The 103,107-nt window shown below is 46.3% G+C and overlaps 1 protein-coding gene across 2 annotated transcripts; it reads right to left on the bottom strand.

The window, feature by feature from the left end:
• Positions 1-3,082: 3,082 nt before the first annotated feature.
• LOC149452237 (uncharacterized) lies at positions 3,083-84,640 on the bottom strand. Of its 2 annotated transcripts, XM_089689615.1 has the most exons (19): positions 84,514-84,640; positions 77,810-78,640; positions 75,926-76,039; positions 71,208-71,267; positions 70,011-70,152; positions 65,375-65,443; positions 61,873-61,947; positions 60,450-60,527; positions 54,897-54,950; positions 47,199-47,273; positions 45,213-45,270; positions 40,209-40,228; positions 37,926-37,944; positions 34,171-34,262; positions 32,526-32,690; positions 28,988-29,104; positions 21,297-21,335; positions 12,111-12,173; positions 3,083-11,143 (listed from the first exon to the last, which is right to left on the bottom strand). In XM_089689615.1, the coding sequence occupies exons 2-19, from the start codon at positions 78,629-78,631 to the stop codon at positions 10,410-10,412; spliced, it is 2,796 nt and encodes a 931-aa protein (XP_089545741.1). In that variant the 5' UTR covers positions 78,632-78,640; positions 84,514-84,640; the 3' UTR covers positions 3,083-10,409. The 2 variants fall into 2 exon arrangements, with proteins under 2 accessions (XP_089545741.1, XP_089545740.1); XM_089689614.1 differs by lacking the exons at positions 3,083-11,143; positions 12,111-12,173; positions 21,297-21,335; ... (4 more) ...; positions 40,209-40,228; positions 54,897-54,950 and having other exon boundaries at positions 42,055-45,270.
• Between the last annotated feature and the right edge of the window lie 18,467 nt (positions 84,641-103,107).

The following is a 103,107-nucleotide window of genomic DNA, read 5'->3' as shown; positions in this document are numbered from 1 at the left end:
GAAGAAGAAGAAGAAGAAGAAGTAGGATGAAAATAAGATTAATTCCAAACAGGCAAAAAGTGTATGTGCAGAGCTCCTCTAAGTGTATCTGCAGAATAGAGGAACTCTGCACATACACTTTTTGCCGGCTTGGAATTATTCTTATTTTCATCCTACTGCTTCTTCTTCTTCTTCATCCTCATCCTCAGAAGAAGAGGATGAGGATGAAGAAGAAGAAGAAGAAGAAGAAGTAGGATGAAAAGAAGAATAATTCCAAGCCGGCAAAAAGTGTATGTGCAGAGTTCCTCTATTTCTGACAGTTCTCTCACAGCTTCTTCACATGTACAGCGGTTGAAACATCTGTATCCTAAATGTAAACTAATAGATACAATGTTTCAACCGCTAAACATGTGTTCCTTCTGTCAGAGAACTGTCAGAAATAGCGGAGCTCACTGCAGGGACACTTTTGCCGGCTGATCGGGAAATGTTCGATTCGCGCACCCGAAGTAGGCAAAATTTCGGTTTCGCCGCAAATCGAATATTTCCTGAAATTCGACTCGAATTCCGGTTCGCCTGGTTCGATTCGCTCATCTCTAATTGTGAGCCATGGTCACCGGTTGTGGTGTGACTGCCCCTGTGTTTAGATGCAGACGTGCTGTGCTTGTAGCAGTTAGGAGTCAGATGGTCAAAGGTGACCAAAGTCACTGTAGGCGGGCAGTTGGAATGGAACAAAGGTCTGAATTCCATGTGGTTCTTGACAATGCAGCAGTGGGGAGATGCTCAACACTGAATGACAGATGACATCAGCACTCAGTTTCAAAACCCAATTCCAGAAATAGACAAAGAACAACCCTTGCAGTGCAGTTCTAGGAGGAGCTGAAGAGACTGCTTTGCTTGCCCTACAAAACCAACAGAAAGTGGGAATTTTAGTTGTGCCCAAGGATCCGAAACAAATGAGGTAGTTTCTGGTGCTCAGCCTGATTGGCCTACTCATAGAGTAATTAATCAGGCACAAGGCAAGTGCTAAGGCAATGCAAGTGACTTTGGACCTGAAATACGTTCCACGGCTTACTTGTTACAAGAAAGTAGTCTAGAAAGTGCCTTAGGCAAAACCCAATTCCCAAAGGTCCCTTCCAGGCTAGTCCAGCAGAGTTGGACACAAAACTCCACAAAGAGGTTGAGAAAAGGCTGCGCTGGATAGCGGCAAACATAGAGATCATAGAGAGCTTTAGAAGCGATGTAGAGAAGTCTTGATAGAGTTAAAAATGCTAACAAGAAAAAAGGGGTTGGTCTTTTAACAGCAGAGCTGAAAAAGGAGTCCATCCATTGTTGGTCTAGTTTTTAGTCAGTATCCAATCCTTCTGTAGGTGGCAGTATAACTCAAAGGTGAAAGATTTTGTGTCCCTCACTGGACTAGAAAGAAAAGTTACAACAGGGTTCAATCCAGTGGCGGAACTACCAGGGTCACATAGGTTGCACTTGCAACCAGGCCTTGGCGTTTTGCCACCATGGGGGGGCCCAAGATGGCCGCGTGTCTAGGGCAGTGTTAGCAAGCACTTTTCTCCTATCTGTAAAGAGGGGAAAAGTGTCTGTAAAAAATGTCCTCGTCATCTGCTTTGAACTGGGCATGCCGGGCTCGGCCTCGGATCGGGCAGAGAGGTGTGGCTTATATTCACATGCCCCGCCACACAAGTAGAGACCGATCTCGGCAGTACACTAATTGTCTGAATTAGGAACTGCACATGCACAGTTCCGAGCCGCCAGCAAGGACATTTTAAAGTGTTTTACCGCTAACCTGACCTGCTTGCGAGTTGTGGGCAGCCAGCCATACAGTTTCTGCACTGTCTGAAAGCAAAAGCCCACAATGAAAAATGAGGTGACTAGTGAGTTCCCAAACTTTTGGCTAGATTACCTATACCGACAGTACAAATTCTTAAGAGTACCCCCTTACATCCTCCAGGGCACCCCCTTACATTGTACTCCATAGCACCCCCCTACATCCTTCTCCAGAGTGCTCTACTGCCCCCTTGAGGCCTCCATAGCACCCCCTTACATCCTCCTCTAGAGTGCCCCCTTAGTACTACTACTGGGCACTCTGGAGGCAATAAGGGGGCACTCTGGAGACACTAAGGGGGTACTCTAGAGGAAGATGTAAGTGGGCACTCTGGAGGTACTATTTTAGTACCTCCAGCATGCCACCTTATATCCTCCCAAGTGCCCCCCTAGTAATAGTAAGGTGTAAGTGGCGGAGCTACCGGGGTTGCAAGTGTGACCGGCCCTGGTGTTCTGCCACCATGGGGGGGGGTCAAGATGGCAGGTAGGGTCCCGCTGTGGGACCATAATGAAGGGCCACACATTGGGAGTAAAATGCTCCAGGACCAATGGAGAGAGTCCCAGGTAGAGTGGGAAGGGACCTGGGACCAGTGGCAAGGGCCCCAGGACCGGTGGAAAGGGCCCCAGGTACAGTGGGAAGGGAGCAATAGAAAGGGCCACTGGATGGAGTCAAGGGGGCCCTTAATGGTTTCTTGCACCGGGGCTTTGAAGGTTCTAGTTACGCCTCTAGTTCAATCCTAGACTAGTGGTTAGCCAAAGGAGGGGTCAACAGAGAGAAGCAAAGCTGGAGGATCCAGAAGATAGATGAGTTGGTGACAGATTTAAAGAGGAGGCTTTATTAGGTGACAGCACATACCCATGGCATCCTGTAGTCCTCCCCACTAAGGTCACATGCACAAAGCTTTGGCACTGTGGAAGATTGTCCAATTGTGGTGGTAATCTGGGAACAATTAATTCTGCATTTTAGTGCACAGGTCAGCCAGCCCTGGACCAAGGGGTAGACAGAAGATACAGAGCTACCTTTGAATCTTTAGGTGGGGGAACAAAAAAGGGAGGGACCTGCAACCTATGCTGCAGTGATTCACAGCTCATGGGAGGATCCACTTTGGCCTTTTTCACCTTTGGTATTAAAGGATCTTCTTGGGGTACTGACAGCTGTTACTAGCTCCAGAGGCTGCAATGGGCTGATAACTAAGTGAAATATCTCAGACACCATTCATTTGTCATGGCTGCTCTTCCCAAAACCTGAAGACACACAGATGGCCCAAGATGTAGAAAAACATTTTATTTTCATACAAAAACGTACAAGTCTTCATAAAGAACCAAGTTAGAAAAATACAAGTAGAAAATAGATTAACGTATTTGCTACCAATGAGCCGTCTACCGTACATAAAGATGAAATTCCAGAACTGGGGCTGAAATCTACAACAGACATGGCAGAACAAGGAAACGTTTTATGTCAAGGGAACATTCCACCGAAAAGTGACATCTGTTATTGGTGGAGTTTGGTGGGCCTCCAGTGAGATTGAGACCTCCATGCTACATTTCCAGGCTCCACGCAATACTGAAATTTATCAGTCGACAGTTATCAGTAGTGGAGGTTCCCCCTTTTCAACACTGAACAAAAAAAATATTTCTAAATTCCAAACTTTAGAGGGTAACTCCAGTCTGGTCTCCCAGATCCAGCCTGCCTTTAGCCATTTTTTCCTAAAAAGGCCCCCTCTAAAACTTTCGAAATACTTTGTAAATAGGATTCTGCTTCCCCCTGCTCCTGTAAATGGTTCACCCAACTGTGCCTGAGGTGTGATACTGGCACAGGGTGCTGCATGTCTATGGGGGTGCAATGTGATCTAATACAACACCGAGACTGATCATGTGACTTCAGTAAGAGCAGCCACTTCTAGTGATATAAGTGCAGCCACTTGGCCTGTCTCAGTGTTTACTGGACACATCTGTAATAAAGGCTGCTCTGGTGTTTGAACCGTAATTCTTTTTCCTGGAACTCCTCATGTCAGCCCACTTACCGGTCAGATCTGCATCCTGATCCCTACAAGACAACTCCTTAATAATAAATAAAATGAAGGTCAATCCCCACCCATACATTCGTATCTTCATCCTCGCTACGAGACACTCTTTTTACAGCTTTCCCTATTTGCCTGCCAGATTCAGCCTCTCCTAGTGGAAGGCCTCCTCTTAAATGGTGGGTGGGAATGTGTTTGTATACCTGGCATATATTGCTGGCTAGTACAATGGGTTCATGGGTATTTGATCTATGTTCTCCCTTATACTTTTGATGTTGTTTTTGAGTTTTCGTTGCCTTTTATTTTCTTTTTGTTTGGCCAGAGGTGTGGGGCTCCCTGTGCGGCTGTTTCTAGGCAGCAGGCGTGGAAACAGTACAATCTCTTTAGTATATGACATGTTTCTGGCTCCAACCGAAGTGATGTTGGGCCCATTACTAAACAGTGGGCAGGAAGCTCAGAAAGCTGGTGCCTCCAAGGGTCACAACTAGGGTCAAATTCTGGTGTGACAGGAAGTGACATATTTGTGTCATCAATCCCATGATTTTCCAGCTGGTGGGCCTTTTGATTGGTGGATCCCTATTTAACCAATCCCCTTTGAGAGCTTATTTTTCAGACAATTTAAAATCTGCATTTTTGTCTATAAAAGGTACTTTAAATCCCCCAAAATGATATATTTTCTCAAAGCAGAGGCCTTGCACAATAAAAGATGGTAGTTGCAATTTTTTATGTTTGACGTTATTTGTTCAACTGTTTATCGAATCTATATTTTCAGGAAAACAACATTTTAGTACAAACACAATTTTTAAGCCCAATTTTTCTCAAAACTGTGTGTAAATGGACAAAAAAGTAATGGGACCTAAAATTATTAATAGGTGATGATTTAAACTGCCTAGAGGTAAAGTGATATTAAAGGCAATTAAATAAAAAACAAACATATAATTACCTTCTCTGTGCAGTTTTTTTGCAGAAAGCAGCCCCGATCATCCTCAGGTCCCCCACCGGCGCTCCTGGCACCTCCCTCCTGCCCCCAGAGCAAGCAGCTTGCTATGGGGCACCCAAGCAGGCTCGTTCCTGAGCTGATGCTCTGTATGTCTATTCACACAGAGAGCCTCGGCTTGGCCCTGCCCCATATCTCTCCCCATTGGTTCACTGGCTGTGAATGACATCAGTGGGAGCCAACGAGTAGGGAGACTGCCTGGAGAACAGAGACTCTTGCGCATATCGCTGAATCGTGATGGGGCTCAGGTAAGTATTAGGGGGGCTGGGGGGAGCTTCATCCAGAAGGTTTTTTATCTTCATGCACAGAACGCATGAGGGTAAAATACCTGGAGCCTTTCCAACCACTTTAACTGTAAATTAGGGATGTGGATTTTTTTCTCTCGCTCTGGCGTGTGTGATGATACCAAATATGTGTTGTGCAATTGTTGTTTCCATAATACACATATGCTTGTATTCGACTGTGTGCGTGTGGGGCAACAAGGTGCTTTAAAAGTTTCCTTTTTTTTTAAATTTTTATTTATTTTACATTTTCAACAGGACTGTGTTCCATCAAATGTTCAGCCAAAATCCCACTTAAAAAGTTGGTAAACCAACTTTCAGCTGGGATTCCGGCAGCTCTGAACCCAAAAATGCTCAGAGGCGAGCCTTTCCAGGTTCACAGACAGCAGAGGAGATTGGGGAACCACCAAAGGGGAGACAGCAGCACCCTGTGAGTTAAGTAAAAAGAGTGATTGCCCAGATTGCTTTTACATAAAAGTTAGGAATCGGATGGTAACAACTGAAACAAGCTCAAGGCTTCTGTGATATAGTTTAACCTTTTCAGACTCTGAACATATCAAACACATCCAAAAAGTTGAAGAGCTTAAAAGGTTCACACGAGAGGCCTTCCCTCCCAGCTCTTTCTTCCACATGTCGCATCTGCCAGCCTCTATACTTGTATTCAGCTCATTTTAGGAGCTTGTTGCTTACTTTATTGGGTTTCTTCTTTTATCAGCCTTTCTTAGGTTGTTGGTTATCTGGCTTCCTCTCATCGTTTCAGCAGCAGGAGCCTTCCAGTAGAAGAAGGAGAAACGCCAAAGAAATCACAGTCTAGGTAGGGAGTCTTCAGTATTCACTTCATCAAGAAACCAATGTGTATCTTATTGCCAGAGGAAACAAAAACAATCCTAGACGAAAAGCCGTAAAGCCATCATCAGATGAATTGTCAGCAAGTATTACTCTGGTGCAACAGAAGAAATTTCCAGAGCAGTTTACTGGCTGTCATACTAGACATTTAAGTTCTTCTAGTAGAGGCCCTTCTCTCAAGCGTACTATTTCCAAACTTTGTTTGATTTGTGGGGCTTCAGCCTTACCAGGGAAACTGATCTGCAGGTCCTTCAATAATGAAGCATTACAAAATAAAGAGGCTGATACCTAAGGAATGATATCATATATCAAAGAAGCAAAAACAGTATGTAGCATTATGTTAAGAAAGCAGACGAGAATGCAACAATCAAGGTCCTCAGACTTGATTCCTCAACAATGTCTGGGCCATCCAGGGGTTCATCACAAGATTAAGCTTAGAGGAAGATTTCTCACTCCTTTGACTTTGCCTTAGTGAGTCCATTTGTAACCAGAGTTAAAGAAACTATTGATTGGAAGGAGGAGGGTTTGCTCCCCAAGAAGCCCTCAAAAGAACTTCCCAATTTTACATTAATGTATGAAATCAGTGAAATTTTGAGGAGGAATGGCCAAAACCAGACAAACGACAGTTTACAGAATAGAATATCAAAGTTGTATCTGACGTATATCAAAAAAAGGCACAGATTTGTGGGATTTTTGTCCAAAAGTGGATGTGTCTCGCCACAATATGGCCCGTGCTGTATTTCCATTGACTCCAACACTGAAGCACAAGGTAGGCCGATGATGGCTGGCTTCTGTGGCAAAAGGCGTTAAAGGTGTGAAAGAGCAAAATAGATTTGGACCTGCAAAGAGTGGTGAAAAGAGAGGCCATCCTCTCTTCCTTGGAATATTTAAAACTATTTTCAAACTTTATAGTAGAAGCAGCATTGGATCAAGACTGTTTGTTACAAAAACCATGGTGCATTTAGTAACAGCAAAAAAGACTGTATGGTTAAAACAATGGGCAGCCAATGCACCTTCCAAATATGTCTTAATGTCAATTGCTTTTTGGGAAGACCATAGATACTGCAATTCATTGTGTATCGGAATCTCAGGCCCAATCCCATGGTAAAAAAAGCATCAACAGCAGTCCTTTTGCTCAAACAGAAGACCAAAAGGCCAATATATAGAGTCCAAGTCTTATACGCCTGGCTGTAAGTACTAAAGATTCTTGTTAAGATCAACCCAAAGTGGCAGAACCGAGAAGGCCAAGAGCACACAGATTGCAAAGTGCTCAGAGAAAAATTTCTGATGGTGTGCCTGCCTCACTTCGGTAGGTGGAAGGTTGTCTCAACTTGGGGTTTTCAAACACCCAAAATAAACCCCATCATATAAAGACAGGTTCCACTGAATCCAGAGAGATTTTCTTAGCTGCAGTTATACAGTATGTAGAAAAGCTGTTGTGATCCAAGGCAATAGTAACAGTACATTACTGGGAAAGGAAAGCTGGAGTCTACTCCCCAACATTTCTTGTAAGAAACATTAGAGAAGTTTTAACCAGTACCAAATTTGAAATTGCTGAACACCTTCATCAAGGTTCCTCCATTCCGAATGGAGTCTATAACACAATGGTGAAGCCAGGAGATTGGATGGCGACCCAAGACCTCACAGATGCCAACCTCCATTTTCCTATTGCCACGTGCCTGTAGAAATTTCTAAGATTCAAATTCAAATGGCAAACACTAAGAATTTACCGCCCTATCCTTTGATCTAAACACAGCTCCACGAACTTTCAAATGTTCTTTCTGTCAATCATATTTCTATATAATTCTGTACAAGGCATTTAATTTTTTCATTACCTGAATATAATAATTTTGCCTAACTCTCCTCTAGTCCTGCAAACTCACGAGAAGATAGTTCTGTGGACTCCTTCCTGGTTCAGAATGCTGGTGAATACACAAAAGAACCAACTATGCTTATCCCAGTCCTTCGTTTACCTGGTGGATCTATACAAGACAATGCATGGGAAGGTTTATCTACCAAAGGAGGATTCATGTTCGGGCAAGGGTGGCACTGGTCAGAAAAAGCCACAGATATCAGACAAAGACTGCATGACATTTCCAAGCCTATTGAGTTCAACTATCACAGTTGTTTAGCGGGCCAGTTACCATTGTCATATTTCTCAATTCAATTTTCTGCAGCCACAACTTGAACCAGAAGGTTCTTCCACCACAGGTGACCAGATGATCATTGGCCTTGTGAACAAAGGAAACAAATCTGTTGCTAAGCAAACCCTAGAACCCTGGTACTGTTCTCAGTCTTACCACAGACACCAGTTTTGGGAGTTGGGGAGGCATTCAAGTAACATCTTCTGGGGTGTTGTGTGACAGTTTTGTCAGACAGCTGGATTACAGTGGCATATCTAATCAAACAAGGGGGCACCAGAAAAATTCCTCCAATTAGCATTTTCTTGGAAATCTTGGTGTCAAACTCCATCACCAGAGTTTCCTGGCAAGACAATATGACTGCAAATTCCTTGAGTCAAAGGGTTTACAATTGGATTTAAATGGTCTTTGAAATGGCCTTATCTGTATGAGCTATTCTGGGTCTAGGGGACACTGCAGGTGGATCTGACAGCAACTGCAAAATACACTTGTCTGCCTCTATGTATTTCTCATTTGGGCAAATCTCAAGCCCTCGTACAGGATGCTCTGTTGCATTTTTGGACTTTGAAGTTAGCATCTTTCCCCGGTAGTATTCATTCCTCAGGCGTTACTAAAGATCTGACAAGCAGAGGTGCTGGCTTTTGCCATTCTTCCATGCTGGCCCAGGATGCCTTAGTTCCCTTTTCTTTGCAGTTTAATGATTGCAGATCCTACAGAAGGATCTTTCGCAGGGCAGGCTATTCTATTCAAACTTTGGTCGGCTGAACCTTATGGCCTGGAATTTGAGAGGCACTACTTGTGCCAACTAGCTATCATGGAACCAGTTAATAACGTGCTGTTAAAGGCTAGGAAACCATCAATGAAAAGCTCCTGTGTGTGGAAAGGTTTCAGAGAGTTGATAAAAGCCCAAGGGACAGACACCCTCTCTTGGGATGTGAATCTCATACTGATTTTTCTACATAGTGGTCTGGAGAAGGGACAGAGTTATAATTCACTGAGGGCTGATGTCGGCTCTTTTGGCCTACACAGGAACTGTGGCAGTCATCATCTGTTGAAATAATTTGTCAAACCAGTGTTGAATTTGAGACCATCTTTGAAGATACCCTTTCCCAAACGGGATCTTCCACTTATCCCATGGGCACTGATGGCTTCCCCTTTTTTTCCTACAGAAATGTGTCTTCTGTTGTATCTGGCTCTGAGAACAATGTGGTTCTTCAGCCTGTACAATCTTTCTTTCCAAAGATGTCTACATCATTTCATCTGAACTGGGAGTAAGTCCTGCCATTTTTCCAAAACAGAATTGACTGACTCAAGTCAGGACTGGAGATCATTTGATTTAAGACAGTGCTCTCCAAACTGCAGGTCTGGGGCCAGATGTGTTCCTTTGCTTGCCTTCATCCGGCCCTTCAGGCATTATTCCTGCCAGTGACAGCAACAATGGGGTATAATTCCTGACACCCACCAATGGGGCATAATTCCTTCCACTGACAACAGAAATGTGGCACTATTCCTCCCACCAACACCAGCAATTTCATCCCCTAATAGCAAAGATTGGGCAATGTTTACTCCCACTGGGCACAGTCTGGCCCCCCCTAAAGTCTGAAGGACAGTAAACTGGCTCTTTCTTTAGAAAGACTGGAGACCCCTGAACTAAGAGAAGCCCCACTAATTTACTTGCATAGAACAGAGCAGTTTAAGGGAGATGACAATTTTCTCATTTTCTGTCTGGGTCCTCTGTTTTGTCTATGGTTTGGTAAAGCCATTCAACACGATGTTCACTCTTTGAGTTTGACTCTTACCATTGGAAATCCGGGCACATGCAAGAAAGGCCATAGCAGCTTCCTGGGCATCCTCGGCAAAGGTGTCAGCAGAGACAGTATGCAGAGCTATAAGCTCTGTTCTGTCTAAAGCATCAGAATCCTTTGCCTCCTCAGTTTTACCTTGGCTTTGGCACATTAAATAACCTTTTGCAGCATTACTCATTGTTTTCTCTTGCCCCTTTCATGTTGCTAGTTATGCCTTTAGGTGAGCTGACATGAGGAAAGCCAAGAATCTGGAAGATTTTCATACTTACCGTGATTGCCTTTTCCTGGCAGATCCTCAGGTCAGCTCTGATCCATAAGTGGGCTGACATGAGAACCTGACATGAAAGAAAAATTTTGGTAAGTAAGAAAACAATTTTCCAGAATTTCAAAAAAACTGGAGTTGCACTTTAAAGCTGTAAGTGCCCAGCTGTCCTGCACTGTAGAGGATCTGACATTCCTGCGCAGTCGGTCCCACGTGTTCACCGCCAACAAAATAAAATAAACTTCTATGGTTTGATGCAATTCTTGATGAGGTGTTTGTTGAAGCTGCGGTGGGTGTAGCACTTGTTGCAGTCTGGGCAATAGCGCATTTTCTCATGCTTCGCCAGTGCGGATCGCGTATCGAGCATTTTGCTGCACCTCTGGCACTGATGCGGTGTTACTCCAACATGCCTCCGCTGGTGAATGACCAGGCTGCACCTATGCTTGAACTCCTTGCCGCACTCTTCACAGGTGAAAAGCCTTTCACCGGAATGAGCGCGCATGTGGATGCGGAACTGCGACTGGTAGTTGTACTGAATTCCGCAAATGTCGCAGCAATAGCGCAGTTTGCCGTGCCTCTTCGATTGGTGCTCCTGGAGCTCAGTGACAGAGTCAAAGACTCTCCCACACTCTTCGCAGTCGAAGTCTTCCTCGGGTTCACCCTCAATGTGCGTCGTCTGGTGCATCTCCAGGTCGCCCAGGCTGGGGAAGCAGTCGTCGCAGATTTCACACCAGTGCGTTTCCTGCAATTCCGCCTCATTCTGTTGCTTCCTCCTCTTCTTTACGTTCTCTATAGACTCCATCTCTTCGCTTGGGACGACAAACATGAGGCTAGGCATGTCTCCGGTTTTCCATGAAAGATATGGCTTTTGGAAGTTTTGCACTGGCTTTTTCTTGCGTGCTCTCCTGGGCTTTGAGGATACACTGCTGTCATTTGGTGTCATACCAGAGTTCTGCGATTTGTCTGCTGCATCCACATCTAAAGGGAGGAAACAAGCATCAGAAAACATTTGATACAGCACAAAATATAAAGGAGATCAAACATTGAAAGGCACAGATTTAGGAAGTAGACATGATCACAAACATGTGAGAAGCTCTGTAAAATCTGCTAACTTGGATTTCAGGTAAACCACTTGAGTGCCGGAGCTTTTTTTTTTTGCTTCGGCAAGATCTTGGTTCCACATATTATAAGTACAGTAGGTTTTGCAGCCTATTCTAACAAATTATACATCATTTTTTTTCAGGCTTTAGTTTGGTAGCAAATTTGGATAGATACATTTTACTTTCTTGATTTTTACTGTAAATAGTAAAAAAAAAATTAAAAACGCATTTTCTTGTAATTTTTTGCAATGCAACATTCACGTAAATTGTGCACCTTCATATATTTACCTGAATGTCTAATCAACAAAGTCGCCTGATTAAAATTAAATCATATTAGTGCAACTTTTATGTAGTGAAACAGTAAAGCTCATAGTAAACATTCTGCATTTTGCTTTATTCTCCTTTGAGGGCCAGTTCACAATAGAACGCCAATCAAAATTTGCCTAGGCCCTGCCAAACCAGCTGAATTTTGGTCGGTGAATGGCCAGCTTTAGATAGATGGTATTTTCTGCAGCAGTTTTGGCTGCTCACCATCAAAAGTGGTAGAAAAGAAACTTGGCTGCTGATGCGATCACTACTTTGCTCAGCATGGAAGCATCAAATAGCCAATACACAAGTCATTTCTATTCCAGTAAAAATTAGAGTGGGAATTTTTTCTTTTGTTGCTTTAGTCCATTCTCACCATAAGCTGAATGGTTATACCGTCCCAGGATTTTAGGAAAATTTTTAATAAATTACAGAATTTAAATTGATATTACGTGCAGAAAAGAGACACACAGCCTAAATCCGCCAAAAGAAACAAAATAGAATCTCATCAGCTCTGATATTAGCTGCTTTCAGGATACCTGTGTAAGGGGTCATCTCCGGCTCTGCAGGGAAGAGTAGATCCTCATTATCCTCCTTCAGATCTAAATGGAAAAAAAAGAAACTATTATCCCTGAAAAGCCACATGTTCCAGAAGGAATACTTGAGCCGGCCAAAGGTATATGCTGAAATCACTGAAACCTCTCACTGTACTGGCAGGACCTGCCACCAAAGGTTTATTCTCCGCCATTTAGCAAATGTTGAACATGATCCCCATAGATCAAACCACACTTGTATGGGAACAAACTCTGGGGCTAGAACAAGTATATTAGCATGAAAACAGTTTGGCTTATTGCTAACAAATCTTCTATTTGCACCTTATTTACAAAGAAAATAAATATAAAATATGATATCACTGGTCCAACACTCCAGGTACTAGATCAATCCTAAGCGTTACCACATATATTTTAGACCTGTTCTGAAATAAAACCTTTCTAGCATGTAATTCATGACATACTTAAAGCTGAATTCCAGAAAAAAAATGATTTTTATACGCAAGATTGGACCAGTGTGGTTACTTCTAATGATTGTTTAAAGCATCTGACCAGACCATATACAGTCTGAGCCATAATCTTCTGAGCAGTGCCGCCGCGGCTTCCCGTCTCCTACAGTGAGTATAGAGGGATGCTCATTTAACACCTCCTCTATTAAATAAAACAGGGCATTCTGTGATTGGACGAGGTGGAAAGGAGAAGCGGATGAATGTCACACTCTCCTCTTGTCCAATCACAGAACATCTTCAAATGATTACAAGATGTTTTAAGTATGGAGGAGGTGCCCAGCAAGGGATGAACATGGGCAGCACAGTGCCTAAATGGTTAGCACTTCCGCCTGGCAGTACTAGGGTCGTTGGTTCTAATCCCAACCACAGCACCACCTGCCTGGAGTTTGCATGTTCTCCCTGTGCCTGCGTGGATTTCCTCCAGGTACACTGGTTTCCTCCCACAATCCAAAGACATGCTGATAGGTTAATTGGCTCCTGTCTAAATTGGCCCTAGTATGTGTATGTATGAATGTGAGTTAGGGACCTTAGATTGTACGCCCCTTGAGGGTTAGGGACCTTAGATTGTACGCCCCTTGAGGGTTAGGGACCTTAGATTGTACACTCCTTGAGGGTTAGGGACTGTATGTTATGTACAATATATAAATTAAAGCGCTGCATAAATTGACGGCTCTATATAAGTACCTATAATAAATAAAATAAATAATAATTCAAGTTTAATGATGCCGAATGGACAACCTGATTTACTCACTGTAACAGACATAAATTTGCTGCAGCACCATCCAGATGTTCACACCCAAACTGTATGTGACAAGGACTACCATTGACAATTTGATAATCCCCATCAGCCCTCCAGATGTTACAGTGAAGGAAATAAGTATTTGCTCCCCGGCTGATTTTGAATGTTCGCCCCTCACAAAGAAATGATCAGTCTAAAAATCGAATGGTAGGTGTATTGTAACACTGAGAGACAGAAAAGCAACAAAAAATACAACAGAAATGTGAATTAATGACGCGGATGTGTGGGCCTTTCAACGGCTCCCCCAGCCCCGCTTTTAACACTTACCTGAGCCTGATCTCAATCCAGCACTGTGTTCATCTGCAAGAGCTCTTCTCTCTCTCCTCTTTCAGAGCAGACTCGGCATTGGCTCCTGCTGCTGTCAATCAAATCATGTGAGGAGGAAGCGGGACCAAGCCACGCTCTGTGTGTCAATGGAGGCACACAGCCTGGTTCAGTAGCGAGCCCACATATTTGCCCCCATAACAAGAGGGGGCACATGCAGAAAAGGAGGAGCCTACAGCTCTGGTGGTGGACCCCCAGAAGAGGAGGTTCAGTGCATGCTTTGTGCAAAACCAAGGCATACAGCAGGTAAGTATAACATGTTTTTTTTTATTTTAGGGAGAAAAAAAAACTTTACGACCACTTTAAACTAACTCTGCAAACATGCCTTCTGGATCTGCATGTATTCCTCAGTCAGCTAACTATCGAAGTAAATTAGTTACCCATATCTCAATAACATCCTGATGTTTCATTGTCTTCAATTGGAAACATGTCTTTCCAAACTACATGTCTACAAATGAAACCGCCATACACATATGTAGGATATCCAGGATATGGAATCTCTTCCATCCCAATTGAACAAATCTACTAAAGCTTTCAGGAAAACATGGGAATCGTGGGATAGTCTAGAGAAATCATATTACGCAAAATTAACTTAAACCATGGGCCACGTCTGGTCATAGAAGAAGAAATGATAATTAGCGCAAATACTGGCACCGAGTCCGGAACAGTCTGGTGGTGGGTAAAGATGGTTAGGGTGACTTTAATTGGGGGGTCCGTATGGCACTAAGGGCAAGCTCCAAACAGTACTGTAGTAGAATCTACGATAATGAGAGAAGGAGAAGAAGCGCCTCTAAGTGCAGCATAACACTATTGTAGTTTAAAAGAAGGAACATTCACATTTAGGTGGTTAAATACAGGCATGTAATAGTAGTATTGTGGTGTAACATCGGATAGGAACGGCTGTCATCGGTTCCACTGAGTCCGCGTCCCGCTGGAGCAGCGTGGTGGCTGGAGGGAGACAGCTATGGAGCCGGCCGGCGTGCATGTACTCCTCAATGCTGGATGGAACGCACACTCCATCCAGTACTGGCGTGGGCGTGATGACGTTAGTGGACCAAGATGCAATGAGACGTGTTTCGGAGCATGCGCTGGCCTCAAGTGGCGGAAGCGCGCTCCTTTGTCAACCAGCCACCATCCTGTTCCAGCGGGACGCGGACGCGGACAGCCGTTCCTATCCGATGTTACACCACAAGGTGCTTCTTCTCCTTCTCTCACGTCTGGTCATAGACTGAGGACCTCTTGGATGAGAGAGTCCAGGACATATTCTCCTTTCCCTATTTCTATCCTCCTCCCTCTCTAATTCCTTTTTGTTATCTTGCTTCAAATGTTTCGTTTTCTCTCATTCAGTGAACACATTATTATTATTATTATTATACAGTATTTATAAAGCGCCAATAGTTCGCTCAGCGCTGTACATTACAAAGGGGGACAGAACATGTGACAGAACAATACCAATACAATGCAAAACATGAGGGGATCGAGGGCCCTGCTCTTTCGAGCTTACAGTCTAGGAACATAACTTCTTCCATTCACAAGGACACTACATTGAGTTTTGAATACATAATGACTAAGTCTCAGCATTCACCCTCATTATGTAACGTAGATATAATGACCTAGTTATCGGAGGTGGTGCTGTGAGGGACCGCCGAGCGGCACCACTAGCACTCCACTGGTCAGGCGTGCCCAGAGCGCGGAGTCTAAGCCCCAGGGTACTTGTTCACCAGGGCCCCTGATGGTGGGGATGGACTTGTAGTACCCCGAGACCAGGTCGCCTCTGCTGAGCACACCTGTCAGTGGTAGTGGTGTTCGCCAGGGGCTCCAACCAGGGAGAGCCAGATGTGAGGAGGTCGGGTGACCCCGATGGGATGGATGGATGGATGGCTGAGCAAGTGCGTAGTCAGACAGGCCGAGTCGGTATTGTAGAGGACGGTAAGGTACAAGGGAGCAGGCAGAGAATCGTCGGGTCACACGCCAGGTCAGCAGCAGGAGGTCAGATCTAATAAGGGGCATCCAGGGAGAGAGGTCAGGCAAGCAAGGGTCTGGGCAGGAGAAATCAGCAAGGTCAAAGGCAATCCGGGTCAATAACTTACTAGGCACAGGTACAGGAACACAGGAAGCAGGTAAGACCAGAAGGCAACGAAATGACAGCTCAGGGACCTTTAAATATCCCGCCCTGCGCTGCCATTGGTGCCCAGCGGGCGGCCGCGGCTTCTACTGCGCATGCGCGAGCTCGAACGCCGCGGCCGGCCCGGACCTAGTGCCCGTGTACTAGGTGGAGCAGTGCGCCTGCGCCGGGACCATCGCGGCAGGGATCGAGGAGATCCCTGACATTGCCCCCCCCCTACGGGCAACCTCCGGATGCCCATCCGATCTCTCCACCACGGGTGATCACAAAGAAACCTCCGGACAAGCCTAGGTGCATGGACATTATGGGCTGGCTCCCACGAATTGTCCTCAGGGCCGTAGCCCTTCCACTTGATGAGAAATTGGGTCTGGCCCCCCCTTCGTCGGCACTTCAAGATTGCCTCCACCTCGAATTCTTCTTCCTCTTCAACTGTTACGGCCTCCGGGGGCCTGGATTCTCGTTCCGGGAAGGCATCAGGGACTACTGGTTTCAACAGGGACACGTGGAAGACAGGGTGGATCTTGAGTGTCTCGGGGAGAACAAGTTCATAGGCCACCTCATTGACCATCCGTTTGATGCAGAAAGGGCCTATAAATTTAGGTCCCAACTTTTTTGACGGGCAGAGCATCCTCAAGTTAGACGTAGCCAGCCAAACCTTCTCTCCGGGCTGCAAAACCAGATCCCCTCTTCGCTTCCTATTAAAAGCCCTCCTGTAGTCCTCTTGGGCTTGACGGATGGCTTCCTGTAGTTTCCTATTGTTGGAGGTGAAAAAGGTCAGTGCATCCTGTGTCGCTGGAATCGGGCATTCCGGGACCAAGTCCGGGAGGAAGACAGGATGAAACCCATAGTTGGCGAAGAACGGGGACTGCCCAGTTGCTGAATGGCAAGCGTTGTTGTACGCGAATTCTGCCAAAGGGAGGAGTGGCACCCAGTCGTCCTGAGAGAATGATGTGTAGCATCGAAGGTATTGCTCCAGGGTCTGATTGGTCCTCTCGGTCTGGCCATTGGTCTGAGGGTGAAATGCCGAGGAAAGGGACAGCTTGATATCCAGGGCTTTGCACAATGCCCTCCAAAACCGCGAGGTAAACTGCACCCCACGGTCCGAGACGATGTCTTCGGGAACCCCATGCAGTCTAACGATCTCTCGAATGAAGACTTGCGCCGTCTCGGCTGCTGATGGGGTTTTCCGTAAAGGGATGAAATGGGCCATCTTGGACAAGCGGTCCACGACCACGAGAATTGCCGTGTGGTTCAGTGAAGGTGGAAGCTCGACTATGAAGTCCATGGAGATTTTCTGCCAGGGTCGTTCAGGGATGGGCAATGGACGTAGCAGGCCCCACGCCTTATTCCTTGAAGGCTTGTTCCGCTGGCAGATGGCACAGGAGCCCACGTAGTTCTTACAATCCTTGGCCATGTCCGGCCACCAGAAGGAACGTCGGAGAAGTTCCAGGGTCTTGACCGGCCCAAAATGTCCTGCCAGTGGATGGTCATGACAATGTCCCAAGACTAAGGTTCGGGCATCCTCCGGCACCACAATCCGGTCCTCCCTCCATAGGAGTCCCTCCTTGTTCTGGAGGGGAGCCCCATCGGAGGTGGACATTGCTGTGGACGCTCTCAGGATCTCGGAGTGAAGGTTTGTCTGAAGGGCCAAGAAATTTCCTGCAGGAAGAATAGTGTCGGGCACTGGCATCTCCTTGGTGTCCTCGTACATGCGTGACAACGCGTCAGGCTTTGTGTTTTTCGAGCCGGGCCTGTATGTGATGTGGAACTGGAACCTCGAGAAAAACAATGCCCATCTTGCTTGTCGTGGGCGTAGGCCGTCCTCAGATATTCCAGGTTCTTGTGGTCCGTGAATATCAGGATGGGGTGGGAGGCACCTTCCAGCAGGTACCTCCATTCTTCTAAAGCGGTTTTGATAGCCAGTAGCTCGCGATCCCCAATGTTGTAGTTCCTCTCCGCAGGGGTAAGTTTCCGTGAAAAGAATGCTACTGGGTGAAGTAATTCCTTGGCGCCCTTCCGCTGGGAAAGGATGGAGCCAACCGCGTTTTCAGATGCATCTACTTCTAAGATGTAGGGCAGGGAGGCGTCGGGATGACCCAGAATGGGTGCCGAGGTAAATAACCTTTTTAGTGCTTCAAAAGCTTCCTGTGCCTCGGGCGTCCATCTGAATCGCGTCCCAAGCTTGGTTAACTGAGTGATGGGGGAGACCAGACCCGAGAAGTTCTTGATGAACTTCCGGTAAAAATTTGCGAACCCAATAAAACGTTGGACACTCTTCCTGTCCGTGGGTTCAGGCCAATCTAGGATCGCTGAGACCTTCTGAGGGTCCATTGCGACCCCCGTGGTGGAGATGATCAGACCCAGAAATGTAACACTAGCCTGTTCAAAGCAGCATTTCTCTGCTTTAGCGTACAACCCGTGCTGCCGCAACCGCCCCAACACCTTTGATACATGTACCCTGTGCTCCCCCAGGGAGGATGAAAAAATCAAAATGTCGTCTAAGTAGACGATGACAAAGATGTCCAGGAAGTCCCTAAAGATGTCGTTCACAAAGTGTTGGAAGGTGGCTGGCGCATTGCACAACCCGAAAGGCATGACCAGGTACTCAAAATGGCCGAAACGGGTGCGGAAGGCCGTCTTCCACTCATCCCCCTCCCTTATGCGAACCAAATTGTAGGCTCCCCTTAAGTCCAACTTGGTAAACACTACTGCAGCTTTTAGGCTCTGGAATAGTTCAGGTACCAGTGGTAATGGGTAACGATTTTTAATGGTGACCCTATTCAGCTCCCGATAGTCAATGCATGGCCTCAAAGTCTTGTCCTTCTTTTCTACAAAGAAGATCCCTGCACCTGCTGGGGAAGTGGAGGGACGGATGAATCCCTTTCGGAGGCTATCCTCAATATAGTCCTTCAGGGCCCCTAATTCTAGCTCAGAAAGGGGAAAAATTCGCCCGAACGGAATTTCCGAACCGGGCAACAGATCAATAGGACAGTCATATGGGCGGTGGGGGGGTAGAGCATCTGCTCCCCGTTCACTGAACACATCAAGAAACTCATGGTAGGCTGCAGGAATCACTTGTTTTAGGCTGTCATCCCCTTCAGAGCACAGGAGGACCCGGGGGACCTCCGGGCCCGAAGTTCGACACAGTTCCCGACAATATGGGGAAGGGAACGAGACAACCCCAGTCTCCCAGTCAATTTGGGGGTTATGGGCCCGCAACCAAGGGAGCCCCAGAATGACTGGGAAAAGGGGTGATGCAACAGCATCCAGGCGGAGGAGTTCCCGGTGCTGACCGGCAATGGAAGTCACAATGGAAGGGGTCTCCTGGTTAACCACCCCTGACTTTATCCGGGAACCATCAGCCAAAAAGATGTGAAACCCCTTCTCCTTTGGGCGGAGGGGAATACCCTGCTGGTGAGCAAAATTGATATCCACAAAACAGCTGCATGCCCCCGAATCAACTATGGCCGTCACCTCCACGGTCCTTTCTGAAAGCTGAAAGGAGAGGGGAACAACTAAGTACTGGGACGGGTTCATATTGCCAACAGATAAAGAAGATGAGGTGAACTTACTCAGTTTCTGCGGGCAGGAACGCACCATGTGACCAGCTTCGCCGCAGTACAGACACAGATTCTGGGAGCGTCTGCGCTGGCGTTCCTCAGGCGATAGTTTAGGCCGAGCCAGGCCTAGCTGCATGGGTTCGGGAGCATCTTCAAACGGCAGGTTCTGGGTGCTTGGCCTAGTATGTTGACTGGATCCCTGAAATGACCCCCAGGGATTTCCGCGACCCTGACCAGACCTCTCCAATCTGCGCTCCCGTAGTCTACGGTCAATTTTGATGGTGAGTGCAATTAGGTCCTCTAATGTCTCGGGCACCTCCACCCGGGCGAGCTCGTCTTTCAGAGCCTCTGATAGGCCCATACGAAACTGGTGCAAAAGTGCGAACTCGTTCCAACGAGTGTCACCCATCCAGCGCCTAAAGTCAGAGGCGTATTCCTCGGCCGCCCGCCGACCTTGTCGGAGTGCGTATAATGTGGCCTCGGCCGAGGCTGCCCGTTGTGGGTCATCATATAAGATGGCCATAGCGTTAAAGAAGCTGTCGACCGTAACCAGGTGAGGGTCATTGTTTCCCCTTAGTCGGTGGGCCCAGTCTTGGGGTTCACCCTGCAACAGTGAGACAACAAACCCCACTTTCACTGATTCCGTCAAAAAGGTCCGTGGCTGCAGTTCAAAATAGAGCAGACAGGAGTCACGGAATGACCGAAAGCGTGTGCGATCCCCATGGAAGCGCTCGGGTAAGGGTACTCGGGGTTCTGCCATAGGGAGTGATGTGGGAGGCCCAGGAGCCGGCTCATGGACTGCTGCGACCGGTGGTGCAGGGGCCGGGGCCTGTGAGACAGGAACAGATATGGTGCAGGCCTGAAACCAATTCTCGATCTGCAGACATCTGTCCTGTAATGTGTTTACGGCTTGCGTCAGGGTAGCCAGGTGCCTGCAAACCTCGTCCAACGGGGAGAGTCCTCCTCGAGGCTCAGTCATGGCCTTCTGGTACTGTGAGGGACCGCCGAGCGGCACCACTAGCACTCCACTGGTCAGGCGTGCCCAGAGCGCGGAGTCTAAGCCCCAGGGTACTTGTTCACCAGGGCCCCTGATGGTGGGGATGGACTTGTAGTACCCCGAGACCAGGTCGCCTCTGCTGAGCACACCTGTCAGTGGTAGTGGTGTTCGCCAGGGGCTCCAACCAGGGAGAGCCAGATGTGAGGAGGTCGGGTGACCCCGATGGGATGGATGGATGGCTGAGCAAGTGCGTAGTCAGACAGGCCGAGTCGGTATTGTAGAGGACGGTAAGGTACAAGGGAGCAGGCAGAGAATCGTCGGGTCACACGCCAGGTCAGCAGCAGGAGGTCAGATCTAATAAGGGGCATCCAGGGAGAGAGGTCAGGCAAGCAAGGGTCTGGGCAGGAGAAATCAGCAAGGTCAAAGGCAATCCGGGTCAATAACTTACTAGGCACAGGTACAGGAACACAGGAAGCAGGTAAGACCAGAAGGCAACGAAATGACAGCTCAGGGACCTTTAAATATCCCGCCCTGCGCTGCCATTGGTGCCCAGCGGGCGGCCGCGGCTTCTACTGCGCATGCGCGAGCTCGAACGCCGCGGCCGGCCCGGACCTAGTGCCCGTGTACTAGGTGGAGCAGTGCGCCTGCGCCGGGACCATCGCGGCAGGGATCGAGGAGATCCCTGACAGGTGCATTCCACTCTCCCATGATCTTGTGTTTCATTCCACCCCATGAAAACTGATACACTGTGATCTGTGTAGCAGTGTGTAGGTTGTGTTCTGTAACTCCTACTTAATTTACATAAATAAATAGATTTTTAAGATTTTAATTGGTGTTTATAAGGTTTATACGTTACTTACCATCTAAAGGAGATTCGCCATCTTCCTCCTCTGGAACAACTGAAAAAAAAGTAGAAACTGAATATTTCACTCCAACACCACAAAATCACTTAGAGGTTATATGGGCACTGTAGAGACAAATCCCCCCCACAGTTACTTATACCTCTTTCTGGACACTCTGATATTTCCTGCAGTAGTTTGTGTCTCTGCCCCTCCTACAATGGGGAGATTTCCTGCAGTAGTTTGTGTCTCTGCCCCTCCCACAATGGGGAGATTTCCTGCAGTAGTTTGTGTCTCTGCCCCTCCCACAATGGGGAGATTTCCTGCAGTAGTTTGTGTCTCTGCCCCTCCCACAATGGTAGGATATCCCAGCAGTAGTTTGTGTCTCTTCCCCTCCCACAATGGGGAGATTTCCCTGCAGTAGTTTGTGTCTGTTAGGAATGGACTGGCCAGCAATGGTGGGACTCACCTGCCTTTTGATCTGCAGTACCAGGGCTGGCCAGCGGGTGCTCCCAGCAATCAGAGACTCAACCTTTCAGCCAGCTAACACCTGGAACTGATGATGCTGGGGTATTTAAGGGATGGCCAGACCCACAGACTCTGCCTTGGTGTTGTGTTTGTCCTGGGCCCTGTATCTGTCCTGCATCCTGTTTCTGACCCTCTGTACTACGCTGCTTGTTACCTGTTTTGATCTCTGGCTTGTGACCCTGACCATCCCTCTGCCTGACCCTCTGTACTACGCTGCTTGCTACCTGCTGAACCTGGCCTGTGACCCCGACCATTCTCTGCTTGCTCCCCCTGTACCTACCTGCCCAATTGATATTGACCCGGCCTGCCTGACGACGCTTGCTTGTATGTACTGTTATCTGTGGGTGGTTTGGTTTGGTTTGTTTGCACTGTATTATGTTTAGTATTGCACTGCGTTTATGTTTGTATTGTTAGTGTTAATAAATTGTATTGTTTATCACATATCTGAAGTCTGCGTTTCCCTGCATCAGTCACACACCTCTGGTCATACCTGGGAGCCCTGACATTACACCAAAGCCAATCCTGACCAGAAGTGGCTGCACAGGGAAGCCATCTTGGCTTGTTGATGGGAAGGATGGATCTGGATGAGGTTGCGTATTTATATCTGCTAGTGTTTGATGACAGAGAGTATGCTTATCAGACTCTGAAGGAGTATCCCCGGGATGAACTGCTAGAATGTATACGGCTCGCTCATGTTCTAGTAGATCAGGGCACAGAGTTCTCTGAGGTGCAGCCTTTGATTGAGGTTTGTGCTGAGTTGGTTTCATCTGGTTCCCCCGAATGCAGGGATGAATTTTTGCCACCATTTAGTGCAGACCAGGTAGAGTCCCTGGTGTGGTTATTAGAGGATGATGTGGGTTACTTTCTGGAGCGTTATTCCACATGTTCACCACAGACACTAAGAGATTGTATAAACGCAGTACAGTCATTGACCAGACAGGCTTTGTGTAAGCTCAGCTTTGTTCAACCCATACTGCAGACATGGACAGACTTGTTGCACCCAGCCTCAGTCAGCTTACAAAGACCCAGTCCTGCTTCTAATCTATTTCCTCAAAACTCTATTCCTGCATTCCCAACAGCTCCTCCTGCCCTGCTATCTACCGCATGTCAGTACCCTGTTCCCACTCGCTGCACCTATCCTGCCTTTAACCCTGTAAAAGAGCCCTCTGTAGCAACTGCTCCCTCTCCTGTTCCATCCTCCAGTTCTTCTCTGTCTCCAGCTGCTCCATTCGTTTGCAGACCTGCGTTTACTTGCAGTGCTCCAGTAGTTAAAACCAGAAAAAAGCGAAAATTCTTTCCAACCAATATCTGCCAGTATCCAAACCGGTGAGCCTGCCTTCCGTGGTTCAGCCTGAAGCCTCTACTCGGCCTGATGCCTCTACTCGGCCTGAAGCCTCTACTCGGCCTGATGCCTCTACTCGGCCTGAAGCCTCTACTCGGCCTGAAGCCTCTACTCGGCCTGAAGCCTCTACTCGGCCTGAAGCCTCTACTCGGCCTGATGCCTCTACTCGGCCTGAAGCCTCTACTCGGCCTGATGCCTCTACTCGGCCTGATGCCTCTACTCGGCCTGATGCCTCTACTCGGCCTGAAGCCTCTACTCGGCCTGATGCCTCTACTCGGCCTGAAGCCTCTACTCGGCCTGATGCCTCTACTCGGCCTGAAGCCTCTACTCGGCCTGAAGCCTCTACTCGGCCTGATGCCTCTACTCAGCCTGATGCCTCTCTTCAGCCTGATGCCGGTACGCAGCCTGATGCCTCTCTTCAGCCTGATGCCTGTATGCAGCCTGATGCCTCTCTTCAGCCTGATGCCTCTACTCGGCCTGATGCCTCTACTCGGCCTGATGCCTCTACTCGGCCTGAAGCCTCTACTCGGCCTGAAGCCTCTACTCGGCCTGAAGCCTCTACTCGGCCTGAAGCCTCTACTCGGCCTGGTGCGTCTACTCGGCCTGAAGCCTCTACTCGGCCTGAAGCCTCTACTCGGCCTGAAGCCTCTACTCGGCCTGAAGCCTCTACTCGGCCTGAAGCCTCTACTCAGCCGGACGCCGGCATTCAGCCTGATGCCTCTACCCAGCATGATGAACTGATCCAGCCTGACGATCCTATTAGGCCAGTTGACTCGATGCCCGCTGTCATACCTGGTGACCCGATGCCCGCTGTCGAGCCAGACAATCCGGTACCTGATGACCCGGTGCTCACTGTCGTGCCTGTTGACTCGGAGCCCACTGCCTTGCCAGATGACGCGGTGCCCGCTGTCGAGCCAAATGACCTGATGCCTGGTGACCCAGTGCCCGCTATCCAGCCAGACGATCCAATGTCTGACCCAGTGCCCGCGGTCATACCAGTTGACTCGGAGCCCACTGCCTTGCCAGATGACGCGGTGCCCGCTGTCGAGCCAAATGACCTGATGCCTGGTGACCCGATGCCCGCTGTCCAGCCAGACGATCCAATGTCTGACCCAGTGCCAGCGGTCATCCCAGTTGACTCGGAGCCCACGGTTGTGCCTGGTGACTCGGTGCCCGCCGCCCCGCCTGGGGGCCTGAGACCTGTCGTTCCGCCTGGGGGTCCGGCGCCCGCCACTCCGCCTGAGGGTCCGAGACCTGTCGCTCCGCCTGGGGGTCCGGCGCCCACCGCTCCGCTTGAGGGCCCGAGACATGTCGCTCCTCCTGGGGGTCCGGCGCCCGCCGCTCCGCCTGAGGGCCCGAGACCTGTCGCTCCGCCTGGGGGTCCGGCGCCCGCCGCTCCGCCTGAGGGCCCGAGACCTGTCGCTCCGCCTGGGGGTCCGGCGCCCGCCGCTCCGCCTGAGGGCCCGAGACCTGTCGCTCCGCCTGGGGGTCCGGCGCCCGCCGCTCCGCCTGAGGGCCCGAGACCTGTCGCTCCATCTGGGGGTCCGGCGCCCGCCGCTCCGCCTGAGGGCCCGAGACCTGTCGCTCCTCCTGGGGGTCCGGCGCCCGCCGCTCCGCCTGAGGGCCCGAGACCTGTCGCTCCGCCTGGGGGTCCGGCGCCCGCCGCTCCGCCTGAGGGCCCGAGACTTGTCGCTCCATCTGGGGGTCCGGCGCCCGCCGCTCCGCCTGAGGGCCCGAGACCTGTCGCTCCGCCTGGGGGTCCGGCGCCCGCCGCTCCGCCTGGGGGCACGATGCCTGTCGCCCCGCCTGGGGGCACGGTGCCCGTCGCCCCGCCCGGGGGCCCGGTGCCCGTCGCCCCGCCCGGGGGCCCGGTGCCCGCCGCCCCGCCCGGGGGCCCGGTGCCCGCCGCCCCGCCCGGGGGCCCGGTGCCCGCCGCCCCGCCCGGGGGCCCGGTGCCCGCCGCCCCGCCCGGGGGCCCGCTGCCTGCCGCCCCGCCCGGTGGCCCGCTGCCTGCTGCTCCGCCCGGTGGCCCGCTGCCTGCTGCTCCGCCTGGTGGCCCGCTGCCTGCTGCTTCGCCTGGTAATCCGATGTGCCTCTGCCCGGAGTCCTGCCCGATGTGCCTCTGCCCGGAGTCCTGCCCGATGTGCCTCTGCCCGGAGTCCTGCCCGGTGTGCCTCTGCCCGGTGTGCCTCTGCTCGATGTGCCTCTGCCCGGAGTCCTGCCCGATGTGCCTCTGCCCGATGTGCCTCTGCCCGGAGTCCTGCCCGATGTGCCTCTGCCCGGTGTGCCTCTGCCCGGAGTCCAGCCCGGTGTGCCTCTGCCCGATGTGCCCCTGCCCGATGTGCCCCTGCCCGATGTGCCTCTGCCCGATGTGCCTCTGCCCGGTGTGCCTCTGCCCGATGTGCCTCTGCCCGGTGTGCCTCTGCCCGGTGTGCCTCTGCCCGGTGTGCCTCTGCCCGGAGTCCAGCCCGGTGTGCCTCTGCCCGGAGTCCAGCCCGGTGTGCCTCTGCCCGGAGTCCAGCCCGGTGTGCCTCTGCCCGGAGTCCAGCCCGGTGTGCCGCTGCCCGGAGTCCAGCCCGGTGTGCCAGTCTTTGTTATCCCGCCAGTTACCAGACCCGGGCGGTGGAACATTTTGCCCAGCTAGGACTGTTTGGAGCGTCCTGAGGCCGCTCCTTGGGGGGGGAGTACTGTTAGGAATGGACTGGCCAGCAATGGTGGGACTCACCTGCCTTTTGATCTGCAGTACCAGGGCTGGCCAGCGGGTGCTCCCAGCAATCAGAGACTCAACCTTTCAGCCAGCTAACACCTGGAACTGATGATGCTGGGGTATTTAAGGGATGGCCAGACCCACAGACTCTGCCTTGGTGTTGTGTTTGTCCTGGGCCCTGTATCTGTCCTGCATCCTGTTTCTGTCCCTCTGCCTGACCCTCTGTACTACGCTGCTTGTTACCTGTTTTGATCTCTGGCTTGTGACCCTGACCATCCCTCTGCCTGACCCTCTGTACTACGCTGCTTGCTACCTGCTGAACCTGGCCTGTGACCCCGACCATTCTCTGCTTGCTCCCCCTGTACCTACCTGCCCAATTGATATTGACCCGGCCTGCCTGACGACGCTTGCTTGTATGTACTGTTATCTGTGGGTGGTTGGTTTGGTTTGTTTGCACTGTATTATGTTTAGTATTGCACTGCGTTTATGTTTGTATGGTTAGTGTTAATAAATTGTATTGTTTATCACATATCTGAAGTCTGCGTTTCCCTGCATCAGTCACACACCTCTGGTCATACCTGGGAGCCCTGACAGTGTCTCTGCCCCTCCCACAATGGGGAGATTTCCTGCAGTAGTTTGTGTCTCTGCCCCTCCCACAATGGTAGGATATCCCAGCAGTAGTTTGTGTCTCTTCCCCTCCCACAATGGGGAGATTTCCCTGCAGTAGTTTGTGTCTCTGCCCCTCCCACAATGGTGAGATTTTCCTGCAGTAGTTTGTGTCTCTGCCCCTCCCACAATGGGGAGATTTCCCTGCAGTAGTTTGTGTCTCTGCCCCTCCCACAATGGGGAGATTTCCCTGCAGTAGTTTGTGTCTCTGCCCCTCCCACAATGGGGAGATTTCCTGCAGTAGTTTGTGTCTCTGCCCCTCCCACAATGGGGAGATTCCCTGGAGTGGTTTGTGTCTCTGCCCCTCCCACAATGGGGAGATTCCCTGCAGTAGTTTGTGTCTCTGCCCCTCCCACAATGGGGAGATTCCCTGGAGTGGTTTGTGTCTCTGCCCCTCTCACGGAGATCTGATTTCCTTGCAGTAGTTTCCACAATGTTTCCAACAAATGAACACACAAAAGAAAGTCATTTCCATCACAGGGACAACATTCAGCTCTGTACTTTAAAGTGATCCTCCCAGCACAGCGTCACTTGTAGAGAATCACATTCTTGTAATGTAAGAGGCTCTATACTTACCTTTCCAGCGGCCTGTTTGTTGAAACACCGCCTCTTCAGGGCTTGTAGGTATTCCATACTTCTGGGTGTCCTGCTCCTCCACCCAACGCTGTGACTTCTCCTGTTGACTCCTAGGTGACTATAAGATACACAAGTCAGCAGGAGGAACCACGCATGAGGTGGAGAAAACAGATATTCCACTCGCTCAGCCAATCGAATATCTGCCGCAATCAGTGAGAACCGAAGAGGCAGAGTTTCAATAAACAGGCCTCCGGAAAGCTGAGTATAGAGCCTTTTATTACAAGTCTGGGATTCTTTACAAGGGACATTGTGCTGAGAGGGTCAGCAGAACGCGAAGATTTTTACACCACCAGACCAGAAACCTTTTTTCCCCCCCCACAGTCTTATTTCTGATCTGTTTCCTCTACTTCCCCCAGGGTGGGCACATTTCCAAGACTGAGCAGATAATGATGTGGAAGCAGCACTCAGTCCTGGAGCACTGGCAGCTCAGTGGCACTCAGCCCTGGAGTAATGGCAGCCCAGGGGCACTCAGTCCTGGAGTACGGGGAGCCCAGTGGCACTCAGTCCTGGAGTACGGGGAGCCCAGTGGCACTCAGTCCTGGAGTACGGGGAGCCCAGTGGCACTCAGTCCTGGAGTACGGGGAGCCCAGTTGCACTCAGTCCTGGAGTACGGGGAGCCCAGTGGCACTCAGTCCTGGAGCACTGGCAGCCCAGTGGCACTCAGCCCTGGAGCACTGGCAGCCCAGTGGCACTCAGCCCTGGAGTACTGGCAGCCCAGTGGCACTCAGCCCTGGAGTAATGGCAGCCCAGGGGCACTCAGTCCTGGAGTACTGGCAGCCCAGTGGCACTCAGCCCTGGAGTACTGGCAGCCCAGTAGCACTCAGCCCTGGAGTACAGACAGTCCAGTGGCATTCAGCCCTGGAGTACTGGCAGCTCAGTGGCACTCAGCCCTGGAGTACTGGCAGCCCAGTGGCACTCAGCCCTGGAGTACTGGCAGCCCAGTGGCACTCAGTCCTGGAGTACTGGCAGCCCAGTGGCACTCAGCCCTGGAGTACTGGCAGCCCAGTAGCACTCAGCCCTGGAGTACAGACAGTCCAGTGGCATTCAGCCCTGGAGTAATGGCAGCCCAGTAGCACTCAGTCCTGGCGTACCGGCAGCCCAGTAGCACTCAGTCCTGGAGTACCGGGAGCCCAGTAGCACTCAGTCCTGGAGTACCGGCAGCCCAGTAGCACTCAGTCCTGGAGTACCGGCAGCCCAGTAGCACTCAGTCCTGGAGTACTAGCAGCCCAGTGGCACTCAGCTCTGGAGTAATGGCAGCCCAGTAGCACTCAGTCCTGGCGTACCGGCAGCCCAGTAGCACTCAGTCCTGGAGTACCGGCAGCCCAGTAGCACTCAGTCCTGGAGTACCGGCAGCCCAGTAGCACTCAGTCCTGGAGTACCGGCAGCCCAGTAGCACTCAGTCCTGGAGTACCGGCAGCCCAGTAGCACTCAGTCCTGGAGTACCGGCAGCCCAGTAGCACTCAGTCCTGGAGTACCGGCAGCCCAGTAGCACTCAGTCCTGGAGTACCGGCAGCCCAGTAGCACTCAGTCCTGGCGTACCGGCAGCCCAGTAGGACTCAGTCCTGGCGTACCGGCAGCCCAGTAGCACTCAGTCCTGGCGTACCGGCAGCCCAGTAGCAATCAGTCCTGGCGTACCGGCAGCCCAGTAGCACTCAGTCCTGGCGTACCGGCAGCCCAGTAGCACTCAGTCCTGGCGTACCGGCAGCCCAGTAGCACTCAGTCCTGGAGTACTGGGAGCCCAGTAGCACTCAGTCCTGGATGATGTGACGAAGTGCCCCCTGGGGAGATGGGGGTGTAAATGACACAACAACAGATGTCTCCTCGGGCACCTACCTAATTTCTTTGGCTTACTCTTCCTGCGGCTACCTTTTTTCCTGTCGGTGCAGGGTACAAGGATTCCGACTCCTGGGGGAAGGGATGACAAATAGCTACTTTCACATCCTGTTGTAACTGCCAAGAGACAAAAGGGAAGAGATAAAGGGGAGATGATTTCTGGGTATTTTAATATATAAATTGTAGTTCTGATCAGTGATGCCAGCAGTCAGTATTTCTACTGGCAGCCAGTAAAAAACGGCCACTTTTCTCCTGCCAGTAACAGGAAAAGGTTGTCAGTTAAAAATACGACTGTGACGCTCAGCTCAGAACTGCGCATACACAGTTCCGGCCTGAAGCCGCCCGAGACCATCCAAGTGCCTACTACAGTGCGTTTGAGCGGTGCCAACAGGGGGCGGGTCTGGCAGAGGTGGTGCCTAAGCTTGTCATGTGATGTCATTGTGCAGGGAAGCTGAGCGGAGCCTCACATGTGGGTCTGCGGGACGGGAGCATGGCAAGCCGGGAGCGGGACTGTCAGTGCTGTTTGGACTGGATTGGACTGAACGGCCCACCATGTGTTTAGAGAGACTGTCACTGTGACTCAGAAGGGGACAGGTGATGTCAGTGAGGTGTCATCATCATCTGTGCTGCTGCACACTGCTGTCAGTGTCACTGTGAGAGTCAATTTTATTTGTCCCTGTCCATTCTGATTTGAGTCCTGTCCCTCAGCTACTTATTTACTGTATAGAAAATAAAATAGGAAATAGGGTATTTTTCGCTCCATAAGAATGGGGGAAAATGTCTGAGCGTCCTAGGGAGCGAATATGGAGCAGTCGGCCGGTATTCCCGCCAGCGCCATGTTAGAATAGCGGGCCAGCTGCTCGGCTCTTCTGTGCAGCAGAACCTGCTCCTCAATCCAGCGCTGTCCTCACCGTCTTCTCTCCCCGGCACCGGCATCTTTAGTGTGGGCACCTGGCTGTGACAGCTTGTGGCTTCATAGCCGGGTGTCCACTGAGCATGCCTGAGAAGCGCTGCACTTTGTGAATGGTCCGGCAGTCTTCTGGGACCTGTCATGTGTCCCAGAAGACGGGTACAGAGGACAACTCCGTGAAGTGGGAGCGGGTACCTGTCAAATTTGGGTACCCGCTCCACAAAGGTCTGCAGTCTCTGGTCATCCCCTGTACTGTGTCCGCAGTAACTGGTCATCTCCTGTACCATGTCCGCAGTCTCTGGTCATCTCCTGTACTATGTCCGCAGTCACTGGTCATCTCCTGTACCATGTCCGCAGTCTCTGGTCATCTCCTGTACTGTGTCCGCAGTCTCTGGTCATCTCCTGTACTGTCCGCAGTCTCTGGTCATCTCCTGTACCGTGTCTGCAGTCTCTGGTCATCTCCTGTACCGTGTATGCAGTCTCTGGTCATCTCCTGTACCGTGTATGCAGTCTCTGGTCATCTCCTGTACTGTGTTGGCAGTCTCTGGTCATCTCTCCTGTACTGTGTCCGCAGTCTCTGGTCATCTCCTGTACCGTGTCCACAGTCTCTGGTCATATCCTGTACCGTGTCTGCAGTCTCTGGTCCATATCCTGTACTGTCCGCAGTCTCTGGTCCATCTCCTGTACCGCGTCCGCAGTCTCTGGTCCATCTCCTGTACCGCGTCCGCAGTCTCTGGTCATCCCCTGTACCGTGTCCGCAGTCTCTGGTCATCCCCTGTGCCGTGTCCGCAGTCTCTGGTCATCCCCTGTACCGTGTCCGCAGTCTCTGGTCATCCCCTGTACCGTGTCCGCAGTCTCTGGTCATCCCCTGTACCGTGTCCGCAGTCTCTGGTCATCCCCTGTACCGTGTCCGCAGTCTCTGGTCATCTCCTGTACCGTGTCCGCAGTCTCTGGTCATCTCCTGTACCGTGTCCGTAGTCTCTGGTCATCTCCTGTACCGTGTCCGTAGTCTCTGGTCATCTCCTGTAATATGTCTGCAGTCTCTGGTCATCTCCTGTAATATGTCTGCAGTCTCTGGTCATCTCCTGTACTATGTCCGCAGTCTCTGGTCATTTTCTGTACTATGTCTGTAGTCCATTGGTTCAGAATATTTTTTTTCGTTTTCCTCCTCTAAAACCTGGGTGCATCTTACGGAGCGAACATAACGGTAGGTTTTTTGCCCTATATTTACCTTAACCATTTTCCAACCAGGTTATAGCCGAATGACGGCTACAGCGCAGTCAGCTGGTTTGGGAGGGCGTTTAAATTCCAAACTGTGCCGTCAGCCCTCGTCCATTATCCTCTGCAGGAATACAAAACACCTCCACTTTATGGTATAAGAAAAGGAGGGAGGGGTCCTGTAGTCCAACAGCCAAGAACTGGGGAGGACTGACAACACTGCTTGGAACTTCAGTGCAGCAGAGGCAGAGTTGTCAAGTCACTACAGGATGTTAGGAGTTTACAGGATTTCTGGCAGGAACAATGGGTATTCTTTTGTGCTTGGAAAACTCATACAAATGAGCGCAGAGAGGCCACTCCAGGTGGAAACATGTGAACAGTTAATCATGAGCTCACCACTGCTGCCTTGTTAATCATATGCATGATGAAGAGAACTGGAAAAAAAGGCGCTGTGGAAAATGCTCTCAGACAAGCACCTTAGTGGAGGTGCATCTTTATTGGGTGAGATAAAGTAGCAAGTATAATAAAATTAACCAGCCTGAAGTGGACAGTGTGATTCCAATGGACGGCCCGTCCGCTCTGAGGGGAGCTGAGATCAAAGAATGCTCCTGTCGGCTTCAAATCACGTGGTGTCAGCGTACCAGCGTCCTGGGTGGTGTCACCATGGCAAACGAAGGCAGTGTCCGGCGTTGGCTTCAGCTGGGAGCATATGTGGGGTTACCAAGACGACATGTTTCGCGCAGTTGCGCTTTGTCAAGTCTCTGGTAACCATGGCCGGCGGCCATTATATAGAAGACCATTAAAGGGATTGCAATCTGTACCTTTAAATTTGTATTCAGCATTGCTTCAGGACGAGCCGTCCGCTCTGATTGACACCCCATCCCCTGCTAATTACACTCAGCCAGCCTTCCCTTTAATGGTCTTCTATATAATGGCCGCCGGCCATGGTTACCAGAGACTTGACAAAGCGCAACTGCGCGAAACATGTCGTCTTGGTAACCCCACATATGCTCCCAGCTGAAGCCAACGCCGGACACTGCCTTCGTTTGCCATGGTGACACCACCCAGGACGCTGGTACGCTGACACCACGTGATTTGAAGCCGACAGGAGCATTCTTTGATCTCAGCTCCCCTCAGAGCGGACGGGCCGTCCATTGGAATCACACTGTCCACTTCAGGCTGGTTAATTTTATTATACTTGCTACTTTATCTCACCCAATAAAGATGCACCTCCACTAAGGTGCTTGTCTGAGAGCATTTTCCACAGCGCCTTTTTTCCAATTCTTTTGTGCTTGCAGCATTTTTAAAGGATTAACACATAGGGACATGTGCATGTACTGCACGATTTATTTTTTATCTTTCAGTTTTGCCAGGGAACACTCTTTGTGTTCTGCATGATTCCCGCTTCACCTGGGACATACGAAAGAGATCCATCTCTGTAATTGCAGTCAGAGTTCGTACTATTTGTGCCGAGAGTCTCATCCACGGGTTGTCCAGGATCTGCCACCTCCGACATCTGTTCAGTCTGCTCTCCGGCTGAGGTCTCAGGGGTCACCACATCTTCCTGTGAGGACTCTGTGGGGAAAAGGAGAAAGACTGAGACAGTCTGCAGGAAACCTGCAGACGGGTCTGATTTTACTATTATATTGGAATTACAGATAAAACTGTTTAAAACATTTTTCTTTTTGTATTGTCTCTGAGACAGGAAGTGAGGGGAAATCTGTCCAATGGGGACACAGGAGGCCATACTTCTCTTTTAAAGATCATCAGAAACAATCAACAGCAGAGGAGGAAGGGGGGCTCCTGAATGTAAACACTGAAAGTGTTTACATTTGTGATTGCTGTGATTGGCCATTGGTGATCACAAAGCACAGAGCTGCTATGACTGGCTCTGTACATTTTTTCTGTGATTTGTGCTGTCTAATGACAGTTTGATTACAGGCTTTTAGAGGGTGCTGGCCGCCAGGGATGCACTGAAATTTTGGTGGCCAAAACGTTTCGGCCGAAAACACCCCCATCGGCCTTCGGCTGATCTGAAAATAAGCACCGATATAGGTGCTGAAAATAACCCCGCCCCTCGCCGCTGCTTGGTGGTTCTCAGCCTTACCCGAGAACCTATTGAACGATCCCAGCGCTGGGCATAGAGATCAGTGAAGGAAAGATGGCCTCCCCTCATCTCTATGCCCTTGGAGGAACGGAGCGACGTCACTTCCGGTTCCAGCCGATCAATGCTTTTTTTGATCTAATAGTTTACATTGTAGAGGAGAGATGTGGGGTCTTCTTGACCCCATATCTCTCCATAAAGAGGACCTGTCTTTGCTTATTTCTATCACACGGGATGCATGCATTCCTTGTGACAGTAATAAAAGTGATTACATTTTTTTAAAGAGACAGTGTGAAAAAAAAAAATTAAATAAAAAAAAAAAAAAAAGTTTAAAGTGCCCCCATCCCCCCGTGCTCGCACGTAGTAGTGAATGCATACGTAGGCCACGCCTACATATGTAAACGGTGTTCAAACGTCAGAGCAAGAGCAATAATTCTCGCACTAGACCTCCTCTGCATCTTTAAACTGGTAACCTTTAGAAATGTTTAAAGAGTCACTCATGGAGATTTTTAAGTATCGCAGTTTGACGCCATTCCACGAGCAAGTGCAATTTTAAAGCATGACATGCTGGGTATCTACTTACCAGGCATAACATTATCTTTCAAATTTTACAAAAACATTGGGGTATATATTGTGTTTTTTTTGTATTTCAATGGTTTTATTAATTTTAAACAGTATAAAACAGAGGCAACAAAACACACCCACGCAGGGGCTATCAATTGCACCGATAAAAAAGGCATAATAGAGCAGACAACGCTCTAATTCCAATAAGGCAAAATGTATGCCCACGCAGGGGCTATCAATGATATTGTCGTTTTTTTAAATCATTAAAGTGTATATTTTTCCAAAAACACTGTGTTTGAAAAATATATTCATTTTTAAAAACTGTAATTTTTAAAAACTGCCCCCCAGGACTCCTCCTCTTCACATATTATTCTGTATATACTGTACCCCGATCCAAGGGGGGAGGATCAAAACTTTCAAGCAATTCGCTGAGCACACCATCATCTTTCTGGCCTTGAGATGCCATTGGGGCAGGGGACCTCACTGGAGCTGTCCTATCAGAGAGAAGGAAGAGAAGATGGTAAGATACAGAGTATACCCCTCCCCCTGGGGGAGGCCAAAGGTGAAGATACAGAACATATTCCCTGAGCGCATGTATCCATAAACTGCAAACCTAGGCTCCGCCCACCAGCCTGACAGTGGTAGCGGGAGCACGGATTGGTTGACGGCCTGAGAATGCCGGTATATGAGATCACCCCCCTCCACCCCCCCCATGGTATGTCTCCACCAATCCACATACAGCAAGACTGCAGGGGCAGTAACATGGGACACATGGCTGAAATGGGAGAGATGTACTAATATCAGTGCAAAGATCACAACTTTATCAGTGTTTAATAATAATGATCACACACAGGATATCAGTGTATAATAACAGAGATCACAGGTATGATATCAGTGTATAATGATAGTGATGACACACAGGATATCAGTGGATAATAATAGTGATGACACACAGGATATCAGTGGATAATAATAGGGATCACAGACATGATATCAGTGTATAAAAATAGTGATCACAGGCAGCATATCAGTGTATAAAAATAGTGATCACAGGCAGGATATCAGTGTATAATATCAGTGATCACACACAGGATATCAGTGTATAATAACAGAGATCACAGGTATGATATCAGTGTATAATAATAGTGATGACACACAGGATATCAGTGGATAATAATAGGGATCACAGGCATGATATCAGTGTATAATAATAGTAATCACAGATATAATATCAGTGTATAATAACAGAGATCACGCTCAGGATATCAGTGGATAGTAATAGTGATCACAGGCAGGATATCAGTGTATAATATCAGTGATCACAGGCAGGATATCAGTGTATAATAACAGTGATCACAGGCAGGATATCAGTGTTTAATAATAGTGATGACACACAGGATATCAGTGGATAATATTAGGGATCACAGGCATGATATCAGTGTATAATAATAGTAATCACAGATATAATATCAGTGTATAATAACAGAGATCACGCTCAGGATATCAGTGGATAGTAATAGTGATCACAGGCAGGATATCAGTGTATAATAACAGTGATCACAGGCAGGATATCAGTGTTTAATAATAGTGATCACAGGCAGGATATCAGTGTTTAATAATAGTGATCACACACAGGATATCAGTGGATAATAATAGGGATCACAGGCATGATATCAGTGTATAATAATAGTAATCACAGATATAATATCAGTATATAATAAGAGTGATCACACACAGGATATCAGTGAACAATAATAGTGATCACAGGCAGGATATCAGTGTATAATTATAGTGATCACAGACATGATATCAGTGCATAATAATAGTGATCACAGGCAGCATATCAGTGTATAAAAATAGTGATCACAGGCAGGATATCAGTGTATAATATCAGTGATCACAGGCAGGATATCAGTGTATAATAACAGTGATCACAGGCAGGATATAAGTGTATAATAATAGTGACCACACACAAGATATTAGTGATCACACACGGGATATCAGTGCATAATAATAGTGATCACAGACATGATAGTGTATAATAACAGTGATCACAGGCAGGATATCAGTGCATAGTAATATTGATCAAAGGCAGAATATCAGTGCATAGTAATAGTGATCGCAGGCAGGATATCAGTGCATAGTAATAGTGATCGCAGGCAGGATATCAGTGCATAGTAATAGTGATCACAGGCACAATATCAGTGCATAGTAATCGTGATCACAGACAGGATATCAGTGCATAATAGTGATCACAGGCAGGATATCAGTGCATAATAATAGTGATCACAGGCAGGATATCAGTGTATAGTAACAGTGATCACAGGCAGGATATCAGTGTATAGTAACAGTGATCACAGGCAGGATATCAGTGCATAGTAATAGTGATCACAGGCAGGATATCAGTGCATAGTAATAGTGATCACAGGCAGGATATCAGTGCATAGTAATAGTGATCACAGGCAGGATATCAGTGCATAGTAACAGTGATCACAGGCAGGATATCAGTGCATAGTAATAGTGATCACAGGCAGGATATCAGTGCATAGTAATAGTGATCACAGGCAGGATATCAGTGCATAGTAATGGTGATCACAGGAAGGATATCAGTGCATAGTAATAGTGATCACAGGCAGGATATCAGTGCATAGTAACAGTGATCACAGGCAGGATATCAGTGCATAGTAACAGTGATCACAGGCAGGATATCAGTGCATAGTAACAGTGATCACAGGCAGGATATCAGTGCATAGTAACAGTGATCACAGGCAGGATATCAGTGCATAGTAACAGTGATCACAGGCAGGATATCAGTGCATAGTAATAGTGATCACAGGCAGGATATCAGTGCATAGTAACAGTGATCACAGGCAGGATATCAGTGTATAGTAACAGTGATCACAGGCAGGATATCAGTGCATAGTAACAGTGATCACAGGCAGGATATCAGTGCATAGTAACAGTGATCACAGGCAGGATATCAGTGCATAGTAATAGTGATCACAGTGTCTCACCAGTAATATTTGCACTCACACACCTGGCTGCAGCACTCAGGACAGGAAGCAACAAAGTCTGAAGTAAGACGGCTTGTGATTGGCTCCTGCAGCCAGCAGTCCAACCGCCAAGAACTCTGGGAATTGTAGTTCCGGCTCAACCCCCTGCACTGGGACTCTCTCAGTGAAGAACTACAGGAAGAAACTCCGCAGTTCTCAGCCAATCCGCTTCGATGACATCACGCTTTACAGTGGCCAATCACCACAGCAGGGCTAGGGGGCTCTGCAGTTTGTATGACAAGGATTACTTTGTCCTTGCTGTAGCCGCCATTTTCTTGTAGCCTGTATGCACAGCTCCAGGAAAATGGCTTGTTTGTCTTCCAGCACTGGCTGTCCTGTGTTCTGTACAGGGTGACTTTCCATGAGGGAATGACTACTGTCCTGGCTCACCTCATGGCAGCATGAGGGTCACCTTCACCCTCTGACCCCCAGAACTGACCTTCTAAGTAATAAAGGAGAGGAGGAGACCCTCCATTAGGATTCTTTTTTTTTTTTTTAGAGTTCAAGAAAACTTTCCTTTATCAACACGTCTCCATGTTCTTCCACCCTGCCAACATCCCTAGCCAGGTCCAGCCCTGTGGTAGGAGGTCAGTCCTGGTGCATGGCGCCCCCTGGTGCTGGGGTTGAATGCTGACCCTCCCTATGCAGTGCGGTGCAGCTCTCTCCTCTCCCCGCACTCAATATCGGCTTGTGGACTTCAAAGCCGTCAGCTCAGCTCACCAAAAAACCTGACCATTCATTGTGGATGGGGGAATCCTTCCCGCTGAGCTATCCTGACACCAGGAAGACTTCCCCACCATCAGAATAAACTGATCACTACTGCCGGCTATAGCCAGCAACACTGATTGAATGACATTTATCTGACAGGCAGAACTGATCAGTAGATCGACTTCTGTATAAATCAAGGTCCCCATACATGAATCAAAATCTGGCCGGTCCCTGCTGAACCTGTCGAATTTTGATCCATGTATGGTCGGCTTCAGGGGTGGACTGACAACTCATGGGGCCCCCGGGCAATAGGGGATCATGGGGCCCGTGTCCTCGCCCACACCCAAAAAAGCCCACGAAAAAGCCAATGAAAGGTACCACGGGCATCTCATGGGGCCCCCTGGGCAATAGGGCATCATGGGGCCCCTTTGTCCTCGCCCACACCCAAAAAAGCCTATGAAAAGTACCAGGGGCACCTCAGGGGGCCCCTACAGCGCCTGGGCCCTCGAGCAGTGCCCGAGTGCTTGAATGGTCAGTCCTCCCCTGGTCAGCTTTAGGCTTTTCTTCCACTTTAACGGTTTCCCAAACCAATTCCATTCAAAGCAAGTGGTCCAGTCAGCTAATAAGAATGAAGGCTAGTACACACAATGAAAAAATCGGACGAAAAAACCCGTTTTGGAAGCAATCATCCGATAATCTATTTGTTAATACACAGCTTTCGAGAGAAGATCACGATAGTTCAGGTAAAATTATGCAAAGGGACAAGCATAAAAAATTTTGTGGAAGATACAGTATATTGCCAAAAGAATTGGCCCCGCCCTCCAAATCATGTGATTCAGGTGTTCCAATCGCCTCCATGACCACAGGTGTATAAAATCATCCCCTAGGCATGCAGACGTCTTCTACAAACATTGGTGAAAGAATGGGTCGCTCTCAGGAGCTCAGTGACTCCAAGCGTGGTCCCATGATAGGTGGCCACCTGTGCAATAAGTCCATCCGTGACATTTCCTGGCTACTAAATATTCCACGCTCAACTGTTAGTGGGATTATAACAAAGTGGAGGCAACTGGGAGCAACAGCCACTCAGCCACCAAGTGGTAGGCCACGTCACATGACAGAGCGGGGTCAGCGCATGTTGAAGCGCACAGTGCGCAGAAGTTGCCAACTGTCTGCAGAGTCAATAGCTAAAGACCTCCAAACTTGGTGTGGCCTTCAGATTAGCACAACAACAGTGTGTAGAGAGCTCCATGGAATGGGTTTCCATGGCCGAGCAGCTGCATCCAAACCTTACATCACCAAGTGCAATGCAAAGCGTCGGATGCCGTGGTGTAAAGCACGCTGCCACTGGACTCTAGAGCAGAGGAGACGTGTTCTCTGGAGTGTCCAATCACACTTCTCTGTCTGGCAATCCGATGGACGTGTCTGGGTTTGGAGGTTTCCAGGAGAACGGTACTTGCCTGACTGCATTGTGCCAAGTGTAAAGTTTGGTGGAGGGGGGATTATGGTGTGGGGTTGTTTTTCAGGGCTGGGGCTTGGCCCCCTAGTTCCAGTGAAGGGAACTCTTAAGGTGACATTTTGGACAATTTCATGCTCCTAACTTTGTGGGAAGAGTTTGGGGATGGCCCCTTCCTGTTCCAACATGACTGCACACCAGTGCACAAAGCAAGGTCCATAAAGACATGGAGGAGCCAGTTTGGGGTGGAGGAACCTGACTGTCCTGCACAGAGTCCTGACCTCAACCCGATAGAACACCTTTAGGATGAATTAGAGCGGAGACTGCGAGCCAGGCCACCTCCCCCGACATCAGTGCCTGACCTGACAAATGTGCTTCTGGAAGAATGGTCCAACCTTCCCATAGACACCCTCCTAAACCTTGTGGACGGCCTTCCCAGAAGAGGTGAAGCTGTTATAGCTGCAGAGGGCGGGGCCAACTCAATATTGAACCCTTTGGACTAAGACTGGGGGGCCATTAAAGGTCATGTGCGTGGAAAGGCAGGAGGCCAATACTTTTGGCAATATAGTGTAACAGAACAAACTTTTTTTTCGTTTAATCAGCACAGTATTCATTTAAAAAAAAAATCGAGTGAACAGGACTGCGCATGCTTGGAAACTAAAGAATCCAATCCAATATGTATTGGATGTATTCTGTCTTACTGTAGAAGATTTTTGGTAACTTTAGTAACCGATTTGTTTTTTTAATAGACTGGCATGCAAAAAAAAATGGACGATCGATTATCCGATGTTCTCATCATGTGTACCAGCTTTAAAGTGGTAGTAAACTTTCTAAAGAAAAAATCCTCCTGCAAGGTAGTGTCATAATGTTCTAGTATGCATCGTATACTAGCACATTATGAAATACTTACCTTAGAACGAAGTCTTCCAACGCAGCACTGTCACCACTGAAAGGACTTCCATCTTCACCTGATCTTCCTTCAGGGTTTGCACGCTGTGGCTGTTTGAATGGCCATGAGGACACCACTCCCATACATGTGCATGGGAGTCACAACTGCAGCATGGAGCTCTCAAGGGACAACGTGAGTATGCCATCCCTTCAGAACATGTGCGCTGGTGACGGCACCGGGTCCACAAAACAGAGTGGTGCACATGTAGGAGATATTCCTTGTACCTACAGGTAAGCTTTATTTCACGCTCACCTGCAGGTACAAGTGCACTGGTGGTATTTACTGCTGCTTTATGAACCCCGGTGCTGCAAGGCAGAAGTGCTAATCACTTAGGCTGCATTTACACTGGTGTGCTGCAGTTTGACCACCGCGAGATTGTTTTACACACAGTTCCTATTGACTTCTATTAGACTGGGCGTTTTCTGAAAGGGCATCAAAAATGCAGCATGCAGGACTTTCCTGAAAACTCATGGTCTAGTACAGGGGTAGGCAACCTGTGGCTCTGTAGCTGTTGTGGAACTACATTTCCCATGAGGCATTGCAAAGATTACAAAACTGACAGTTACAGCTATGACTTGCAGAGGCATGATGGAACTTGTAGTCCTCTCAGGTTGCCTACCCCTGGTCCAGTAGAAGTAAATAGGATCATGCCTAAAACCCTAATACAATAACGGCAGTACACTGGTGTGAACTAGCTCTAAGCCACTGAACAATCCTATATTGATAGACACGTTATTGATTGTAGTTTTGGGGATAAGGCAGATCCATTTATAAGTGGCAGTGATAGCATCTGCAGACTATCTGCTCAGTTCAATAATCCATTATAATGTCCACCTCCTGGGGTGTGTCCCCATGTGATCGAAGCTTTATAATTATTAATACACATTACATTGTCTTTAATAAAAAAGAAGACGGAGAATCCCTTTAGCTCCCACCAATGACATTACTGCAGTGTTGTCAGATTTGTGGCTCTGTGAAGGTGATTGGATAGTAGTACCATTGGCTGGTAAGTCTCACTGATGAATCTGTGCAAGTCCATCCAATCAGGGGTTAGCATTTCTATTCAACAGTACAAAAAATGGCAACTGCCCCAGTCTATAACCGGCCTTCACAGCAAGGAGCACATGGAAGAGCGACGCATGTCAAACAACAAAAGACAAAAGTTCCCAGCTCAACTTGCCAACCAGCCTGCAAACAAACAAAATTAACTTGTCTAACAGTATGCGGTAAAAACAGGGGTTTAGTTAGCACACATCTGCAAATACATGCGTAAGCTACAGAGCCTCATCGGGTTAGCATTTCTATTGGTTCCCCCAATTGGGCCGATGATCAGTTTCCACTTTGGTAACCACCGTCAACATTTTTTGTGGAATTGCTTCGCTTATTATACTGTTTGTGCATTTGTGTTATTTATTACCGGCATCGTTGGCTCTGCCACAGTCTGGATTTAAAGTCAAAGTAAAGCCAAAAGTATTATAGAATTTTGGATGTATGCTCAGAAAAAGTAATTACTCCTGTGGAGTTTTCATTGTTCTCTATGACACTGGGGAGATTTTACCTCAATTCCTGTCCCTGACAGGAAATGGAGGCGTGGTTGTCACCGTGACCAGAAGACACAGATAGTAATAATAATGAAAAATTCTCCACTATTGTGCTGAGAAAACCCAGTTTTCATGGATTGGCCACTTGGAAACAGAAAATGATTGATAGCATGACTGGCAGGCGTTTCATCTCCATGTAATCATCATTTCATTATAAGCTGATGGAAAATGTTATTTAGCCACAAAAAATTGTCAGCACATGTTCCAAAAAAGACTACAAAAGTGAATCCTGGCTTTGCCTCCTGACTTCTGAGATTCCCCAGTGGTTCTTTACTGTGGTAGCCAATCTCACTGACCAATAGTGAAGATTAGGAGATGGGAGGGGGCAGGGCTCATGGTGACTTTTATAGGTAATGTCAAGATTTGCCTATAAATTTGCCTATGTTTTCAGACTCCTGTATGTATTTGGTGGTGTTGCCATGTTTTTGTTTTTTTTTTTTGGAATTGACCTCTGCCTAAGGGTAACGACACTATCATGTAATAGAAAAAAAACAAATACAAAAAAAGTATATAGCAAATACAATTGCTAGACAAGCCATTTTGTAATTTAATGTTATTAAAAATTACCTTTCCATTTCAAACTGCAGCCGCTTTAGTTTTCTGTAAAATTCAATGCAATATAGTAACCAAGCAATGGTATACAGAACGTCTATAAAAGTGTAACTTCCTGCTTGTGCGATTGGCTCACTGATTTTCTCAGAAGCCTGCACTAAGATACAAGTCATATTTTAGGCACCTCATGCAACAGGAATTTAATTTTTGGTGAGCCACTCCCTAAGGGTTAATTACTTCCAAAGGAATGTAGACACTGAACCTTTCCTTATTTGAACACTGAAAGTGCATTAGCTGAATATAATGAACCAGTCACTCCTATTCATAATCCGTATGCAAGAGACACAGCCAGGGTTGCTGTTAGAAACCACGAGGCCCCGTACAGCCAAACTGACCAGCCCCTCCCCCCCAAAAACCCCCATACGCTTCAGTTATGAATGAACACAGTGAGTGATTGGTACCGATCACTTATTGTGTTCATTCAAAGAAAGAAAGGGGCTGGTAAAAGTCACATATTTACCAGACCCATCTCCCACGCTCTGTCCTGTAGTATCCTATTGTGTGCTTGCAACTGCCGGTGGAAAGGAGAGGAGGGAAGCCAGCAGCACTGTGGGGGCACACAGGGGGACCTGGGCAGCACGGGGAGACGTATGGTGCACAGGGAGGGTTATGGGTGCAGCAGGGGGGCAATTACTGGAACCAATCCCCTGTATGGCTCTCTCTGCAACAGCTGAAAGCCAGATTTCAGCTGCTGAAGAAACAATTGAGTACTGTCCGTGATACTTTTTTTATTTGCACTAACAAACAATTTTGAAGACAAGCTTTCAGGGAGTGTCCCCTTCTTCAGGCCAAAGCAGTGCTGATCACAAAGGTTTAGCAGAATGTTAGAAGAGATGTGGGGGATGGAAAAAAAAAAAAAAAAAAAAAAGAGAGAACAGAGATAAGACACAGCAAAAGCAGAGTCTGGGGGGGAGACAACACTCACAGAGGCAATCATGATACGGCTACAATCACCTCAAGCTGCTGAAGAGATCGTGGCGATCACCCTCCCGGCCCACATCTGATCCACCCAGCTTCCTGGGCCCCCTTTCTGGCCTGGGCCCCATACAGGAGGACTAGTGGTACCCCCTTATCCACGGCCCTGGACACAGCCAAACAAACATCTACATCTTCAGATAAAAAACAGGTTAGGATCTGCAACAAAGTTTCTTAAATTCCCTGTAATGTACATTGATCACCCAGAGGGGGTAGAACAGGTAGTGTAGTGTTTCTTACCTTAATGCAGGACATATTCACGGGGTTCCTGCATCTTTCTCAAGCCTCATTATATACAGGCTAGATAAAAAGGCAGGAATGCCTTGAAACGCATAGCCACACTCTCAGGATGCCCCCCATTGTCTGACATCATCCAATGGTTCCTCTGGAGTCATCTACCAACCCAGAAGTGCTCTGAGCTTCCTTTTCCTACCCGGCCATCAGCAGTGCAGCCCAATCCCTGGACTGGATGCCTCTGTTACAGGGTTCCCTGGATGTCCTGATTTCTCATGCTCTACATGCCTTCACAAACTTATTTTATGTGCGTTGTCATACAATAAATGTTTTATTACTACAATTAGATGGCGCCCTCCTCTGTGTGTATTTTCATGTCCAGAAATTTCTTCCGTCTCTCTGGAGGTGCTGCATCTTGTGAAAGGAAGCTTACCATAGTCCAGGGGTAGGCAACCTGCAGCTCTCTAGTTGTTGTGGAACTACATTTCCCATGAGGCATTACAAAGATTACAAAACTGAGACAGTTACAGCTATGACTTGCAGAGGCATGATGGAACTTGTAGTCCTGAGGCTCTCACGTTGCCTACCCCTGCCATAGTCAACCCCTGACATAACTGATAAGACTGATTTATTACAAATGGATATGCATCCCAGTGTTTTTTCTCTGCTATAAGGAGGTTACCCATACAATACGTGCGCCATATAGATTTTTTTTTCACTTTAATGCAGGAAATGCATTAAGGCAAAAAACCTTTTGAGTTTAAAACCACTTTAAGCATACGGATTATGAATTTCCCCGTTTTGTAACAGGTTCACTTTAATAACTCTTGAAGGGAACCAATCACAAAGCATAAGACCTTTGTAAAGAGTAATCAATGCAAGCGGACATTCTCAGTCAGACTGAACACTGATTTTCAAACAATGAAGCAATCTTTCAGTTTTACTGACAATGACTCCAACTAGCATGTGGTCCAAGAGACACAGAATGTCCGTCACACTTTAAGACCACAAAGAGGTGTGTACTGGTCCTTTAAAACACAGAGAAATGTGTGGGATCCGGTGAGACCATCGAAAGTATTTCAAAAGTCTAACTACAGTCTTTTTTTGCCGTCTCTTCTGGCGTGTGCGTTTTCAGGTGGCGTCTCAGCGCCCGGCGGGTGAAGCATTTCTTACAGTTGACACAGAATCGCAGTTTGCGGTGTTTCTCTAAGGCCTGCTCTGTGTCCAGCAGTTTCCCGCACCGGCCACACTCAAACAGCGAGCTCCCCGAATGCTTCCTCATGTGTATGAGCAGGCTGCATTTATGGCCGAATGCCTGTCCGCACTCTTTGCAACAAAACGGTTTCTCACCAGTGTGGGTTCGCTGATGAATAATATACTGCGAGCGGTAATTGTACTGCAGGCCGCAGACCTCGCAGGGATAGCGCAGCTTGCCATGTTCCTTCGCTTTATGCTTTTCAAGATCGCTCTTGACATCAAAGATCTTGGTACAGTCTTCACAGCTCAGCAGAGTTTCCTCGCTGTGTGTGATTTGGTGAGTTTCCAGTTCAGCCGCGCTGTAAAAACACTTATTGCATATGCCACAACTGAGCGTTGCCTGTGAAGGTCTTTGTCTGGTGACCCAGTCCAATGCTGGGAGGTTCTGGAGAATTTTAGAATGTTCTGCCAACTCTGTGTGGTTGTGAGCGGTGTGCCACACGACACCGCCTGTATCCGAGGGCACAACCGGCTGCTCAAGAAGCTTTTTTTGGCGCCCTCTTTGCTTTTTCAGGATGGGTGTGGCAGAAGAGGAGTCATGCCTTGGCATCCAGTGAGTGGAGGTGGTGCCGTCCTCTGCTATCCACAGCATAGGGCCAGATGCATCATGGGAGTCATCTGTTGCATTCCATTCAGTGCTTACCTCTGACACAAAGAAAAAAATATATATTTATTTCAAGTACTTATATAGCGCCATCAATTTAAGCAGCGCTTTACATGTATATTGTACATTCACATCAGTCCCTAACCCTCAAGGGGTGTACAATCTAAAGTCCCTAACTCACATTCACCAGGGCCAATTTAGACAGGAGCCAATTAACCTACCAGCATGTCTTTGGAGTGTGGGAGGAAACAAGAGTACCCGGAGGAAACCCACACAGTTACAGGGAGAACATGCAAACTCCAGGCAGGTGGTAACACGGTTGGGATTCGAACCAGCAACCCTAGTACTGCCAGGCGGAAATGATAACCATTTAGCCACTGTGCTGCCCATAAATAATATGGTATTTTAAACAAAGATTTTAAAGTAGATATACAGTCAGGTCCATAAATATTGGGACATCGACACAATTCTAACATTTTTGGCTCTATACACCACCGCAATGGATTTGAAATGAAACGAACAAGATGTGCTTTAACTGAAGACTGTCAGCTTTAATTTGAGGGTAATTACATCCAAATCAGGTGAACGGTGTAGGAATTACAACAGTTTGCATATGTTCCTCCCACTTGTTAAGGGACCAAAAGTAATGGGACAGTTGGCTTCTCAGCTGTTCCATGGCCAGGTGTGTGTTAGTCCCTCATTATCCCAATTACAATGAGCAGATAAAAGGTCCAGAGTTCATTTCAAGTGTGCTATTTGCATTTGGAATCTGTTGCTGTCAACTCTCAAGATGAGATCCAAAGAGCTGTCACTATCAGTGAAGCCATCATTAGGCTGAAAAAAACAAAACAAATCCATCAGAGAGATAGCAAAAACATCAGGCGTGGCCAAAACAACTGTCCCAATATTTATGGACCTGACTGTAAATATTAACAAACCTAATAAAATGAGAAAATAAATACCAGCAGGAAGGGCTGACTTAGCTAACTTTTGCTGTAGAATATGCTGCTTCAGGTTCCCACTCCACTGCTGGTCCCATGTTTAAAGTCCAAGTCATTTGGTCAGGTGATCTCTGGAACAAAGGAACAAAGTTTAGGCTTTTTGAACCTCTGCTTCATCAGAGGTCATGTGACTAAGTGCCTAGGCTTTTTAGGCATGTGACCAGCCCTGGAGGGAGGCTAAAGCTGCATGTTTACCAGGAAATAATTCTTTTTCAATTATTATTTCACTACAGGCTGGAGGCACACTGTATGAACCTGACCTAGAAACTCTCGGCCTTCTTGTGTGACCCTTTACTGTGGGTCTACCTGGAGCAGGATAGTCTAATGTCATTCAGGGTGTAATCCTTAAAAGTGGTTGTAAACCTCTGAAATAAAAAAAAAATGAGCAAAGCACACCTTTCTATACTGTACTTGCATTGAGCCAAAACACTTAATTGGATTTCTGTCTGCTCTTGTCATTCCTCTGCTATCTGCATAAGTCACTTCTTTGCTGACCCCAGACAATCTAGGGGGACGGCTCTGCTCCACCCCACCCCACCACATAGCACGTGATGGACAGCCCCTCAGCTGTGCATATTTCCCTATGAGAATGTGCAGAGGGGAATGTGTCCATTCCCTACACTCAGGTGTCAGATTACACTCAGTTCCCTGCTCTATGCTGTGTGCAAGTGTGTGATGTCAGATCCTTGTCCCTGCCTTCTGGAGCTTGGAAAATCTGTGTACAATGTGTGCTTTAGGAGGCTGTAGAGAAGAAATGGATGAGGATAAATGGGTACAACTTATCTAGGAGGATTTGTTTCATTTCTGTGTATCACCTGGAGCCAGTCACTTCGTATGTAAGGGTTTACAACCACTTTAATGCATTTTAGTGACACATGACAAAACAAACATAGGTTGATGAAGTGCTCTCTCTAGGAAGCAACTGCCCTTAAGATCAATAGTGACATTTAAAAAATACAACTCTTTACCTGGAGAACAATCTTCTTCTTTTATCTGCGGCTTCAAGTCATGGCTGTCACTCACAGTTTCTTCATTTGCAACTTCTAGGGCACAATAGGCAATAAAAACTTCTGTTAATAAAGTAATATTAAAGATTTGTTTTTTATTTGTAAAAAAATAACAAACATGTTATACTTACCTGCTCTGTGTAATGGTTTTGCACAGAGCAGCCCCGATCATCCTCTTCCCGGGCCCCCGTTGGCGCTCCTCCTCTTTGACCAGTGCCCCCAATAGCAAGCCGCTTGTCATGGGGGTACTGGTGCATGCTCACTCCCCAGCACTGCTCTAAGCATCCATAAGACACATAGAAGCATGGCTCAGCCCCCTCCCCACACCTTGCACTCTCGTCTCTGGCTGTGATTGACAGCAGTGGGAGCCAATGGCTCCCGCTGCTGTGTCTCAGCAAATGAGGAGAAAGAGACCTGGGACAGCCGAGGCTCTCATGCACATCGCTGGATTGAGAGAGGCTCAGGTAAGTGTTAGGGGAGGAGCTGTTGCACATGGAAGGTTTTTTTTTACCTTCAAGCATAGAAAGCTTTACAACCACTTTAAAGGAAGATTAGATTTTTTCTTTTCCAGAAAAGCAAAATTCTCTTATAATAATTGGGGCTGTTCCTCATAGATATATAACGGATGGTGCAGTGATCAGAGAATGATGGTTAACCTGTATGACCACCTTTACCGTTGATGAAGAACCCCTGGCTCGAAAAGTCATACAAATGTGGACGAAAACAGGTTTGAAGAATTAATGACAAAATTGTTCTAAACAGAAGGAGATCCCTGCAACCTGCTGGGACTGATAACGCCAGAGTGGGTGATTTCTGTATTGGACGCACCTTGGTCTTCTGCAAGAGTGTTCTCATTACGGCAATCTGTACCAGTAAGGATCATCTTTATCTCAGCAGTCTGACTTGCTGCTATTGTTTATTTATTTCATGGACTTATATAGCGCCGCCAATTTACGCAGCACATTACACACAAACGTATATACAGTGGGGCAAAAAAGTATTTAGTCAGCCACCAATTGTGCAAGTTCTCCAATTTAAAAAGATGAGAGAGGCCTGTAATTGGCATCATAGGGAGACCTCAACTATGAGAGACAAAATGAGAAAACAAATCCAGACAATCACATTGGCTGATTTGGAAAGAATTTATTTGCAAATTATGGTAGAAAATAAGTATTTGGTCAATATGAAAAGTTCATCTCAATACTTTGTTATATATCCTTTGTTGGCAATGACAGAGGTCAGACGTTTCCTGTAAGTCTTCACAAGGTTGGCACACACTGTTGCTGGTATGTTGGCCCATCCTCCATGCAGATCTCCTCTAGAGCAGTGATGTTTTGGGGCTGTCGCTGGGCAACACGGACTTTCAACTCCCTCCAAAGGTTTTCTATGGGGTTGAGATCTGGAGACTGGCTAGGCCACTCCAGGACCTTGAAATGCTTCTTACGAAGCCACTCCTTCATTGCCCGGGCGGTATGTTTGGGATCATTGTCATGTTGGAAGACCCAGCCACGTTTCATCCTCCATGCCCTTGCTGATGGAAGGAGGTTTGCACTCAAAATCCCACGATACATGGCCCCATTCATTCTGTCCTGTACATGGATCAGTCGTCCTGGTCCCTTTGCGGAGAAATAGCCCCAAAGCATGATGTTGCCACCCCCATTAATCACAGTAGGTATGGTGTTCTTTGGATGCAACTCAGCATTCTCTCTCCTCCAAACCCGACGAGTTGTGTTTCTACCAAACAGTTCTATTTTGGTTTCATCTGACCATATGACATTCTCCCAATCCTCTTCTGGATCATCCAAATGCTCTCTAGCAAACCTCAGACGGGCCCGGACATGTACTGGCTTAAGCAGGGGGACACGTCTGGCACTGCAGGATCTGAGTCCCTGGCGGCGTAGTGTGTTACTGATGGTAGCCTTTGTTACGTTGGTCCCAGCTCTCTGCAGGTCATTCACTAGGTCCCCCCCGTGTGGTCCTGGGATTTTTGCTCACCGTTCTTGTGATCATTTTGACCCCACGGGGTGAGATCTTGCGTGGAGCCCCAGATCGAGGGAGATTATCAGTGGTCTTGTATGTCTTCCATTTTCTAATTATTGCTCCCACAGTTGATTTGTTCACACCAAGCTGCTTGCCTATTGCAGATTCAGTCTTCCCAGCCTGGTGCAGGTCTACAATTTTGTTTCTGGTGTCCTTCGACAGCTCTTTGGTCTTCACCATAGTGGAGTTTGGAGTGTGACTGCTTGAGGTTGTGGACAGGTGTCTTTTATACTGATAACAAGTTCAAACAGGTGCCATTGATACAGGTAATGAGTGCAGGACAGAGGAGCCTCTTAAAGAAGAAGGTACAGGTCTGTGAGAGACAGAAATCTTGCTTGTTTGTAGGTGACCAAATACTTATTTTCCACCATAATTTGCAAATAAATTCTTTCCAAATCAGCCAATGTGATTGTCTGGATTTTTTTTCTCATTTTGTCTCTCATAGTTGAGGTCTCCCTATGATGCCAATTACAGGCCTCTCTCATCTTTTTAAGTGGGAGAACTTGTACAATTGGTGGCTGACTAAATACTTTTTTGCCCCACTGTATATATATATTGTACATTCACGTCACTCCCTAACCCTCAAGGGGCATACAATCTAAGGTCCCTAACCTACATTCATATGCTAGGGCCAATTTAGACAGGATCCAATTAACCTACCAGCATGTCTTTGGAGTGTGGGAGGAAACCAGAGTACCCAGAGGAAATCCACACAGGCACAGGGAGAACATGCAAACTCCAGGCAGGTGGTGCTGTGGTTGGGATTCGAACTGATGACCCTAGTACTGCCAGGCGGAAGTGCTAACTATTTAGCCACTGTGCTGCCCCGTTGTTACGTCAACTTATATAGAGGAAAGTACATCCTCATCAGTGTCTGGATAAAGTTCTCTTACCTCTAAGGGGAAAATTCAAAAGTGTGTAGCACCAGCAAGGTGAGCCAGATGGGAGTTTGCACATCCACATGGCCATGTCACTGCACGGTACAGAAATAACAGCTGGTCGCTGCAGGCTCTGGAGTTACCACATTTTAATCTATTCATTGAATGTTTGAGACGGACAGGACACTGGTGTGAATTAGTCATCAGCAACAAGTGACAACTATATTATTATTATGCCGCTCCTGAAAAAGTCGTTCTGATGAAATACAGAGTGGTAGGGATTTATTCAGATACATCCACTCCTGATGGAGTGAGGCACAGGGCTATTGTATTGAAGTACTGTTGGGCACTAGAGAATGTGGGCGCATTTTAACACTTTTTATTATATAAAGAGCTTTAAGCTGCTTTATGTTATGGGTACTATTCCTCCCTTGGCATTGAATTTATAGTGGCTTAGAGCAACTTACTTTGAATGAGAAGTAGCCCTTATGTTTGTGGCTGATCTCATCATTTATATCTTCAGTCCTCTGTCCCCCCCCTACCCAACCCACATGGTGGTAATCTTCTGTTGGAAGGGTGCCAACTATGCTACATCTTTCCGCCCCCCTGCTCCATTAAAAATGTTACCATTGCTTCCTGCAATGAAAAGCACTCTATGAAATGAGGGGGTAGACCTGTTATTCATCCACCTCTCCTCCATTCATAGAGGGGTAGACCTTTTATTCATCCACCTCGCCTCCATTCATAGAGGGGGTAGACCTTTTATTCATCCACCTCGCCTCCATTCATAGAGAGGGTAGACCTTTTATTCATCCACCTCGCCTCCATTCATAGAGGGGGTAGACCTTTTATTCATCCACCTCGCCTCCATTCATAGAGGGGTAGACCTTTTATTCATCCACCTCGCCTCCATTCATAGAGGGGTAGACCTTTTATTCATCCACCTCGCCTCCATTCATAGAGGGGGTAGACCTTTTATTCATCAACCTTGCCTCCATTCATAGAGGGGTAGACCTTTTATTCATCCACCTCTCCTCCATTCATAGAGGGGGTAGACCTTTTATTCATCCATCTCGCCTCCATTCATAGAGGGGTAGACCTTTTATTCATCCACCTCGCCTCCATTCATAGAGGGGTAGACCTTTTATTCATCCACCTCGCCTCCATTCATAGAGGGGTAGACCTTTTATTCATCCACCTCTTCTGCATTCATAGAACAGTTTTCGTTGCTGCAAGTTATAGTACATTTTCTATAAATGGGGGAGGGGGTCAGAAAGGGTGGGCATAGTCAGCATTCATGACGCATGCTATGACAAGTCCAGTGGCTCATACTGAAACCTGCAGGACCAGAAGATTACCACTGCAGGGGTATGCAGGGGGAAGAAAGACTGAAGAGATCAGGCACCAGCACAAGGGACACTCCTTTTTAATGTACAGTGGGTACAGAAAAGAATTCCCCTCCCCCTTTAACCACCTCCCGCCCGCCATATAGTCTAAGGACAGGCGCAAGGTGGTTCTCTCATAACGGGAGGACGTCATAGGACGTCCTCCCATGCTCACCGTGCGTGCGCGGCTCAGGGAGCGCGCAGCATGGCGATCGGCGGTGCGCTCTGTCCCTCGGACACAGCAGATCACCGATCTACGGAAAAAGCCGAAGGTGTCAGCTCAGTCATGTGATCAGCTGTGTCCAATCACAGCTGACCACATGTAAACAGGGAAATGCCGGTTATCGGCATTTCTCTCCTCACGAGCTGTCACGCTGACAGAGGAGAGGAGAGCCGGTAATCGGCATTCCGCGGAGGGGACATGTACACTGATCATCAGGCCACTGATGATCAGTGTACCCTGATGATCAGTGTGGCTCCAGAAGTGCCACCTGTCAGTGTCCATCAGTACCAGTGCTGAACAGTGCCACGTGCCAGTGCCACATCAATGCCACATATCAGTGCCTACCAGTGCACATCAATGCCACATATCAGTGCCCATCTGAGCTGCCTTTCAGTGTCCCCCATCAGTGCCAGTCAGTGCCACCTATCAATGCCAATCAGTGCCGCCTATCAGTGACCATCAGTTCTTTTCTAAGTGTGCATCAGTGCCGCCTATCAGTGCCTGTCAGTGCCTCCTATCAGTGCCAATCAGTGCCGCCTAACAGTGCCAGTCAGTGCCACCTAACAGTGCCAGTCAGTGCCGCCTATCAGTGCCAGTCAGTGGCGCCTATCAGTGCTGCCTTTCAGTGTCCATCAGTGATGCCTGTCAATACCCATCAGTGCCATCTACCAGTGCCTCCTCATCAGTGCCCATCAGTGCAGCCTATCAGTGCCCATCACTGCAGCCGCATTAGCGCACATCAGTGAAGGAGAAAAATCACTTATTTACAAAATTTTACAACAAAAACTAAGAAAAAACATTTTTTTTTCAAAATTTTCAGCAGTTTTTGGTTTGTTTAAGAAAAAATAAAAAACCCAGAGGTGATTAAATACCACCAAAATAAAGCTCTGTCGCAAAAAAATGCTAAAAATTTCATATGGGTACAGTGTTGCATGACCGCGCAATTGTCATTCAAAGTGTGACAGTGCTGAGAGCTGAAAATTGGCCTGGGCAGGAAGGGGGTATAAGTGCCCTGTAGGCACGCGTTCACAATAATTCCATTTTGTTGCTTTGCAGCCTGAAATGAAGACAGACACAGTTTTTGTTTTATCCAGCTGTATTTACTGTGCAATGTATAACATCCAAGTGAAAGATATAACACCAACATGTCAGAAAAAAATTAAAAAACAGAATCACTGATTTGGAAAAAGGATCACCCCCCCCTCCTAAAAATAACTTGTAAACTCAATCAGGTATAGCTAATCACTTTCTCAATGGCACACAAAGCCATTTGACTTTCAACTGTGATCAGCTGCGTTCATTTTGATTAGCTCAGAATGAAAAGAACTTTCTGGAGTTTTTCAGTCCCTGGTAGTGCAACTGAAGCAAACAATTAGCTATGGGTGGCAAGGTACTGTCAAAAGATCTCAGGGATAAAGTGGTGGACAGGCACAAGTGAGAAGATGGATCCAAAAAAATCCAAAGGCTGTATCAATGTCTAGAAGAACAGTAAAGTCTATTATTAAGAAGTGGAAGGTATTTGGTAGAACACAGACCCTCCCTGGATCAGGACGTCGCTCCAAACTAGATGAAAGAGCCAGAAGAGAACTGGTCAGGGAGGCTACCAGGAGGCCTAAAGCAGCTCTGAAACCGTGTCAGGAATTGAGGACAAGAGTGGTCCTTGTGTGCATGTGACAACAATATCACAAATCCTCCACAAATGTGACTTGTATGGGAAGGTTGCAAGAAGAAAGACACTCCTCAAGAAAGGCCACATGCAGTCACCACTGAGCTTTGCCAAAACGCACCTTGAAGATTCTGAGGCCAAAGGTGTTCTGGTCAGATGAGACTAAAATTGAATGATCTGGCGTCAACATTAAACGACATGTCTGTTGGAAATCCAATCCAGCTCACCATCCAAATCCCATCATTCCTACAGTAAGGTATGGAGGGGAGAATATCCTGTTATGGGAGGTTTCTCTGTAACAGGGACTGGAGCATTTGTCAGGATAGAAGAAAAAATGGATGGGAAAAATACCGTCCAATTCTTGTGGAAAATCTGCTGCCCTCTGCCAGAAAGCTGTCAATGGGAAGAAGGTTCACCTTTCAACATGACAATCACCCAAAGCACAAAGCAAAAATGAGCAAACAAAGGTTGAAGAAAAAGGGGAATGTCCTAGCATGGCCTAATCAGAGTCCAGACTTAAGCCCCATTGATAATCTGTGTAATGACTTGAAGACTGCAGTTCACAAACGGTCGCCATCAAATTTAACTGAACTTGAGCAATTCTGCAAAGAAGAGCCTAGATGTGCAAAGTTAGTAGAGACATATCCCAACAGACCAGGGGCGGACTGACCATTTGGAAACTCGGGCACTGCCCGAGGGCCCGGGGTCAGTAGGGGGCCCCATGAGATGCCCCTGGTACCTTTTTCATAGGATTTTTTGAGTTTGGGCATGGGCACAGGGGCCCCATGATCCCCTATTGCCCGGGGGGCCCCATGAGTTGTCAGTCCACCCCTGCAACAGACTACAGGCTGGAATTAAAGCAAAAGGTGGTTCAACAAAACACTGACACAAGGGGGGTGGGGATCCTTTTTCCAACTCAGTGATTCTGGTTTTGATTTTTTTTGGAGTTTGGAGTTTTGGAGTTATATCTTTCACCTGGATGTTATAAGTTTCACAGAGTAAATACAGCTGAATAAAACAAAAACTGTGTCTGTCTTTATATCAGGCTGCAAAGCAACAAAATGTGACTATTTTAAAGGGGGGAGATTCTTTTCTATACCCAATGTAAGTATTGTCTCTCAAACTAATTTAAAAAAAAAATAAAATTTAAGCTTTAAAAAGTTTACATACATTTAAAAATTATAAATCTGCAAAAAAAAAGTGCTGAAGGGAAGAAGAGGAAAAATAAGTCCTAATAAGGTATTAAAAAGGTGGTAATATCTTGTTTAAAGAAAAAAAGCGAATCTCCGATAATACCTTTGGGACAGCCACACTCACCCAATGTAATCTGCAGGACTGGGCAATGAGTTTAACAGTTCAGTCCATTGTACATTGTAGAGGATGGGGCACAATGTGTGTGGCCTAATCTGACACATCACTACCAACAGCTACAAGTGACCAAACCTATACCAAAGAGGCAGAACGCACCGGGGTCTAGAGGCCTGAGACAGCTGCCGTCCTCCTCTCCTACGTCATCATTTTCTGGGGGGAAAGCCAGAGAATATCGTAAAGATATCATTCTAGAGAACTAAAAACGATGGTAACATTGAAGTTCAAGTAGTTTAATATAAATTAGTTTCATTTTAGAAGTGATGTCAGAGTTAGAGCAGTTTTAGTTTGTTAATATTACATGGGAGAAGCAATTCCTAACAGAACGTTACATACAAAACTACGCCTATCATGGCTGACAGCAGAGCAGAGGAGCCAACCCTGCATCAGCAGAAGGATACGAGACGTACAGAGCATCCAGAAAGTATTCACGGCGCTTAACTTTTGCCATATGTTGTTATGTTACAGCCTTCTTCCAAAATGGATTAAATACATTTTTTTCCTCAACATTCTACAAACAATACCCCATAATGACAACGTGAAAGAAGTTTGTTTTGAAATCTTTGCAATTTATTAAAAAAAAAAAAAAACTAAAAAAAAAAAAAAAACACATGTACATAAGTATTTACAGCCTTTGCTCAATACTTTGTTGAAGCCTCTTTAGCTCCAATTACAGCCTCAAGTCGTTTGGAGTATGATGCTACAAGCTTGGCACACCTATGTTTGGGCAATTTCTCCCATTCTTCTTTGCAGTACCTCTGAAGCTTCACCAGGTTGGATGGGGAGCGTCGGTGCACAGCCATTTTCAGATCTCTCCAGAGATGTTCAATCGGGTTCAAGTCTGGGCTTTGGCTGGGCCACTTCAGGACATTCACAGAGTTGGCCCGTAGCCACTCCTTTGTTATGTGGGCTGTGTGCTTAGGGTCATTGTCATATTGAAAGATGAACCGTCGCCCCAGTCTAAGGTCCAGAGCGCTCTGGAACAGGTTTTCTTTTTTTTTTTTTTTCCTTTATAAAAAGTTTTATTGAAGTATGAAAGGCAAAACAAGTCATAGACAGATATGGATCGCAGTCCATGCACATCCTCTTACATGTTCTCCCGTAACGCAGACGGGATCAGATTAAATTGTAGATCATCATGAGACGAGGTCCCACAGCAAGGCAGATGCAAAAGATATAACCATAGCAGTACTGATAACAGTATGTAATTTAGATAAATACGGTATACACTAGTCTCTATGTAGGGAGAGCTCAAATAACAGGACTATGAAGTGCAAGACAAAAGTATCATCTCAAGGCATATATGTCCTATGTTTCCATATCCGTAAAGTGTGGGTTAGTTTTGTGGATTATTGTTACACCTGTACATCTATGAGTGTTCCATACATTATGACAAATATAGCTAGTTAGAATATGAGAAAAGGGGGTGCAAAAGAGAGAGAGAAAAGAAAAGAAAGAGACGAGCGTGGCTGGAACAGGTTTTCATCAAGGATGTCTCTGTACATTGCTGCATTCATCTTTCCTTCGATCCTGACTAGTCTCCCAATTCCTACCGCTGAAAAACATCCCCACAGCATGATGCTGCCACCACCATGCTTCACTGTAGGGATGGTATTGACCAGGTGGTGAGCGGTGCCTGGTCTCCTCCAGACATGATGCTTGGCATTTAGGCCAAAGAGTTCAATCTTTGTTTCATTAGACCAGAGAGTTTTGTTACTCATGGTCTGGGAGTCCCTCAGGTGCCTTTTGGAAAACTCCAGGTGGGCTGCCATTTGCCTTTTACTGAGGAGTGACTTCTGTCTGGCAACTCTACCATACAGGCCTGATTGTTGGAGTATTGCAGAGATGGTTGTTCTTCTGGAAGGTTCTCCTCTCTCCACAGAGAAACGCTGGAGCTCTTTCAGAGTGACCATTGGGTGCTTGGTTACCTCCCTGGCTAAGGCCCTTCTCCCTCGATCGCTCATTTTGGCCAGGTGGCCCGCTCTAGGAAGATTCCTGGTGGTTCCAAACTTCTTCAATTTATGGATGATGGAGGCCACTGTGCTCATTGGGACCTTCAATGCTGCAGAAATTTTTCTGTACCCTTCCCCAGATCTGTGCCTTGATACAATCCTGTCTTGGAGGTCTACGGACAATTCCTTGGACTTCATGGCTTGGTTTGTGCTCTGACATGCACTGGTAACTGTGGGACCTTCTATAGACAGGTTTATGCCTTTCCCAATCATGTCCAATCAACTGAATGTCCCACAGGTGGACTCCAATCAAGTTGTGGAAACATCTCTAGGATGATCAGTGGGACCAGGATGCACCAGAGCTCAATTTTGAGTGTCATGGCAAAGGCTGGGAATACTTACGTACATGGGTTTTTTTTTCGTTTTTAACTTTTAATAAATTGCAAAGATTTCAAAATGAACTTCTTTCACATTGTCATTATGGGGTATTGTTTGTACAAAGTTGAGGAAAAAAAATGAATTTAATCCATTTTGGAATAAGGCTGTAACATAACAAAATGTGTCAAAAGTTAAGCGCTGTGAATACTTTCTGAATGCACTGTGTAAAGGACATTAAGTGGAACTTAATGGTATCTGAGCACCACAAACTGAAAACACTATTTAATTCATTTTTTATTCAAAGCAAACTCCCCCATCCATCCATGTCTCCAGGTTTTATTTTGTTGAGAAATCACTCAGGCATGCAGGCAGGAGGGAGGGTGTGCTTAGCTGAGAATACCCCTCCTCTCCTCCTCCAGATACAAAAAAAAAAGTTCCCATGAAGACTCCTGGGATGTATGACATTATTTCGGCCTAGGCCAAAAACCAGGAAGAAACTGAAAAAAATATGCAAAGTAAATAAATAAATAAAACAAGTAACTATAATATGCCTTTCTATTTATTTACTAATCCTGGCATATAACCACAGCAATATTATACTTTATATATCTATATTATTATCTATATTATAGGGATGGTACCTCTGCAGGGAAACATGACCCCATATCAATCCTCCACATATGCCCTATGATTATATTTACTAATGCTGGCAGCATAAGGATTAAAATAGTTAAAGCAGAACTCCATGTAAATTTTTTATTGTCCCAAGCAGTGGGGCTGTGACCGCACTCCATGAGTTAACTGCTCGTTTTGTCCAGGGGGCCCCTGAAAGGCTATACTTACCCTGTCCTTCGAACCTCCCAAAAAAACGGAGCTCCCCCACATCCAGACGTAGAGTATTCCTGCCGCCCTCACGTCTGGAGTCGGTCTATTTGCGTGATGACGTCAGGAACAGTCCATTTACAAGACCGCTAGCGTGCAGGGGGGCAGAAGCAGTAGGGACCAGTCTTGCGCTCGTAGGATCGGTACGTAAGTATATCTTTGCTCTTATCGCCCCTAGACACAAACAAGCAGTTAGCCCATGTACAAATTTATTTTTGCCTGGAGTTCTGCTTCATTGTCAATTGAGAGAGTTTAGTTCCGCTTTAATGGCAGTGTACAGGAACAGCCAAATAAGACAGTGTAATGCCAGTGAGATGACAGATTCAGAGTACTTGGCTTATGATGAATTTAGTGTCACCTGTATTTGACTACTGGGACCCCTTCATACTGTATACGTTATTGCATAAACAAGGAAATTTGCCTTATGTCTTATTATTTCAGTTCAGTTGCTACCACTGCACTAGGACATACTGTATTCTTTTCAGCACAGCATGTTGCAGAGCAGTATACCACATTGCCACCCACGGTGGTGAATCGAATGTATGAAATGTCAATTTGTGACATTTCAAAATGTTGAACAAAAAAGAAAAATGTAAACCGTGAAATGTGTCATTTGCATTGTATCTTCACAGCACTGGTGTGAACGAGCCTTATACAGTACCTTTTCTTCTCCTGCTTTCCGGCCTCTTAGCCATCTCGCTTTAGTGATGGCACACTCTCATCCTTTAGGGCTCGTTCACACCGTGGTGCAGAAACGTCAGTTTTTCTGCACGCTTTCTGCAAGAGCACAATGAAATCAATTGTTCTCTATGTGCCCTGTTCACACCACAACACTAGTATCATGTGCAGATTTTTTCTGATGATGATTGAGGCACGCATGAAAACTGATGTCTCTGCAAGTGAAATCTGCACGTCAGTTTCCATCAGTTTTTCTGCACGTATGGTGTGAACGAGGCCTTACCTTTTATTGAAACAGTAAAATTCGTACACTAGTCTGTGGGTTAGTTTATTATTCTACAATGTCCTACGTCATTCTACAGAGTTCTAAAGTACTCAGGAACATATTACGGTTCTTTTGTCACAAGGCAGCCGATCTGGTAATTGACTTCAAATGTTTTGTTTTTGCTTTATAACCATGCCATTATTTTTTGCATGTATTGGTTTTGATTGCGATAACAAATGTGATACAGTATTCCTCCTGGTCTTGAGGACATAGTGCATGCCATAATGTACACTAGGATGGGAAACTTTATATCCACACGTTTATTTCTTGGTTGGTGGTGATAGCCATGTGAACGTTTCGGAGAATCTTTGGATGCAGCCTTTTGATTGACCTTCTCCACCCCTGTGAGGGTAGGACATATGTGAACATTTGTTTATGGTTTTTTTTGTTTGTTATGTGTATGTCCTTAATATGTTAAACGGTTCAATAAAAAGATTGAAAAAAAAAACCAAACAAAAAAAAAACCAAATGTAATACAGGATCCTGTATTGTTTTGTTGTGTGAAATAAAAATCTTAAATCAGAACTTTGAGCAAAATTTTTATTTTTCCATGCAGTTGGGCTGTGCTCACTGTATGGGTTAACTGCTTGTTTTGTCCAGGGGTGCATGGAAAAGCTATACTTACCCGATCCTTCGAAAAAAGCGTACCCCTACGTCCAGAGGTGGACTGTTCCAGCCATCATCAAGTCCAGAGCCATTCTATGGGTGTGATGACATCAGGAACAATCCATTCACAAGACTGATAGCATGCAGGGGGGGGGGGGGTGTCAGGAATGGCAGGGTCCAGTCCTACACTCAGATGATTGGCAGATTAGGTAATCTCCACCTGCAATTTCCTAGGCAGAAACGTGCAGTTAACCCATACAGTGTGGGCAAAGCCTCACTGCATGGGAAAATAAAATTTTGCCCACAGTTCTTATTTAAATTAAAAAATATAGAAATTATTAGAGATTATATTTAGAAATGGAGGTACTGTAGTGGCCTGCAGCATCATTCAACCACCCACAATGGCCCCAGGTCCTCCGAGAAACCTTAGGCTTCACAGTGCTATCCAACCTCTCATAGTCCCACCCAGCCCCTTGTAGTGCCCCCTAGCTTGCTGCAGAACTTCCAGCCTCCCAACTTCTCGCAGTACCCTCCAGTCTCCCACAGTGCCCCTGCAAAGCCCCCAGCCTCCTGGAGAGACCCAACCCCAATCCCCTCCAGAACCCCCATTCCTCTACAGTGACACTATGCTCCACCCAGAACCTCCCAGTATTTAAATACATAGTTTGCATTCATGTACTTTTATTGTGTGAGTATAATTTTTTTTTTTATTATTGGGGAAAAGAAGGTATTAGAAGTATTTACTAAGCCCATATTTCAATAAGGTTGAACCCCTGGTCTATGGAAAATGAATATATGCCATATCCCTTTAGTAGCTCTGTGTTGGCTCACCTGAGAAATATTCGGATTTGCAGGTTCGGTCGCTGGGACAGTCCCTGTCCTCATGTCCTAGTGCTCCGGGAACATACTCTGCAATCACAGAGAAAAATACCACGGCTTACTGATCTGACTTCTGACAAAAATAACTCATGGGCAACCCAACACGGCTAAATCACAAAAATCCACCAACAGGAACTCATCAGTGTAATGAGAGACAAAATTAAAGCAAGGCCTAAAAGACCAAACTACAAGAACTTAGCATCAATGTAAAAAATTCTGAACTACTTCAATATTTATTCCAATTAGAAAAAAAACAGGATCTCTGGGCGTGTATTCATTGTACACTACACACATTTTTAATTGAACTCATTAAAACATACAGTAGATTCTACATTCCAGTAGCACAGTGGTTTGCAGGACTGGAGTCCTTGGTTAAATTCCTGTTCAGAATACTATCTGCATGGAGTTTGTATGTTGTCTCTGTGCCTGCGTGGGTTTTCTCTGAGTACTCTATTTTCCTCCCACACTCCAAAGACATGCTGGTACGTTAATTACCTCCTGTCTAAACTGGCCTTAGTAAGTGTTCATTGCTAAGCAGAGATATATTGTACATAAAGCCACTGGTTAATCTCAGCCAAGCATACATCCAGGGCGGAGCTTTCTGTGATGTCACCACCTTCCGCCTGGTGATCTGACACCATGGGAATTTTAAATATTTACACTGCCTTTATGCACCTTATCTATGTAATTGCAATACTTTAATAAATGCTTTGCTGGTTTATCGGGTCGCACTATGAGGTTTTCTTATTCTGTTTTAAACTTTTCCTTGTCTGATGTGATGGATTTGTTCAAGTGAACCTGCAGTTGTCCATTCATCTCCTTATTCATCTCCATGATATGGCTATCTAGGGTGTCAGTGTGGGATCTGAACACCATCTGCTCATTTAATCTCCTGATTGGAGATCAAAGTGTCTGGTTAGAGGCTGACTTTTTCTTTTGTGTCAAGCATTTGTGGACACCTATACACTTTGCGTTGGAGGATTTCTTTAGCAGCACTGTATTATTGAATTTTGGGACTTTTAATTATTTAATATAGGAATGTGGACTTATATCATTTCAATTAACTTATGCACATTTTTTATGTAGCAGCATTTATTTGATTGATTATTGTTTATGATTATTTAGTGTACAGCGCACTCATTTTATTTATATACATCCAGTGGGCCAGTACTCATAGTTCAGGGTCAGCTTGTTTGGAGACCATAGCTCTTTGTATAATTCCTTGTGTAATTCCACATTCTGCAAAGTCTATAATCAACCAACAGGTAGCAGTACTATAGTAATGAATCATTCTCAATGTTAAATGTATATTCTACATATCATCAGTGCAGCAGTCCCCCCTAGTACTCCCAGTACATAAATTTTTGAGGCTCACCCGGAATACACGGCATGGTGGGCAGCAACACCTTTTTTCTTTTCCGACCCACTGGTGCCGCTCCTGGACTGTGACCTGAAATGACACATACATAGGGTTGTACTCATGACTTACCAAAGGTGATTTCAGTACTGTAACATCACATCTAAGTGTAAGATCGCCTTTAGTAGCTTCTTACAAAAATCCCCCAGTTCAATTCCAGATCCCATAAATAGTTCATATGAGCGGTCCTCCTTTTAAAATGCTGCTTCTGCTTTCCTGTAGATATGTAGCCGTGGAGGGTCTTCTCCACAGAAGCCCCTTGATTGCCCCACTGTCCTGGTGTTTGCAGGACAGGCTGGACACTACAAGTGTGCGCCCCCTAGCGGTCGGTACTCAAACTGTGCCCATGTACAGGGCACTCTCTCCTTCAACAGCTGCATCAGTTGAGCTCAGCGGCTGCAATTAGATAAGAAGAGAGCACATTGCGCGTGAACGCAGTTTGAATTGGAGGAGGATTGGGGGGGGCCAGTCACTTCTGTGCCCCCCCCCCCCACACCCCTAACTGCATATTTTAAGTGGATTTCTGGGCCCACTACCCCCCGCCCAAAAAATTTAAAGTCAGCAGCTACAAATACTGTAGCTGCTGACTTGCAATATTAGGGCACTTACCTGTCCAGGGATCCAGCAGTGTCCTCACTCTGAGCTGATTCTTCAATCGGGTGTAGGGTGCTGGCGCCGCCATCTTGACTAAGGGAAACTGGCCGTAAAGTCTTGCGGCTTCACAGCTGGTTCCCTGTTTGTGAATGGACTGTGTTCCTCTAGGACCCGTGAAGTGTCCCCAAACTGAGCCGAAAGTGGAAGTGGGTACCTGTCAAAACCACATACCCACCTTCCCTTCCCCCCCAAAATGTGCCAAATGTGGCAGCGGGGGGGGGGATAGATAAGTGGAGCTTCCACTTCTGGGTGGAACTCTACTTTAAAGGAAAGCAGGAGCAGCATTTTAAAATAAGGACCTGTTTATGGGATCTGGAATTGCATAGGGGGATTTTTGACTGATGTGAATGTACAATATATATGTAAAGCGCTGCGTAAATTGGCGGCGCTATATAAGTACCTGAAATAAAATAAATAAAATACATTTTTGTAAAAAGTAACTAAAGGTGAACTTACACTTTAAAGTATACGTATTGGCGAAAACCTTTTTTTGTTTTTTTAGTTTAAGATAAAGCAGAAACCGCGTTTGTCTATGTAAACCAGTTAAATGTACGTAAAGATCACAATTTATTTTTTGTTTTGGATGGCATACGGAAGTGTTGTGAGTTTATTTTTGCTGTCCGTGACCAATATGGAAGATATCTCTTCCCTTCCTGTTTGGGAGACACAACAGGAAGTGAGTGGAAATCTCCTCTTATACAGTTGACATCAGAACAGATTAGCCTTTGGAAGATTTCAACTCTATTCCTGTTCTGGTGACAACTGTAAAAGTTTGGATTTCCCATCACTTTCTGTCTCGTGACACCAGGACAAATAGAGACGGTGGATATTCCCAGCAGTCAGCAATAAGAACTCCCAATGCATGTATGTTTCACGTAGTGTTTTAATAAAGGGCAGGGGACTTTATTGATAAGCAGACCTTGCATTTTGATGGAAGGTCGATTTTTATACCTTTTATGAGCAAAGGTCATTGAAGTCTAGATGCCCAGACCAAATTTAGCAGCGTCATAATTGTAGATTAACCGATTCCTGTCCGCTCTATAGCAGATATACTGCTACAGGGCGCCACGGTGCGCACAATCACGTATATATACGTGAGTTTGCATTTCCTGGTAGGGGGTGCACGCGCACCCTATCCGCGCCGCCACTCGCAGCCGTCAATCACCAGGTTCCGGCCAGTAATTACTCGCCGACGCCCGGTGATTTCCAACAATCACCAATGGGGAGTAGGACTGTTTTGTTTACTAACAGTCCTCCTCCCTGTCAGCTTGGGCACACTGCTCTGGATGGCTGTGCACAGCACAGCCATCCAGAGCAGTGTGCTTACAGTGAAGCACCAGCACACACGTTCCCCTAGTAAAACACTCCCTGCACATAGTTAACCTCTGATCGCCCCTTGTTAACCCCTTCCTGCCCAGGGCCATTAGTACAGTGGCAGTGCATTTTTTAGCACTTATCACTGTATTGGTGTAACTGGGGATATCAGTGTCACCAAGTCAGTTCCCCCCAGTGTCAGAATATCTGCTGCAGTCCCGCTGTAAGTCGCTGATCACCGCCATTACTAGTAGAAAAAAAAATTCCAGTATATATACCGTCATTTGTAGATGCTATAATTTTCACATAAACCAATTAATTTATACGTATTGGGATTCTTTTTAGCAAAGACATGGAGCAGAATACAGTAGTCTTTTTTTTTTATAGCGCAAAAATAAAAAATGCACAGGCAATCAAATACCACCGAAAGAAAGTTCAGTTCGTGGGAAAAGAAGGACGTAAAATTTCATTTGGGTGCAGCATTGCATGACCGCGCAATTGTCATTTAAAGTAACACAGCGCTGTAACGCAAAAAATGGCCTGGTCAGGAAGGGGGGGGGGGGGTTGAGTTAAATCCTCTGGAAGGCAAGTGGTTAATGAAAAAAGAAAACTTTGTCCACCTACATCATTTTACATTTATAAACAGATTTTTTTTAACCCCTTCATGTTGGCATTACGCATATAAGTGGCAGTGATAAAGCGATGTGCTGTCACATACAGTATATGTGTTGTTTTTTTGTGCTGGGCTAGAGTTTGTGCCCCCAGGATTGTGACTGCGCTGCCACCGGCAGTTCGTAAAATGACGATCAGGAGCCAGTAATATGGGCTCTTGAGCATGTGATAACTGTGACAGCCAATCACAGCGATCACATGATCAGGAAGCCCATAAAACACCTCTGGCAGGAAGGTGGTTAAACATGGTATTGCACTATAACATGTTTGTAAACAAATACATATATGGTAACCTAATTGGCTGTCATAGTGAGCACCTGATCAAGAACCACATTGACTGGTTCCCATTTGTTCGTGTATACCAGCTGCTGTCAGTAACTGGGCGGTCGTCTTTTAAAAGCATAAATTAATGCTTTCTTGGCATAGGGGCCGTTACTAAGAACAGTAATATACAGGTTATGGACATCAAGGGTATAAACTCAGTTATCTCGTGTAGTTGGGGCTTTTGAATCCAAGTATAGTCCAACAATTTATCCTTCTAATCAAGTAGAAGCATTTTTTTGGTTACTGTCAATGGGTAAAGATTTGGAAATGGGTATAATCAAGCTCGGTTTTGGTGAACACAGTGAATGTAAATGCTCGAAGAAAGCACAGTTTATTATTGAAGGGTCTCGGCACTTGGCAGAAGTCACCGAGTTTTGGCCAATCGCATCTCACATCTATAGCAGGCCAAACCCCAAACAATTCATTCATCAATCTTTTTTCCTGACGGCATTTGGGACTTACAGACATTTCTTCCCAACATCTGGGATTTCTGTACCTTGTGAGTTCACTTCCAGAAGCTTAAAGAAATGGTCGTCTGTTATATCGGCATCCTCTTCGAAATCATCTGCAACACAAACAAAACGTCAAAACCAGCCATGCTCCTCATACAATTTCTTTTGTATATACGGAAACACACAACATGCCTGAAAAAAAATGAACACAAACCTCCAACACGACTAATATAGCTGCAGAAATTAAATGTGCATTTCTTAACGTACTGTTATGTCATAGGGGGTGGTGTAGGGGTTGAGTCAGGGGCGAACTGACAACTCATGGGGCCCCTGGGCAATAGGGGATCATGGGGCCCCTGGGCAATAGGGGATCATGGGGCCCCTGTATCCTCGCCCACACTCAAACTACACTCAAAAAAGCCTATGAAAGGTACCAGGGGCATCTCATGGGGCCTGTATTAAAGGTAGTTATTAAGAGGTTGTCAAATGAATTATCATGTCACCCAAGGTTTGGTCTCCATTCAGTAGCCAAAAGAGGCATTCAAAAAAGGGGATTTGTGAAAAGAAATTCACAGAAAAAGCGGCTACATTATGAACAGAACGTGACACTCAGAAAAATTTCCAAAAATTATGCTTTATTACACATATATAAATATGACATATGGGCATTCGCCCTGGTTTACCATCACCATCATGGTGTGAGATCAGTCTCTTATTTTCTTGATAAAACATATCCTAGGTTGGGAGGACAGAACGAATTTATTAGTGAGTTATTGGAGTTTGCATTAAAACATAACTTTTTTCAATTTAACAATACTTTTTATCAACAAACTAGAGGTACCAGTATGGGAGCACCGTGGGCTCCAGCCTACGCATGTCTCCACTTGGGGTTTTGGGAGGAGCAGGTTGTCTTCAGATCATCAAGATTTCTTGCTAATGTCCAGATCTGGTTAAGATATATAGATGATGTGTTCCTTGTGTGGCGAGGAACATCTGAGGAATTAAAACTATTTTTGGGAGAGTTAAATCAGAACTCCTTCAACATTGGACTCACGTATATATTTGATGAAAGATGTATTTCTTTTCTGGATCTGGAGATTAGACTTGAGAATGGAAGACTCCTTACAAAGACATATAGAAAACCTACTGCTGCCAACATCCTACTAGAGGCAAGAAGCTATCATCCACGTTCACTGATTTCAGGGATTCCAGTGGGACAGTTTTTGAGATGTCGGAGAAATTGCTCAAACATCAATGACTTTAGAATGGAGGCTCAGGAACTCTATAGAAGATTTAGAGAAAGGGGATATTCCCACTCCCAAATTAGAAATGCTCGGAGACGGGCATATCAAACTGACCGCAAGGACTTATTATCTCCTAAAAAGGATATAAAGGCTAAACCGAGTGATCAACCTGTTAGAATGATAACCCAATTTGGAGCCCAATGGCAAGATGTAAAATTGATATTAGAAAAACATTGGAAGATTCTAACTCAATGTCCTAGGTTGAGTAAGATTGTAGGTGAGCGCCCCCAGATGGTAGCAAGAAGAGCACCAAATCTTGGTGACCTCCTTATTCATTCAGATTATCAACCATTAAAACAAACAACATGGTTAAAATCACGTACCAAGGGGATGTTTAAATGTGGAAAATGTCAAATCTGCAAATATGTGGATCGTACGGATTCCTTTTATGACTCAGGAAATAACACTCATTATGAGATTCAGAGTCTCATAAACTGCTCCACAGTGAGAGTATTATATATCTTAACCTGTCCCTGTAAAAAGATGTATGTTGGTAAGACTAAAAGACAACTCAAAGTACGAATAGGTGAACATCTTAGAGATATTAGATCAAATGACCCTGACAGTAATCTTGCCCAACATTATGCCAAATATCATGGAGGTAAACTGGACGGTACAAAAGTAAAAGGTTTCTATGCACTGCACTTCCCACAAAGGAGAGGTGATTTTGATAGAGAACTGCTTAAAAAGGAGAAACACTGGATATATAAACTTGATACACTGTACCCTAAGGGGTTAAATGTGGAATGTGACCTCCAAGTGTTTTTGGAAAAATAGGTTTTTAGGACTATATACCTGCTTATTGCCATGCGTTGGGCAATTTATGGCATTTTTTTGTCTTTATGAAGGGTTGGACTTTAGATTAAATAACCCCAAAATAAACCTATATATATTGGGAATATTAACAAAAATATGGATGATCTTATGGTATGAGCTTCTATATAGCTCTAAAAAATGTAAAAGGATTTATTGTCTGGTTAATTGTCCCTTAGTACCTCCTCTTTTTGAACAATAACCACACCATAGGATGGTTGCCTGAGAATTGAGGTATTTTTGTTGAAATAACCCTTATGAGAACTCTCAGGTTATATAGCCATCTTGTGGTGTCTTTTGGTAATTTACATTGTCTCCTAAAAAACCTGATTCAATGAATAGAATTGTTGATTCTCTGATTTATATCGCCATCTTCTGGTTAAAATATGATAAAAGCCTTAATTGACTGGTATATTTAATTCATGATCTTTTGATCAATATATGCATTGTCAAAATTGCCAAGCCTCTCCCCTCTCTGTGGTCTCCAGCTGTCTGTCTTTTTAATTATATTTAACAAAGACCAGCAGCTGTGCTAAGTATTTAGCCCCCTTTTTTTCTTCCATTAGGAACAATTGCAGGTTAGCTTTTTTGCATAAATGGGTGGGTCTTTACCCACTATAAATAGGAAATTGAAATGCAGTTGTTTCATTGGTCCTGACGAAGCTGAGTGAGATACGCCCATCGGCGAAACGCGTTGACGTCATACGTCAGATACGTCACTTCCGGTCATGCGCATTAGGTGGAACGCACGCTGACCCACAAGGAGGAAGCCATCTTCACATGCCATGAGGCAAGTGTGAGCAGCACAAGCGCCAAGAAGGGGCTGGAACCCGCGGTATATCGGCGGATGTCAGCGGTGGTTCCTAGGCCTTTTTGGCCGTGTATGGCAGTACCCATGAAGGACATCTCTTTCATTCCTAATACCCACAGCACAGGTGGTGAGTGGACTGTTACTGGACATTAGATATATGGTCCTCTGTGATCTATATGACACCTATATATCTTATTGAGTGGAAACTCTGTCAGTGACTTCCCACATATCATTTATCTCACTACAGGATGGGGACATCATGGTGCGTTGTGTAGGATACAGGATATACCACATATATTTCAACAGGCAGAAGATCCTTTGGGATATGTCCTGTTTTCCCTACGAAAGGTGGTGTGTAGTCCACATATAGTGGTGAAGATACCATTTCAAGCAGAGTGTTGCTTTTTGCATCTTTTCTTCCACCCTGGGAATAAACGGGGCATATTTTCATTCAAGAGCTCTAGGATACAGCTGTTTATATTACAGATGAATGGGCCCCAACCACGTGTGCTGGCACAGGAATGTATTGCATCATATATTTGACATTTATGTCTCCCTCCATACAGGCCTAGGCTTGGTGTTCTCTTTTTGACGCATATTGTGCTTGCTGCTTTGCATACATGTGATATTTATATCCATAGTACAATTTTTGGATTCCCTGACTGGGATTCACCATAATGGTATTGTTCTATTTATAATATTCAATATTATGGTATGCCTATGGTATAATATTTGGATACACCTCTTTTGGGAAGTGTTCACCTTTGTGTCTGTGCTACAGGGACATTAGACTCTTGCAGTCATTTTTTCTGTTGCACATGCATTTAGACCGGTCTTGGTGTCATTTTATATGGTTTTAGGTCTGTGTGTTATTGTCTCATACTGAGGTGATGGTAAACCAGGGCGAATGCCCATATGTCATATTTATATATGTGTAATAAAGCATAATTTTTGGAAATTTTTCTGAGTGTCACGTTCTGTTCATAATGTAGCCGCTTTTTCTGTGAATTTCTTTTCACAAATCCCCTTTTTTGAATGCATCTCATGGGGCCCCCTACTGACCCCGGGGCCCTTGGGCAGCGCACGAGTGCCTGAATGGTCAGTCCATCCCTGGGTTGTGTACATCTTTCCTTCCTTTGTTTATTATGGTCAGGACGAAAACAGGCCATACTCTGTTAGATTTCTTTTGTTCAGTCTGCAGGCTGAATGAAAGAAATAGAACAGATTCCTCCAACACAACAATCAGTGCGGATGGATAAAATACCCCTTTCATATTATATGTTTACAGAAATCAGATGAGTCATCAGAACAATAACTCCTCTCTCATTAGATGGCTCAGTCTGAGGTTTCAAATCAGGCAAAGGGAGCTGCAAAGGAAGCTGCTATGCTGTCTTTTTAGCTAACCCAGAGTGCTCAGGAAACACTTTGTCAGGTATTTTTATACCTGACAAAAAAAATTTTAACTTAAACTTTTCTTAGTTACTGAAAAAAAGTTGACCTAAAACAATTATAATGTATGTATAACAAAAACATTTTATCAGGTTTTAGGAGGGGAGGTATCTCCGTCAGTTTGAAATTTCTGTTGTCTCCATTGGGAAGATTCACCCTTTGAGGTAGCCAGCTATCTCCGGCGCATCTGAGATCTGGTTTATACCCGCCCTGTGAATCCAAACAGCATCTGGAGGGTAACAACTTTTTATGAAACAATCCTACAATGTAGCAAGCCAGAAATACAGGCATCGCCAGTGTCACCTATGAAGTCCTCTACTTGGTCCTCCTTAGTTTCATTGGGGTCACTGAGGATTTCTTTCTTGTAAAGCTCTTCATTTTCTTCTATGTAATTCCATTCTTCTCTAGTGAAGAACACAGCAACGTCCTGATAGCGTACCGGAATCTGAAACATGGAGAACAGCGATTGACAGTGATCAGCTAAATCACAGTCTGCCGCCACTGCTCGCTAACAGAGGAGAAATAGTGGCCTCTCATTGCATAGTTTTTCAAGGAGAAAAACTGATACAAACTAGAAAGCATTACATACATCTCACTTTCTTTTTACAAATTGGGCACAAAAAGAATGACAAGGCATCCGTCTGTACAGCACATACACGGTATGTGGCGACTATATAGAGCTCCTTTATGGTTCTTTCATTAAGGTCACCAGTCTGGATAAAACAACTTTTTTTCTATTTCAAAAAGAGGAAACAGCCATTGGTATCCTGCAGGAAGATAACCATCACATTCACTACCCGTGTCCATAAAATACTATTCCCAGCACAGACACATTCCTGTAAATGGCTATTCAGTATTGCTGGATGGCATAGTGACCACAGGCTGGGAATCGTAGAGAATCCAAGTGAAGAGATGTCACCAGCACATCAAGGATTCCTCAAAATGGGTCCAAAGCTTTATTTCGTGGTCACATGGTAAACAAAAGGCAACGTTTCGGAGCCACGAAGGGCCCCTTCATCGGGTAAGTGACTTGGTCCTTGGTGTGCTGGAGACATTTCTTCACTACCCGTGTCCATGTCCCCTGTTGGAGAACCTACTGAACCATCATGGTTGTCACCTCCAGAAAAGTCAAGACATAATACCCATGGACTTTTTTGGAGGTAATCAGACACATAAATGTAAAATATACAAGTGAACAGCTTTATTACAACATATAAGCAACGAAAATGGTTAAAAGCAAGATAAGCACCTAAAGTTACAATTTTGTGATCTTACTTGTACAGTATACTTTACATATATGTGTCCGCGTACCTTCAAAAAGTCCATTGGGCATTGTGTCTTGACTTTTCTGGAAGTATTTAAGGATGGAGGTATATATGCTAAGTGATCCATCATGGTTTCACCTGTTATTGTAAACATAGAGGAGGAGCGGTTCTGATGGTTCCACCTAACACAATATGTAGTCAGAACTACGCCCATCTGCCTGGTCTACTCTCTCACCTGTCCTTCCTTCTGATAGAACTTGCTGAGATCTTCATTCTTCTTCACCAGCTTCAAATCCTGCAAGGGGTATAAAGAATGGGGAACTCACCCAGCAGTCTCAAAGTACAGTCAAAGAACAGATTTCAGGGTACATCAAACTCTCCTACAGTATTTACTTCATATAACATTCTCAGCCTTGGATTTATACCATACAGCCAAAAGTATGTGGACTCCCCCCAACTGCCTGACATCTGGAGTTTCCAGTGAAAAGTACTGTTAATACTACAGCATGCAAAGATATTTTAGATGATTTTGCACTCCACCCTTGTGGTAACAGTTTAGGGATGACCATTTTCTGTTGTGTCACCATGACTGTGCCCCTGAGCACAAAACCAGCTCCACAGAGACATGGTTTGACAAGTTTGGTGTGAAGGAACTCGAGTGTCCTGCACAGAGCTCTGACCTCAACCCTGCTGAACATCTTTGGAATGAAATGAAACACAAACTGTGAGCAAGGTTTTCTCATTCAGCATCAGTACCTGACCTCAGAAATGGACACAAAGTCCTGCAGACACTTCAAAATCTTATTATAAGCATTTCTAGAAGAGTGGAGCTGAACAGGTGAGCAAATCCATAATTATGGCCACAAACTAGAATAAGAAGTTCAACATTCCCATATAGGTGACCTCATATGGCCAGGATTTCTTAGGGCTTGTTCACACTTGCTAAAAATATTGACGCCTAACAAACTCCCCTATAGCATTAATACGCGTTAATAGGTGCGTTTGATGAGTTTTAAAATTGCTCACCCAAATGCCCTATGCACGTTTGCGGTAACTGCACCACAAATGCCTTTCATTAAGTGTAATGTACTAACATGTTTGTGGAGCGTTACCATGGACTTGAATGGAAGGAGCTGAAATGCTTCAACTCCTTTAAAACTGGACATGAAGTGTCAATTTTGAAGCGAAGCGACGATAACACTTCATGTTTTGATAATGTGAACATCACTGTGTGTTGTCCATATTATCAACTGCATAGGCCCCTCAATCACTTGCTTTCAATGCCAGTGAGAACCAGGCCTTAGACTTTTGCTCATACAGTGCATGTAAGCCAAATTATTCTTTGGCTGCCTTGAAAAACAGATGTCATCATAGTTACATAGTTAGTCTGGCTGAAAAAATACAAAAGTCCATCCAGTTCAACCATAGAAACAAAAAAAGTTATAATCCTACACCCACAGTTGATCCAGAGGAAGGCAAAAAAAAAAAACAGCAAAGCATGATCCAATTTGCTCCTGCTGGGAAAAAAATTCCTTCCTGACCCCCTGAAAGGCAATCGGACATTCCTTGGATCAACTTTACCTATAAATGTTATATCCAGTTATATTCTGTGTATCCAAGAAAGAATCCAGGACTTTTTTGAAGCAATCCACTGAGCTGGCCAGAACCAACTCCTTATGTATTATACATGGAGATCACATCCCCCCCTTATGCATTATACATGGAGATCATATCCCCCCCTTATGCATTATACATGGAGATCATATCCCCCCTTATGTATTATACATGGAGATCATATCCCCCCTTATGTATTATACATGGAGATCATATCCCCCTTATGTATTATACATGGTGATCATATCCCCCCTTATGCATTATACATGGAGATCATATCCCCCCTTATGTATTATACATGGAGATCATATCCCCCCTTATGTATTATACATGGAGATCATATCCCCCTTATGTATTATACATGGTGATCATATCCCCCCTTATGCATTATACATGGAGATCATATCCCCCCTTATGTATTATACATGGAGATCATATCCCCCTTATGTATTATACATGGTGATCATATCCCCCCTTATGTATTATACATGGAGATCATATCCCCCCTTATGTATTATACATGGTGATCATAGCCCCCTTATGTATTATACATGGTGATCATATCCCCCTTATGTATTATACATGGAGATCATATCCCCCTTATGTATTATACATGGAGATCATAGCCCCCTTATGTATTATACATGGAGATCATATCCCCCTTATGTATTATACATGGAGATCATATCCCCCCCTTATGTATTATACACGGAGATCATATCCCCCCTTATGTATTATACACGGAGATCATATCCCCCCTTATGTATTATACACGGAGATCATATCCCCCCTTATGTATTATACACGGAGATCATATCCCCCCTTATGTATTATACACGGAGATCATATCCCCCCCTTATGTATTATACATGGAGATCATATCCCCCTTATGTATTATACATGGAGATCATATCCCCCCTTATGTATTATACACGGAGATCATATCCCCCCTTATGTATTATACACGGAGATCATATCCCCCCTTATGTATTATACACGGAGATCATATCCCCCCTTATGTATTATACACGGAGATCATATCCCCCCTTATGTATTATACACGGAGATCATATCCCCCCTTATGTATTATACACGGAGATCATATCCCCCCTTATGTATTATACACGGAGATCATATCCCCCCTTATGTATTATACATGGAGATTATTTCCCCCCTTATGTATTATACATGGGGATCATATCCCCCCCTTATGTATTATACATGGAGATCATATCCCCCTTATGTATTATACATGGAGATCATATCCCCCTTATGTATTATACATGGAGATCATATCCCCCTTATGTATTATACATGGAGATCATATCCCCCTTATGTATTATACATGGAGATCATATCCCCCCTTATGTATTATACATGGAGATCATATCCCCCCTTATGTATTACACATAGAGATCATATCCCCCCTTATGTATTATACATGGAGATCATATTCCCCCTTATGTATTATACATGTAGATCATATCCCCCCTTATGTATTATACATGGAGATCATATCCCCCCTTATGTATTATACATGGAGATCATATCCCCCTTATGTATTATACATGGAGATCATATCCCCCTTATGTATTATACATGGTGATCATATCCCCCTTTTGTATTATACATGGAGATCATATCCCCCATTAATCTCCTCTTCTCAAGAGAGAATAAATTCAGTTCCTCTAATCTTTCCTCATAGCTGATCTCCTCCATGCCTCTTATCAGTTTGGTTGCCCTTCTCTGTACTTTCTCCACTTCCCCAATGTCCTTTTTATGAATTGGTGCCCAAAACTGAACTGCATATTCCAGATGAGGTCTTACTAATAATTTATACAGGGATATCTCTCTCTCTGGATCTCTGGAATCTATACCTCTTTTAATACAAGAGAGGATTTTGCTCGCTTTAGAACCCGCAGCTTGGCATTGCATGCCATTATTAAGCTTGTGATCTACCAGAACTCCCAGATCCTTCTCCACAATATATTCCCCCAGTTGTACCCCCCTGGAAATCCCCCCTGATCATCCCCCGTGGAAACCTCCCTGGAAAGAAGTCAATGCAGGAAATATTTTGGTATCACATCCCAGGGAAACGGGGAAAAAAAAAAACAACAAAAAAAACTCCTGATGAAGCTTGTTGGCCCACCAGCATTCTGGTTGCTGGGATGACTTGCATGTGGCTCACTCCTCTGGCAGTGTGTTAGGCCAAGGGGTGTGTAATGGTAAGAATCATCTTTGAGAATTAGAAGCAGGAAGCGGAATGATATGGCTCTCAATGTAATCATCGCTATATATTCATCCCATAGTTAGGAACTCAGTTTAGAGTTCAAAAGTGAACTTTGCACACATTTCTTGATAGTGTGGCATGACATGTAAAAGCCATCACCAACACAGACCCCACTAGACTAGAAACAATATATTTAAATGATTTTATGGGTTATCCTCTCACTGTAAAAAATAAAATATTTTCATAGATCTAGTCATGGACCTCTCCTACTCCTAATGCACTTTAAAGAGAACCTGTCTAAAGGTTAAAATGGGCAGCACAGTGGCTAAATGGTTAGTGCTTCCGCCTGGCAGTACTAGGGTCATTGGTTCAAATCCCAACCACTGCACCACCTGCCTGGAGTTTGCATGTTTTCCCTGTGTCTGCGTGGGTTTCCTCTGGGTACTCCGGTTTCCTCCCACACTCCAAATGCTGTTAGGTTAATTGGCTCCTGTCTAAATTGTCCCTAGTATGTGTATGTATGAATGTAAGTTAGGGACCTTAGATTGTACGCCCCTTGAGGGTTAGGGACTGATGTGAATGTACAATATATATGTACAGCGCTGCGTAAATTGACGGCGCTATATAAGTACCTGAAATAAATAAAAAATAAATAAAAAAATAAAGATATATGCAAAAAGGTAATGATATAGAATATGGAGGGGATAGGGAAAAAAAATGCAGAGATTTCCACATTCTGGAAAAAGTATTCAGACAAGGTGAGTTGGGACTGGATCTGACCAGGGTTAGTGACCTTCTTAAAGAGACTACTGTTTACTCCCACAAGGCCTGCTGAGAAGAATGGAGAGCAATTTATTATCTGCAGGTTGGAGAGGCCCCTACATTGGAGTAGTGATGGGTCTGAGTCTGAGTGGGGTCCTGTCCTTGGGCAGAAGAGGCATTCTGTTTTGGGAGAAGCATCTTAGGTGTGACCTCAAGTTATACCAATCGGATATGTACTTCAGCTAGGTGCCATACTAATATGACCCATATTACCACCATAGGACAACAGAATAAGAAATATGAGTGAAAAGGCCTTACTGTACATATCTGTCGGTCCCAGTCCTCACCTCTCCAGCCACAAGACACACGATCTCCACAATCTGACTCAGCAGTTTCCTGGTCCGCTGCCTCTTGTAACTGCCCATATGTGGTGCTTCAGTCATGTGTCTCAAGAGCGCCACCTGTCAGGAAGGGAAAGGCACAACATGAGCTCATATCTGCACTGATCTTCTGTAGGCTGCCATCTTTTCTAACACTGGTAGAGCTTCAAGGAAACGAGATTAAAGTGGTAAACTCTAACAATAAACGTCTCTTATTTGTTCTTCTAAATATACCATTGAAAGAATATTTATGTTATGAAATGCCTTTTGATTCTTCCTGAAATCCATTCAGCTAGTAACTCCCTCTGCTGCATTGAATTCTCAAGCAATATCATCAGCCCTGCATCGTTCTCCCCTATTGCACTACAGAACCCCCAATGTTATTGAGAGGAGGAGATAGGGGGGTGCTCTGTAGTCCTAACACACGTTCTGTCCTAGTGTGACAACACTGCTACTCCAAAGGTGCAGTACAGCAAGTGAGCATTGTCACACTAGGACAAGAAGTGTGTTACTGGCAGGATCTCCAGGTACAATACAGGGGAAAGAGCCAAAACTACAACTATGGACTGATAAACTGCAATATATTACATTTCTATTCGTTGGTTCAGGTTCACTTCAGAAATAACTGCATTGAAAAGTGGAAATAATTAAGATTGGTTATTTCCTAGAACAGTGGTCTCCAAACAGCCAGTGACCCTTTGGTTATCTCTTTTGGCCCTTGGGGCACTATTCTTCCCACTGACACCAACGTTGGGGCATAATTTCTGCCACAGATACAAACAATGAGCCACTATTTCTCCTGCTAAAACCAATGATGGGGCACTATTCCTCCCACTGACAGAAAAGATGGGGCACTATTCCTCCCACTGACACCAATGATGGGGCACTATTCCTCCCACTGACACTAATGATGGGACATTATTCCTCCCACTGACATTAATAATGGGACTCTATTCCTCCCACTGACACCAATGATGGGGCTGTATTCCTCCCACTGACATTAATGATAGGTCACTATTCCTCCTACTGACACCAATGATGGGACTCTATTCCTCCCACTAATACCAATGATGGGGCACTATTCCTCCCACTGACACCAATGATGGGGCTGTATTCCTCCCACTGACATTAATGATAGGGCTGTATTCCTCCTACTGACACCAATGATGGGGCACTATTCCGCCCACTGATACCAATGATGGGGCTGTATTCCTCCCACTGACATTAATGATGGGGCTGTATTCCTCCCACTGACATTAATGACAGGGCTGTATTCCTCCCACTGACACCAATGATGGGGCTCTATTCCTCCCACTGACACCAATGATGGGGCTCTATTCCTCCCACTGACACCAATGATGGGGCTGTATTCCTCCCACTAACACCAATGATGTGGCACTACACCCCCCCCCAAACACACCTTCCCTCAATACCAAAGATTGCGCATTGTTTACTCTCACGGACCTCAAGATATTTTCTACTCCCACTGGCCCCAGTTTGGCCCCCGTAAACTCCGAAAGACACTAAACTAGCCCTTTGTTTAGAAAGTATGGAGGCCCCTGTTCTGGATCAATACTTTCAAGTTTGTCTGAAGTTGTCCATAAATAAGCTGTGTACTCACCAGTTTGGCCTGTAGGATACATAATGTTTTCTTGTTTCTCAGGGAACATTTGAAGAAGAAGCATCCTTCTGAACCCAAGATATTTTCTACTCCCACTGGCCACAGTTTGGCCCCGTAAAGTCCGAAAGACACTAAACTAGCCCTTTGTTTACAAAGTATGGAGACCCTTGTTCTGGATCAATACTTTCAAGCTCCTCTGAAGTTGTCCATAAAATAAGCTGTGTACTCACCAGTTTGGCCTGTAGGATACATAACGTTTTCTTGTTTCTCAGGGAACATTTGGAGAAGAAGTATCCTTCCGGTGTCTCGGGGGAGGTGTGAGGTTCAGACTCCTGCTTAAGAGGTTCATGTTGGGTGACACGATAATCCTCTGAGGAGGAGCCATGTTGCAATGTGGAAGACACTTGATGATGGTCCTTTATGATCGCTTCCTGTTCTACGTTGGGTAACTCCTGAACGCATTTAAATCTGCTGTTAAAATACATGTGGTCCAGCTGCACCTTCCAGTCTTCGCCATAAAAATTGAACTCGTATTCAGGCCATTGGATGCCTCTGTCATAGGTATTCCAGCGAGGAACGCTGACAGAGCAAGACTGGATGGTCACCATAGTCAGGTCAGTCTGTGTGCCCATCTCTGTCCGTAGGATGTGTATGGTGGAGGTGCCGGCGTCCACCTGGGACCAACGGTCTTTTTTCCCAGTCTTCCTCTCTTCCAGGCGCTGCTTCTTCTTCTGAGGAACGTGTTTTATGGCGACTTCCACCACGTTCCCAGGAAAGACTGTGGGCACAGCATCCGGTTTGAGGACCACTTTGGTCCCCTGCGACATGTAACAATCAGGAACAAAGTGGGCCGAGCACATGCGGTAAGAACCCATTTTCGAAGACAAGATTTTCTCTGCAAAGTCATCAATGTCGTCATAGTACTGACCGGTCTGCTGAAGCCACAGCTTTATCCGGCTGAGATCTCTGGGAAACACATGCAATGTTATGCCAGGGGAAAAGCAGTTCTTTCCCATGAAGTGCGGGCAGGATCGGAAGATACATTTTGGCATGGCTTCCACCTGCAGACAAAATCTGATTATTATACGCAGCAGCTGCTATATTACAAAAATAGCTCAATCATCATCCATTCCATATACAGAACTAGTAAAATATATTTTTGTTTTAGCTATGATCTTATATACAGTAGGTGATAGGTGAGAAGATTGGTCTTGGAAGGGTTAGAAGCCCCGTCAGGTTTTTATTGCTGTATGGATCTCCACCAAGAAGGTTCACCCTCTCTATTCCTCCTGGTCACCACTGACATTGAGAAAGTGTTAAGACATGCAAAATTTTCAGTTGTCACCAGAACAGGAATAGAGGGAAAATCTCTCAAATGAGGAGACCTGTTTAGGTGACAACTGTCTAATAAAGGATTTCTCCTTACTATGGAGGCATTTCCTCCCACTTCCTGTTATGTCCCCAGAAGAGGACGTGAAGGGAACTATCCCCAGTGGGAAAGAGCCAACAAAACCTAATTGTTCCCAGCTGTATCCAAAGCTAACCTAACATTTTTTTTGGACACACGTTAAAGAGTCCTTGGTTTCACTTTCATTTTATAACATCAGCATTGTAATAGCAATACAAACAATAGTTGTTTTTGGAGATCCAATGTAAACTTACTTTAACCACTTGCTGCCTTGCTAACGGGGGGCACAGGCAGGCACCGAGATGTACCCATACATCGTGATGCACTACCTGGTTCTCGAGCACGCTTGTGCACGCCCCTGCTGATCTGTGCTGTGATTGGACACAGCACAAGTTTGTCAGAAGGTTGCAGCCAATGATTTTGGCACAGATTTTGGCAATCATAGCACAGAGTTCTGTGTTTTCAAACACACAGAACACTGATCTGGCTGTTTCTTCTCACTGAAATCAACTCTGAGTTCAGGGATAAAAAAAACAGAGACATTTGTGAGTACAAAAACGGCACAGATTACACACATTACACTTGCTAGGCACACAATTAACCTCCTTGATTGTCCTCCTAATCACCCCTGTCGCCCAGCTAGTGTCATTAGTACAGTGTACAGTATTATCACTGATCACTGTATTAGTGTCACTAGCAATGTCAGTGTCAGTTAGTGTCCCCCCCAGCCAGTGTCTGTTAACACCAAATTGCCCGCAACACTATCACAGTCCCACTATAATTCGCTGATCACCACTATTATTAGTTTAGTGTCTATAGCTGTGTAAATTCCAGTATATAGACCATGGTTTGTAGACGCTGTAACTTTCACACAAACAATTAACCCTCATTGGGATTCTTTTTTTTTACCAAAGACATGTAGCAGATTACGTTTGTGGATATGTTTTAAACAGAAAGTAGAAAAAATAAATAATTAATATATATATATATATACATATATATATAAAAAAAATCTATTTTTGATCTCTTTTTGTTTATATAAGAAAAAAATATCACCAAAAGAAAGTTCTATTTGTGTGAAAAAAAAATTATATAATTTTCATTTGGGTACGTTGCACGACCGAGTAATTGCTAGTTAACCACTAGCCTACAGGGCACTTCCTGCCCAGGCCAATTTCCAGCTTTCAGCGCTGTCACACTTTGAATGACAATTGCGCAGTCATGCAACACTTTATCCATATGAAATGTTAATAATTTTTTTGTGACAGATAGAGCTTTATTTTGATGGTACTTAATCACCTCTGCGTTTTTTATTTTTTCTTAAACAAACCAAAAACCACTGAAAATTTTGAAAAAAAAAAAAAGTTTTTTCTTAGTTTTTGTTATAAAATTTTGTAAATAAGTGATTTTTCTTCTTCACTGATGTGCGCTAATGAGGCTGCAGTGATGGGCACTGATGAGGAGGCACTGGTAGGTGGCACTGATGGGCATCGACAGGCATCACTGATGGGCACTGAAAGGCAGCACTCATACATGGCACTTATAGGTGGCACTGACTGGCACTGTTAGGCGGCACTGATAGACAGCACTGACGGGCACTGATAGGCGGCACTGATGGGTGACACTGAAAGGTTGTTTGTGGCGTTTGCTTTTATCAATTGGCCTGCCCAGATGGGCACTGATATGTGGCATTGATGTGGCACTGCTGGGCACTGAAATGTGGCACTGGCAGGTGGCATGGATGAGCACTGACAGCTGGCACTGATGGACCCTGACAGGTGGCACTGCTGGGGCTACACAGATCATCAGGGCACACTGATCACCAGTGCTCTGATGATCAGTGTACATGTCCCCTCCGCGGAATGCCGATTACCGGCTTTCCTCTCCTCTGTCAGCGTGACACCTCGTGAGGAGAGAAATGCCGATAACCGGCATTTCCCTCTTTACATGTGATCAGCTGTGATTGGACACAGCTGATCACATGACCGAGCCGACATCTTTGGCTCTTTCCGTTGATCGGTGATCCGCTGTGTCTGAGGGACAGAGCGAACCGCCAATCGCTGCACGCTCCCGGAGCCGCGCATGCGCGGTTAGAATGGGAGGACTATAATATGATGTCCTCCCAGAACTATATGGCGGGCAGGAGGCGGTTAAAATCCTGCAGCTTCTCTTCTATATTTTGTTTTAATTTCTTTAGACTACATATCCCATGGTACCTTTGTGTCCGCAAGCAGTGATTCCTGTACTGACTCTGCCTCCTGAACCTCCTCTTCCTCTTAGCACCTCTGTAGTTCAGAAGCCAGGCTCTGTGAAATGTGTGACACAGCAGTGCCTACTCACAAGGCATAGTGAACATGTGTCATAGAAATAGTAAATGTGTGGAGAACTTCACAAAGTAAGTTTAAAAAACGTATTTTTGTTATTTTGTGGTGTTTGCTTTTATCAATCGGCCCGTTTACTATTTATATGACACTCCAACATAACAATGGTAACTGTTTAAAAAATGGAGGTAGATTAAGTCCTCATGCACATGGGATGTTTTTACAGCGGCTGTTTTTGGCTTTTGACGTTTTTTTCTACAGCTAGTAAACCCCCCAGCATGTTATCCTATGTGTCCATACACACACAGACTGTAATCAGAGTTTTTTGGCTGGGACGTTTTTTGGCTGGAAAAAAAACCCAGGACTAGTGGGTTTCCAGAGGAGTTTTTTTTAGCTGTAAAAACGCTCTAACGCATCAAAACGCGGTAAAACTCCACAAACCGGTGTTTTTGGACTTTTTTTGACAGAAAACAATTGGGGGGGTCAACAAAAATGCAAAAAAACACAAACGCAGCTAAACGCTGCAAAACGCTAATGCAAAAACGCTTAAAAAAAGCACAAAAACTCAGGTTTTTAATTTGACTTTACCCAGCTAACGTTACCAGCGTTATCAAAACACCCTAAATCCCGGTTCATATATATGCAAATTTGATGCGTTTTGAACCGTATCCAATTCGCATGACATGTGGACCTACAGCCTTTTCATTGGGTGGCATTGAGATCCAATCCAAAAAGTAGGCAACGCATTTCGGGGGGTCCAAGAGCACAACCAAACAAGCTGCTGAAAACCCTATAATTCATACTGGAAAAAATACCATTCTAGGTCCAGTTCACTTTTGGTTTGTTCACATTGTAGTCAGTCAAGCCCTGATGAAGGGGGAGCTCTTGGACCCCGAATCGCGTTGGATACTTCTTGGATTGTATCCTTGACTTTTAATGCAATAAAAGTTGCATCTGGACTTCTTAGCAGTGGTGTGGCGCTTCAATTTCAATTCTCGCTACATTACACTACAAGCCAGGGAGACTGTGGAGATCCTCTGGGGTGTAAAAGCCGCCTACCCAGGATCCAGATCATTTACACCAACATCAGTACCTTAAGGTTACCCTACGGGTCCAGAATTATCTTTACACTTTCCTCAAAAATCAAGACAAGGGCAGGGTCTGTACTGGACGTGAGGATGCCACAGACAGTCTACCGCCGGACCATGGGAGAGCGCCCCCTGCTGGGGACCGGTGGATTAGGTAAGTAAATCTGCTTCTCCTCTCCCTTAGACAAAACAGGCAATTAACCCTTGCAGTGAGGGGAAAGCAATCCATTTTTTTTCTGCTCAGAGCTGGGCTTTAGGAAACTTATATACACACAGGCCCGGACCAAGGGGGTGCTGGGGTGGGCTGTGCGTTCTCAGATTTTAGTTATGAACCCCCCGATCTCTTAAGAGTGCATCCATTAATCCATGATACTTTATGGGGACAATTGGCAAAGGAGGGGGGACTCTGATAGGAGCATTTGATGTAAGGGGGCACTCTGAAGGGGGAAAATGATGTAAGGGGCACTCTGATGGGGACAGTTAATGTAAGGGGGCACTCTGATGGGGGAAAATTATGTAAGGGGGCATTCTGATTCGTACAGTTAATGTAAGAGGGCACTCTGATGGGGGAAAATGATGTAAGGGGGCACTCTGATGGGGACAGTTGATGTAAGGGGGCACTCTGATGGGGGAAAATGATGTAAGGGGGCACTCTGATGGGGACAGTTAATGTAAGGGGGCACTCTGATGGGGACAGTTAGTGTAAGGAGGCACTCTGATAGGAGCATTTGATGTAAGGGGGCACTCTGATAGGAGCATTTGATGTAAGGGGGCATTCTGATGGGGGAAAATGATGTACGGGGGCACTCTGATGGGGACAGTTAATGTAAGGGGGCACTCTGATGGGGGAAAATGATGTAAGGGGGGCATTCTGATTCGGACAGTTAATGTAAGGGGGCACTCTGATGGGGACAGTTAGTGTAAGGGGGCACTCTGATAGGAGCATTTGATATAAGGGGGCACTCTGATGGAGGAAAATGATTTAAGGGGGCATTCTGATGGGGACAGTTAATGTAAGGGGGCACTCTGATGGGGACAGTTAGTGTAAGGGGGCACTCTGATAGGAGCATTTGATGTAAGGGGGCACTCTGATGGGGTAAAATGATGTAAGGGGGCACTCTGATGGGGACAGTTAATGTAAGGGGGCACTCTGATGAGGACAGTTAATGTAAGGGGGCACTCTGAGGAGGGAAGCAATAGATGTAGGGGGGAACTCTGATGAGGACAGTTGATGTAAATGGGCACTATAATGGGGACAACTGATATAAAAGTGGACTCTTATAAAACCCCTGATGTAAGGGGGAACTCTGATAAAGATTCCTGATGTAAGCAGGACCTCTGACAGGACCACCAGGTGGCACAGATTCTGTTTAATCATCTCAATCTAATGACAGCCTGATACATACTAGCATTCCCTGTTCACTCCTGAACCACCCCTGCACTGCCTGTCACACATTACTTCTGGGTTCTCTAGGTTCAGTGGTACAGAAGTGTGCCAAGTGAAAAGGGAATACTGATTCCCTGCATCTCTGTCACACTATTGACATTATGCCCCCCTATTTTTTTTTTTTTTTACTGCTCCCCCAGATCAGATCAGATCCCTGTATACACACAATGCAAGACATACTGAAGAATACATTTTGTGTTCACATACATTGTAGCAAAATGTCAAAAACGAAATCTCTTTATTTTGCATTACAACCCATATCTGTCTGTCATGTACATTGCATGCCGCAAACATGCTGACATTCGCCAAGGAACATCCGAAGTATATATGAGCAGAAAAGAAGCATGCTGGGATATGTAGTACCACGGCAGTAAGGAATCGCAGGCAGGGCATGCTGGAAGTTCTAATTCTATAGCAAGCTTACTACACTTGTTCTGCAGATAGCAGGGCGGGCTGGTAGTTGTAGTCCACAAGCCCACAGTGTGCACAGCTGACTGATGATGATGGGAGTTGTAGTTCCACAGCACCCCTAAACCAAAGACTATCCATGCCATGTGTGCGGCAGGCCATGCTGAGACTTGTAGTGCCCCGGGCTGATGGAAGAGAATGCACACACATATACAGGCTGGTACAACACGGTGAATGATGCCATTGGCCTCATACATGATACCTGATTGTTGTAGCAGATCCACAGTCCCCCACACACAGGAAGTTCAAGTTGTAGAGACAACAGAGACTGCGACTGGCTGGGAGATGACAAGCCGCATCACTTCCTACTTCCATCACGCGGGATTCTGGGAAGTGCAGTTTTTCAGTCCGTTAGCTGGATTGCAATTCTCTGCTGAAAGATAAATTCCAGGTTAGGATTATTATTATACAGGATTTATAGAGCGCCAACAGTTTGCTCAGCGCTTTACAAAATAAAGGGAGACAATACAGTTCAATACAAGAGGGTTAGGAGGGCCCTGATCCTGGGAGCTTACAATCTAAGAGAATTACATTTATATTGCAAAATATGCAAAAAAAAAATTGCAGTTGATTAAAAATGACGTCTTTTAAATACCAAATCTCCCCCAACAACACACATGGTAACCAGTGAACAATCATACTGTAATACTGAAATATCTCACCATTGGAATGTACAATTTGTGGACATTTCTGGATTTTTTTTCCCTTCAACTGTAGCAGGGCCGCCATCCAGGGAGAAGACTGAAGCATTGGGCTGATGAAGGGCGCATATCATCAAACCACTCACAGCATTTGGGATTACATTCATTTATACATAACATAGTTACATAGTTAGTCTGGCTGAAAAAAGACAAAAGTCCATCCAGTTCAACCAAAAAAAAAAAAAAACGACAACTTTAATCTGTCACAGGAAATGATTTATCAATGCACAGGGGAACTCTCACTGTGTTGTCATTTAATTGCAGGCTAGGTTGATATCTACAGGTATGCATTTGTTGGTGCATTTGCAGAATCACAGAAACGCATTACAATCCATTTAACCTCATTTCCTATGGCTCCCATTCACTATGCAGTTTCCTGCAATGAGTTTTTGTAAAGGTGCATGCACTTTTTTTTAACATGTAGCACAGTGCATTTTGGCTCCATAGACCAGCCTTTCTCAACCAGGGTGCCTTGAGGTTTCTACAGGGGTGCCTTGGCAATATGTCTAAAAATTGCCCCAAATTTGTATACAAGCCAGCGGGTGGAACAAACCTGCCTTACAAAATGTCAGAGATTTTCATTGTGCACCATTACAACCTTCTAGCCGCCACCAATGACATCATCAGTTGATAAGGAGGATGTTGGTTGCCTGTACAGCATCCATGTTTGACCCTCTCTGCCCCTCTCTGTCAGTAATGGGGTCACACCAGCTCAGTGATGGAGAAAAACTGAGGGAGAAGAGAAACACTGGAATACTAGTCAGTACCAGTGTGCAAAAATGTATTTGCTTTGGAAGAATAAATCACCTCTAATGTTGGGTGTCCTACATGTGTGGATGATGCTGCTTTATATAAAACTATTAGAATAGTTTTTTACATTTTAGAATGGGGTGACTCGAGGCTGTCTATAATTTTAAAGGGTGTCTTGAGACTGCCCATAATTTTAAAGGCTTTCTCGAGACTGTTCATCATTTTAGAGGGTCCCTAGACACTGTCCATGATTTTAGAGGGTGCCTTGAAATTGTCCATAATTTTAAAGGGTGCCTTGACTGAAAAAAGGTTGAGAAGCACTGCCATAGACTTCAATGGAATTGCATCAAAAACGTATGAAAAAGGCATATATATGCGCTTTTGGTGCATTTACCCTCATGACAACAGACACCTCCTTCTAGCAGGTAGAAAGAAAAAAGCAACCGAATGCCTGAGCTCCTGTGCTGGACAATGGACTGCAAAGTAAAACAACAAGAAGCGCACCAACCTTGTGCATTACCTCAGTAACAAAAATTTATTAAATGAAGGAAAGGTACTCACAAACAGCGAATAAAAATAGGCATGTAAGTCCACCAAGGGACTTCAAAGGTACGAGGCCAGCGCGAATCCCATCATGGGTATAGGTACTCAGTCCTTCTGACGCGTTTCGAAGGTCATGCCTTCTTCCTCGGAGCTCTGAGGAAGAAGGCATGACCTTCAAAACGCGTCAGCTGGACTGTTTGTGAGTACCTTTCCTTCATTTAATACATTTTTGTTACTGAGGTAATGCACAAGGTTGGTGCGCTTCTTGTTGTTTTACTTTGCAGTTTTTTGGGCTCCCCCAGCCTTGGTTTGGAGCTGCACGACCTTGGATACTCCGGTGGTTGCTTCTCTGGAGGTTTTAATTCCATCTACTCGCCACCGGCCTGGGTCCCGGAGCGCAGGAGAAATCTTTTTTGGTTTATTGGCTGGACAATGGACTCCACAGTGTCAATATCCCCACATGTATATGAAAAGAATGCAAGCCTTGCTGCCCTCTACGGACCAGGGAAATCCAAAGAGAACTGTGTATAAACTGTGTATATTGGAATCTCAATTCTGGAGAGCAAGGAAAAAGCCAGATCAAGTTGTACTGGAGCCACTACTGAATCCACCGCTTCTGCCTTTGGGTCCCTGGACCTGAAAACAAACTTGTCCATTTTCTTTTTGAATCTGGAAGCCAAAAGTCTATTTCCAGTTTCCCACCAGCAGCACAGGTCCTGGAAAAAAGTCCAGACATTGCCAGCTGAGAAAATATACCTATCAATTGTCCACACTGGAGATGTATACGACTGACAGAGCTGGAATATGGTACTCTCTCCAAGAGAGGATTTGCTCTACCTCTTGCGTAAGTCAAAGAGTCAAGCACAAAAAATTCCACCTTATGAGTTCTCTACTCACTGCTGCTGTATGAGCACTAAAGAAAGCAAAGCATTTTGATCCAAAAAAAACAGTACTGTAGGAGTATGGTAAATAATGCTTACCTCCCAAGGAGGTATACCTTTAATTTGAGTAATATATCATGATAAGTAACATCAAAGAATATGGTAGCCAGGACGAAGCAGTGGAACCGTCTGCTCCTCAGGGATCTCAAGCCTGGAGAAAAACCCCGTTGTGGGAAGCAGCTGGACCCGCCGGGGATTGCGGCGATTCGAAAGTGACGTTACCGTGACCACGGAGAGGGTGGAAGCTGGATCCTGGCCTTGGAACACAAGCCATGCTGGTTTACTTCCTATAGATAGCTGGTAACTGGACGTTCTTCAGACATGATAAAGCGCATGCGCACGAAACGCATTGTCACGGTTACTAGCCGTAAGGCCAGGATCCAGCTTCCAGATGATGTTCCATGATGAAACACAATGGTTGGTTCTAGGCACGCTAAAGGAACACTGCACGGAATACCCACAAGCACCAGGCAAGGAGGGATGGTGGAGCCGATATCTGACACAAGGATATATTTTTATCTTAGAGGATTGGGGACCAACTATTGTGAGTTCTATAACCTATTTTATGGATTTATTTTAATAAATGGTTTTACTCTATGGGATTTCTTTGTCTTCTCCTGTTTTCTACTATAGAAATCAAATGAATGGCCATTGTGGCTCCTGAATGAACAAATAAGTGCAACAGACCCACTACTTATGTTAAGGGGTCTCGGGGTCTGGTGAGGCTTGTCTAATTTGGGGATTTATAGCACAATTTAATGGCAGCACACACAGTGGGAGAAGGAAAAGCATGGAACTGCGCACAATTTGGACATCATATTTGGACTTTTTAATAGCTTTAGCAATATGTATGTTTACTAGTTCACTAAGAAATGGATATGTTATATGATTTTGCACTGGTCACTTTATATTGATTGCACATGCAAAATTAGTGGGTGTTACATTTGTTTATTTATAATTTTTGCACCAACAGTTCCCTTATTGTGTACACCAGGGGTGCTCAACCTTTGAAAGAGCAAGGGCCACTTAGTGATTTGGTAATTGGTCGTGGGCCACAATGAAATGAAAAGGTTCAGAAATTTAAATCTTTAAAATTTGAACAGCATAATGAACATTTTCCTCTTGTAGCCACTGAATGCCGTTGGCAGGGAAAGGAGAAAAAGCTGGATTTCAGTGGTTGCAGGAGGAAAATGGAAAGCATCTGTTCATGTATGTGCCACCCCTCTGGTCCAAATGTAAAACAGAATGTTTCAAGGAGGCCACACGGGCCCCCTGGAGCATGAAGCGGGGTCGCCATTGTGACCCCTCACGTTACACCAGTGATTGGTGGTGTAGTTAAAACATGTCTCAACTATGGGGTTTTATCGTTCCCCAAAACGCAAATGTAAATGAGCCCGTACTGTCCTGAGCCCCCTCATAAGGCTGTTTTTACTATGATGTGCTGTGGTTTACCTGCACCGCGGGTGCAGCATAGTGCGCCTGTGCTTTGCCATAGACTTCTATTATATCTTGCAGGTGTAGTGCACTTTCTGAAGGCACACCAGACCCACAGGATTTAATAAAAGTCTATGGCTCAGTGCAGCTATCCTGTAGGTGTACTGCGCTGCACCCAAGGATCAGTGTGAAAGCAGCCTAACAGCTGTTAACCCTTTTATAGGCGCTAATATGCCCATTATGGAATAGAAGGCATGAGATCTACCCTCTTTGGAAGAGGTGCGATGACCTCCTGAGACAGCAGCCTATCCAAAGTAACCTCTGGAGACCACACTGAAGACCTAAGTCACCTGTGATTTCTTGAATCCAGTAGGTTGCAAAGTTTGAAATACACCCGCTTACCGGTGTGAGTGGGGGCACCCCTTCAATGTGAAAGGGATTGGTCTCCAGATGTGGAGGACTTGGAGGACTCCAGTTCTTCTTTCAAAGCTGGGTCATGGGCTTGTTGAGAAGTTTGCTGTTTACGAAATATAAAATACAAAAGCAGTGTATGTGTTAATACATGGACCTTTTTTCTTTTTCCAGCTTCTGCTGGCATTGCTTTCTAGGCTGCTAAAGACATCCCAGGTGAAGTGCACTTGGTGTCACTCTGCCTGCGACATGAGCCGGCTCTACAGAGGAAGCATCAGATTATGTGGCTCCTGCTCCCTCCGTGGTTGGCTCAATGCATTCTGGAACCCGGCCTACCCCAGTGCAGGCTCTCCCCGCTTCAGACCATCCTCAACTCAGCGGCTAGACTCATCCACCTCACCACCCGCTCCACCTCTGCCACCCCCCTCTGCCTCTCCCTCCACTGGCTCCCTATCGCCCAACGCATCAAATTCAAACTACTCACTCTGACCTACAAAGCCATTCACAACACTGCCCCTAACTACCTCACCAACCTGATTCCCAAGTACCACCCTACCCGTACCCTTCGCTCTTCACAGGACCTCCTTCTATCTTGCTCCCTGGTCTCCTCCTCACACGCACGTCTGCAAGACTTCTCCAGGTCCTCCCCCATCCTCTGGAACTCACTACCCCAATCCATCAGACTGTCACCTTCCCTCCTCACCTTCAGGCGCTCCCTGAAAACCCACCTCTTCAGGGAAGCCTACCCCACCCTCACCTAACTGCTGCTCTCCTTCATTCCTCCTACCACTCCATCCCCCACAGCCACTTCCTCCTGTACCACTACCCCATCCCTCCTAGATTGTAAGCTCGAAAGAGTAGGGCCCTATAACCCCTCGTGTGCTGTTTGTAGTTGCTGTAATGTTTCATGTATTGTCCCCCCCTCTATTGTACAGCGCTGAGCAAACCCTTTGGCGCTACATAAACTCAATGTAATGTAATGTAATGTAATGTAACCAGCAAGCCCAGAACAAGATCAATAGGTTGCATGTGCTTCCCTGGTTTGAGGTTGAGGGCCACATCAGAGAGCTCCATGGGCGACAGGGTGAGCACCCCTGATGTACACTATATGGGTTTATATCATTGTATATTAAAATTTCCAACATTGCAAACTAGTAGTGGTGATCCTCCACTGCGACTCACCGTAGGCGAGGACGGAAAATCGGCATGTGTAGGTAGGCATTATGAATACCCAATGATGCCAGGAAATCCTCAAGATGAAGCACTGAAATTACCGACTGGAGGGACATTCTGAATTTTTGTACTTTCAGGAATGTAAGACCCTCGAGTTCCAGAACAGGCCGGATGTCTCTGTGGGACTTGGGAACTGTAAACAGATTGGAATAGAAGGCATGAGATCTACCCCCTTTGGAAGAGGTGCGATGACCACCTGAGACAGCAGCCTATCCAAAGTAACCTCTGTAATACCGCACTGAAGACCTAAGTCGTCTGTGATTTCTTGAGTCCAGTAGGTTGCAAAGTTTGAAATACACCCGCTTACCGACGTAAGTGGGGGCACCCCTTCAATGTGACAGGGATTGGTCTCCAGATGTGGAGGACTCCAGTTCTTCTTTCAAAGCTGGGACATGGGCTTATGTTTAGAAGCTTGCTGTTTACGAAATATAAGCATGCTTTTCCCTTAGTCCTCTTCTGGATGAAGGCATCTGAGCAGGGGTCAAACAGGCTGCCACCCTGCAGTGAATTTCATGCAGTGAAGTTCTGCTCACCAACACTTGAGCCATAGGATCCTTCTTATGTGGACAGACACAGAGCCCAAAGCTGCCTTATGGAGTCTTCCAAGGCATTCACCAATAAACTCAGTGCACTCAGAAAGTCTTTCAGGAAATGCTACATGGCAGGATCCCCTGGGTCTGATTTTCTGAAACAGAGCATAGGCTTTGCCCAAACTTTGAAGGCTTGGCAAACTCCTACCAGAGAGGACACCTTAAAGAGGGCCTCTAACCTCGTATCCATGGTGACTTTAAAGCAGTATTAAACTCGAGTAAACATATTGCAGCTTACCAATTCTTAGGTATGGTAGCTGCATAAGTTTTCTTTTATTTCCATCTGACAATCTGTCCAGTAAGTCTGTTGTTTTTCAACAGAACCAGCTGTCCTGCAGATGTAGCAGTTACAGGGATGAGACAAACCATTTAATGCTGACAGGGCTGCTTGCAATGGTCAGTTTTTATGTAAAACCTTTATCTTAAAAAGGAACAAAACTGTTGCTGTAAATGCTTACAAAAATGTTGCCTGGAGCTTCAATTTGTTAGTATATCAAAATCTACAAGTGCATCGAACACTCCCCTCCCCCAGGCTGACAATGCTACTGTCCAATGGCGCCCTTCTGCTCCTTCATCCAGAGTGAAGCTCTAATACAGGAGGTGTGTTACTGGCCAGATCATCAGGTGAAAACAGGGAAAAAGCCTGCAAAAAGAAAACTAATGCAGCCACAATACCTAATGATTGCTAATCTACAATATATTAAATCTTTAATTTGGGTTTTATACAGCTCTAAACACCAGGACCTCATCCACTGGGGCTGTCAGGGTCTTATCAAGGAAATTAGTCAACAGCCAGAGAACACTAATTTTTGTACAATTCCTCCTCAATGAGGTACTGCTGAGCAAAACTCTTTGGAGTTGAAAATGTCTCCTCTGGATGAGCCCGATCGGCATACATCTTCCTGTCAGGGTGGGTTCACTAGAAAGGATTTGGGATGTTTTGGTGGCTACCAGGACCGAAGCCAGGGGCCTTCTGAGGATTCTAGCAGTAGTAACGTCACCGTAGGTTCACATCTGTGTGGGTGATGCCGCTGCGGATCCGCACAAACCACCTGCACAGAGAACTGCGGACCCGCGGGCGGGTGCCATTACTTCTAATGGCACGCCACCCGCGCTGGAAAACGCAACCGTACTGGGAACCGAGGTTCCCATGCGGGCTGCGTTTTCCAAAGAAGTGCAAGGACTTCTTCCCTGCGTGTCACGGGGCACGGGAGTCCATTCAAATGAATGAGCTCTTGTGCCAGTGAAAAACGCGGCCCGCACGGCCGTATAGATGTGAACCAGGGGGTCAAGTAAGCCTAGGTTCACACTATGGTTTCCCGGCGGCCGCTAGTCTCTGCACATCAATGTCAATTATCAAGCAGCAGGACAATCCACACACATTGAACCACTGGGGTAGATTTACTAAAACTGGAGAGTGCAAAATCTGGTGCAGCTGTGCATAGTAGCCAATCAGCTTCTAACTTCAGCTTCTGGAAACTGATTGGTTTCCATGCAAAACTGCACCAGTTTATGCACTCTCCAGTTTTAGTAAATTAACCCAACTGCGTCATATCTAGGGATGATCAGGATTTTGTTAGAATTGTTTACTGTAGAATGGTCAATTTAGTTGAAACCAGGTTTTAATTTTATATCTAAAAAAAAATGACCTACCTTTAAAAAAAAAAAACAAAAAAAAAACTTGCACTGCTTTGCAAGCTTGACATACGCCCCTCAAGCTACACTGAGCAGCCAATCAGTGCATAGCTATCACCTCCCTTGATATACCAGTCTGACAGTTTGTGGTTGTATTTATATATTAGTGAGATCAGGGAGATATTCCCAATGCGGGAAGTTTAAGTGGTTTTTGTGTGAAGCAACTTTATCTGTTCTTAGCTAGATAGGAAGAAGTGGTCAGCTCGTGGAACAGATTTTCTTTAAAGCGGAGCTCCACACAAAAGGACTGCTCCCCCGCTCCCCATTAAGAATTGGCACCTTTGACAAGTACCCGCTCCCACTTCCGGTCCAATCGCCTAGGCCAGTAATGGCGAACGCGTGGCACGCGCGCCACAGCCGGCACGCCGAGCCTTATCTGTGGGCACGCCAGGAGAATCCAGCGGCGCGCTGTCTTCCCGGCTGTAGTGTGCGTGACAGCCGGGTCCCAAGTGCGCATGCACAAGAAGCAGTGCTCTTTGTGAATGGTAAGGCGGTACCTGGGACACATGACAGATCCCAGAAGCCGCCGGACCAATCACAAAGCGCAGCGCTTCTCGCGCATGCGCACTGGGCATCCGGCTGTCCGACGAGCGCCCACATTACAGAAGCCGGGAAGACAACGCGCGGCTGGATAAAGGAACAGGTAAGATAAAAAAAAAAACTCTGCGGAAGTAAGAGCGGGTACCTGTCAAATTCAGGTACCCGCTCCCCCTCCCTCCCCAAAGGTCAGCAGTCATCCCTGTGCTGTCCGCAGTCTCTGGTCATCCCTGTACTGTGTCCGCAGTCTCTGGTCATCCTTGTACTGTGTCCGCAGTCTCTGGTCATCCTTGTACTGTGTCCGCAGTCTCTGGTCATCCCTGTACTGTCCGCAGTCACTGGTCATCCCTGTACTGTCCGCAGTCTCTGGTCATCCCTGTACTGTCCGCAGTCACTGGTCATCCCTGTACTGTCCGCAGTCTCTGGTCATCTCCTGTACTGTCCGCAGTCTCTGGTCATCTTCTGTACTGTTCGCAGTCTCTGGTCATCTCCTGTACTGTGTCCGCAGTCTCTGGTCATCTCCTGTACTGTGTCCGCAGTCTCTGGTCATCTCCTGTACTGTGTCCGCAGTCTCTGGTCATCCCTGTACTGTGTCCGCAGTCTCTGGTCATCCCTGTACTGTGTCCGCAGTCTCTGGTCATCTCCTGTACTGTGTCCGCAGTCTCTGGTCATCCCTGTACTGTCCGCAGTCTCTGGTCATCTCCTGTACTGTGTCCGCAGTCTCTGGTCATCCCTGTACTGTGTCCGCAGTCTCTGGTCATCCCTGTACTGTCCGCAGTCTCTGGTCATCCCTGTACTGTGTCTGCAGTCTCTGGTCATCCCTGTACTGTGTCTGCAGTCTCTGGTCATCTCCTGTACTTTCCGCAGTCTCTGGTCATCCCTGTACCGTCCGCAGTCTCTGGTCATCCCTGTACTGTGTCCGCAGTCTCTGGTCATCTCCTGTACTGTGTCCGCAGTCTCTGGTCATCCCTGTACTGTCCGCAGTCTCTGGTCATCCCTGTACTGTGTCCGCAGTCTCTGGTCATCCCTGTACCGTCCGCAGTCTCTGGTCATCTCCTGTACTGTCCGCAGTCTCTGGTCATCTTCTGTACTGTTCGCAGTCTCTGGTCATCTCCTGTACTGTGTCCGCAGTCTCTGGTCATCTCCTGTACTGTGTTCGCAGTCTCTGGTCATCCCTGTACTGTCCGCAGTCTCTGGTCATCCCTGTACTGTGTCTGCAGTCTCTGGTCATCCCTGTACTGTGTCTGCAGTCTCTGGTCATCTCCTGTACTTTCCGCAGTCTCTGGTCATCCCTGTACTGTCCGCAGTCACTGGTCATCCCTGTACTGTGTCCGCAGTCTCTGGTCATCTCCTGTACTGTGTCCGCAGTCTCTGGTCATCCCCGTACTGTCCGCAGTCTCTGGTCATCCCTGTACTGTGTCCGCAGTCTCTGGTCATCCCTGTACTGTCCTCAGTCTCTGGTCATCTCCTGTACTGTCCGCAGTCTCTGGTCATCTCCTGTACTGTCCACAGTCTCTGGTCATCTTCTGTACTGTTCGCAGTCTCTGGTCATCTCCTGTACTGTGTCCGCAGTCTCTGGTCATCTCCTGTACTGTCCGCAGTCTCTGGTCATCCCTGTACTGTGTCCGCAGTCTCTGGTCATCTCGTGTACTGTGTCCGCAGTCTCTGGTCATCCCTGTACTGTGTCTGCAGTCTCTGGTCATCCCTGTACTGTGTCTGCAGTCTCTGGTCATCTCCTGTACTGTCCGCAGTCTCTGGTCATCCCTGTACTGTGTCCGCAGTCTCTGGTCATCTCCTGTACTTTCCGCAGTCTCTGGTCACCCCTGTACTGTCCGCAGTCACTGGTCATCCCTGTACTGTGTCCGCAGTCTCTGGTCATCTCCTGTACTGTGTCCGCAGTCTCTGGTCATCCCTGTACTGTCCGCAGTCTCTGGTCATCCCTGTACTGTGTCCGCAGTCTCTGGTCATCCCTGTACTGTCCGCAGTCTCTGGTCATCTCCTGTACTGTCCGCAGTCTCTGGTCATCTTCTGTACTGTTCGCAGTCTCTGGTCATCTCCTGTACTGTGTCCGCAGTCTCTGGTCATCTCCTGTACTGTGTCCGCAGTCTCTGGTCATCTCCTGTACTGTCCGCAGTCTCTGGTCATCTCCTGTACTGTCCGCAGTCTCTGGTCATCCCTGTACTGTGTCCGCAGTCTCTGGTCATCCCTGTACTGTGTCCGCAGTCTCTGGTCACCTCCTGTACTGTGTCCGCAGTCTCTGGTCATCCCTGTACTGTCCGCAGTCTCTGGTCATCTCCTGTACTGTGTCCGCAGTCTCTGGTCATCCCTGTACTGTCCGCAGTCTCTGGTCATCCCTGTACTGTGTCTGCAGTCTCTGGTCATCCCTGTACTGTGTCTGCAGTCTCTGGTCATCTCCTGTACTTTCCGCAGTCTCTGGTCATCCCTGTACTGTCCACAGTCACTGGTCATCCCTGTACTGTGTCCGCAGTCTCTGGTCATCTCCTGTACTGTGTCCGCAGTCTCTGGTCATCCCTGTACTGTCCGCAGTCTCTGGTCATCCCTGTACTGTCCGCAGTCTCTGGTCATCCCTGTACTGTGTCCGCAGTCTCTGGTCATCCCTGTACTGTCCGCAGTCTCTGGTCATCTCCTGTACTGTCCGCAGTCTCTGGTCATCTTCTGTACTATTCGCAGTCTCTGGTCATCTCCTGTACTGTCCGCAGTCTCTGGTCATCCCTGTACTGTGTCCGCAGTCTCTGGTCATCCCTGTACTGTCCGCAGTCTCTGGTCATCTCCTGTACTGTCCGCAGTCTCTGGTCATCTTCTGTACTGTCCGCAGTCTCTGGTCATCTTCTGTACTATTCGCAGTCTCTGGTCATCTCCTGTACTGTCCGCAGTCTCTGGTCATCCCTGTACTGTGTCCGCAGTCTCTGGTCATCCCTGTACTGTGTCCGCAGTCTCTGGTCATCTCCTGTACTGTGTCCGCAGTCTCTGGTCATCCCTGTACTGTGTCTGCAGTCTCTGGTCATCCCTGTACTGTGTCTGCAGTCTCTGGTCATCCCTGTACTGTGTCTGCAGTCTCTGGTCATCTCCTGTACTTTCCGCAGTCTCTGGTCATCCCTGTACTGTCCGCAGTCACTGGTCATCCCTGTACTGTGTCCGCAGTCTCTGGTCATCTCCTGTACTGTGTCCGCAGTCTCTGGTCATCCCTGTACTGTGTCTGCAGTCTCTGGTCATCTCCTGTACTTTCCGCAGTCTCTGGTCATCCCTGTACTGTCCGCAGTCACTGGTCATCCCTGTACTGTGTCCGCAGTCTCTGGTCATCTCCTGTACTGTGTCCGCAGTCTCTGGTCATCTCCTGTACTGTCCGCAGTCTCTGGTCATCTCCTGTACTGTCCGCAGTCTCTGGTCATCCCTGTACTGTGTCTGCAGTCTCTGGTCATCCCTGTACTGTGTCTGCAGTCTCTGGTCATCCCTGTACTGTGTCTGCAGTCTCTGGTCATCTCCTGTACTTTCCGCAGTCTCTGGTCATCCCTGTACTGTCCGCAGTCACTGGTCATCCCTGTACTGTGTCCGCAGTCTCTGGTCATCTCCTGTACTGTGTCCGCAGTCTCTGGTCATCTCCTGTACTGTGTCCGCAGTCTCTGGTCATCTCCTGTACTGTCCGCAGTCTCTGGTCATCTCCTGTACTGTCCGCAGTCTCTGGTCATCTCCTGTACTGTCCGCAGTCTCTGGTCATCCCTGTACGGTGTCCGCAGTCTCTGGTCATCTCCTGTACCGTGTCCGCAGTCTCTGGTCATCCCTGTACCGTGTCCGCAGTCTCTGGGCATCCCTGTACTGTGTCCGCAGTCTCTGGTCATCCCTGTACTGTGTCTGCAGTCTCTGGTCATCCCTGTACTGTGTCTGCAGTCTCTGGTCATCTCCTGTACTTTCCGCAGTCTCTGGTCATCCCTGTACTGTGTCCGCAGTCTCTGGTCATCTCCTGTACTGTGTCCGCAGTCTCTGGTCATCTCCTGTACTGTGTCCGCAGTCTCTGGTCATCTCCTGTACTGTCCGCAGTCTCTGGTCATCTCCTGTACTGTCCGCAGTCTCTGGTCATCCCTGTACTGTGTCCGCAGTCTCTGGTCATCCCTGTACTGTGTCCGCAGTCTCTGGTCATCTCCTGTACTGTGTCCGCAGTCTCTAGTCATCCCTGTACTGTGTCCGCAGTCTCTGGTCATCCCTGTACTGTGTCCGCAGTCTCTGGTCATCCCTGTACTGTGTCCGCAGTCTCTGGTCATCCCTGTACTGTGTCCGCAGTCTCTGGTCATCCCTGTACTGTGTCCGCAGTCTCTGGTCATCCCTGTACTGTTAATTAGTTTGCACTACTGTACGAGTTGTTTTTTCTAAACCAAAAGCTCGATATTCAGGTTTCATTGCAGTGTTGGCACTTTGAAAGAAATAAGTTGGTTTTGGGTTGCAGTTTGGGCACTCGGGCTCAAAAAGGTTCGCCATCACTGGCCTAGGCGATCGGAAGCGGAAGGTGTCCTCCCTCCCTGTAGTCTTTTGGGACACGTGACAGGTCCCAGAAGACTACAGAATCATTCAGGAAGTACAGCGCAACTTGCGCATGCACAGTGGGTACCCGGTTGTGAAAAAAAAGCTGTCACAGCCGGGTGCCCACACTGAAGATGCCGGCATCCTGGAATACAGGATGGCCGGTGAAATGGGCTGCGGGGGACACACCGCGGGACAGGTAAGTGGCTGTTTTTTAAAAGTCAGCAGCTACAGTTTTTGACAGGTGAGTGGAACTCCGCTTTAATACCAAATTTTCACTTAAAGCAGAACTTCACTTTCTCAGTCAACAGTGACTATGATTAGTCCTTATGCTGCTAGCATTGGTAGATAGATAGCAAAGTAGAACACATTTACTTTTTTTTCCCCATTTATTCAGTTACTTCCTCATTTCCATGCCTAGGCAAATTATGTCACACATCCCTTCTTCAGGAGGGGAGGAGAGGGTTTCCCAGCTAAGCATATCCTCCTGCCTGCGTGCATAAGCTAAGGGCAGATGGATTCCAGGAAGTAAATGCTGCATGAATCACCTGCCCTTAAGATGCTCACGACTAGAAATGCTGAGGGGGGGGGAGTTTCAAGGTGATTTCTCAGCAAAATAAGGCGTGGAGACATGGATGGATGGGGGAGTTTGCTTTGAGTATTAAAAATTAAACAGCATTTTTGGTTTGTGGTGCTCAGATGCAACTAAGTTACACTTTGAACAGCACCACATGGCAAAATTAAAAGTCAATTTTGGCCTAACCAATTATTTCACACCAATGGCACACTTAATGTGTTACTAAACCCACAACAGTACAATCAGTCTGTAGATGCAGTAAAGCATGCTTGTTATACTCACTGTGGAACCTAAGGGGTTAATCCTCTGCATTGTGTAAAAATGCTGTTTGATCCTGTCTTCTCTGATCCTCCCCTCCTTCCAGTGCCCCCCCTCTTATCACCTAAAACATATCCCGTGGAGACACCCTGCACATGCTCAGTTTGGTGTGTATTGCTAAAGGTTTTTTTTTTTTTTGCTTGGGAGAGTGCATGTGATCAGCACAGAGCCAATCAGCACTGTCCAGACAGAGGTCAGGGGTTCTGCATCCTCCTAGAGCAAAATGAAAACTCCTACAAGCTTTAACCAGTTGAGCTGGACACTGATAGAAGTCACAAGACTGCTATATACTGATAATGATAAAAGGTATTTAGCAGTTTATATCTACCAAAATAATTGCATTTCCATGTTCTGTGTACTGTGGGAAACCGGATGCAGTGAATGCAGGGTCCGGGGAGACCAGATATAGTGAATGCAGGGTCTGGGGAGAGCGATATAGTGAATGCTGGGTCTGGGAAACCCGGATATAGTGAATGCGAGGTCCGGGGAGAGCGGATATAGTAAATGCAGGGTCCGGGGAGACCAGATATAGTGAATGCAGGGTCCGGGGAGACCAGATATAGTGAATGCAGGGTCTGGGGAGAGCGGATATAGTGAATACAGGGTTCTGGGAGACCAGATATAGTGAATGCAGGGTTCTGGGAGACCAGATATAGTGAATGCGGGGTCCGGGGAGAGCGGATATAGTGAATGCAGGGTCCGGGGAGACCAGATATAGTGAATGCTGGGTCCGGGGAGACCAGATATAGTGAATGCAGGGTCTGGGGAGACCAGATATAGTGAATGCAGGGTCCGGGGAGAGCGGATATAGTGAATGCAGGGTCCGGGGAGAGCGGATATAGTGAATGCAGGGTCCGGGGAGAGCGGATATAGTGAATGCAGGGTCTGGGGAGACCAGATATAGTGAATGCAGGGTCCGGGGAGAGCGGATATAGTGAATGCAGGGTCCGGGGAGAGCGGATATAGTGAATGCTGGGTCCGGGGAGAGCGGATATAGTGAATGCAGGGTCTGGGGAGACCAGATATAGTGAATGCAGGGTCCGGGGAGACCAGATATAGTGAATGCAGGGTCCGGGGAGACCAGATATAGTGAATGCAGGGTCTGGGGAGAGCGATATAGTGAATGCTGGGTCTGGGAAACCCGGATATAGTGAATGCGAGGTCCGGGGAGAGCGGATATAGTAAATGCAGGGTCCGGGGAGACCAGATATAGTGAATGCAGGGTCCGGGGAGACCAGATATAGTGAATGCAGGGTCTGGGGAGAGCGGATATAGTGAATACAGGGTTCTGGGAGACCAGATATAGTGAATGCAGGGTTCTGGGAGACCAGATATAGTGAATGCGGGGTCCGGGGAGAGCGGATATAGTGAATGCAGGGTCCGGGGAGACCAGATATAGTGAATGCTGGGTCCGGGGAGACCAGATATAGTGAATGCAGGGTCTGGGGAGACCAGATATAGTGAATGCAGGGTCCGGGGAGAGCGGATATAGTGAATGCAGGGTCCGGGGAGAGCGGATATAGTGAATGCAGGGTCCGGGGAGAGCGGATATAGTGAATGCAGGGTCTGGGGAGACCAGATATAGTGAATGCAGGGTCCGGGGAGAGCGGATATAGTGAATGCAGGGTCCGGGGAGAGCGGATATAGTGAATGCTGGGTCCGGGGAGAGCGGATATAGTGAATGCAGGGTCTGGGGAGACCAGATATAGTGAATGCAGGGTCCGGGGAGACCAGATATAGTGAATGCTGGGTCCGGGGAGACCAGATATAGTGAATGCAGGGTCTGGGGAGACCAGATATAGTGAATGCAGGGTCCGGGGAGAGCGGATATAGTGAATGCAGGGTCCGGGGAGAGCGGATATAGTGAATGCTGGGTCCGGGGAGAGCGGATATAGTGAATGCAGGGTCTGGGGAGACCAGATATAGTGAATGCAGGGTCCGGGGAGAGCGGATATAGTGAATGCAGGGTTCTGGGAGACCAGATATAGTGAATGCAGGGTCCGGGGAGAGCGGATATAGTGAATGCAGGGTCCGGGGAGAGCGGATATAGTGAATGCTGGGTCCGGGGAGAGCGGATATAGTGAATGCAGGGTCTGGGGAGACCAGATATAGTGAATGCAGGGTCCGGGGTTTAGTAACCCTTTAATATGATAAAAAAAATTTATTTCACCAATATCAGTCAACTTGTCTCCACATGTGTACAGCTTCCTATTCACACCTGATGCCACCAAATCTGATCTTTCCTTGGCTCTAGGGAAACAAACATCCAGAAAACAGACATCATGCATAACGCAAACATTTATTAATCTTAACTGCTGTGGCAAAGGGTCATTTTGCATATTTATTTTCTAATATAACAGCTGTGATATCAACAAATGCCAAATGAGAATCTGCACATCTTCCATCTTATGTTGAAGCTGATCCCAACAGTCTCAGTAAGTGTGAACATTAAGGCAAACTAAAACAAATTGCTCAGGATCAAAAAAGTTGACGACGAGTTTCCTAAACCTCTCCAGGTCTCCGCAACTGCTGCTAAATCCTTCAGGAGACACAGTGATCATGAAAGATTGTTCTCACCAAATTTAGGCGAGCTGAACCCCTGCAATTTCTCAGGAGACTTAATTGTGGTAGTCGGGGGACAGCATTTAAAAAAAACAAACAAACCACAAAACAACACAACTTTAATGCACGCATCATGTTGTGGTGCGCAGTGTTGAAAAAACAAATAAATGGGCTGCCTTAGGCCTTGTTCATACGGGGTGTGCTAAAGCATCTGAACATGGAGAGCCCTCTTCAACTGCAGAGGTATTCCGTGCAACCCTGTGCAGGCAGTCCCATTGATGTCGAATGAGATGCAGCGGCTGCACAGACACAGATGCTCCGAATCTGACACCTGTGTGGGTGCACGGCCCTGAACGCACCTTGTTTGCATTAGGGCCTGTACCTGCGCGAATGTCAGATTGGGAGGTGCATCTGTGTCTGTGCAGCTACTGCATCTCAGTTGACGTCAATGGGACTGCATACACGGGGGTGTACGAAACACGTGTGCATCCCCCTGTGGGTAGACATGGCCGGCCACAGGCATATGCTTTATTACACCCCATGAGAATGATGCCTTAAAGCTGAATTAAATAATTTTTTTTTTCTTGGGAACATAGCATCTGTCACATAAGTTACTAATAACAGTATCATAAAAATAGAAACTGGGGGAATATCTGGGAGTTTAAAGCACCCGACGTAAGCACCAAAAGTTATATAATAAATATTACAAAGCTTTTATTAAAATGTCAAAACATTAAAAGATCGCCCACTGGGCTAACTCAGCTTCACAGTGACGTATGCATCAACATCGTAAAAACAAATGAAATGCTAATGAAACATTATTTGAATCATATTTTCATTGGGGAGCATCAGATATAGGGGTTTCATATCTGTACATCTGATACTCTCCTTTTGGAGCGCTGAAGATATGATTCAAATAATGTTTCATTAGCATTTCATGTGCTTTTACGATGTTGATGTATACGCCACTGTGAAGCTGATTTAGCCCAATTTTTTAATGTTTAGACATTAAAAAAAAAGCTTTTTAAAGTTTATTATATAACTTTTGGTGTTTACATTGGGTGCTTTAAAGTCTCGGTTATTTCCCCATGTTTGTAAAAATACCATTGATTTGGGATGTGGCACCAAATATTTTTGGTTTGATATAGGAACAATGCAAACAACACAACTCTCCCTCCAGAAGCCACACCCTTAACGGTATCCCTATGATTAAGACCCATCATGGGTGAAATGCATTAAACGCGTGGATGGCAGCAGTAGAGTTTGTGTGATGTCAGTGGATTCAACATATCAAAGATATATCATCGATGTGCCACCCCTCTGAATTGATTGCAGAGTGCAGTGGAGAGCAAGCAGACTCCTCGGCTTGAGCATCTGGCTGTTACACATGGGACAGAGGAAAGTACAGGCTGCTTGTGAACAGTGACATGGACTGGGATTTAATACATATCGCATGTCCTGTTGGCTGCAGATTACTGCAAAATTCCTCCCTCTAGTGAAGACAGATACTCCCAACAGTGGTGAACCTTTGCTGATGTGGGGGCTAAAAACAGCAACTGTGACTGTAAAAGATTGCGCTGTTCGCTGTCCCCTTCTTGTCCTCTCCCCGATTGACAAAATCTTAGTATTGTTCTCCCAAAATCTCAGTCATGACAGGCACTGCAACTGTAAATGATTGTGACACTCACCCTCCCCTTCCTGTCCCCTCCTTCACTCACAAAACTCTTAATATCCCTCTCCCAGAATGCAAGGCATTCTGTGAATAGACAGGGAAGAGAGGGTGAGCATTGTGATCCCTCACAGTCATAGCCAATGCCCTTTACGCCTGCAGTGCTGAAAGATCTTGTACTGAGTGTCCCTGGAGGGAGGAACCAGCAGAACATGGGATAATCTTTATTAAAGGTAACTTATGTGACTGGTGCTGTGAGCGTTCCCCAAAATGTTTTTAACACAAGTAAATGCATCGTAAAT

This window comes from Staurois parvus, unplaced genomic scaffold (assembly GCF_062004578.1).
Source record: "Staurois parvus isolate SC_StPar_1 unplaced genomic scaffold, SC_StPar_1.0 ptg000487l, whole genome shotgun sequence".
Taxonomy (NCBI): domain Eukaryota; kingdom Metazoa; phylum Chordata; class Amphibia; order Anura; family Ranidae; genus Staurois; species Staurois parvus.
The sequence above is the reverse complement of the archived record's forward strand: the minus strand, read 5'-3'. Positions and strand labels throughout refer to the sequence as shown.

Excerpts from the sequence above, each read along its gene's own strand:
- LOC149452237 (XM_089689615.1), bottom strand. The coding sequence starts at position 78,631 with ATGCCAAAATGTATCTTCCGATCCTGCCCGCACTTCATGGGAAAGAAC. Across the intron at positions 76,040-77,809 it reads GTATCCTACAGGCCAAACTG|GTGGCGCTCTTGAGACACAT; the intron begins GTGAGTACACAG and ends CCTTCCTGACAG. Across the intron at positions 29,105-32,525 it reads ATCTCTTTCGTATGTCCCAG|TTACAACAGGATGTGAAAGT; the intron begins GTGAAGCGGGAA and ends GTCTCTTGGCAG.